Source organism: Oryctolagus cuniculus, chromosome X (genome assembly GCF_051225735.1).
Source record: "Oryctolagus cuniculus isolate XC-2025 breed Fujian yellow rabbit chromosome X, ASM5122573v1, whole genome shotgun sequence".
NCBI lineage: Eukaryota > Metazoa > Chordata > Mammalia > Lagomorpha > Leporidae > Oryctolagus > Oryctolagus cuniculus.
The window spans coordinates 22,915,403-23,059,581 of NC_142888.1; the positions used below are offsets into that span (position 1 = coordinate 22,915,403).

Below are 144,179 nucleotides of genomic sequence, written 5' to 3' on the forward strand. Positions count from 1 at the left end.
GCACCTGGGAAGGCAACAGAAGATAGCCAAAGTACTTGGACCCCTACCACCCATGGACAAGATCCAGATGGATTTCCTGTCTCCTGGCTTCAGCCTGGCCCCGCACCGACCTTCATAGTCCTTTGGGGTATGAACAAACAAAAAGATGTTCTCTCTGTCTTTCCCTCTCTGTCATTTTGTCTTTCAAGTAGTTAAAGTAAATCTTTAAGAATAAATAAATTCATCAATCCTGGTTTTAAAGCTCATCATATGAACTTTCATGCTACACGTATGTTTACCAAGATTTTATGAGATTATACAAATAAAATATAAAAAGTAAACCTTGCTTTCTTGCAGTTTATTAATCACATAGGAGTAAAAAATACAAACATGTGGAACAATATGACAAAGATAACAAATGCTAAAATTACATATTCAGTATGGACTAAACACATTGATAAAAATCTGCAAAGGAAAGAATTTATCAGGGTAGAAACTCAATGAATTGAACAATCCTTTGCTGCTTCTGGATATGAGTGATTGAGTCAATTATGGAGGTATTAGATTGGAAGTTGATGAAATGATCAGTAACACAAGAATTGGCAAGTCATGAGTTAAAGATGACGTGAAATTTCCTTAATTTCCTTTGTTCTTTTTCTGTTTTACAAGATTTTTTTTCTAACCTAGTATGAGTGTACTTGATACTTTCAAAAGGTCAGGGAAAGTGGAATTTTGAAGTCTATGCATAGTTTTTCCATAATACAGGTTTCCCATTAACTTTTTGAAGACCCTTCATATATGTGGATTTCAAAAATTTTTGCAACAAAATAAAATTATCTTTTAATTCTATTTTCACAACATCTGGAAGTACTTGCATATGTTTCATGCTTTGTGTTTGATGCTACAGTTACACTCTTGTATCTCCATTTAAAGATCTCTCAGTGAGGAGGAAAATGAAGACACAAATCCATTGAGTCATAAGACTTAAGAAGAGAGATGCAAATACTGGTAGAGCAAGGGGGAATGACAATAGCCTTGCCTAAAGTGGCACAGGGAAGCCCTCATATAGTTCATGTCTTTTGATTTAGATCTCTAAGAGTGCAATTGCTAAAGAGAGAATGGAAAATTCTTTACAGCAGGAAAATACAAGGCAAATACAGATAGCAGCTTAAGGTAGATATGAGGGGTGGGCAGACGGATTTGAAAAGGTGTGATTGAGCCAGTAATTAGATTTACTTAAGGAGTTTGTAGTTTATGTTAAAATGAGAGTCATGAAATGTTTTTAAGCAGTACAGTAGCTTCATCATGTTTGTGTTCATAAAGATACCTGACAGAATTGGGAAGGGTGGGTCAGATCTGGGATCTGACAAAGATAGGGAAAATAGTTTGTAGACTATGTTATGTATCAGGTGATTAATGATAAGTCTGAAAGGAGGGAGGAAGTGGAATTAACATGTGAAACATGTAGGAGGTAAAATGAATGGACAACTGAGGCTAGACAAAAAAGTGATCATGAGTGCTTTACTACTACTAATGTGTCTTTTGAGCACATTGTGGTTTCATTAATAAGGAAAGAAAATGCATGATGAAAGGCAGATTTTGGAAGAAAAACTGAGTTTAATTTCTTATGCCTCAAAGAGAAATAATTCATTATCTTGTTGTAACAATTTCAGAGAGAGATTAGGGCTAGACATTTTATTTTCAAGTCACTAATATTGACTTGACATCAGTCAGAGAACTGACCCTACACTTGATTGGTGTGAATAAGAGAGACTGGACTATTAGATGAGAATTAGGCTGAGATAATTATTTTTGAGACCCTTTCCAGACTGTTGAGTAACTTCTAAGGGAAAGAGCAGTGGACAAATACGGAATAACTCAGATAGGGTGCTGGTGGAGATTTGGAATATCAACAGTTTCATTCTTAAACCTGCTTTATTTTTTTAAAGATTTTATTTATTTATTTGAAAGTCAGAGTCACACACAGAAATGAGAGGCAGAGAGAGAGAGAGAGAGAGAGAGAAAGTCTTCCATGCACTGGTTCACTCCCCAATTGGCCACAATAGCCAGAGCTGAGCCGATCTGAAGCCAGAGAGCCAGGTGGGTGCAGGGGCCCATCCTCCACTGCTTTCGTAGACCATACAGAGAGCTGGATCAGAAGTGGAGCAGCCGGGTCTCGAATCAGCACCCATATGGGATGCCAGCACTGCAGGCGGCGGCTTTACCTGCTACACCACAGCGCCAGCCCCAAATCTGCTTTATTTTTTAAAAAGGCATATCAGAGCAAAGTAACTGGAAAGAAATTCAGCTCAAATTTATCAATTAGAACATTCTTGGGGGTTGGCATTGTAGCATAGCAGGTTAAACCACTGAGATGCCTGCATGCCATTTGAGCTCTGGTTCAAGCTTGGGCCCCTGTCACCCATGTGGGAGACTGGGATGGAATTCTGGGATCCTGGCTTTCACTTGGTCCAGACTTGGCTGTTATGGCCGTTTGGGGAATGAATAAGTGATGGAGGATTGATCTCTCTCTCTCTCTCTCTCTCTCTCTCCCACACACACACACACTCTCCTCCTCTCTCTATAATTCTGCCTTTCAAAGCATAAATAAATACTTTTTATAAGAAAAGGAACATTTTGGAGCTTATGTAAGGAAACTAATTTGGGTTAACTGCAATAAAATAGGTGGCTTTTTAGCCAGCACTGTGGCTCACTAGGCTAATCCTTTGCCTTGCGGCGCCGACACACCGGGTTCTAGTCCCGGGCGGGGTGCCGGATTCTGTCCCGGTTGCCCCTCTCCCAGGCCAGCTCTTTGCTGTGGCCAGGGAGTGCAATGGAGGATGGCCCAAGTGCTTGGGCCCTGCACCCGCATGGGAGACCAGGAGACCAGGAGACCGCAGTGCGCCGGCCGTGGCGGCCATTGGAGGGTGAACCAACGGCAAAAAAAGGAAGACCTTTCTCTCTGTCTCTCTCTCTCACTGTCCACTCTGCCTGTCAAAAAACAAAACAAAAACAAACAAACAAACAAAAAACCACAAACATAAAAAAAAAAAACTGCAAGGGAGGGAAGAGAGACAGCTGTCTGGTAGCAAGTTGGTAGGTGTGAGCACACAGTTTGTCCGAGGTCGCGGTTCTAAGCTGGCAGAACATGACTTTGAGAGGTTCTGAAAAATGACCCTGTTTGAAAGAGGCAGGATTGAGAGCCTGAGCTGGAATTCGAAGCATTCCAGTTTCTGGTTCCATTTATTCCTAAGGCAATCACAGACTTACCCTTTCATAACTTGGGTTACACAATAACTTTCTCTTTTTGCTTGTTATGTTAGTTTTTGGCATTCCAAAATATCCTGAACACAATCAAGTAAAAAATAATGAACATAATAATCAAATGAAACATTTTTAAAATACATATATGCATCTGTTAATGATGCACGAATTACTTTTATTGACCAGGGTGCTTTTTTTATTTTTAAAGATTTATTTATTTATTTGAAAGGCAGAGTTACAGAGAGGCAGAGGGGGAGAGAGAGAGAGGTCTTCCATCCGCTAGTTCACTCCCCAGATGGCTGCAATGGCCAGAGCTGTGCTGATCCGAAGCCAAGAGCCAAGAGCTTCCTCTGGGTCTCCCACGTGGGTGTAGGGGCCCAAGGACTTGGGCGATCCTCCAGTGCCCTCCCAAGCCACAGCAGAGAGCTGGATTGGAAGTGGAGCAGCTGAGACTCGAACTGGTGCCCACACGGGATGCTGACCCTGAAGAAGGCAGCTCCACCTGCTATGCCACAGCGCCTGCCCCGACCAGGGTGCTTTTTAACTGCCTTTTGTATATGAAACATTTTACTAGTGGAATGAGTAGGATAAGGTTCTACTTCCAGGCACTTAACAGATTTTTTTTCAGTCTACAAAATCTGTCTGCGTTTACTCATATACCTTTATGTAATAAGTCCTTCCTGCAATTCCCTAGACTTGTTTGACAAAATGAATTCAAGAAAGTCTGCTTTGTAAAATACACACATGGAAGAACTAGAAATGTTAATGCGAACAATTTCAGAATATTCAGATTTCTAAGGGCAAGTATCGGACTCTCCCATAAATTGCTCCTGTCACAATCAAAATACTTGCTGAAAAAGACTATTAGTGTGGCCTTGTGGTGATTCTTTTATTGTTAAAAAGATCAAATGTTTCTTAATTTCATCGTAACCAGAGTAAAAACAAGAGGAAATTAGTTTGGAGTGAATTTCAGGCTCACAGCCCAATCCCTTTTGGATTCACACAGGTGTGTGTTTATTTTAATAGCTGATCTGAAAGCATGTGAGATGCCACAGCTGACCAGATTCTAAACAAAAAAGCATAGAACTTAAAACTAAGCATGCATGCAGCATGGAATAATAATTAGGTTAGGCTCCTCAAAATGCTACAATGCCAAAACAAAACAAAACAAAACAAAAAAACAAAACCTCCAACCATTAGGTCACAGTCTATATACAACAGCATGGGCATTATATTCTCAGTCTAAGAGAGGGTTTTGGAATTACAAGGTTCAAATTCTGTCAGCCACCAAAAAATCAGGGTCCAAGATGGGTCTTATTTGACAATCTGCATCCTTCTCAAGATAAGCGATCAGGCTTGTTCAAAATTCTTTTAAGAAAGCGCAGATTGTTGTCACCAAAAGCTGTTCAGAAATAGTGGCAAGAGACTTTGTCCTAGTGGAAAGGGCAATTCCCTGAGCTGTAACCGTGGGCAATGTTTGGATAGTCACCAACCAACCACGATCGGGGCTTGCACACAGAACGAGGAATGTTAACTAGGATGCCCTGCATAGGCGGTTTCTTTATGAGAAATCTCCATGGCCCTCACTTCCCGAGGGCCGAGGACTGCGCGTGATCAGGAAAAATGACGAGGGAACAGAATAACATGTGGCGAGACAGGCATGCAAAAGGGGGAAAGGCTGTCAGGGATCTGGGGTTGCTCAAGGCAGAGACGTGGCAGCCCCGAGGGCTGGCTGCTAGGCTCCGCGCCAACCCAGGCTTCCTCGAGGGTGAGTGTGGGGGTGCACGGAGGGACCGTGACGACTTTTCCGTGGGTGTTATAAACAGATCCCAAGAGGGAAGAGCTCTAGTAGGATGTCCTGCGAGCTTGGTCTTCTTGGGGGACGCTCCGCCCTTCGTTTCCCACCCACTCATAGCCCCTCCCCTTCTCTCCAAGCCCCGCCCCGGCCTGGCCCTTGCCGCTTCCCACCGCCCTTTCCGTAGTCTCCTGGCTCCTGGCTCCTCTTAGGCTCGGCAGTATTGGAAGCGCGCAGGCGCGGCTTGGGGCTCCCAGAACGCGGAGTAGCGGAGCGGGACGCGCGGTAAGTGTGGCGCTCGTGCATGGATCCCAGCTGAGGAACGTGGTCCACCGCGTGTCCCAGGAGGGACCAGGGCATATGGGAGTGACTTTAATCTGGTGAGGAGAACCTGGTCAGAGGCGCGGCAGCGCCGGTGGAGGCGCTGCCTGAGGTTGTCCGGCCCAGCCCGCGTGGGGTACGGAGTGCGTGGTGGCAGGAGTGGGTGAGGGTGTGTATGAGTAGTAATATTGAAGGAAGGGGGTCCAGAGTCTGAAAGTCCGTACTCTGGCTTGTCAGGTTCAGCAGGCTCGCCAAGGGCGCTGGAGGGTGTCCCAACTTCGGTTCCCCCGCTTGCTTGGTGCCCCTGAGCTGCTTCCCGTGTTCATCCCTTCCCCCAGCGCTGCCTTCCCTGGGCGCGGAGTTGCCAAGAACGTTCCCCGTTGCGGGGGCGAGGACTTGGGGGAGGTGGGCTCTTGCCTAGGCTAGTTCCAAGGAGGGCGTGGCATTCGTGTGACTTTCCTTTACCCCGCCCCCGGTAATGTGTCCCTCTTCTGGTCCATTGTGCTCCTGGACATTTTAACAAAGGCTATGACTGTTTTGTAGGCAGTGGCGGGTGACATCGGGGGCGGGTAGAGGGAGGGTGCTTGCGAGGTCGTGGTGCGGCCCTGGGGGAAGGGGGAGCTAGGGGGCCCATAGTGGGGAGTGGAAGGAAGGGAACAGCCTTCCTGCTTCAGCCTTTTCCTTCTTCCTGGTCCGCTGATTTTGATAAGTGGTAGGAATAGCCCTAAGGAGCATATGACTGGAAATTAGTGTGTATTCAGACTCTGACTGCAACCATCGATTTGGTAATTGTGCTTTGTGTATTTGCTACAAACCCCTTCAGGACAAAAGCGAAACTAATGGAATTCGAGAGGAAATGATTGAATGAAAGGGTGAAGAGGAGCAGTGAAAGACTTAGAGCTAAATTACTTTCCTTTGGTAGTCATAGTGTAAAACCAGAATTTTGAAGGATGTGAAGGTGCACTAGAGAGGGTAAGTGAAATGTTGGTTAGGATACTGTTGATTGTTTCCATCAAGAGTGGATTATTAGGGGTGTATGTGTACCATCAAGTTTTGGGGCAGACTCAATTTAGAATCTTTGAAACTGGTATTAGCGAATACAAAACATAGGACAAATATTGTAATATTGGGTAAGGTCCCATAACTTTCATTTTCAAACTTAGTATTTTTTTATGAAAGATAGCATATGTGTTCCCAAGCATAGATGTTGATATTTTTACTTGTTTAACTTGATACCACAAAACAAACTGAACTTCCTCCTCCTCCTTTCCCTTGATTGTGAACCCTGTTTTATAAACATTTACTTTCAGATCTGAACTGATTCAAGACACAATTCCTCCCCTCTCAGGGCATGAAGTGAGCAAGATTTCTACTTGTTCATTTGTAATTTTCTCTTTTACATTTTCATGTTATTTGAAGTATTATGCTGCTAGCATTACCAAACGTGGGACAAGGTATATTAGGGATGCCTTTTCATTTTTTCCACTGCTGGGTGAAAGCCTATTCATCCTTCCAGACTCAGCCCAATTTATTTCTTGGACAAATTAGCCACCTCCCTCAGAATAAATTAATTGTCCCCTTTTCTGTTAAATTGTTATCACTGGATTTGTCTCTTGCTACTAAAACCTCAGTCCTCTGTGTTATTCTGTACACAGGACTGCCTGAGATGTGGTAAATGACTGATAAACTAACTTGTAATTCAATGTTAATTAATGTTGTAGAAACATTCTTTTTACATAAAGTTCATGGACTAACAGAACTTCAGAGTGCTGAAATTGTATTTAATATTTGAGCAGAATTATTGGGAATATAAGTAAAGGGTGAGTATAGAAATATATTCCCATGTATTAGACATAATTTATCCTTCTAAAAGAAGTGCAAAAACTCAGCAGATAAAGAGGACATAGTGATCGAGAAAAGGCCGATTTCCTAAAAAGGCCAACATTTGAGAAGAAACCAGTAAAATATCAACGTGTAACAGAAAATTAATCATTTGTGGAAGGATGCAAAGAGAGCACTGCTGGCATTTAGGAAGTTTTACAAATGAATCAAAATTGCCAGATGCCATCCTTTAAAGGCTAATATAACTAAAGAAAGCTCCAATCTAATAAGTGGTATTATGCACTTCCTAAATCTTTAGGTGGTTTGAGCTTTTAGCTAATGGATGTCTTCACATTATAGTGTTCCCTGATAGGCTTAATATAATCATTTCTGCCAACTTGTCTTTAACATTTCTTTTAACTCCACCAGCATCACCAGCCTTCCAGTCGCTGCCCCTCTCCCCCATCCTTGATGATATATCCATTCAATCTCATTATCCCTACTCCCAGTCTTCATTACTTGAATGGATTTATCAGTTGGAGAGAAGATCATAGGCAATTATCGCTCACTATGTAAGAGAATGGAATTGATCCTTTAGTTTAAAAATGAGCCAAATTTGGCTACTTGTCTAGTCCAGGTTTCTGTGCCTGCAAAGAAGAGAACCTATGCTAGCCACTAGTAACCTCTTTTTCTTCCCTGCTTTCATTTCCTCCATATCCACCCATAAAAGCACCTTTTGCTCATGTCATTTAAAAAATAATATTAACCGTGTTCCCCTCAAAACACTTCAAGTTGGTGCTTAAATTTTATGTGTAAAATTGGAATTCCAGAGGATGAGTGGAATCCATGATACTTTTTCTGAGATCTATAGACCCATTTAATAAAAAAAATACTCTAAACCAAACCACTGTGATTATACCTTCCTTCTTAAAACTCCTCATCTAGATTTGCCCCTTGTATTTTTCCCTCTGATTCTTTGACCAGTCAACCTCAGTCAGCTCCGTTTAGTCCTCATGTTAGAATTCTGTTCAAAATTTTTTCTAACTATATGCAGAATACAATAATAGGATGATCAAGGTAATGGAAATGGGAGGCAAGACAAGATGTTAAACTTTTCTCTCTGAGCATTAGTTTTCTCATCTGGGGAAATGATAATTATAATACTTTTATGTAACTTAAGTGAAATCAAGTATTTTAGCACGTTATCACAATGTCAAGTACATACGAATGTATTTGTATTTTTATTTGTTTCTGGTGATATAATTTCATTAGTGATTGACTTTGGAATGTGGATACATTGGTATCTTCCATCCTGATCCAGCTCTGGTTCTGGATTTGTAGATTCCTCCCAAGTATCTCAAACAGGTTGTTTAGCATAATGGTTCTCCATCTTCAGTATGCACAATAATCACAGGATTGGACAGATTTCTGGGTTCCATCCCTAGAATTTCTGATGTGAAGGACAGGGTTTAAAAATTTCCATTTAGCAAGGTTCCAAATGATGGTGCTACTTCTGTGAAAACACTGAGTGGCACTTATCTTGATAGCATTCAGACAAATTGGTACGGAGAAAAGGAAAGAAACCAAAAGACCAAAAATTTATACAAGAGCAGAGTGCACTTACAGCTGTTTGCTATGATTTGAATATTTGTCCTCTTGAACTCAAGCAGGAGTTTAGACCCTAACTCTTAAGTTAATGGCACTAAGAGTGGAAACAATCTGACTGCAGTGTTTAAAGATAGGGCCTTTACAAGTAATTAGAATGGTTTAGGTTGTTAGGATGTCTCTTTATAGAGTTAGAGAGATCACATAGACATAGATGTAGACATAGACAGACGCATGCTCTCCCTACTATGATTGATGCAGTTCAGGGGAGTCCTCATAAGAGCCTGCCTTATACTGTTTGGTGAATGTACGTGCAGAACCTTGAGCCATAATATACATGTTTTCTTTTTTAAAGATTTTTTTTTATTTATTTGAAAGGAAGAGTTATAGAGGCAGAGGAAGAGAGTGAGAGTGAGAAAGAGAGAGAGAGAGAGAGAGAGAGAGATCTTTCATCCATTGGTTCACTCTCCAGATGGCCGCAATGGCTGGACCTGGGCTGATCCTGAGCCAGGAGCCAGGAGCTTCTTCCAGGTCTCCTACTTGGGTGCAGGGGCCCAAGGACTTGGGCCATCTTCCACTGCTTTCCCAGGCCATAGCAGAGAGCTGGATCAGAAGCGGAGCAGCCGGGTTTTGAACCTGTGCCTATAAGGGCTGCTGACACTGCAGGCGGCAGCTTTATTCTCTATGACACAGCACTGGCCCCAAACCTGTTTTCTTTATAAAGTGGCCTGCCTTAGGTATTTTGTTATAGTAATGAAAAGCTGACCAATATACTATTATTGTCAGAGGGTAGAGAGCATAATGCTAAGATTCTTGGATTTGATGACCTGGAGGTTTCCTCTTTTCTTTGGTGTAGAGGGTTGATTTCTCAGTTGGTGGGATATTAACGTTATTATGACCAGAAAAACATCACAGGTATTTGAAGTAGTAATTCTTAATCTGATGTGTACATCAGACTGTCCTGTGGAGTTGTTTCAACCACCATATATTTAGTGTCCCTACCCCCAGCCTAAGTCCATCAAATCTATATTTCAGGTTGTGGAACCTGGTCATGAAATACTTTCAAGAGATTTTTATTTGCATCCTGGTTAAAAAACACTTGAGTGGTGATGGTCAGGATGTGGAGGCTGTAAAATTGAAACTACTTTTCTTGGCAAATTGTTGGTGAAAGAGAAGGAAAGAAAGAGACTGGAATTTGAAGATTTTAATGGATCATAAAGAAATGTGAAAACCTTGTCAGAGCAAGAGAGTGATTGAAGGAGGATATAATTGATGATCTAGAATACTGAAACAAGAGAATCACAGAGAATGGAATTAGTGGCACCAAGAGAGGAGAAAAGAATGAATGGGAAAAAATTAAAAGTATAGGTAGAAGTAAAAGCTGAAGGAACTCTCTTTAAAGGAGGTTTGCACAGTACTGTTCTTCAGTGAAACTTAGTATGCTCTAATTAGAATTGATTTTTTTTCAAGTTTAATGATGCTAGCAAGTTAGTAATTTCAGCTATTCCATCTACCTCTAATGGTTATACAATTGTGTTTTTCCATAACCTTTTTCATTTAGAAGATTTTTTGAAAGTCTAAATATACTGTGTTGTAATGCTATTGCCTCAGTCCTTGCCATACTACTGCCATGCCATAAGTTTTTATATGGTTTTCATTCAGTCATTTAACAAATTTGTGTTCCTACCAATTACCACACATTATTCTGAAGATACAAAGTGAATTAAAAAAGTTGTATTTTACTGAAAATTTATGTACCACAAGAAGCTCACAGCTTGAGTGAGACATATGATAAAATAACTAAGATATGTGTGTGTATGTGTGAACAAATACATACATTTACATATATATTAAGTCATGTAGTATCGTATTCATTGGAGAAATACAAAACAGGAAAGACACTGTAGGTGAATGGGGTGTGTTGGAGATTGATCAGGGCAGACTTTGCTGTCAGTAAAGATACATGAGAGAACCATTTGTTTGGAGGAAGACATAAAGAATAACAAGTTGAAAGATCTTGAATTGGGGCCTTTTTGAGACTGTTTTATTAGGGATAGCCAAAGGATCCTTGTGGCTAGAGTAGCAGGAGTGGGAAGTGATAAATAATAAGGCACAGGGTCAGTTAGACAAGGAGTGTGAGAAGGTAGTAAGATCATGTAGAACTATTCAGATTATGGGTGCACTCTATAGAGTGAGAAGGAAAACTGTTAGTTTTCAAAAAGAGGCAAGGTCCAATCTCATTTCTGCCTTACAAGGATTTATTTTGGTACTGTGTGGCGAATAGCTTGCCAGGAGGCAAGAACAGAAGAGAAACCCATTAGAAGAGACGGTATGGTGGCTTGGACTGAGGTAGTATAAGGCTGGAGGTGATGATAGTGATCAGATTTCCTGATGATTTGGAAGTGCAATGTAACAGAAGATGAGAGTCTTGAATGATGCCAAGGATTTTTTTTTTTTTTTTTTACAGGCAGAGTGGACAGTGAGAGAGAGAGACAGAGAGAAAGGTCTTCCTTTTTTTGCCGTTGGTTCACCCTCCAATGGCCGCCGCGGCCGGCGCGCCGCGGCTGGCGCATCGCACTGATCCGAAGCCAGGAGCCAGGTGCTTCTCCTGGTCTCCCATGGGGTGCAGGGCCCAAGCACTTGGGCCATCCTCCACTGCACTCCCGGGCCATAGCAGAGAGCCGGCCTGGAAGAGGGGCAACCGGGACAGAATCCGGCACCGCGACCGGGACTAGAACCCGGTGTGCTGGTGCCGCAAGGCAGAGGATTAGCCTATTGAGCCGCGGTGCCGGCCATAATATATATAGTTCTATTCATATTATCTATGAAGGTATTTCAAAAGCTTGTGGAAAATGGAATTAAATATAAGTTTATTTTGGTGAAAATATTTCTGAAATTATGTATGGGAATCTTCAAAAATTCATTGAATATGTGTCTCATCAAGAAAATATACATGGAATCCAAAATATTGTTGCATCAAAATAAACTTATCCTTTAACTCCATCTTCCCATGGACTTCTTTTAAGTTATTTATCCATTTGAAAGGCAGAGTTATAGAGAGAGGGAGAGACAAAGAGAGATCTTCCATCTGCTGGCTCACTCCCCAAATGGCCGCAATGACTGGGATTGGATCAGGCTGAAGCCAAGAGCCAGGAGTTTCACCTGGGTCTCCTATATAGGTGGCAGAGGTCCAAGCACTTGGGCAATCTTCCACTGCTTTCCCAGGTGCATTAGCAGGTAGCTGGATTGGAAGCAGAGCAGCCAGACTGGAACTGGAGCTCATATGGGATACCAGCCTCACAGGCAGCAGTTTAACCTGCTGGGCCACAACACGGGCCCCTCTGATGAAATTTTTCAATGAAATACCCTTGTATCTCTTCTTGTGGATTTTGGGAGATTGTATCGCTCACTTTACCATCAGTCCATTTGTTCTAGGTTATCAAATTTGCACACATAAAATTGTTTTTAATACTGGTGTGTTACCTTTAATATCCAATGATAATAATTTTTGTCTTCTTTAAATTAACCAGGATAGTGGCTGATACAATTTATTGATTTTAAAAATATTAATTAATTAATTTTGAAGGCATAGAAATAGAGGGAGTGAGAGACACAGAGAAAGATCTGCTGATTCATTCCCCAAATGCCTGCAATGGCTCAGGCGAGGCCAACCCAAAGAAAGGAGCCAAATCTTGGTCTCCTACATGGGTGGCAGTAGCCCAAGCAGTTGGGCTATACTCTACTGCCTTTCCAGTCGTATTAGCTGCCAGCTGGATCAGAAGTGGAGCATCCAGTACTTGAACCAACACTCCAAATATAGTATGCCAGCATTTCAAACAGCAGCTTAACTTGTTGCAACCACAACACTGCCCCATTTATCTTTTAGAGAACCAGTTTTTAGTTTCATTGATTTTCTCTATTAATTTCCTATTTTGAATTTCACTAATTCCTGATATGATTTTCTTTTACTTAGGATTGAATTTTCTCTTCTTTTTCTAGTTTCCTCAAATAGAAACTTACTTATTTGAAAGGCAGAGCTACAGGGCAAGGAGAGGGGCCCACATGCAGAGAGAAAGAGAGAGAGAGAGAGGTTTTCCATTCACTGGTTTACTCCCCAGATGGCCACAACTGCCAGGGCTTGGCCAGGTTGAAGCCAAGACCTTCATCTGGGTCTCCCACATGGGTGGCAGGTGCCCAAGTATTGGGCCATCTTACACTGCTTTCCCAGGTGGAAGTCCATCTGGTTCTCCCACATGGATAGTAGGAGCCCAAGGACTTGGCCATTGTCTGCTTCTTTTCCCAGGTGCATTATCACAGAGCTTTATTGGAACCAGCACTCCTATGGAATGCTAGTGTCGCAGGCAGTGCCTTAACCTGCTGTGCCACAATACTGGCCCCCAAGTCCATTTTTAAATAATACTGTACCTCTGCTGTGGTTTGGATATTGTTTGAAAGTGTCCCCAAGTGTTCATGGGCTGGAAGCGTGGTCTTTAAAATTTGGTTTAGTAATTTCAGAGGTGGTGGAATCTTTAAGAGGTGGAGCTTAATGCAAGGTAATTAGGTCATTGTGGGCACTGCTCTGTAAATGGATAAATGCTGGACTCTAAGAGTTAGTTCTTGAAAGAGTAGCCATTATTAAGAAGTGATCCGAGCCAGTGCCGCGGCTCACTAGGCTAATCCTCCACCTTGAGGCACCGGCACACCGGGTTCTAGTCCCTGTCGGGGCGCCGGATTCTGTCCCGGTTGCCCCTCTTCCAAGCCAGCTCTCTGCTGTGGCCCGGGAGTGCAGTGGAGGATGGCCAAAGTCCTTGGGCCCTGTACCCCATGGGAGACCAGGAGAAGCACCTGGCTTCTGCCATCGGATCAGCGCAGTGCGCCGGCCGCAGCGGCCATTGGAGGGTGAACCAACGGTAAAGGAAGACCTTTCTCTCTCTGTCTCTCTCTCTCTCACTGTCCACTCTGCCTGTCAAAAAACAAAATTTAAAAAAAATAAAAATAAAAAAAGAAGTGATTCAGACCCTCGATCTGACTTCTTGTCTTGCCTTGAGATCTGTCCCTTTTACATGTGTTTCCAAAATGATGCTATCCACTGTGTTGTAACACAGCCAATGATGTCCTCACTAGATTCTAAATAGATAAGATCACCTGATCTTGGTCCTTTAGCCTCAAAAATATGAGATGAATCATCCTCCTTTTTTTTTTAATAAAGTATCCAGCTTCAGATATTTTGTTGTAGCAACTGAAAACAGACTAATCCATTTTATGGGCAGTGCAAAACCTTGAAATTAAATATTCCTCATTCTACGTCCTATCCTGTGTATCACTGCTATTGTACATTTCATACACACACAAACATACACACTCATGTGCACACTTCAAAAGGTATGTTGAAGAAAATTAGCATATATATACATATAAAAATACATATATATGTATGTATGTATGTATATATATGGCCACACTGGAAACTCAGTCTCCTTTTGTTTCTCAAGATTTTTATCATAATTAATTCTAAATATTAATCTTGCCTGTTTTGAGCTTTATATAAATGGAACATGAATATATACCTTCTTGTTTTGCTCACTATTACTAAATTTGTGGTATATATGCATTAGTTGGATGCTTTTCAAACATTGGTGAGTATATGACTCTCTTGGGAATCTTGTTAAAATGCAGATTCTGATTCAAGATATCTGAGGTGAAACCTGAGATTCTGCCTTTCTAGCAATCTCACATGTGATGCTAATGTTATTGTCTCACAGATGATGCTTAAAGTAAGAATAAGCCCTTAGTTCATTCCATTTTTAAACTGCTTAATATGCTCTGAATACCTTTAGTAATGTACTGTATAGATGTTCTCCTAGAGGAGGAAAGTACTGGGAAGCTGTTCTTTAGTTGTTTATCAAGTATTTTTTTTCCAGAATTAGGAACTAAGAATAAGTGGATTATTACCCATATTAAAATGGTCATCATCAGTAAGATAGAAACAATTTAATAAAAGATTAGGGATATAGCTCTTGAACATTTCACACATTGCCTCTTGAAACTGAGTCCCTGTATCTAAGGCCTTTGATGTAAATTGTATCAGGCCCTAGTCTCCCATAGTCTTTAAGTCTCCCTCCCTTAGCTTAAAGTTTCTTTGCAAGTCAACCTCTTACTAAATGAACTCACTAAATTGAGGAAGTGGTACAGCTGGACCCCCAGAGTCCCCGATCACAAGACTTATGAGGTCATGTATTTCCTGTAGATATAATCTTGATGTTCAATCTTATCTCTAGGATTTTCTCAGGAACCCCAGGTACTGAGCAAGAAATAACTACCACTTGTCAGAAGCCCACTTTGCCATAATCAGAATTTCCAAAAGAACACAATACCCCTGACCAATCAAAGGGCCACAAGCAGTCTGGCCCGACCAGTGATGTACTTGCACACGAGTTGAACATGCACATCTTAACCCAATTTGAATCTATAACAACCTCCATCTCCTTTGGTAGCTCAGAAATTAAGCAACAGCTGCCCCAGCTCCTTGCTCTGTGCTTTGCAAATAATTATTGACTTTCTTCCACCATCCTGATGTTTGTGATTGGCTTGCTACACATTGGGTGAACAGAGCCAGGTTTTGGAGGTTCTATAACACCTTTTTAGTTGTAGACAAAGTTTTAGCAACTTTATTCTGTACTGGTTATTTTGAAATAAGGCAAAATTAAAAAGGACAAATCAGTACACTCGTGCACAATTGTGTGCTCATATATATGGGACTAACACACAAGATATAAATCTTCTTTTAGGTCCTTTACAGGAAATACTACTTCCTGGTCTTTTTTTTTCCTGTTCAGGAATTTGAAGACAACCTCTTTGTATCATAATATCTCTCTTACAATGGCAAAGAGATTTGATTACCTCTAAAAGCTGGGACACCATAGAAATAATATTGTCATTGCAAATTGACTTTTTTTTTTTTTGACAGGCAGAGTGGACAGTGAGAGAGACAGAGAGAAAGGTCTTCCTTTGCCGTTGGTTCACCCTCCAATGGCCGCCGCGGCCGGCACGCTGCAGCTGGCGCATCTTGCTGATCCGAAGCCAGGAGCCAGGTGCTTCTCCTGGTCTCCCATGGGGTGCAGGGCCCAAGCACCTGGGCCATCCTCCACTGCACCCCCCGGGCCACAGCAGAGAGCTGGACTGGAAGAGGGGCAACCGGGACAGAATCCGGTGCCCTGACCAGGACTAGAACCTGGTGTGCTGGCGCTGCAAGGCAGAGGATTAGCCCATTGAGCAATGGCGCCAGCCGCAAATTGACTTTTAAAGCCTTATAAGGAAATGGCTTTATATATCTCATGTTTCAATTCAGCATTTATTGAATACCTTTGATGTATGAGGTATGTATATTAGTTTACCCTTTGTAAACTAGGAACATAAGTACTTTTAAGGATGAAGTAAGAATCAAGAGTTCCATAGCACTAGAGTAATCAAAGCTCTTAAAAATGCCCAAGAGTGGGGCAGGCATTTGGTGCACTGGGTAAGTGAACACTTGGGATGCTTGCATTCCATATCAGAGTGTCTAATTGGCTCTGACTCCAATTCCAGTTTCCTGCTAATGTACACCCTGGGAGGTAGCAAATGATGGCTTAAGTACTTAGATCCCTGCCACCCATGTGGGAGACCATATCAAGTTCTAGCTTCTTGTGTCTGCCTGGTCCAGCCCCAGCTGTTGTGGACATTTGGGGAGTGAATCAGCAGGTGGAAGATCTCTCTCCATCTGTCCCTCTGTCTCTCTCCATTTCAAATAAAATGAAAATAAATACAATTTAAAAAAACAATTATACTGTGACAATCTTAAAATAAATCTGTATTTGCTTTCCTTTCTCCATTATTGTGTGGTAGTAATTAGTATGTTATTTTCAAGCTCATTCAGGTACTGAAGATGCATTTTTTGATAGCACTCATTATCTACTTGAAAGGGTTGGCATTTAAATGGACCAGAATTTAATTACATTTTAAAATCCTAGGTACATTTTTTACTGCCTCAGAATTTAGAACCTAGGTTTTCTTTACAAAAATGTGTGATATTTTAAATCCTTGACTTGAAGTAAGTTTCCTGCATTCTATTTCTTCCTTTGTTCAAAACTGTGTCTTAACTATTATTTTCTACAGTCCTCCTTAATCAGATGCCTACTTTTTCAGTGACTGACAAAGCCTTGTTATGCAAAACACTTAGGCTGTGAATGTCCTCCAATCTATCTCCAGTGTGCCAATTTTTGTGGTTTGGTTTCTGGTATTTTGCATTTCAATTTTATTAAAAATTCTATGTGAGTAACTTGCCACAGTAATCCATGCTGACATGTATGCTTTAGGGAAAGCAAGAAAAGTCAGGAACGTAAGTTTAGTTTTAAAATTTGCTGTCACTGCAAAAAAAGATAGAAAGTTAATGAAATGTAGTCCAAGTTTCTTTTCCTGTGTTAGTATTACTTATGGCACCAGAATAATTGTTTTGGCAAGGATACGTTTACTTTCCTATGTAATTTTATTCTGCTTTGGTATCTCACTCATTTTTCCTTGAATTTATCAAGAAGAAGTTAAAAAAGTTTATTTCTTTTGGTTTATAAAGTCTGAAAATGCAAATATTTTTCTTGCATTCAATATGGAACTACATTGTATAGATAACTGTTTTTTGAATTTTAAACTTCCCTTAATTTAAAAATCAAATGCTAGATTTTAATATTTATTAGTACTTTATATATTTCATTCTTTAAACTACAAACATTAACTAGTTTATACAATTCACCTTAGCCAAGTTTTCAGTAGTCCATTTCTATTGCTGTTGTCTTAGTTCAGGGTTCACTACTTCTTTCCCAATACTATTGTCTTTTTTTTTTAAAGATTATTTTATTTGAAAGTCGGAGTTACACAGAGAGAGAAAGAGGCAGAGAGGGAGAGAGAGAGGTCTTCCATCTGCTGGTTCACTCCGCAATTGGGAGCAATGGCTGGAGCTGCGCCGATCCGGAGCCAGGAGCCAGGAGCTTCTTCTGGGTCTCCCACGTGGGTGCAGGGGCCCTAGGACTTGGGCCATCTTCCTCTGCTTTTCCAGGCCATAGCAGAGAACTGGATTGGAAGTGGAGCAGCCAGGCCGGCGCTGTGGCTCAATAGGCTAATCCTCCACCTTGCGGCGCTGGCACACCGGGTTCTAGTCCCGGATGGGGCGCCGGATTCTGTCCCGGTTGCCCCTCTTCCAGGCCAGCTCTCTGCTATGGCCAGGGAGTGCAGTGGAGGATGGCCCAGGTGCTTGGGCCCTGCACCGCATGGGAGACCAGGAAAAGCACCTGGATCCTGGCTCCTGCCATTGGATCAGCGCGGTGCGCCGGCTGCAGCGGCGGCCATTGGAGGGTGAACCAACGGCAAAGGAAGACCTTTCTCTCTGTCTCTCTCTCACTGTCCACTCTGCCTGTCAAAAAAAAAAAAAAGGAAGTGGAGCAGCCGAGACTCAAACCAGCACCCATAAGGGATGCTTGCACTGCAGGCAGCGGCGTTACCCGCTATGCCACAGCGCCTGCCCCAAACAACACTATTGTCTCATACTTTAAACCAGTTTCCTAAGTAGTTTTTTGCCTGTCCTTAACCCAAATCTGCCTATCCACAGATACTCACAGCCCCCAGCTTGCAGGTACCACCCTTCACGGTATTCCTAGAAATTCCAGTGCAACAGATGAAATTGATCGCTTTTCAAAGATTGCATGTGCCTAATCTTTCTGAGTTTTATATATATGAAACATTCTTGCTGTTAGGGTTCTTTATTTGCATTTCAGTTCTTATCTACTTGTCTACTTACCTCTGTCTGGCTTCCATCACTAGGGATTAGGCTTCTAAATATCCCTAGAATTCTTCCCATTGAAATGAGTGGAACCTAATCTACTTTACCAGGCTGACGAGGAAAAGGATACCAGAGTCCTCAGTATATTAGAAAGGGGTCTGGAGCAAATAGTGTGTAGAATGGGATTTTGTTCTTTTCCTTTGGGACCCAAACCCACTCCTAACAGCTTTGTCATCACAGTAGTATAGCAATCATTCATTATTCAGAAAATTGCTCAAGTTATTTTTTCTTCTCATCTCTTGAGCAACTCTTGGCCATGTATATTAGCATCTTTAGTAATAACAGCAAGAATAATCTATGTTGCATCAGATATTTTATTTTTAATATTGTTTTATTACCCTGTAGAATATATGACATTTATTTCCACTTTATAGAGAAGACACTGCAATTCAAAGGTATTTCCACATTCAAGACTAGGGCAGGCCTTTGGCATAGTGCTTGATGCTGCTTAGGGATCCTGCATCCCATTTTGGAGTATCTTTATTGTAGGGATTCGGTAGGGGTCCCCAGCTAGACTTATTCCCTGGTTGTTGTCTTGGTGTAAGAGATGAATTGAAAGCAGAGACACTGGTAAAGTGCAGGAATGGGAGCAGGACTTATATAAAGAGATTAAAGGGTACACACTGAGAAGTGAATGTAGGCAACCTCATGGGGAGAATTGCACCCCACCCAAGTTCAGTCCCCCCCTTTGTTGAGTAGACTGTGGTGCATTAATTAAATATACAGTTGGATAGAGTTCGGATGGGATTCAGTGCATGTGGTAATCTCTGGGAAGATTACCATGCATCTCCACATGGAGCTCAGCATGTATGTGTCTTCTGCATGATGGAGGAGGCTTAGATGCATCATGGGGAAGTGGGTGGGCTGAGTTGTCCTGGAAGGGGGCAGTTTTTAGTGGTAGAGGGCTGTAGCACAGAGACTGCTACAAGTCTCCCAGCTCCTTTTCACTCACTAACTGCCTGCCTAGCCCCCATCAGTTTTAACCCTGGCTCTGCTTCTGATTCTAGCTTCCTGCGAATATGCATCCTGGGAGGCAGCAGGTGTTGGCTCAAGTACTTGGGTCCCTGCCACCCATGTAAAGCATCCAGATTGAGTTCAGTGCTCCTGACTTCAGCCTGGCCCAGCCCTGGCTATTGCAGGCATTTGAGAAGTCTCTGTCTCGCTTGCTCTTTGTGTGTGTGTGTGTGTGTGTGTGTGTTTGTGTGTGTGTCTGCCTTTCAAATTCACAATGAAATTAAATAATGGAATTTTTAAAAAAATAATAAAATTCAAGGTTATTGTGGTTGTATGTGGTGGAACTGGAATTTTCCAATCTAGGTTCCTCTGATACCAAAAGCTTGGAGGCATCAGGAGGCCTCATTTTATGAAAAATAACTTTGGGCTGTAAAACTGTGTTTATAAAGACAAAATTTATATTGCATACTTACTATGAATGCATTTCAAGCATCTAGCATGTGTTTAGTGCTTAAAGGATGTTGAATGAATGAGAAGATATTATGTAAATTAGTTGCAAAGTAAACTCTCTGTGCTTAACACAGTGGTAGGCATATGGTAAGATGATCAAAACTACTTGTTGAATTGATGAAATATGTACTCAGATATTATTGAATTAATGATATTATCCACTGTACTTTTTTATTGAAACAGATGATGAAAATAAGTATTTTAATCATGGATCCAGTCTTCTAGTGAAGAAAAAGATCAATTTTAATGAATATTTTTTTCCTTGGGATTTCTGAAAGTGTACTTGATATTGTATAATGGGCTCTATTTCCAAAAGAGGGCTGCCATTTTTACCTGCTTCATCTTATTTGACCTCTAATGCATGCAATCCCTAAAACTCCTTCCTTGACTTCTTCCCCTTCCCTGGATAATGCCATCAATTCCTGTGATGTAAGCTATGTCCTACACACTGACAATTCTTACATCTATATCCAGTATTTCCTTGAAGCAGGGCCATATACATGACTGCCTAACCTAAACTAAAATGTGTAAAACAAAACTGCCCTTTTCTACTACCCCATCTAAATGTTGACTTTTTCTTCTTAGTTTCCTATATTGTTAAATGGAAAGGAGGCTGTGTATTCTGGATGAAGACTTCTGTATTATGGATTAAGCAACCTAGGGGACTGGCATTGTGGTATAGCAAGTTAAGCCACCACTTGCAATGTTGGCATTCCATATTAGATTGCTAGTTCAAGTCTCAGCTGCTCTGCTTCTGATCCAGCTTCCTACTAATGCACTTGAGAAAGAATCACATGATGGCATTGTACTTGGGACCCTGCCACCGACATGGAAGACCAACATGAAGTTTCTGGCTCCTGATTCCTGGCTTTGGCCTGGCCCAGACCTAGTAATTGTGACCATTTGGGGAGTGAACTTGAACCAGCAGATAGAAGAGCTCCCTCTCTTCTGTTTCTCCCTCTCTGTCATTCTGCCCTTCAAATATATACATACACATATACATAAATCTCAAAGAAGCAGCAGCCTCGGTATAAGCATGAATGTGACCACGTGGGGTTCCCTTAGCCACTCTTTTGGAGGGGTAAGACCCCTAAATTAAGGATCTGGCAATAATCTGCATCACCCCCTCCAAAGAAGTCTCTGCCTTCCAGTGCTTTTCTGTGTCAGTTAACCTTCTCCTCCTCCTTGTTGGTACAAGCAGGGATGGTAATAGAGTGAGCCCTCTTTCTCATAACTTCCTTTTCCTGAACATAATGTATGAGAGAACATACTCTGATTATCATTTATATAGGTATTGTTCCAACATCTTTAAAATGCAATTCTTGAGATTAAAATGATTTTATTTTTCACCTAACACTTAATTGACTGCAGTAATCAAATGATTTAGTAAATTACTTGGAGAGGTTATATTGCATTGTAGATTTGACATATCCCACCATCTATCTGCAGCCCTCAGTTTACTGAAGATAGTTCTGTTCACTTGAATTTTCACTCTAGTTTTACATCCATAGAATTCTTTGAAGGTTTATGTGGATTTTTCTCCCATTGCCCATTTCTTTTCTAGCTGGATAATAGGCTGTGAGTTGTGAACTCTTTTTCTTATTGCATACAGTTCTTATAGAGGGTTTGCCCAGCCATACCATGCAGTTAACTCTTTTTTTTAATTAATTAATTTATTTATTCGAAAGGCAGAGTTACAAAGAGGCAGAGGCAGAGGCAGAGAGTGAGTGGTCTTCCATCCGCTGGTTGACTCCCCAGATGGCCACAATAGCTGGAGCTGTGCTGACCTGAAGCCAGGAGCCAGGAGCCTCTTCCATGTCTGCAGTGTGGGTGCAGGGGCCCAAGGACTTGGGCCATCTTCTGTTTTCCCAAGCCGTAGCAGAGAGCTGGATTGGAAGTGGATCAGCTGGGACTCGAACCAGTGCCCATATGGGGTGATGGCACTGCAGGTGGCAGCTTTACCCACTATGCCACAGCGCCATTCCCTGCAGTTAACTCTTACCTTCTTTATGGGCTTATCCATGATTTTTCTTCCATGTAGCATAATTACTGAACTTCAGCTCATAACGTCAGGTTTCTCCTGTTACACTGCTACTATGTTATGTGGCTTCGTTTTTGTTTTTCCCTTCATCAAACTTGGGTGGGACAGGTTTGTCTAAAACAGTATATAAATTGCCTCCAAAGAGCCTTAATGAAGGAAGATGTTGTCTCTGTACAATGATGGAAAAGAAATCTTAAGCATTTGCTTTCTACATTTAATCATATAAAATATAACTTCATAAGTGGCATTGTATTCTTTTTATTCAAAAAACTGTTTAACATAGCTCCTTATGTAGTATTGATGGAAGCTATGAAATCTAAGAATGCTAAAAGTTAATGTACTTCTAGACTCTTTTCTGGCATAGGTAAATCTTAATTGTCTGTCTCTCCGTATCTGTACTTAAAGAAATGTGATTCAAACTCATTTTGTTGGAAGTTCTCCAGTCACTCAGGGCTAAAGCACACTGTATCAGAGAGCTCTGACTTGGGGCTTGTTTTGAAGCCTTGGGTTCTAGCCATGTGTTGGGTAGATGTTTCAGATTGTTTTGCACTGGTGGTTTTAGCCTTTGATTTGGCTTTACTCCATTTGACCAGTAAGAACAGCATTAATTCCAAGGAGTATTACCACACATTAAGAGTATCCTTCCATGAGACCAAGAGTGAATGATTAGGAAAGTCAGATAGCTGGTACAAGGGCTTCCTTCACTGTATACAGTCCAAAGCTCTCACAATTTACTTCACCTCCTCCCCCCATTTAAAGCTTGACTCCTTTTGGAGTAGCTTATTGCATTACCCATTTCTGGATAGGTGACAGAAGATTTTGTATTAAAAATTTCGTACTTACCCTGTTGTCATTTTTACAAAAACTAATTCAGGGCCCATATGAAACACTGTGTCTCCTCTTAGTAAATGCCTCAAAAGTCTTGGAACTGAATATCATTCTATTCATTGTGGTTCACAGAGAAGCAGATAAATTCTGCATATTATAGCACAATAAAGAACATCCAGCTGATGTATTTATTCCTTGAGTCTTACGCTTGTCTCTTGGCAGAATGCAGCTCCCAGTTTGGTAGATGGACAGAGACCAGGGCTTTTTATTGAAATTACTATATAGATTGCTTTTCCTACATTGTCAGACCCAGGAAAATATCCAGACCTGCTTTGTACAAAATCTTATTTAAAAAATTGGAAGGATCATACCAATTTTGAAGCTACACACACACACACACACACGTACACACATCTGAGAAGGATGACAGTATTTGGGACTACTCAGAATGGTGCACTTTAAACATTTTTTTTAAATTTATTTATTTGACAGAGTTACAGACAGTGAGAAAGAGAGGTAAAGAGAAAGGTCTTCCTTCCATTGGTTCACTCTCCAAATGGCCGCAACAGCTGGAGCTGCGCCAATCTGAAGCCAGGAGCCAGGAGTTTCTTTCTGGTCTTCCATGTCGGTTCAGGGGCCCAAGCACTTGGGCCATCCTCCATTGCCATCCCAGGCCACAGCAGAGAGCTGGACTGGAAGAGGAGCAACTGGGACTAGAACCCGGCACCCACATGGGATGCCGGTGTGCAGGCAGAGGATTAACCTAGTACGCCATAGCGCCAGCCCCAGAATGGTGCACTTTAAATGGTGCTGTCTCCCTACTAACCAATTGTGTGATCTCTTTAGTCTATGGTATTTGGGGTTTCAAAGAAACAAATGTTTCACTATACAAGCATCTGCAAAATATTTCTAATCTAGCATTATGTCTAGGGAAAATAGAGGACAACATGGAGGATAATTTCTAAATTATACATTTTTGAAAACTTTCCTTCAATAGTTGATTTTGCGTTATGCTTTTTAAAAATATTTATTTATTTACTTGAAAGTCAGAGTTACACAGAGACAAGTAGAGGCAGAGAGAGAGAGAGAGGTCTTTCATCCACTTGTTCACTCCCCGATGGCTGCAATGGCCAGAGCTACGCCTCTTCAAAGCCAGGAGCCAAGAGCTTCCTCCGGGTCTCCCACACAGGTGCCCTTGGGCCATCTGCTGCTGCTTTCCCAGGCCATAGCAGAGAGCTGCATTGGAAGAGGAGCAGCCAGGACTCGAACCGGGGCCCATATGGGATGCCGGCACTGCAGGCAGTGGCTTTACCTGCTATGCCACAGTGGCAGCCCCATGTTACTTTTTTTCTATTATAGGCATTTAAGAGTTTACATTTTCTTCTAAGGACTACTTTAACTACATTTTAACGAAGTTTTTATTTAATGAATGCATTTTTTCATAGATACAACTTTAGGAATATAGTGGTTCTTCCCCCCATACCTACTCTCCCACCCCGACTCCCATCCCACCTCCCTCTCCCTCTCCCTCTCCCATCTCCTTCTTCATTATGGTTCATTTTTATTAACTGCATTTTAGAAATTGATGTTGTATTTTCCTTTACTCTTATTCAAATTTTAATTTCTTTCATAATACTTCAGATAAATGATTATTTAAAATTGTGTTTCTTACTACATTTTGTGGTTTTCATATTGATATTTGTAAAAAAAATATCAACACAGCAGACCTGGTTGCTAACTCATTGATGTTTGCAAGGGAACTTGGAACCATGATTGACTGACTCTTGGCTAACTCCTGGGAATGTGGCTCTCTGCATGTTTTTTATGTTAATGGTTGATATTTTTACCTGGAGCAATGAACCATACCACATGTACCTGTGTGTCAGAATTTCTTTGTACAAATGTCAAGATTGATGATGTGTACCTGGTTTCTGAGTTTTGGTTACCATGTATGGTCACATAGCAGAATATGCCTACATGACCAGTCCTCAAAAAAAGCCATAGCTATATTTAAAAATATAATTTTCTTGTTTATATTTATTTCTGTGCTGAAACTTCCTATTTCTCTGAGATTTTCATGAATTAATAATACCAACATCTCTGCCATAATTGAATCTGATTCTGATGCTGTGTCTCATCAAACTATATTTTACTTTTTAGTATGTCTTGTAATTTTTGATTGAAAGGTAGACATGATATACTTGATAAAAGGAACTGAGGTAAATAGACTGAGGTTTTGTTTGGTTGGCTAGGAATTGGATTGTGTGTAGTGTTTCCTGTAAATATATATATGAAAAGATTTCCTCTGGTGTATTTGGTTTTTACTTCCTTGTTATCTTGAATTCCCCTAGAGACTTGTTCTTCAATAATGTCTAAACATGGCAGTTCTTTCAGTTTTGTCTCCTTGTTATTATACAGGAGCAATATTTGTATGATAGTAATATGTGTGGAGAAAGGAGTATTTTGTAGTCCTATGACTGGGTCTCGGTCCTTTAATGAGTCTGTGCTCCTAGGCTGTGACCTTCACAAGTGGTTCTGTTTTGTTTTTCTCATTTTCCCCACCTTAGGTGAAACAGGAAATTTAGATGGGGATTGGAATTGGCTGTTTCTGTTCCCTAGTGTGGGAGGTGAGTGGGGTTTAAGTTTGAGTCTTTCCTTTTCTTCCAGGTCAATGAGGCGCTTCTAAAACCTAGATTTTTTTTTTTAAGGTTCTGGTAATGGTTTTCTTGAGGGTGGGTCTTCTTAAGAAGAAAATGCTCTTGAGCATGTCATAAAAATGCCTATTTTCCCCTCCTCTTGCTGGAAGTCCAAGGAAATTTTTCTCTGTTCTTTGCTGTGAGAACTTGGTAGGAATTCTGGAGATAAAACTCAAAGAAGTAATTGTCTGGGAAACTAATATTGGGCCTCCATAGAGACTGTAATTCTCGAACTACAGTTTAAGTTTTACTATTCTGGTACTAGTTCTGGAGTTTTCTCCTGGTCTTCTGCTTCAAAAAGTTGGATTTTTTTCTATCTGCCCCTCTTTATAAAGTTTTTGAGCAGTGGTTTGCCTTGTGACCTAAACTATCTGCTGGATTAAGAGTTGTTGATTTTCAGTTCATTCAGCATTTTTCTTGTGGGGATGAGTGTGATGATTTCTAAACTCCTTACCTGCTAAACCAGAAAACAAGTCAGGCTTTCATGAGCTGAAAACATGTCTCCTTTGTATTCCTTGATGATAGCCATGTTAAAATTCTCATTTGTTAATTTCATCTGGTACATCATGGAGTTGAACTAGATTGATTTTCTTTTCTCTTTACAATGTGTTCTATTTTCTTGATTGTTTGTATGCTGGGTACTTTGGGATTATATCTTAGTTGTTATGAAAGTTAAATTAAGGAGTTTGCGCATTATATTATTTTCATCCAAAATGTATTGTTTCCTTTGTGTTCACAACTAGTATTTTTTTTAAAACTAGGTTCCAACTGCTAGCTCTGCTTCTTGTACATTGGGTCTTAACTTTGTTCAGATCTCTTCTTTTTGAATGGACTAAAAGTCAGTGTAAGTATGGTTCCAGAGCTTAGTCAGAGATATGAATAGATAGGGTATTGTAAGGCTGTACTTGTTGGCTCTTTCTGTTCAATGTCCATGGTTTCCTAGATTCTTTTTATAACGATTTCCAGTGCTGAGTGACTGGGTTTTTCATGTGTCCACTTTTGTTGTGCATGTGTTGCATCTAGTTCCATATCAAAAGGCATAACTGTCTCCTCTCCACCAAATAAATGCACATACATCCACACCACTCTGTTTCTCTTCATTCACCAGTATCTTCTGCATGGCAGGTCTAGTCTTTATTCAAAATTATTCTTTTTGTTTTGTATCTGTTTCACACATAGTTCAAAGTTCAGTTAAGGATGTGGATTGATAGAGTTTTGGAATTACCTGTCTCTTTTCCTTCTGGGATTTCCTTATTCTTTTCAAGCATTTCCCAACTTGGCTTTTCTGGTTCTCTAGCAAGAAAAATGAGTTTTTTCATGTGGCCTTCTCTTCTACTGGCTACTGTTTACCATAAGCGCTCTAAAAGCCAACGTGATAAAAATTTACTTGTATACTTCTGTCTCCATTCCTCTTAGCAATTTTGTGTTCCTTGTCTAGTACTTTGTCTAATATCTTCAGTTTCTTTTTCTGTTATATGCAAGTCTTGTAGTATTCAAGTCTTGTAGTTGGTTTCTGTATATGCATGCTGAAGAGTGAGGGAATCCTATAGGTTCTGAGTTCATCATACCCAGAAGTGTAAAGTTTTGAAGAATATGTCCTTGAGGTTAAAAAAAATCTGCTTTATAAAATAATCTCTTAGAAACCTGGACCATATAATCTTTCAGTGTCAGATGGAAAGGTGAAATCTTATTTTGCATACAACAGAGAGTAATGGAGGGAGGATATGAGCAACCAAATGAGGGTGCCTCAGAAAGTTAATGGAAAAAATGGAATTAAAAGATAAGCTTACTTTGTAAAACATTTTTGAAATCCATGCAAAATTTTTTAAGTAATACACATTTCCGTAAACTTTTTGAAGTACCCTTGATTAATTCCAGCTCCCTAAATTGTGCTGAAATTGGAATAACTTCACAGAATCGAGATATTACTTTTTAAAATATATTTTGGCTATTTTGAGACAAATGCTGACTTCTGAACTTAATAAAATGTCTGTAATAAAGTATTCAGTAGATGTTCATTGAAAAGGATGGATTCACCATGATTGCTCACCATTAATAAATTAGCTAAATGTAAACATATTTATTAGAAACATGAAAATATTAGTATATTTTTCTTCTTGTATTCATGTAGATAACACAGACAATACATTCTGAGCCATTTTAAATAAAATATTAATCTGTCAATAATATACTTTGTTACTTGGTGTTATATAAATGAATTATTTTGAGGGAAAGTATCTATAATGATATTTTCTACTCCTATCTAATGCATTTATTGAAGGACTATAAGAAGAGTGAGCTAGATAATTAAATTCTGTAGTTTCTGTCTCATGCAACAGCCAAAATGATATTATTAACAAATAAATTATATTATTAACAAATACCTTAAAGATGCATGTAGAAATTAGGAGACTTATAGAAATTATCAAGGATTGAGTATAGAATAGTGAAGAATGAAAAATTTCTTTAAGATTGAAATTAAAAGGTTCTGGAGAACTTGTCTACACACATGTAAAGTTATAAAATCCATCAAAATATAATTTATAATTTGCAACACTAGACTTTTGGCTTGTTATCCTCTTAATAGTACATGTGTAAGAAATTATGTGTGGACTTGATATCATTGTGGTAGATTACAGACTATAGTGTAGGTGCTATTCAGTATCAAGTGGGAATGAGATCAAAGTATCTTCATTGATCTTTCACTAAATCTGGGGGTTTGGCATTGGCTTGTCAGTGTGCTTATTGTAGCTGAGATGTAGTATGGAATTGTTTCCTGAGATTAATCCAAGTATTTAGCGTCATAACTGAGAAAACTCTCTTTACTTTTCTGCATTAGATACCCATTTTATAAGTGACATAAGCAGAATGGGAAGCTGTGAGAGGCTTAGGTTTTCTTAGTTCATTAAGGGACTGTGGTAGCTCATCTTGCTGCTGGCCCTTGTGACCCACAGCTATAGATCAACTTGCATACAGCCTTTTTCTCCCTCAGTACCCTGGGTTTAAATCCAGTGCTGCAAGTTGCTTTGAGTCTAATTGCATGAATGAGCACTGAAAATGTGAAAAACAATTTTAAACCAGAATAACAAGGTAAGTAAGGCCAAAGAATGTTTTTTATGGATATTCATGTGTGCTTGCCAGCAGGACTCAATATTTTTTCCAGATGATTCTGAAAGGTTCATTTATAATGTAATGGATTTTTGTTTCACTCTTCTGAGTACTCAGTTGCATTCCTCTTGATTGTGTACCAGACAACATTAATTGCTACCCTATGTCTTATTCTCACATATCTGAGGTAGATGCATGCTTCAATTCAATGGGAGGGAAGGAGCTGTATTTTCAAGGGACTTTCTTCACATTTCACATTGTGTTATAAGAAGAACAGGGAGAAGATATGCTTTAGAATTAGCAGCAGGAGGTATTAGTTTATATAAAGTTTGGTTAAATGCTTGACCAAACAGATTATTTACCTCCAATTAGTAACTAAATTGGTATGTGGGAGGAGCCTTCCGTAAGTTTGACTTTCTTTGGTAGTTAAAGCTGCACTTAGATATTTCAGAAGTGGTTTCCAAGGAGGTGAATAGATGGTGAGGTAATATTCTTAAGTACTTGGATCCTGATTGTCTCAAGAGGTTCGAAGCTCCAAGTTAGACAATAGGCTGATTTGATCTTCTGGGATATTTGCCAGGTTTATAATTGCACTGAGATCTTTAATGATCACCAATGACAACGTGATGTCCTTCTCTTTATTTCACTAGTGACGTAATTCCTATATGATAAGGAACAAGAGTTGTCTTCAGCTTGGGAACTTGGAAAATGAGACTTCTTTTAGGTCAGGCATGGCAGAATATCTGAAGCATAATTGTACGGCCACTGAATTGTGGCTACTTGGTTGTTGAGATAACTTTGAAAATGTCCGTTAGACCATAAGCAGCATGAGGGCAGATTTTATACCCTTGTGGTAATCAGTGAGTCCTGGCACAATAGTTGTCTGTGGTAAATCCTTATTAATTTATGCGGAGAGAATGGGAATAATATTATATCACATTGTCCTAGGTTTCCTTTCTTTAGCACAGGAATAGAAGCAGAAATATTGGCTGGGAGGCAGGGTAAGGTTTCTTTCCCTTCCGTTCGTTCCTAGCAACCAACTCTATTTTCCAAGACTCTCAAGTGTTGCATTATCTGTGAAGTCTCCATATCTTTTCTGAGGCAGTTGACCCAACTGCTATTCCCTTAATGTATCCTTCACTTCTCTCATAGCACTTAGGATGTCTTTATTGCATTTTTGATATGTATCTGCTTCTTTCTACAACAGTAGATAGCTCAATTATTATTCATCTGTCCCTGGTATAGTTGTAGGAAAATGCCTGGCTGAAAATAACAAGGAATGCAATAACAGGGAATTAGGTAATGGTGTCATTATCTCACAGAACAAGTTTAGAGGAAGACACTTCAGGGTGAGTGTCTTCAACAATGTGTATCTTTCTGTTTTCTCATTCCATCAAGTTTAGCATGTGGTTCTCATACTTGTGATTACACAATGGCTATGCTGCAAGCCTCACATCTGTATCCCAGAAAGGGAACATAGAGGTGTGTTCTCTTGAAAAAAAAAAAAAAAAAGACCTTTTTTCTTACAACACATTGGATAGAACTGGGCCATATAACCTTCCTTAGTTCCAAGGTACTCTGAGAGCTTTTCCAGCCTCTATACTGGAGAAAGGCAGGGGATGAAGACAATGTAGATAATGTTTCTTTAGGTAATCTGTGGTATCATGTTCATGATGAGGCTTCCCTCAAAAAAGTCCTGACCCATGTTCAATCAATTATGTCATACATTTAACATATTAGCAATAGACTCATCATCTTTGTTTTAAAGAAATATATTTATTTATTTGCAACACAGACTGAGGGAAGAGAGAGATCTTCCATCCTCTGGTTTATTCCCCTAATGCATGCAACAGCTGAGTCCCCAGATTGGATCTTTCAGGTGGGTGGTATGGACCTAAATACTTGAGCCATCAGCTGCTGCCTCCCAGGACGCACATTAGTAGGGCTGTGGTGCTGGGATTCAAATCCAGGCCCTCCAATGTGGGATACTGGCATCCCAAGTGGTGTCTTAACCACTGTGCCAAATGCCTGCCTCGCAACCATACTTTTTTTTTTTAAAGATTTATTAATTTACTTTAAAGAGTTACACACAGAGAAGAAGGAGAGGCAGAGAGAGAGAAAGGTCTTCCATCCACTGGTTCACTCCCAAATTGGTCGCAACGGCTGGAGCTGGAGCTGGAGCTGTGCCGATCAGAAGCTAGGAGCCAGGAGCTTCTTCTGGGTCTCCCACGTGGGTGCAGGAGCCCAAGGACTTGGGCCACCTTCTACTGCTTTCCCAGGCCATAGCAGAGAGCTGGATGGGAAGTGGGATGCTGGCACTGCAGGTGGCAGCTTTACCCAGTAAGCCACAGCTCTGCCCCCGACAGCCATACTTTTTAAAGGATAATTTTTGTAGTTAATAGTGACATATCAGGTAATGGCTCATATTTTGTGTTACAAATCTGCCCATTTTGCTTACGGGTACATGGATGTTAGCAGGATCATCACTGGCATTGAAGAGAAGAAAGAACGTGGATGTGTATGTATTTGTCACTCTCACTTGCAGTGTTTGCCAAGGGGGCCTCCTGATGATTGGCTTTTCATCTTTCAACAGAGACTGAATGAAAATGTAGAGTAGTACCTCAAGAAGGCTATCAGTTATGTTCTTCACATTAACTAGGGCTTCTGTCGATTACTGTAGTGCTTACTCTACAAAGCTGTTGCCAGTCAAGTACTAAAAATGAGATAAATTTTGGTTGATGATGAGTTATTGTAGGACAGTCCCTCTCTTTTCCTAAAATTTCAGGAATTTTATATTTCCCTAATTAACCCCAGTGGTTCTTACTGTTGTTTTTCTTACCTTAGTATTCCTGCTAGACTCACCATCTTAAGTCTAAAGGACAGAAAATTTGTTATTTCTTCACATTTGTTAAAAGTGAGGCTTTCATGGCTCATGGTTTCAAATTAAGCTTACTTTAGCTATTTCCAAGAAGACAGGATATGATCAGAGTTGGAAATAAGTAATAGTACCAGAGACTATGGTTTTAAGAATGTGGCCCCAGCAGTATGGAAACCATTTAACAAAGTAAGTGATGAACTCTGTAGTGGCCCTAGCAGTATGGAAAACATTTGAATCTGTAAACGATTAGCCCTATAAATAATCTGCCTGCTTTCTAGGATTCTGTGGTTTCTAGGTGCCCATAATAATTATTCCTTCCATTCCTTCTTCCTTATGTGAGTTGAATTTAATAGAGGAGAGGCAATAGCATTCAATGGATCCCCCTGTTTTTAGTGTGAATTTAATTTTTGTGTCGGTTGAGCCCCTTGTTATCTGTGAGATTTTCTTTTGAAGCTTCTTGGAGTAAAGCCGAGGATGGCTGGGAACTCCTAGGCCCCTCTCATGTGTAATGCTGCTCCAAGCTGTTCTCCTCCATTGCTTTCTTAGGGTCCTCCTGCCTGTGATTCATGAGATTACATGTGTCTAGGTGACTGTACATTTTAATGTCTTTTTCTTTATCTGAGTACAGAGCATTTGTTTTCGGTCACAGGTTCCCTTGTCCTTACTACAGCAACAGGAAGTACTGCAATGATATTTGTAGTTCACTTTCCTCAGGGACCAAGCTTGCCTCCACAGCTCTTCTATCCGATTGTTCTTAGAAAGGAAGGAGCTGTTGTGAGGGCCTCTCTGTTTTTGAATTGCTTTTTTTTTTTCCAGAAATTTGTGTCCCGTTTGGTACTATTTCCCCTTAGAGGGCCACATTTGTGAGGAAGAAGAGCTCAAATAAGGGACACACATGTAAAGATCTTACTAAGAGGATAGTTTATTTTTGAGGAAAAATACTTTTGCATGCTTTTAAAATTAAGAGGCCGGCGCCGCGGCTCACTAGGCTAATCCTCCGCCTAGCGGCGCCGGCACACTGGGTTCTAGTCCCGGTCGGGGCGCCGGATTCTGTCCCGGTCGCCCCTCTTCCAGGCCAGCTCTCTGCTGTGGCCCGGGAGTGCAGTGGAGGATGGCCCAAGTGCTTGGGCCCTGCACCCCATGGGAGACCAGGAGAAGCACCTGGCTCCTGCCATCGGATCAGCGCGGTGCGCCGGCCGCAGCGCGCTGGCCGCGGCGGCCATTGGAGGGTGAACCAACGGCAAAGGAAGACCTTTCTCTCTGTCTCTCTCTCTCACTGTCCACTCTGCCTGTCAAAAAAAAAAAAAAGAAGAACAGTTTGTGTACTCCCATAAAGAACAGAGAGTGCACAGTTTAAAACAAAGGCTATAAAAGAAGAAAGGGCTAGCCCATAGTATACATTATGTATTACATATCCACCCTTATTAAGATAACAAGATACCATCTTTAACTTACTGAGTTCACTAAGTTGAAAAACAAAATGCAAAGATTTATTGTTGACAAATATGGGGAATATGAAACCTTTAAAAAGTTTGTTTTTAAGTATAAAAGATCAGCATGCCAAAAAATAGAAGCCAGTGTAATGAAAACTTCTGTGTCTACCATTTTACTTCATATGTGTTTTTAAGACCTCAATCCATAATCTGGTTTTTTCCCCATTCTTTTACAGTCAGCCCTCCTACTCACCCCCCCTCCACACACACAACTGCCAACTAGAGGCAACTACTCTCTGTTAGCAAGCATTTTTTTTTAAAGATCTGTTTATTTATTTGAAAGGCAGAGTTACAGAGAGGCAGAGGCAGAGGCAGAGAGAGAGAGAGAGGTCTTCCATCCACTGGTTCACTCCCCAAATGGCCGTCCGCTACAGCCGGAGCTGGGCCGAGCCAGGAGTTTCTTCTGAGTCTTCCACCCAGGTGCAGGGGCCCAAGAACTTGGGACATCTTCTGCTTTCCCAGGCCATAGCAGAGAACTGAATCAGAAGTGGAACAGCCAGGACTTGAACCAGCGCCTATATGGGATGCTGGCACTGCAGGCGGCGGCTTTATGCCCTATGCCACACCGCCGACCCCCAGCAAGCACTTCTATACATGCGTGGCAAAAATGAAACTGGTACAGACTTCCTGGATGGGAAGTTAACAATAATCAATTACCCTAGGTATTTAATTTCAGAAAATAAGAGATAGACATCATGGTCTATCTTGGGACACCCACATCCTATATGGGAGTCCTGATTCAAGTCTAAATGACAAAAAAGCTGCTTTGATCCAGCTTCCTTGTAATGTATCCCAGGAGGCAGCATATGATGGCTGTCACCCACATGGGAGTTTTAAATGGAATTCCGGACCATGGCTTCAACTTGGCCCAGCCCTGACTGTTTCAGGCACTTGGGGGATGAACCAGCAGATGGAAGATATTCTCTTTCTCTCTCTCTTCCTATTGCTTTGCATTTTAAGTAGGTGAAAATAAACATTTTATAAAAAATAAAGAGATTTGCATGTGTTGAAAATTGCACTGTATCACTTAAAAATGTACAAGTATCACATTAATCTAAAATTTTAAAATAAATTTAAAAAACACAAAATACCCTACTGCCAGCAAATGTATTTGTAAGTGCATTTATCAGCATTATTTCTAATGAGGAAATGGAACTATCTTAATTGAACACCAATAGAGACTGGTTAAATAAATGATAAGTGTTTGTATGTTGGATTATTAAGCAACAGTTAAAGCTTATGCATTTTTCAAGTTAACTGCCTTAAATGCATGAGTTTGTTGAATAGAAAATAAATATTCCTCATACATAGCATACTATAATTTCCATTTAATTCAGTGTTAAAACATGTAATTTTGTTTTGCGTTATGAATAAAGTAGAAAAAGAAGGGTAAGAGGGAAAATGGGAAAATAAAAGATTTTTCAAATTTACAGTGAAAGAAGGGTAGCTTATTTAGGCTGTTTAGGGGATTTGGTGTCTTAATCATCAGTCACTGAACATTTTCCTTGTGCCAGCTGGGTGCTGGATGCTGGATCAGTGCAGAGAGGCCAAGTCATGGCCTGATCCTCAAGCATCTTATAATCTGAGGAAAATAATACAGAGAAAATTGGTGAGCAAATAAGAATGAAGACTACAGGCTTGAATGCTGTATAAAATTCAGGGAACAGAGATTCTGTCCCCCTTGGCTAGTGGAGATATTTTTCTAAGGAGGAGGATAATTATGCTGTTATTAGTAATGACATTAGGATCTATGTAAGCCAAAAAGTAAGATATATCATATTTAAATTCATGAGAATGGTGTGAACAAAGGCTTAAAAGTGGGAAATATATAGTTTTTGAGAGAGCTAGGGTGACTCAGTTGGCGGAATTCCTGTTGCAGTCGAAGAGGAAATATAATCGGAAAGAACTCTCTTTTTTTCTTTTTTAAAATTTTTATTTGAGTTATACAAGTTTCATGTATTTCTTATATACACATTTAGGAACATAGTGACACTTCCCCCCGCCCTCCCGCTCGCCCACGCTCCAACTCTTCCTCCTCCTTCCTCTCACATTCCCACTGTTAATTTTTACAAAGTTCTATTTTCAGTTTACTTAAGAGCCTTGTCTTAGGACATCTGTTTCACGTTTGCATGCCATTTTATTTGTTGCTTTTAATTGCTGGTCACAAAAATGACCATTTTGCTATTAGAAAATCCATTCTAAGATGGATGAAATTAAGCTGAGAGCTGAGAATTTTCCATTCTTGGTTCAACACTGTAGTAAGAATCGGACTTAGGAGGTGGCTCAGAGCAAGCCAAGTCTCAGTTTCTTTATTTGCAATGATAATGCTGTTATTTACCTTTCTGGATTCACAAGATTCTAAATGTGCAGATCAGGTAAAATGTTATAAATGTTCTTAGTGATGCAGAGTTGGGGGAACTAAAAAAACTGATGGAACCCCTTCTTGTACCCACTGTTCCCTCACTTCATCTCTGATGAAAAGGTATGTAACTGGGGGAAAGAGTTTACAAAGGACTTTGAACCCACTTGAAAATGAAGTACTAAAGTGACCAGTAATTCAGACCAAAACCTTAATTACATTATGCCCAGACAGTTGAACTCTAGTATTGGAATTTGGAGTTACTTTTTAATTATAACGATATAATCACAAACATCCGGCTTTGTTTGGGCCATACTAATTCAGTAAATCAGTTTGACAAAACTTTGTCAATCTTGGCAAGCTTGGCAGTCTGCTTCTGGTGAATAGTAAATCTTTTTTTTTTATTTTTTAAAGATTATTTATTTATTTATTTGAGAGGTAGAGTTACAGACAGGGAGAGACAAAGATCTTTCATCCGCTGGTTTCACTCCCCAGATGGGTGCAGTCTGAAGCCAGGAGCCAGGAGCCTCTTCCCATCTCCCACAGTGGGTGCTGGGGCCCAAGAACTTGGGCCATCCTCCACTGCTTTCCCAGGCCATAGCAGAGAGCTGGATCGAAAGATCGGAAGAGGAGCAGCCAGTACTAGAACTGGCACTGTCCCTCAAATAGTAATTACTAAAGACCCAAGGATACCCCCAAGTGAACTATATATAATCCTTTGCCTGTAATTATTTAGAGTAGAATGCTATTCTGAATACTCTTGGCCTTGGCCTATAAGGTTACTTATCAGCGTTTCTTTCTTTTTTCTTTTTTTTTTTAAGATTTATTTATTTATTTGAAAGTCAGAGTTACACAGAGAGAGGAGAGGCAGAGAGAGAGAGAAGTCCTCCATCCGATGGTTCGCTCTTCAATTAGCCACAACGGCCAGAGCCGCGCCGATCCGGAGCCAGCAGCTTCTTCCAGGTCTCCCACATGGGTGCAGGGACCCCAGGACTTGGGGCAATCTTCTACTGCTTTTCCAGGCCATAGCAGAGAGCTGGATGTGAAGTGGAGCAGCCGGGTCTCAAACCGGCGCCCGTATGGGATGCCAGTGCTGCAGGCCAGGGTGTTAACCCACTGCCCATAGCACTGGCCCCCTTATCAGTATTTCTTTCAGAACGTTTTTTTCCTCTTTCTTTCTTCCTCCCTCCCTCCCTTCTCCCTCCCACCCTCCCTCTCTCTTTCTCTATCTTCTTTCAGAAAGGACAGTAGAGTGAGTCAGATCTTTTAGGTTTTGTTTATAGAATGGCTTTCAGACACTGGTCTGGATCAGCCAGGTGCATTTTGGCATAACATTATACTGGGTGTGTTTTTGATTGTGTCTGGGATGTTTTAGGAAGTCATTTCTAAATATACAAATATAGAATATACTGCTCTGTGCTATTTTGCCAGTGGTCTACTTATAAGAAAAAAGCTGTAAGAAATGATACTATAAAATATAGTATTATGCATGCTGAAGATGTTGTTCATTAACATTTATTCTTTTGAGGACACAATGGATAATTTTTCTCTCTAATCTCAAAATCATGAGTAGTGAAGCTTCTGGACAGCTGGTTTGTTTTCATCTTAGGGACACCATGGCTCATGTAACTAATTTGGATTTCTTGGCATTGGCTAATAGGCGGTTTGTTTCTTTTTTGATCAAAGTTGCAGAACACTTCAGAAAACTTGGTGTATACAATCCTGAGTCCTATCTTTGTCTTTTCTGTTCTCTCTTTTTCCCTTTGTCGTGTTTTCCTTAAATGCTTTTTACTTTTATACTTTATCTTCTATTATATAATTTCAAAGAAATCATCCTTAATACTTTCCAGAACAAGTTAGAATATGAGAAAATAATGCGAATTTGGTCTGAAATATTATGTTTCTAATATGTTGATTTGGCATACTTTTCCATCTTTTATCATGATTTAGTGATACTCTACTAATCAAGTGATATCCAGAAATATGTAACAACTTAGCTTTTAGATAAGATAATTTTGAGAGGTAAAGCAGCAACTGATCATATGCATTCAGTAACCCTTGAAATGAATCCCCCATGGTGTGTACAGATTATATTTGGCCCTTCCTTCTCAGGCCTTCCCAAGTCTGTGTGTTTTTCTCCTAGGAAGCCTTTTCTAGGAGAATAGGCAGATTCCCAGAAATATCTCATAACTAATAAAGGAGCAGAACAGATTGACCCTGTATAATATTGCCTGAGCAGGATCAATTGTCTCCCACCCACCCTCTGTGATCCAACTCTTCATGGCCAGACCCTCTCTAATTCCCCAAGGGAAAACTCCAGTTTTTATAATCTGTTTCTGCTAGTTGTTAAGAAGCGAAATGATGGAATTAATTTACATATGTGTGAACTTTTACTAATAACCTTGCTCTATCTCCAGATGTCAAAATCCAGGTTCTCACATTCATCTGTCCCAAAGAAATAATCAGAAATGAGAATAACAATTTATATTTTAAATATATACTTTGCTGTATTATGACAGCAAAAAAGTAATTATTAATGGCTACATTTTATAGCACTCTGGCCTCAGAATCAGTTCTTAAGGCATTCGGATCTGGCTGAAGAGCCCATGAGAGTATTTTAGGCATGGAAAGCCAAGACACTCTGAGAAAAAAAAAAAAAAGAAGACCTAAATGAAAGATCTCTGTGAGTGAGATCCCAGTGGAAAGAATGGGGCCATCAAAGAAGGAGGTACCTTTCTCTGAAGGGAGGAGGGAACTTCCACTTTGACTAAGACCCTGTGTGAATAAGATCAAAGTCAGCAAACTCAAATGGCTTCCATAGCCTCCTTGGCAACTCATGACTAGAGCCTAGGGAGATTACTGATGCCATAAACCAGAGTGTCAAATTGTTAAGTCAACAACAGGAGTCACTGTGTACTTACTCCTCATGTGGGATCTGTCCTTAATGTGTTGTCCAATGTGAAGTAATGCTATAACTAGTACTGAAACAGTATTTTACACTCTGTGTTTCTATGTGGGTGCAAACTGATGGAATCTTTACTTGATATATACTAAATCAATCTTCTGTATATAAAGATAATTGAAAATGAATCTTGATGTGAATGGAATGGGAGAGGGAGCGGGAGATGCGAGGAGTGCGAGTGGGAGGGAAGTTATAGGGGGGAGAAAGCCATTGTAATCCATAAACTGTACTTTGGAAATTTATATTTACTAAATAAAAGTTAAAAAAAAAGAAAAAAATACTAAAAAAATGGCTACATTTTAAATATGTGGATGTAGCAAGGTTTATTTCCTAATTGCAAAATATTTAGGGAATGGTTAAATTATGATACATGAATATAATTCAGCCATTAAGATTCATGTTTTTGAAGTGTTTAATTTCATAGAGAGAGTCTTATATGTATAGGTGAAAAAAGTAGATCACAAAATATAATACCATATTAGCAAAATTTGTTAAAATATCTTTTTATTTAATAAATTTAGCATTTTTACTATGTCAAGTATAGTGTTGAGCATGAGGATATAGCATATATATATAAGCAAGATATACATAATTCATGCCAACTATAAACAAAATAAGATGTCATTATGAAATTAAATCTCCCTTTGGAAATTGGTGATTTCTAGTCAAATGTAATTTATCTCATTTTCTAGTTTGTGGATTCTCCAGGACCTATGTTTCATTTCTCTTCTGCTTTTGTCTGGGAAGTCATAGCAGCTCTTTGGTTCAATTAGACTGATCAGAGGAATATAAAAATAAAAATGAAAGCAACAGACAATTCAAGCCTGGCATTTCTCCATCATATTTAGATATTTTCCCCTATGTGGTTAGTGTAATCCAAAAACCTCAGCTTGTCTCACGAATCCATCCTTGTTGTTTTGTCTGGGCTGCTTCTGCAGGAGAAGTTATTAGTTTTCAAAGGATAAAAAGTCTAGTTCTCTGTTTAGGCCAGCTCACACTCATGGGTAAATGTATATTTGTTCCCTCACTGTTGAATAACACTCTTCGTGTTTGCACATACACACAAGTGTGGGATGGATGGTGGACATGGTGATTAAAATGGCCCTTGGGACACCCACGTTCCATATTGGAATGACTAGGTTCCAGTCTTGGCCCTGCTTCTTATTCTAACTTTCTACTAATGTATACCCTGGGAGGCAGCAGGTGATGGCTCCAATATTTGGCTCCCTGCGAGTCATGTGGGAGACCCAGATTGAGTTCTAGGCTCTGTTACAGCCTGGTCCAGCCCTGTCTGTTGCAGGCATTTGGGGCATGAGTTGATAGATGGAAAGTCTCCCTCAGTCTGTCTCTTTTTCAAGTAAAATTTAAAAAACTAATTCTGCAAGAGCCTTTTAATTTTACTTTACAAGCAAACGCACACTTACATATTTATAGGATGTAATTCTTATTCTTATGCAGCATTTTCAGTTCCTTTTTTTTCTTGAAACGAATTTCCTTTAAGAATTTTTTGAAGATTCTTACAAGAAACGGACCTGAGAAACAGGTGTTTGGCCTAGTGATTAAAACACCTATGTCCCACATTGGAGTCCTAAGTTCAATTCCTGCCTCCAACTCCTAACTCTAGCTTCCTGCTAATGAAGACCTCGAGGAGCAGTGGTCTGGCTGATGTAATTGGGTCCTTTACACCCATGTGGAAGACCTGGATTGCATTCTTGGCTTCAAATTTGGGCCCTGGCCCAGCCCTGGCTTTTGTAGGCATTTGGGAAATGAAGCAGCAGATCAGAGATCTTTCTTGTTGATGTGTGTGTGTATGTGTGTGTGTGTGTGTGTGTGTGTCTGCCTTTTAGATAAATACATTTTTTTTACAAAAAATAAATGAACCTTTACTCAAAAATAATCTTTATTGAAGGTGTAATTGTTTTAGAGCTTAATCCTGGGGCCACCCTGTAATGCCAGCATCCCACATGAACACTGATTCAAGTCCCAGCTGCTCCACTTCCAATCCAACTGCCTGCTAATGTGCCTGGGAAAACGGTGGAAGATAGCCCAAGTACTAGGGCCTCTGCCACCCGTGTGGGAGATCCAGATGGAGTTCTGAGCTCCTCGCTTTGGCCTGGCCCAGCCCCTGCTATTATGACCATTTGTGGAGTGAACCAGCAGATGGAAGAACTCTCTCTGTCTCTCTTTCTCATATCTCTCTAATCCTGCCTTTCAAATAAATAGTAAAATAAATCTCTGAAAAAAAACTTCACTCTGCAAAAATATGCAGTCTTAATTGTGTCAAACCATTAAATTTTGGTTCTCCCAGTAGCTGTAATGTTATATCCTTAAACATATTCACTGCAGTGACATGATTTATTAGTGATGCAACAGTATTATATGCCACAGAAAGAACTCTTTCCTTTGGAAGCCTCAGAGGCATATCAAATTTGTCTCATGTGCTATTTGCAATGATTTTTCAATGTCATTTTTTGTGACATACATACCAAGTAGGACAGTGTGGGAATTTAAAATGTGAGAAGATATTTCTTTCTGGTTGAGTTGTATATGTTGAGCTCTTAAAGTTATTTTGTATATTTGACCTTACTTATTTAAAAATATTGGAATATCTGAACTTATGTGTTTACATTTAAAATGCCAATTTTTTATATTTAATGCTAAAATTCTGTGCTGTGGTATGCCTAAGATAATACAACCAAAACCATATTGTTTATTCTTCTACTTTTTCATTTATACATGATATCCATTAAGCATTGATCTTGTCTAGCAGTATCAACTTTCTTTAACTGATTGTTCTGCTGTCTGAAGAATCATTAAAATTTAATCAGTAAACTAAAAATAAGCAGCCAATGCCACAGGACATTCTGGTAACTCATAAAAAAAAAGACCTAATGTAGGCTTGTGAGGTTAAAGGAAGGTTAGGATATGTATATTGGCTATTCAAGGATATATACAAATGACCATTTTTCCTCTCTTAAGAACTGTGATGTAATGGACCACACTTATAGGTGACAGATTTTTTCATTTTCAGAATATTCACTGTTTTGACTACAAGCACAGAACTGCCCTGAATAATATAGCACTATATAATAGGGGCAGTGCCCATCCATGCTTCTTTTCCTCAGAATAAACTTTCTGAACAGTAACTAAGACTAATGTGATTCTCAAGCTATTTCCTGTGTGTGTTTTGCTTCCCACCTACCAAAAAGAAGCAAATATTGCCCACATGCATTGTTTTCATAATGCCCTCTCCCTTTTTCATCTATTGTCTACTTTAAGGTTCCTTCTACCTTAATGTTTTTCTTATTTTTTCTGTTCAGAACATTTCTGGAATTAGATATGGCACCAAACCACATTCCTATTAGTTCTAAATTAGTTCTTTCTTTTTTTTTTAATGGCTGTTCTCTTGCTCAAATATATTTGCTCAAAGATATTTTTACAATACCACAGAGAACTCATTTGTTTAGAAAATTATGACCTTTTGCTGATCTCAAAGGTAACACCTGCTTAAATGGACAAAAGACTTGAAGCAAGCACTTCACAAAGATGTTCAAAGGTCCAATTAACATACCAAATGGTGTTCAACTTTCTCATTCATCAGAAAAATGCACACTGCACACTACTTCCCCAGCAGAATAGCAAGCAGAAAAGGGACAATACCAAAATTCTGATAGACTACAAAGCAAACTCTTGTTTGTTACTGGAAATATAAATTGGTGCAACTACATTGGGAATCTGTTTAGTTGCAGAGTAGACCTGAGTATATGTATACTTGGGTTTCAGTAATTTCACTTCTAGCCATATACCCAACAGAAACAGATATACAGGTTCATCAAAAGACATGTATAAGAATGTGTACAACACTATTTGTAATAAATCTAAACTTAAAACAACCAAAATATCCATCACTAGTAGAATGAATGTGTAAATGAGGATATGCTCTGCCTCTCTGTAACTCTGCCTTTCAAATAAGTAAATAAATCTTAAAAAAAAAATAAGGAAATCAGGTTTGCTGGCTACCCTTGTTGAAAGGTAGTGATTGGAGAGGATGGGAGGAGGGCTTCTGAGGTGCTAGTAATGTTTTGTTCAGTGTCTTGATTTGGGTTAATTAGAGTGTGCTTATTTTGTGAAAATTCAGTAAGGTATATACTTAGGATTTGTGCAGAGAGAGAGAGAGAGACAGTCGGGCACCTCATTTACTGGTTCACTCCCCAAATGCCTGCAACATCCTGGGAGGCCAAAGCAGGGAGCTTGGAAGACGATCTAGGTCTCCCACAAGGGTGGCAGGAACACAACTACCTGGGTCATCACTACTGCCTCCCAGGATCTGCATTAGCAGGAAGCTGGAATTGGGAGCCAAAACTGGGGATCCAACTCAATGTGTACTCTGATGTGGGACATGGGCATCCTAACCTGTGTCTTGACTGCTAGACAAATGCCCACCTTCCTTCCCCTCCCCCTCCCCCTTCATTCACACTTCATTCACAAATGGCCCTTTAGTTTGAATCCATTTGTTTCCTGCTGGCCTAGCCCTTTATCCCAAGTCCCAGTGACTTTTTCCTTCATCCCAAAGGAGGAAAGTATGGGTAAGTCAGATTAGAGGGGAACCCTCTTCTCAACTATTTCTTTAAATCATTTTATGCTTGATAGAACATCTCTCATTTCCCCAAGTGCCTTAGAAGACAGAAAAACTTAATTTTTTTTCTTTTTCTGACCTAAGCTTGATTTAATTTGAAGCACTGAACACAGAATGGCTTAGCTACTTGTGGGGGAGATGCTAGGTGAGGGAAAAAAGTAGAGAGGAAAGGTAGAGAAGGAAAAAAGTGAATTCTTGGGAGAAGCAAAACTTTAGTGATATGTTGATATACTATTTAACATCTTAAAGTGTCATTGCACAACACTTAGATAATGCAGGTAGCATTAATGTAATTATGGAATGTAGAGAAGCAAAAGATAGATGTGGTAGAAAACATATTTGGCTTAGATCTTTGATATTTCAAGTGATAACAACATATCCATGTATGGATTTCTGTGAGGCATTTGGAATTGTGGAATTTGGTAGAAAAGTCAAGGCTGCATATATAAATTTGTGTCTTATTGGAATGGAAGTGATAATTGAAACATCACTGTGGATGAAATAAACTTAGAGAACACAGTTGAGTTCATCAAATGCTTTATAGGGCATCTAGGTTGTTTGATGTAGTTTGCAGTGACTTCTTTTTATCCACTGAGGTGTTGTAAGACTTAGCATGATTTATTTAGGTGGTTATACCATTATCTTTAATACTTTATTTTGTACCAGAAATATAAGTACCACTGTCATATAAAATTAATGTGTCACTTGAAAGTTATTAGAAAAATTTGTAACTGTTATTGGTGGTATTGGATCTTTGTATTTCAATAATACTTATGCTAGTCTTTCTTAATTATTTTGACTTTTTGATTTATAAAAATTTATAAAGAATTCAGTTAACCATTTGGTTATCTGCATCAGGGATTAGCAGTTAATGGCCTGCTGCCTGTTTTTCTATGGCTCTAAACCAAGAATAGTTTTTACATTTTTAAATGGTTTAAAACATTTGAAAGAATAATTCATGACACATAAAGATTATGTAAAATTCAAATTTTAGTGTGCATAAATAAAGGATAATTTAAAAAGCCACACATAAATTCTTTTCTGTGCTTATTTTAGTGGTATGACTGCAGAATCGGGAATTTGCAACAGAAAACATACGGTCCTCAAAGCCTTTCTGGCCTTTTGTAGAAAGCCTCTGAACCCAGGAAAAGTCTGCTGAAAAACTGCTATTATTAGTAAAGCTAGTAAAAGACAATTTTTAAGAGAAAAATCAAAACAAAACAGAGGCACTTGCCTTAAACCAATAATCATTATTTTAATAATTCCTATCCTTTCCTTTTCTACTTCATTTCATTTTCTTCTTGGTATGCACCACTATCTACCCACTAATCATGAAAACACTATACATTTTGCTTGTTTAAATAAACAGGTACAGGTTTGTTATGTCTTTCCCTGGAGATTGTAACTTTCATTAGGGCAGAGATTTTTGTCTGATTTGTTTCCTTCTATATCCTTTGGCACTTACACATATAGTAGACACACAGTGTATACTTGAGTAGTGTGCATCTGTTGAATTTAAAAGGTGACTGTGATAAATTTGTTTCATCTTACTATACACAGACTTGCAAATGACTGTGCACTGAAACAAAGTGTCCTTTCTTTATTTGCATGACTTGCCTAGCCTTGTTCTACAGATTCTAGGAGGTAAATATCCTCCAAATTTAGCAATGTTTGACAGCATTTTGTATTGCTGCCTGGTGGGGAATAGCATGTGTAAATATTTATGTGTTACATGTTAATTTTTAAAAGTATTTTCTAATGTATTTACATTTATAATCTATTAATTTTATAAATAATTATATTAATGAATAATATTTATATATATCACATGTATTCATATATCAAGCTTTTATATCAGTTATTGTTTTTATATATTTGAGATCATGGACCTGATGAACTGAATGGCCCATAGGAAGTATTTAAAAGTCAAAGTAACTGGGGAATTAAGCAAGCTTCTAGGCAGTAGGTTGTTTTATGAACATAGGGGTATTGCTCAGTGGTTTTCCTCTACATTCAGCCAGTAAAGCCTTATATGACTTAACTGTTCCAACCTTCTCTCTTCCTTGAACTTTTAAGAATTCCTCTAAAACCTTAAGTTCCTTTATTTGCGTTAAAAATAGACACTCAGCTCTATTAGGGCAGAATCATATCTGTCTTATTTGCTGTTAGCTCCACAGTATTTTTGCAAAATTACTAAAATGTAATAAGCCATCAGTAAATATTAGTTGAATGACTACACACACACACACACACACACACATATGAATGAATGATAGAGCACTGGACTTGGTGTAAGAAACCCCAGGTTACTTAGTACATACTAAATTGATCTTCTGTATATGAAGCTAATTGAAAATGAATCTTGATGTAAATGGAATGGGAGAAGGAGCGGGAGATGGGAGAGTTGCCAGTGGGAGGGAGGTTATGGCGGGGGGATAGCTTATGTAATCCAAAAGTTGTACTTTGGAAATTTATATTTATTAAATAAAAGTTAAAAAAATAAACTGACAAAAATAAAATGTTAAAAAAAAAGAAACCTGAGGTTAAAAAATCCTGGATGTGAATCTTCATCTGTATACCAATTATACTGGTGTGTTTGAAAAGTTGTAGAGTTTTAATGTTAGCATTTTTATGTCAATACATTGACAAGTTAAAAATCATAGAATGCTCCTTCATACTAACTGTGTGAACATGAGTAAGTTGATTTTCTGAAATTTAGTTTTATCATCTATCAGTCGCTATTATTATACCTACCTTACAGGGCTAGCGCAAGTACTGGTAAGATAACATGAGTGAAACAGCCTTATTACAATAGATATATGATGAATTCAGATTTAATTTTTGTTATTCGAAGGATGTAGAAGTGGGAAAGGTACAGAAGGTAAAGCTCTCAGATGCTTAGTGTAATAAACTTTTCACTTACAGAAGAGCCCTCAGGCAGCTGAAGACATCTGTAGCTTTAAGGGACACCACAGCGTGGGAATGGGCTCTAGGGAGCACCTCATCTCCTCTAGCGTAAGCCACAGGGCCATGAGACCCTTTCCTCCTTAAATCAGAAAGACCTTGGAGCCTGGGGAAGAGCAGGACACTAGGACTGGTATTGACTCAAGTAGGGTGGCCAGAGGTTAATGTAATGGTGCATTCAGGCACTATATAGGATGGTGAAGTGATTTACCTCTCTAACCAGGCTCAAGAGAGCCATGTGGCTGAAAAGTCAAGTCAGCATCGGAGTGCTTCTCTACGAACTAGAATGTAGCCTGCAATATTTCAAAACTAATAACGAGCTAGATGTAATTGACTCTCAGAGGATTACCAGAAGAAGTATAACTACCAGAAATAGGAGTTTCCAGGTTATCATTGTCAAAAGAAAGGCTGAGAAAAGAGAGACAAGCACACTTAACAGACCTCAGAAATGGTAAGGGAAGCTTTTAAAGAACTTGGTTTGGGTTATGCATGCCAAACTTTTTTTTTTTTTTTTTTGACAGGCAGAGTGGACAGTGAGAGGGAGAGACAGAGAGAAAGGTCTTCCTTTGCCGTTGGTTCACCCTCCAATGGCCGCCGCGGCCAGCGCGCTGCGGCCGGCGCACCACGCTGATCCGATGGCAGGAGCCAGGTGCTTTTCCTGGTCTCCCATGGGGTGCAGGGCCCAAGCACTTGGGCCATCCTCCACTGCACTCCCTGGCCACAGCAGAGAGCTAGCCTGGAAGAGGGGCAACCGGGACAGAATCTGGCGCTCTGACTGGGACTAGAACCCAGTGTGCCGGCGCCGCTAGGCAGAGGATTAGTCTAGTGAGCCACGGCACCGGCCCGATGCATGCCAAACTTAAACACTAAAGCTTAAACTAAAACATTGAAGAAGGGTTGGAGTATGGGCAGGAGGGAAGGTAGGGTGGGAACTATCTTTATGTTCCTAAACCTGTATATATGAAATACATGAAACTTGTATAACTTATAATTTTAAAAAATCAAATTTTAATTTAAAAATTCAGCTCACAAAGTATATATTATACTACCCTCTGTCTCAAGCATTCAATAGTTCTACTTACTGTATTGAACCTGATTTATCAATTAGAAAATAAACCACAAGAACTAAATTGAACCAAGACATTTGGGAATGGAATGAACAACTGAAGTCTTTCTTATCATTCTCACAGGTCCTGCTTACTATTATCAAGGACTATTTTAACTGATCTCTTTTAATCCTACCTCAAAGCCTATGAGATTAGGACTGTCATTAATGGTTGAAGAAGCCAAGGCTTAAAGAAGTTAAATAATTTGCCCAAGGTCACAGAGCTAGTAATTGGCAGGCCAGACCTCAAAACCAGGAATGTGTGGTGGCAAAGCCCATGCTCTGACCTATTGTTAGAACTCATCAGGATGTGTACAACCTGTTATTACTTAAGCAGTCATGCTTCACAGAAAGACAAATACTGCCTGTTCTCTCTCAGATGGAGAAGCTAAATTAAATTGATCTCACAGAAGTAGAGAGTAGAATAATGGTTACCAGAGTCTAAGAATGGGAGGGAAGAGAAGGAGATAGAGGTTAGTGATTAGGTACCAAATGTCTAGTTAGATAGGAGGAATGAGTTATACTGTTCTATGGTACAGTGGATTAACTATGGTTAACAATAACTTATTATATATTTCAAAATAGTTACAAGAAAGGATTTTGAATATTCATAACATAAATAAATGGTAAATATTTGAGATGATAAATATGCTAATTACCCTGATTTGATAATTACACATTGCAAGCATGTATTAAAATAGCACACTATACTTTAGAAATATGTATAATTATTGTGTCAATTAAAAATAATTTTAAACGCTATGCTTAACTCTAATCACCATCTGTGTATCTATTAAGTATATCAAAACACTCTATTGTATACCTTAAACAGGTACAATTAAAACAAACTATAGTAAAAATTCAGAGACTGAAAAATAAACAGAAAAAAAATGTAGTTCTCAAAAAAAGATATACTTGCCAAAAAGAAGACAAAGTATGATGCAGGCTGTATTGTTATTGTACCAAAATTCAGAAAGTTTTAGTTCACTAAATAAGTAATATGTGAAGAAGCCTACACTTTGCCCAGTATGTTATTCCATGGTAATTATTCAATCAGCGTTCAAACCACTGAGTGTTGCACAATGGTATTTTGTTTGGTATTTGCTGAACTGAAATGATAGTAGCTCCCAGGACATTGATATAAGGTTGTTCTGGATCTCTATCTAAACTATAGGGTCCACTTTTATAACACTTGACCTGTAGTTTGGGATACATGTGTCTGTTTATATTTTAGTTCTTGGGTAGTTTTAGTGACACTTGGCTCTTAATAATGTTAGCATGCTCTACTTAAGTACTGTACTGAACAATATATTTCTGCATTTTCAAGTTATTTATAAATTATATGAGCCCACCAGAAATTAAAAAAAAAAAGCCTAAGTCACAATAAAAATAGGTCATGGTACTAGAAATCTACTTAGTGCCAGCATAACTCTCTATATAAGAAATGTACACAGAGAAGATATCCTGAGAACTTTAGACTGCAGAATCTCACCTGTTATTCTGAAAGAGAGTATCATCTGTAACGTTCTGTCACTGGGTTGTAGGCTCCATCAAAGCAGAGAATCTGTCTCTCTTGTTTGCAGTTGTTGGTATATAGTAGGATTTCCGAACCTTGAGAGTATTGACATTTTGGACTAGATAATTCTCTGTTGTGGGAAACTGCTCTGTACATTGTAGGATATTTAGGACTATCTTGGGCTTCAACACACCAGATTCTAGTAGCACCCTCCCCAGTCAGGATAAACAAAAATATCTGTAGACAATGCCAAATGTCCCATGTGAGGGAAATTGTCCACAGTTGAGAACCGCTGCCCTGAAGAACAGAGCAGTCCCTGGCAAGTAAAAGACACTCACTAATTATTTTTGGATTGACTGAAGATAGGAATGAACAGTGTTCCACAAAGTGCCCTGCTTTCAACGTACTTTGCATATCTAGGTGCAACCTGGAAAAATTCCAGAATCTTAGTAGTTAGCATGTTATATGCATTAAAAAAATATGTAAAATATGTAACACATTGAACCCATGATTTTGCATTTTATAGAACAAAGGTAAAGTGTATACTGAAGTAACAAGTGATTTAATTGAAAGAACCATTAAGTAAATGTAAGCAATAAATGTATTTAGCAAAAAAAATTGATTAAAGAGATATGCAAACATGGAACATTGATTTATATTAAGGGAAACTGGTTGGCGCCGCAGCTCACTAGGCTAATCCTCCACCTGCGGCGCTGGCACTCAGGGTTCTAGTCCCAGTTGGGGCGCCGAATTCTGTCCTGGTTGCTCCTCTTCCAGTCCAGCTCTCTGCTTTGGCCCAGGAGGGTAGTGGAGGATGGGCCAGGTTCTTGGACCCTGCATCCTCATGGGAGACCAGGAGGAAGCACCTGGCTCCTGGCTTCGGATCGGCACAGCGTGCCGGCTGCAGCATGCCGGCCATAGGGGCCACTTGGGGGGTGAACCAATGAAAAAAGGAAGACCTTTCTCTCTGTCTCTCTCTCTCTCTCACTAACTCTGGCTGTCAAAAAAATTATATTAAGGGAAACTTAAGCCAGCACGGTGCTTAAACGTGTTTGGCATAAGAGCTTCTCCTAAGTCTGGTTCATGTAGACCACTAGAACCCTCACTGGGAATGACTCATGCCCTTCATGGACTGGACACAGATCAAGGCAAGTTACTTACCCTTTGAGAATTAGATAGGCTAATAGATATTATATGATAAATATCTCTATGAGGTAGCACCTTAAGCTACCTATTATGTGTATATTATATGAGACTTCAAAGGAAAAAATATATTATTTCCTGCTCAGGTAATGCTTCAGTGTTGATATTGTAAGGTAAACAGAGTTTTTGTAGGAGCCAAAATAGCAGAAGAAGTGAGTGGAGTCATAGAATTGGAACAATTCAAAGAATATTTGGGGGATGAGTATGGAGGTCAGTTTGGCTGGAGTGTAATCTCTTTCTGAAGCTTTAATTATTTATTTGAAAGATAGAGCTACAGAGAGATGGGGGTGGGGAATGGATGTTCACTCCCTAAATGGCTGCAATGGCCAGGGCCATGATGGGCCAAAGCCAGAAGCTTCTTCCAGGTCTCCCATGTGGGTGCAGGGGCCCAAGCACTTGGGGCCATCCTCTGCTGCTTTCCCAGGAAGACTAGCAGGGAGCTGGGTTGAAGTGGAGCAGCCAGGGCACGAACCAGTGCCAGTATGGGATGCTGGTGTTGAAGGTAATGACCCAACCTGCTATGCCACAATGCCAGTCTCTGAAGTACAGTCTTAAGGAAGGTGGAATCTGCTTGTAGAGGATGCTTAATGCTAGGCTGGATAAATCCATGGAACAGTGATTATTTTATTCAACTTTCCTAATGTCTAGCTAAAAGCTGCTTTGTTGTTCTTAAGTGTGTTGTGATTACTTTAGATGTAATGTTTAGTTTGGGATAGGGACCTGGCTGAGAATCAAGATTGAGGAACATTCCTGCTTAGAGATGTATAAAATCTCTCTCTCTCTCCCTCATACACGCACAATCACTCACTCACTCACTCGCCAGCTGTTGGAAAGAAGAGACTAGAGAAAGCAGCAGGCAATCAAAGTGAAAAGAGGAGCCTAAACCAAGACAACAGAAGACAAAACAGGGAGGTAACCTGGGAGTGGGGGAGTTTGAAGTTTGGAGTGATATGGGAAGCAGGCCTTGAACTTCACATCTCTGTAAGGAAAATTCTTCTTTAAAACAAGATTCTGATCTTGGAGGTTTAAGGCCAGGCGCGGTGGCTGACAGGTGGTATTGATTTTTGCCTCCTTGGTTTCATCTTCCTGTGGAAAATAGCTGCCTCCAAGAGTGGCTCTTTTCTCCACCATGCTGACCTCTGGGGACGCAATTCCTCTTTCCAAACGCTGGCTCCTGCTTCACAGACAGCCCTTTCCTTTGTGGTTCCCCCAACACAACTAAAATGGACTTGATTCTTTTCAGAAGGACTTTATTAAATATTAAAGAATAAACAGAAATAAAATACAAGACGTCCTGCCAGATTTAGCTAGCATCTCTGATATCACTGTCCCTGATCAAGTTACTCCCATCCCTCAAATATCCTCTGCCTTCTGCTGGCCAGAGGTACCGTCTTGACATCCAAATTTAGCCATATCATTTTCTGCTGAATTTTTTTGTCACTTCTCATTTGTACATTGATTATAATTTAATATCTAACTCTCTTAGGATTTTTTCTGGAGTGAGAAAAATTTTATGATTCTATTTACATAATGATCATTTTATTTATCTTATGTGGGGTTACAGTTAAACTTAAGGTGATGCTTGAGAAAAGTGAAGGAACTTCCTGTGAGTATATGTAAGAGTTCAGTCTTTCCTAAAGCCTTCTCAGAATTGCTTCCTCTGATAGGTCAGGGGTCATTGGATTTCAAGCCCTAATTCCTATGGTGCTAGGTTTCTCATAAGGTATATCCAGGCTGCCTCACAGAGAAAGTCCACTGCATGGAACAGGCAGACCTCTACCCCAATTCAAACCCAGAGTTCTGCCCTAACCCATTTTATATATTAATGTTCTGTGTAAGATGTTTTTGAGAGCTGTCTGCTACTTTCAGAAAAGGTAGGATGATGAGAAATTAAATGATTTTTCAAGTTCATTTCAGGGGCCAGCATTTTGGTGCAACAAGTTAAGCCAATGCTTGCAATGCCTGCACCCCATGTCAGTGTGACGGTTTGAGTCCTAGGATTCCACTTCTGATCCAGCTCCCTGCTAAGTCATCTGGGAAGGCAGCAGATGATTATAACCCATTGCTTGGGCCCTTGCCACCCATGTGAGAGACCAGGATGGAGTTCTTGGCTCCTGGTTTTGGCCTGACCCAGCCTTCTTTGTTGCAGCCATTTTGGGGGAGTGAACAAGGACATGGAAGTTTGCTCTCTTGTTGTCACTCTTGCTGTCTGTCTCTGCCTGTTGTCTGAGGCTGTGCCTTGCAAGTTAATAATATATATTTAAAAAAATAAAGTTCAGGGGCCAGCGCTGTGGTGTAGCAGGTGAAGCTGCTGCCTGAGGAGCCAGCATCCCATATGGGCGCCGGTTTGAGTCCCAGCTGCTCTACTTCTGATCTAGTTCTCTACTACTGTGCCTGGGAACACAATGGAAGATAGCTTAAGTTCTTGGGCCCCATATGCATGTAAGAGACCCAGAAGAAGCTCCTGGCTCCTGGCTTCAGAATGGTCTAGCTCCCACCATTTCAGCCATTTGGGAAGTGAACCAGTAGATGGAAGATCTCTCTCTCTCTGGCTGTCTCTCCCTCTCTTTCTCCCTGTAACTCTGCTTTTCAAATAAATAAATAAATAAATAAATCTTTAGAAATAAATAAGTAAAGTTATTTTCAGTTCCAAAATTCTCTGAGAATCTAGCCTCTTTGACTTCTTTCTTAATTCACTTTATGTTAATTTGGGTTCATATAGTTAGTAGCTTATTAGAAAACAATAGAATTCCAAAGCTGTAAGAGGTTTTAGAAGTTATTTCCTCTAGTTTCCCAAATGACCTTCAAAGAATAGGGTCCCGGAGAAACACTGATTACTTTCAAAACAAACTACGCAGACAAGCATGTTGAGACTGTGCTTTTGTCACATTGCTCATTGGCGTTTCAAAGGTTCCGAAAAGTCTTGTAATTAAAAAAAAATTGTTTAACCTTAAATCAACTTTTCCTACATTTCATTTGATAAGATATTTTTGAAAAACACACCTTTTGGCATTCTGTGGATAGTAATTTGGGAAATACTCATATAGTTTAACCCCTCCTTTAGTAAAAAATTTGAGGTAGAAAATGATTTGTCCAGTGTCACACAGATCTCAGTGTTCGATATTTATTCCTCAGCAGTCTCTGTTTAACTTCATGTAGGTTATTAATTGCTTTATGGATTGATAGATGATATCTTGTAGCTTTACCTCTCAGGTGCTTAACTCCAGACTGGGAACATGACAGTGAGTAATACATGTTTGGTATCTCTATAACTGAACTTTATAAGGAAATGAAGTGTTATAGTATGAATCAGTTTTTGTGTACAGTTGGCCCTCTGTATCTGCTGATTTCACATCCACAGATTCAACCAACCACAGGCTGGAAATACTAGAAAACGAAAGATTATGTCTGTAGTGGACAAAGACAGGCTTTCTCTTTTTGTCATTATTCCCTAAATAGTCGAACAATTATTTACATAGCATTTACACTGTATTAGGTATTGTAAGTAATCTAGAGATAATTTTTAAAAACTTATTTATTTGAAATTCAGAATTACACAGAGAGAGGCAGATTTACCAAGAGAGAGAAATAGAGAAGTAGAGAGAGAGAGAGAGAGAGGTCTTTCATCCCTTGGTTCACTCCTAAAGTGGCCGAAACGGCCAGGGAGCCAGGAGCCAGGAGCTTCTGCTGATTCTCCCACATGAGTGGCAGGGGCCCAAGCACTTGGGCCATCTCCTCTGCTTTTCCCAGGCCTTTAGCAGGGAACTTGCTCAGAAGAAGAGCTGTTAGACAGGAACCTGCACCACCAGCCACTAGAGATGATTTTAAGTATGCAGGAGGATGTGCATAGGTTACATGCAAATGCTATACCATTCATTCATTCATTCATTCATTTATTTGAAAGGCTGAGAGAGAGATCTTACATATGTTGGTTCACTTCCCAAATTGCTGAAATGGCCAGGGCTAGGCCAGGCCCAAGCCAGGAGCCAGGAGCTTCATCTGAGTCTCCCACATGGGTGACAGGCCCAAGCACTTGTGTCACTTTCCACTGCTGCCCAGGCACATTAGCAGGGAGCTGGATCAGAAGTAGAGCAGCCGGGACTCAAACTGGTGTGCACATGGGATGCTGGTGTTACGGGAGGAGGCTTTTAAAACCAGAATTGCTATTCTCCTGTGAATACTTTCTCTGTGCAATTGCAATACGTGGCTTTTTTTTTTGTTTTTGTTTTTGTTTTCCCTGAAGTTTCTGTTGTTGGTAGTTCATGGACATTGATTCATACTGTTTAAAGGAAAAACTGTGGGCTGTTTTGCCTCAGGGATAATTTGATTAGAGGTACTGCTGTTTGACACTATTCAGGAAAATGTTACACTGTTGAGGGTATTGGATTTGTCACAGAAAGATATTGCAGCGAATATATGGACAGGTAAACTAATAACATGCCAGCCTGGTTATTAACACTAGGCCCTTTGGTATTTTTGTCCACCATTTTTTTTGTTGATATCACTGCTTTCTTAACAGATAAGCGTGTGACCAATTTATGATTTTATTTGGCAAGGGCAGAAACTAATACCAGATAAAGAAGGTCAAAGATGACAGAAAGTCCATGCTTCCAGAATAGTGTTTCTGTCCTCTGAGATTAGATATCTGTCTGTGATGGAGACAACATTTCTGTAAGGGAGCAGGATTGGAATGCACTGAAGTGAAATGCTCACATTGACCGCATCAGCGTATTGCAGCTTATCTGATGTAGTGACTCAGCCACTGTGAATCTGATTGTGTGTATGTGCTCTTTTTTTTTGTACAGGGAATCATCAGCCAGGGACGTGCCAGAGACCACAAGAAAACATGGGGAGGGGTAAGTTTCTATTCTTTTTCAATTTTGACTCTCTACATATATTTAATCCGCTGTAGACAGGAAGTTAAATGTTTAACTAACTCAATGTATTTTTTGGACATATAAATTGTATGTCTCGTCAATGTTAGAAAATTTTTGTCTGGAGTGGGACTTTGCAGAGAAAGACCAACGTATCCCGTGTTGCTTACTGGTATTCTATTTTCTTTTGGTGTTTTAGGGAGAGATAGCTCAAACTTGATACTATATGGATCTGCCTGAATCCCAGTTTCTTTACAACTTTAGCACAGTTATACATATGCTTCTGATGGTTGCTAAATTTTGTTGATAGTAGCATACACAAACAAGACAATGATTCTACTATGCAACCAATGATAGTAGTAAGAAAAATTGCTGAATTGATTTGTAAATGGTTTTGTTTTCCCTTAAAATGTTAAAGCTCAACATTTAGAACCATTAGATGAATTGTGTTTATTTTTGATTTCTCATAAGGCTATTTGTAGTCAATAGACAGTAGACAAACTTAAGGTAATTTCATTGTCAATATTAATAAGGCACCACTGTGACTTCATAAATAGTTCTGATCAAAGTAGATCATAAAGTCAAAGTGCTATAAAGGACCTCAGAAGAAGACTTGGTGTTATTTAGTATAGTGCAAAGAGTACTGGACCCAGTCAGAAGGCCTGAATTCGAGTTCTGCTGCTACCTTGATCAAATCTTTGAGCCTCCCCCTAAACTTGTTTGTTCATCTGTGAGGTGGGATTAATACATTCTGCACTTCTAGTCCCAAGAAGTTGTGATTAAAAGTATGTGTGAAAGTGCATTGAGAACTGTGGAGTATAATGGAATAAAATGGTAACTTCTGCTCATTGCCATCTTTATTGGGTAAATGTATAGTTATTGGTTCTTTCAGGAGTTATAATGATGTTATTTGGTGATACTTCTGTCGGCATTAATGCTGGGACTAGGGTCATGCAAGTAACTAAGAGTTTCTCCTTATGTTGCACTGTGCTTACCTCACCATTTTGGGGACTCTGTAGGTAGGAAATTAATGATTCTTAGGGATTCTCTTTTTATCCAAACCTTTACAAATCGTGAAAATCTCAGAAACTTTAAAAGTAAACAAAAATTTAAAAAAACAACTAGTCCAAATTTTGGGACTAATCCATGCTATCGCACTGCTTCCAAGTCAGCTGTCAATGGAAGCTTCCAGAGTAGCACATTGTGGTTTGGTCTTCATTCAATTCCAAAGGCTTCTGGCACGTTTGGAGAATGTTCTGGTTCTCAGATATCATGATAGCCATATGGAAAAGATAATTGTACTGAGACAAGGCATTCCATTCTTGTTTCCTCTTTTTCTTTTCATTCTGATCTTCAGTCTCTAGCAAAGAATCATTAAGTACTTACTTTAAAAGATTTCTCAGCAAGTATTTGTTCAAATGATCAGGCAATTAATAGAGTTCTTGTTAAAGAACAGGGCATGGTAATGTAATTTGCAGAGAGGGCATGTTTCCAACCTGGAGATGAGATTAGGAGAGTGCTTCAAAGAGTGCTGCTTTGTTGCTTTGACCAATAGGGAAGCCTGTGACAGCAGCATTTGGATTGTGTTGGCCAGTTTAAAAGCATCAGTAGCGTCCTGAATCTCAGAGACTATCCTTTATTCTGGCAAGCTGTGCCTAGTTTGCCTGATTACATTTGTTAATTACCAACATGACTCCTGAAAAAATACTACTGTGTGCTCATCTTTCTTATTTCTGGTGATGTACAATGAAGGTTTGACCGGATTTGACAGTTTTCACAAATGTAGCTCAATTTATCATACAAAGGTACACAAATTAAAATATAAAACTATGTCGTTGACCTTGTTAAATGAATTAAGGATCCATGAAAACAGGGAACACAGCTATGTAGCTGTTCAGTGTAGGTGAAAATATAAAATTGAATTAAAATTGAAATGAATCTCACTAGGCTAATCCTCCGCCTTGCGGCGCCGGCACACCGGGTTCTAGTCCCGGTCGGGGCGCCGGATTCTGTCCCGGTTGCCCCTCTTCCAGGCCAGCCCTCTGCTGTGGCCAGGGAGTGCAGTGGAGGATGGCCCAGGTGCTTGGGCCCTGCACCCCATGGGAGACCAGGAAAAGCACCTGGCTCCTGGCTCCTGCCATCGGATCAGCGCGGTGCGCCGGCCGCAGCGCGCTGGCCGCGGCGGCCATTGGAGGGTGAACCAACGGCAAAAGGAAGACCTTTCTCTCTGTCTCTCTCTCTCACTGTCCACTCTGCCTGTCAAAAAAAAAAAAAAAAATTGAAATGAATCTCTTTTAGTATTCTTTGTTATTGAATGAAAAAATTATTTGTGAATATATGTTTAAAGTACGATCCTTTATTTTATATGACATGAAAGGCTATCCATAAAATCTAAGTCTTAACAGAAGGGGAGGATAAGAACAGACTTACATACTTAATTCCTTATTATGCCACCACCAGTGTCTATAGTGTATGACATTGAAATTTCATTTGCTATATATTAATTCATAGCTAGGGCTTAATATTTTGGACGCAAGATTTTGTAATTATTTTGATATTAACAAGTGCCTGCATAGCACTTTATAACTCACAGATATTTCCTCTGCATTATCTTATTTGAGTGGTAAGACACCCTACAACGTACATAGGGATTATTATCCTCATTTTATATACAAGTGTTATAAAGCTGAGGCTTATAAGAGGAAGTCTTATACATAGTTCAGAGCCTATAAATGGAGAGCCAGAATGCATAACTAGGTCTTCTTATGTCATATCCAGTTTTTATTTTCTTATAATAAAGCATGTTCTGAATATCACATCATTGTGAGTAGTATGTAGAGTTAATTAGAAATTAATATCTGCTGCTGAGACAGATATGGGTGAAATTAGTTTCTTAAGATCTATGATGATGTTTATATGTTTCCTAGGGGACTGGACAGATAGGTTAAAGGAAATGGCTCAGTCTCCATCACTGTTCAAGGGAACAACAGAAACACATGGGTATCAGATACTGTAGTGCTTCAAATAATAAAGATTCTAAAAGAGCATCGCATTTAGCCTGGAGGTTTGGATGCCTGCATCCCACATCAGAGTACCTGGGTCCAATTCTTGGCTCCGGCTCCTGACTCCAGCTTCCTCTTAATGCAGACTCTGGGAGACAGTGGTGGCAGCTCAAATAATTGGGTTTATGCCACCTACAGAAGATCTGGGTTGAGTTTTCAGCTCCCGGCTTCTACCCTAGCCTGTCCTAGTCCCTGCTGTTCCAGGCATTTTGAGTGAACCAGAGAATGGGAGATCTCTGTCTCTGTCTCTGTCTCTTACTGTCTGACTATTGCTCACTCAAATTCTATTAAAAATATTCTTGGAACAGCAGAGGTCCACGGCTGCAGTAATTGAAAAGGCAGCAACACTGAATGGCAGTAACCATAGCAGATAACAAGAAAATTTAATTCTGAGGCTCACTCTGTACAACCCACAAGGGGGAAGGTAGCCAAAGTAAAGGGCCTGATGCTGTTTACGTGGCCTGTGTGAAAGTCACCCCTTTCGACTGGCAGGTGCTTATCTTTGTGGCTTTTCTGATGCAAAGAATATAATACACGCACATGGAATACCAGAATAGTATGAGATGAGTAGGTGAGATGCTGGAACAAAAAAGAAAAACTTATATAACTAAAATTATGTCTAAAATTCTAGTAAAGAATTAACATTTTCACAAGAAAGGTAAAGTGAGGATTTTAGAAATGGGTAAATGCTCACAGTATATTCTTTGCATAATGTTAGAGTATCTTTAATCATCTTAAGTGGAAATTAAAGCTTTATTCCACCTTTTCATTCTTCTCCTGAGCTACTGATATATTCATGACAAAATGATACAAGGCTGAGCACTTCCAGTAAGTACCCAAAAGCGACTTCTTGGGAGTGTTCTTGCTAGAGAAATTCTGGGATTGTTGTTTTATTACAATGTTGAAGCAGAATTTGATTTCTTTAACTATATCTGCTTCCCACCTAATTTTCTCTATCTTGGAATACACTTATGGTATTGCATCTTCTAAGTGCAAAAGCAGCAATTTGTGGTAGCAGCTTAATATGCAGTCATTGATGGCTAATTTTTCCATCTTTACTGAGGAATAGCACTTCCATCTCATAACAGCAAACCGCAAGATGCTCTACCCATCCTTTACAAAATAGCAATAATAGCCTTGAGTCTCAAAATAATTAAATTTTCTTTGTTGTATAGAAAACAAAATATTTGGAATAACTTAATGATTGCAAGCATGCAGGTCTTATAAGTGGAGAAGAATTAGAATAAAATGTGATGATAACTTGCCATTTATTCTGTTTCTTATTTTCCAGTATTTAGTGCTTGGAATTCTCTCTTACTTGTCTTATGTCTATAAAGCCTTAATCTGAAAAGTTAGTTCCCATCTTCACATTCCGTACCTAATGCTAGCATGTTTTGATGTTTTGGTATAAATGAGTATATGTCGTGTTATTTGGAAACAATGTCACTGCTGCCAGTTACAGTCTTTTTTTTCTTATTTGAAAATAGCTGCATGATTGCTTCAGATTCTTGGATGTGATTGGCTCCTTTAGTCCAAAGAACCCAGCCATGTCCCTTTGCTGATCAAGGCTTAGTGGAAGGAAAGATGGTTTATAGCTACCACAGTAAATTCCCAAGTTCTTTGAGTCACCACTGAAGTACTTTTCAGTTAATGCCAGTTCTAAACTAACTCTGGGCATACAGCTCCATATTTTCATACACAGAATGAACTTTCAGGCTGACAAGCTTTGTAAACTGACAGTCTTATAATGTAGTGCCTAATATTATTTTGCAGCTCTTTGCTTTATAGTTCAAGTGAAGGCATATATTTAAAGTCAATTAATTATTTGATTTTCTGGCCTATAATAGATCTGAGAGTCTCTTTATTGTGGTGACATATTCATGCTTCTGTAGTGTAGATGATGTCACAAATGTATCAAAAACTCTCCTCTTGATAATTTTATAACAATAATACAGATCTGCCAGGGACTGATAACTGTTATCATTTTTCCCTGGAAAGGCTTTCCTGCCAGAAAAATGGGCTATTTAAGGGTCAGGCTACTTTTTTTAAAAAAGTCATAGTGCTTCATGCTTTCATTGATGCAATCCTCTCTCCCTTTTACTTACTTAAGAAAAAAAAGTAACCTTTCGCACAATAAGTTTAGAATGTTTTCATGTGGGCTTGTTCTGTGAGGCCCACACTGTCAGGATGGTGGGGCAATGGCGTTTTTCGACAAGAATCACCAGAGACAGTTTCAGCGAACATGTCCGTGCATTAGCAGTTACACACAAGCTTTTATGGTGCAGACAAAGGGGAGTAGCTAGCTCAGGGTAGCAACACTAATCCTATAGGATAAAGCCAGCGCTATGCTTCTCCAATCAGTTTGAAGGTCGCGTAGCCTAATATAGCCTTCCAGGTGGTCTTTTGGGCCTGGGCCACACCTGGGAGCTATTTACCTAGTTGACAATTACAAGGCCCATCAACAGTAAGTGGGGGTGGGGGAAATGTGCCTGGGGCCCATGCTGCCTGCCAACAGTCAGGTCATATGTGGGCCTCAGTGTGCTGAGTCCTCAGCCAGGGTTTTTCCTGGGGGGTATGGTGTGTCATGCCCTCTTAACCTCCTGCATGGGCTAGGCAGGCAGTCTCCCAGCCAGGCACAGGATTACCCACAGTTTCACAACTTCAGAACTAGTGACATTTTTTAATTGAAGCAAAATTCATACAATATAGGGGCTGGCGCTGTGGCGCTGTGGTGCAGCTGCTTAATGCCCTGGCCTGAAGCACCGGCATCCCATATGGGTGCTGGTTCAAGACCCGCCTGTTCCACTTCCTATCCAGCTCTCTGCTACCGCCTGGGAAAGCAGTGGAAGATGGCCCAAGTCCTTGGGCCCCTGCACCCATGTGGGAGACCCAGAGGAGGCTCCTGGCTCCTGGCTTTGGATTTGGATTGGCGCAGCTCCAGCCATTGCGACCAACTGGGGAGTGAACCAGCAGATGGAAGACTCTCTCTCTCTCTCTCTCTCTCTCTGCCTCTCCTCTCTCTGTGTAACTCTGACTTTAAAATGAATAAACAAATCTTTAAAAAATTCATACAATATAGACTTGATCATTTTAAAGTACAGTTCAGTAGACTTTAGGACATTGCAGTGTTGTTCAACCATGTAAAATATTTTCATCACTTCAAAAGGAGACCCCATACCCACTAGTCACTTTGTATTCCTTCCTTTTTCTAGGGCTTAGGAATTTATTTTCTTTTTTTAAAAAAAGATTTATTTATTTATTTGAATGTCAGAGTTACAGAGAGAATGAGATCTTTCATCCACTGGTTCACTCCTCACATGGCCACAATGGCGGGAGCTGAGCCTGGCTGAAGCCCCATTTGGGATGCCAGTGTCACAGGCAGCGGTTTTACCCACCACACCACACTCTGGTGGGATCTGAGAATTGCCTAGTCTGGATATTTCAGATAAATGAAATAATATAATATGTTACCATTTTGTCACATAATATTGTGCACTTATGTATCTTGGTCTTCCTACTTAGCATAATGTTTTTGAGGTTTACTCATGTTGTATTGGTATCAATATCTCATTCCATTTTACAACCAAATAATGTTTGTATCCAGTTGTATGAATATATCATATTTTGGTTTTCCATTCAGTTGATGGGCATTTGACTGTTTCCCAGCATTTGGCTATTAGCAGTGAGTGCTGCTATGAACATTAATGTACTAGTTTTTGTTTTGAATATCTGTTTTCAATTTTTTTAGTTGTATACTTGTGTATGGATATTATCATTTTTGGCTAGATAACTCTTTGTTGTGGAGAGCTGTCCTATGCATTGTGGGATGTTTATCAGCATCCTTGGCCTTTCCCCACAGAAGCCAGTAGCATTCCCCACCATTATAGCTGTGACAAAGGGAAATGTATTTAGACGTTTCCACATGTCCCCTGGGGAGCAATATCACCCAAGGTTGTGAACCACTGATTTAGAATAAAAGAAAAGAAATCTTTAGAGATATGGCCTACTTTACATCTCATGAATTTTATTATTACCACTTTAAAATAGTATTTATTTATTAGAGAAGTTTTAGGTTCACAGCAAAACTAACAGAAGGTACAGAAATGTTCAATATAATTCCTACTCTCCACATATGCATAGCCCCCCTCATTATCAACATCCCTTATCAGCTTGGAACATTTGTTATAATCAGTAAACCTACACTGACACATCATTATCACCCAGAGTCCATGGTTCACATTAGAGTTTACTCTTGGTAGTCTGCATTCTATGAATTTTGACAAGTGTAATTACATGGGTCCATCATTATAGTATCATCCAGAATAGTTTCACTGCCCTAAAAATTCCCTGTGCTCTGCCTGTTCATCCCTCCCTATCACTCAATCCCTGGAAACAACTGCTGTTTTTATAATCTCTATAGTTTTGCCTTTTCCAGACTGTCATGTAGCTGGAATTATACAATATATAACCTTTTCAGATAGGTTTCTTTCACTTAGTAGTATTCATTTAAGTCTCCTCCATGTCTTCATAGCTTGCTAGCAATTTTCTTAAGATGAATAATATTCCTTTGTCTATAGTTTGCTACAGCTTGTTTATCCATTAACCTTTTGAAAGATATCTTGATTGATTCCAAGTTTTGGCAATTATGAATAGAGCTTCTGTAAATATCCATGTTCAGGTTTTTTTATGTGGCAGGTTTTTATGTGGATATATATTTTCAATTACTTTGATTAAAAATTAAATCAAGTTCATCAGTTGATAAATCATAATATAAGAGTATGTTTAGTTTTATAATAAACCACCAAACTATCCTCCAAATTGAGTGTACCATTTTACATTCCCACTAGCAATGAATAAGAGTTCCTGTTGCTCCACATACTTGCCAGCATTTGGTGTTCTCAGAGCTCTATATTTTGACCATTTTAATAGGTGCGTAGTGCTATTGCATTATTGTTTTAACTTATACTTCCCTGATGACATTATGTGGAGCTTCTTTGCATGCTTATATTTGCCATCTGTATATCTTCTTTGGTGTGGTGTTTGTTAAGATCTTTTGCCCAGTTTTTTTAATCTGGTTGTTTGCTTTCTTACTCTTAAGAGTTCTGTGTACACTTTGGATAGAAGTCCTTTATCAGATATGTCTTTTACAAATATGTTATCTCACTCTGTGGTTTATTACTTCATTATATTGGTATTGTTCTTTTAATAGAAATAAATTGGATTTAAAGGAGAGTATGTATGATTTTGAAGACCAGAGTACTGTCCAGTCCTATAATCAAGCAACTGTGTCCTTGAGTCACTTAACCCATACATTTTAGTTTTCTAGTTAGTAAAATGAAGATACTGAGATAGATCATTGGTTACCAGTATTTTCAGTAGAACTCCAGGTTTTCTAAAGGGGCCCCTATGGGGCTACCATGAGGCTAGGGAAGAAAAGGAAGTACTCTTGGTATGTAACACTTTTCCTTCAGACAGAATAATTCTGTTTTGTGTTTTATCTGTTTTTAACTTCTCTGTAGGTTGGATTTTCAAAGGATTCTATGGAAAATAAAATTTAGAAAGTCATCAAATTAATTGAATCTCAAAGATGCTTTTCAGCTCTGAGGTCATCTGACAGATAAACATTAATTATCACCCACAATTTGAAGCTGTATTAATGTGTAAAGGAAAAGTGAAAGAAGAACTGGCAGAATAGCTAATACGTGCTTTTGTGTTTCATGAAAAGTCATTTACTTCCCCATTTTATGGTTTTGAAGCTTATTATTCTTAAAATGTTTCCACTGTGGCCTCATACTCAGAATATATTAGATTTACCCATCTGATGTGGCTGAAAGTCACGATCTTGGCTTTAAAAAACTAATTTCATATGATTTGAGCAATATAAACACAGTATGCTGATGCATCCTGGGAGGCAGTAGATGATGGCCCAAAGGCTTGGAACCCTGCTATTCCCATGAGAACCTCAGATGGTGTTCTGGGCGCCTGGGCCTTGCTCTGGCCCAGGTTTGTCTGTTCAGGGGATTTGGAGAGTGAACCAGTAGATGGAGGATCCATATCTCTCTGTCTCTGTCTCTCTGTCACTCTCTCTCTGCCTTTCAAGTAGATGTAAATAAATTAATAAACATTAAAAAGAAGACACACTTGTTATACAAAAAGGTACTCAGAAAGTTCATGGAAATAGAATTCAAAGATAAGTTCAGTGCAAAAAAATTTGAAATCCATGGATAGAAAAAAATAAACATTTATTCTTGAACTTTTGCAGACCAATCATATAAACTATTATATGAAATCTCACTTCTTTCCCCTTTTAGTTCTTCCTACAATACTTTAGATAGGAAGTTCCTCTGAAATATTTAAGCAGTGGTATTTAGTTAACCCATCTAGTTATATTAAAACAATCAAGAATCTTTCAAACCAGACGCTATCCTTAGGGCCTTTTAGGAGTCAAGTTTTGAATACCGTTCCTAAGGGTACACACTGCAGGACTTCAGATTTTTAAACTGTGTTCAGGCCAAACTTTGAATGATGCTATCATTTCTAGAGCAAATTCACATATAAAAGCAACATTGATTTCATTACTGAAAAGTAATTTCTGAAATCCATATGGTAATTAACAAAGCACTAGTTTGTCAGTGAAACTCCAGTTTCTTATATCCATTATGTTCTGTTGTGTGCTGAAGAGAAAGATAGCGAAGTGCTTTTGCGGCAGTCACATTTGGCATGTAGTTTTTGGTCAAATGTAGTATGTGTCCTAATAGGACAATTATCCAGTCCTAGAGTCAAGATTACAGCTATCACATAGAATTCATATATCATACTGACCATGCTAATGAGTTGTAAAGATATCATTGTAACATAAACATATGGATTAAAACTAAATGAGTATTTCTACTCAATGAGCTCCACCTGCCTTTTATACCATATAGTAATTGTTAGTCATATTTATATCTATATTCTTTTTTAAAAAGATTTATTTATTTATTTGAAAGTCAGAGTTACAGAGAGAGAGAAAGAGAAAGAGGCAGAGAGAGAAGGGGGGGGGGTCTTTCATCCACTGGTTCACTCCCCAATTGACTGCAACGGCTGGAGCTGTGCTGATCCAAAGCCAGGAGCCAGGAGATTCTTTGCATCTCCCATGTGGGTATAGAGGCCCAAGGACTTGAGCCATCCTCTGCTGCTTTCCCAGGCCATAGCAGAGAGCTGGATCAGAAGTGGGGCAGCCAGAACTTGAACTGGCACCTATAGGGCATGCTGGCACTGCAGGCAGTGGCTTTACCTGCTACGCCACAGCACCAGCCCCTATATCTATATTCTTACATATGGGACAGAATGTATTATCAGTACAGATAGGATCCACAAACTAAAAGGGAAATTTTAGGGTTGCAAAAACTATAAGCATTAAGACTACTAATATTTTTGCTGTAATTGATGTACTAGTAATTGGAGAAATAGCTATCTCTGGAAATTTCCTATTTTGATTATTTCAACTGATTGTGTGCTTAACTATGCCAAAGTAGATGGTTCATTAATTCCATATTTGTTTCTAGTAGGGAAGGCATTGTCCCTAGTTCAGAAGTACCACATTAGAATATCCTTTAAAGTCAGTCAGTGTAATTGCTGGTAATTTTTTATTGCCGTCATCTGCTATTTCTTGAATTATTTTTGATAAGAAGGTTTTAAGATTTAAAAACCCTTCAAAGAAAAGTTGGCTCTTTATCTTCCTTTGTGGGAGAAGCTATTAGGCCATTTCTCTATCTCATTTTTCCTTCTGAAGCATAAAATCATTAGAAAAGATACATCTGAATATATAACCTAAATTTAGCTTTTAAGAAAACCATATTGAAGTAGTTAGTATCACTTTGGGAGAACCATGTTTGTTTTGTTTTTAAACAATATTGACTTTATAGACATACTTTACCTTTTTTGTCATTTCTCTTACAGAAATCCATTTCTGGCATATTATCCACAATTACTCCAGGAAACCTCCTTGTTATCATCTGGCATTTCATTGTATGCCTCCGGTAGTACAAAGATATTTTTAAAATTTTTTAAATAATGATCATAACCTCCACATTGTCCTTAGGAAGCAGGCTTGGGGTAGTAGAGATATTAATAACAATTGTTTCTTTTCAAACTTTTAATATTCCCACTCTGACTAGATCAATCCTGCAACTTCAAATTATTTTTTAAATATCTGAGCTCTTCTTTTTTTTTTTTTTAAAAAAGACTTACTTATTTATTTGAAAGGCAGAGTTACAGAGAGAGAGACAGAGCTCTTCCGTCTACTGGTTCACTCGCCAAGTGGCTGCAATGGCCAGAGCTGCACTGATCTGAAGCCAGGAGCAAGGAGCTTCTTCCAGGCCTCCCACATGGGTGCAGGAGCCCAAGTACTTGAGCCATCTTGCACTGTTCTCCCAGGAGCATTAGGAGGCAGCTGGAGTGGAAGTGGAACAGCTGGGACTTGAATCAGACCCCTTATGGGATGCTGGCACTGTAGGCCGTGGCTTTATCCACTATGCCACAGCGCCAACCCCTGAGCTCTTCTTAAAATGATTTATTTGTTTATTTGAAAGGCACATTGACAGTGGAGGAAGGAGGGAAAGACAGAGGGAGGGAGAGCAAGAGATCATCCACTGTTTCACTCCCTAAAATGGCTGCAAAAGCCAGGTTTGAGCCAGGCTGAAGGCAGGAGCCAGGAATTCCATCCTGGTCTCCCACATGGGTGGCAGGGGTCCAGGTATTTGGGCTGTCATACGCTGCCTGCTCAGGCGCATTAGCAGGGAGCTGAATCTGAATCAGTGAATCTGGGACTCAAATATGGGGACTCTGATATGGGATTCTGGATGTAGCTTAACCTATTGCACCACAACACCTGCCCCAATAGCTGATCTCCTGAGTGGATTTATGCTTTCTAGTTCCTGCCTAAACAAATACTACATGCCAATATAACTAAGCTATAAATTTGTGACAACTTGTTGGGCACATGAGCCCCACTGTACAATAAATTCTAAATACTAGCTGTGAAAAAGTTAACCATTATTTCCCACAAGTTATTATGGTAAAATGAAATTGAAGAATATTCTATTTTTCCATATTCCTGAGTTAGGATAAGAGGATGATCCAAATAGCAGATAGGATCCATAAACTAAAAGGGAAGTTTGATAAATTTCCTTTCATGGAATCACTGCCACAATGATAATGATAAGGTGTGGTACTATTTACTCAATATTTATTCTTTGTTTGATAAGCCCTGAGAAAAACTTTGTATATTACTTTATTTATAACTATGAGATTGGTGCTGTTATTCCAACTTTACAGGTAAAGAAGTTATGCTTAGGTCTTTTTCTTTGCATAGCTGTTTTCTCTGAAACCTTTTTCCTTACTGATGTGCACCACTTTAACAAGCTTGGAATATCAGTGAGATCACATTTGTGTCCTAAGTTAAACAACCTGAAGCTCTTCATATTGCAGCAATACATTTCTTCCTTCTCTGACAAGTTTTGTTCCCATGGAAATTCAAAGATATTCAGGGTTACACATTAGGTCTTAGAAGAGTTGTTCCTGACTCTCTCACTGAAGAAAAGATAATAGGGCCGGCACCGCAGCTCAATAGGCTAATCCTCTGCCTGCGGCGCTGGCACACTGGGTTCTAGTCCCGGTCGGGGCACCGGATTCTTTCCCAGTTGCCCCTCTTCCAGTACAGCTTTCTGCTGTGGCCCGGGAGGGCAGTGGAGGATGACCCAAGTCCTTGGCCCTGCACCTGCATGAGAGACCAGGAGAGGCACCTGGCTCCTGCCTTCGGATCAGCGCAGTGCTCCGGCCGCAGTGGCCATTGGTGGGGGTGAACCAATGGCAAAGGAAGACCTTTCTCTCTGTCTCTCCCTCTTTCACTGTCCACTCTGCCTGTCAAAAAAAAAAAAGATAATAGACTGCTAGGATCATCTGTGGAAAGCCTACACTTTCTTTTGATGTTGTTGCTACTGTTGGTGATGAACAGTCTTACATCAAAAATAAGGCAACCGAACTAGGTACCACATGTCGCTAGAAGGACACTATAGTAACTGAGGCAAAGGTTGCCTTGGCTGGGCTGGTAGTAAGTTCCAACAGTGCTGAGAGGACGCCTTTCAAGCCAGCATTTCACTCACCTGTGCTCACTCCGCAATAGGCTTGCTGTCTCAACTATTTCAGCCATTTAGTGAACCTGCTATTTCAGTGTGCATACTCCTTATGTCCTCCCTAGGCAAGTTCATAGGCCCAAGGTGGCTGAGGAAGTACTAGTTTAAGATAATGTACAACTGGGTAATTTGGCTTGATCATGTAGAGTACTGCACAATATTTTCCTGTTAGCTGTAACTCTTATCAGGACCACAGTAGCCCATCAGGTTTCTATGACACACAGAAGGAACTTCCTAGCTTACTCAAGTTTGGTGTGCCAGAGGGACTTGGGAGAGGAGTAGTAAACTTGCTCAGTTTATTGTTCCCTTAGTTTTCATAGTGATTTGTTTTTTCATTGAAGCCATAGGTCAAAAAAATCTAGGAATTCCTTTAATTAAGTAATTAGGGTTAAGCAATTAGTCAGTATTTATATCCTGACAACATAGTAGCTACTAAAAATCATATACATAAGTTGAAATAACGTTTCATTTTTATTTCAGTCTTACATAACCATACAATTACATATGAATCGATGTATATGTCTGTTGGGCCCTGCATATGTTCTCAAATCTTGGGATCAAATTGGATACTGTCACTGCCATTTCGTATTCCACCTTGATGGTTCACATGACACTTTTTTATCACAGCCAAACCTCCAGCCTCACAAACAAAAAGTGTAGGACTATCTAATAATGAAATTGAAATACCTCAAACTATTTGTTTATATGGCATCTGAAAGATGCTGAGTATCACTGCATTTACTTCAAAAATGTAAAATATTCTACATGCATCTCAGAACGTTTTGCTGCACACTTGGGGACCAATGTGTTCCTTGGCAAGCCAAAAAGCATCTGGCTATGCTCTCTTCCCAGAGAAGAAGTAGATAGCCAACTGCTCTACATTTCTGTAACTGCTAGAGGAGGATTTTATACAACATAAATGTCTACTCCAAAGAAAGCACAAATAGTATTCTACAGATTGCAGAAGGCATTTTTTCTCCCACTATGAAAAGGATACACAAGTGCCCTCTCCTGGAAATGTTGTTGTCAATATATTTTATATAGTATAAAATATATTTCACAGTGGTACATTAATTTTGCAGTGATGCTTCATAATTATAGACATGGCACATGGCCTCCAAGATTCTAGTCATTCAGCCTCCAAGTCTCTCATTATACCTTTTTGTTTATTACACACTTGCTGAATCCTGTCCTGTACCAACTTCTTTACCAACTGCTGTGAAAAACAGACATTGGATCAATGTATTAACAATACCTGGGCATTGCCCTCAAGAAACCAGATAGTCTTATCAAAATTATAATAAAATTTAATTAATTGCTGTAATCAAAGTATGCATCAACACTGAAAGTCCATAGCAACCCTGTCTAATGATGTAAGGAGTCAAGTCTGAGAAGGTTTTCAGAGGATATTCTATCTGAATGGAAACAGTTCATGAGGCAGAGGAAGACTTAGGTGCAAAATTATGGAGGATAAAAGAAACAATTTATACAATGATGAGATTTGGTTTGCCTGAGAAGAAGGTGCCTGGTGGGTGAAGTGACCAAAGATATTACCCAATGCCCCTATGTTTTATGTTTGTTTCCATGCCTGTTGCCACCACTCTAAAACATAATCTGATTCTTGAATAACTTGATCTACTGTTAATTAACTGTTTGCCAGGCATTTTACCTTCCATTTTCCCTTCATTCTGCTCCCAAATTTGTTGTAAACACACACACACACACACACACACACACACAGTTTCCTAAGTTATTCTCCTCAAAGTAGTGGTTTGAAACATTATATGACTACCAAATATGAGGGCACTTCAAAAAGTTAATGGAAAATGGAATTAAAAGAGAAGCTTGAGGCAGATGTTTGGTGTAGTGGTTAGGACACAAATTAGGATGCTTTTGTTCCGTATCACAATTCCTGAGTTTGATTCCCACCTCTGGCTCCTGATTCTAGCTTCCGGCTAATTTACATCCTAGGAGGCAGCAGTGATGTCTCAAGTAATTGGGTTCCTGTCACCCACGTGGGTGATGCTGATTGAGTTTTAGAATCCCAGCTAAGAGCAGATCCAGCCCTAGCTTGAGTTTTCATAATACTCATTTCCATGAACTTTTTGAGAAACCTTTGCGTACATAGATTTAAAAAAATAAATTCGAACCAAAAACTTACTGTTAATTCAATTTTCCATGAACTTTCTGAAGTTCTTTTGTAGTTCAGATATCTTAGTGTAGCATTAGGTGCCTCCATGATATGGCAATGGGCCAGTTTTTGGCTTTATTTCCTTCCCTCTTGTCCTGTTTTGAATCTTCTACTCTAGCTCTACTGACTAGCTCACTGTACCTGATTTATGTCCCTTATTTTTACTCAATTCCAAGTCATCTTCTCTCTTTCATTTTCCTGGGGTCTTTTTTTTATCTTTCTGTGCTATCTTTGCTTGCCCCAATACTGTGAATCCTTAAAAAATCAGCTCAGGCCAGCGCCGTGGCTCAATAGGCTAATCCTCCACCTAGCAGCGCCGGCACACCGGGTTCTAGTCCCGGTCAAGGTGCCGGATTCTGTCCCGGTTGTCCCTCTTCCAGGCCAGCTCTCTGCTGTGGCCTGGGAGTGCAGTGGAGGATGGCCCAAATGCTTGGGCCCTGCACCCGCATGGAAGACCAGGAGAAGCTCCTGGCTCCTGGCTCCTGGATCAGCGCGATGCGCTGGCCACAGCGTGCCGGCCGCGGTGGCCATTGGAGGGTGAACCAATGGCAAAAGGAAGACCTTTCTCTGTCTCTCTCTCTCTCACTGTCCACTCTGCCTGTCAAAGATAAAAAAAAATTAAAAAAAAATCAGCTCAAATATACTTTCTGGATGTTATTCTCTAGGTCGCTCCCTCAACTCCAAATACACATATCTAATAGAAATGTGCCACCCTTCTGACCTCAAAGAGAACCCTTCATGATTAATCTAACAGTAGAGCCCTCTATGTACCTCTTTTGTTCTTTGTTACCTCTTGTACTGAAGAACCTTGAGAGCAGAGGTCATCAGCTATTCATCCATGTGGCTGGCATGTTATCATGATATACATAATATGTGTCTAGTAAGTATGTTCTAAGAAAAATAATTTTGTTCAATTAAAATAAAAGCAAACATTTGCAGCTTTAAACAGTAGCTGTTCTAATGAAATCAGGCTCTAGTTGAGATAATTGATTAGATAAATGCAATAGAAATTTCTCTAAGTGGGCTATTAAATTTCAGATCTTATCCTTTGTTGTTTTTCAGCAAATTTATGAACATAATTTCACTTGGCTAAAGATTTTTGTGCTAAAATGTCAATTTTGGTAACCTACAGTGCATTAAATATCATAAATTTATTATACTACTGAGTATTTTTATTTAACTCAATAATTTAGGAAGTTGCCTGAGAAGTTTTATAAATTATTTATGTTTTCTTTTGAACAGAAAACATAAGTAAAGCTTATTTATTTTTGAAATTATGAATAAGTAGTTATATTTTTAATAAATACAGTTATTTTGGGGCCATATATGTGTCTTTCAGTCTTAGATTTGATTTTTGTTTTTTGGTATGGGTGTTTCCTAACTGAATCTGAATTAAAAGGCTTAGGTTTTTCTTTATTTCCTTTAGTGGGAAAACTAACTGTTTAATATAACACCTCAGTGTTGTATTCTCAAAGCACATTTATATTCTGTATACTTAACAAATCATGTAATCACTGACTGAGGTGTGTACTTGGTTCCTGACAGCTGTGGGTTAATTCATACAATTAAAAATCTAATTCTGGTGTCATCATGTTGTGTCCACATGATTTTCGCATTACTTTTCTGAGGACTGACAAATACTCTGCCACTACTTCCTGTGCCCTTATATAAGGCAGACATAACTAATCTATAACAGTAACTTTCCTACTGTGGTTAGATTAACTCTAAGTGCTATCTTCTAATTCACCAGATTTGGCAAGTAAGATAAAATCTACTTGCCAGCTTAGTTCATCTAGAGTTCTCAGTTTTAAATTACCTTCGCCGGCGCCGTGGCTCAATAGGCTAATCCTCCACCTTGCGGCGCCGGCACACCGGGTTCTAGTCCCGGTTGGGGCGCCGGATTCTGTCCCGGTTGCCCCTCTTCCAGGCCAGCTCTCTGCTATGGCCAGGGAGTGCAGTGGAGGATGGCCCAGGTGCTTGGGCCCTGCACCCCATGGGAGACCAGGAAAAGCACCTGGCTCCTGGCTCCTGCCAGGATCAGCGCGGTGCGCCGGCTGCAGCGGCGGCCATTGGAGGGTGAACCAACGGCAAAAGGAAGACCTTTCTCTCTCTGTCTCTCTCTCTCACTGTCCACTCTGCCTGTAAAAAAAAAAAAAAAAAAAAAAAAAATTACCTTGCTTCCCAGTACAAGAAATACATAGATGTTTATGGAATGCTCTTGGTAATTTGATTAGGCTAGGATTAGAGGATATATGTCCTGTAACATTACCTTCTAGTTGCTTATCCTTCTAAATTAATCTGCTTTCTGGTGTTTGCTACTTTCATTGACTCCCCTTTTCCATTCAGATAGTACGTAAAAATTATTTTCTTTTTGGAGTACTTAGATTTTTTCTCTTAAAAGCTCAAAATATATTATTATGGATTGGTTTATCTTCAGGCAAAATGATCCATGATCCATGACCCAAAAGATATTTTAGACTGCATTAACATATGTATTGGGTGTAAAAACAAACAAGCTTACAGTCCTGATCAAATTTGCACACGTCAGATGACACACAGAATATTGTACTTGATGTAGGGCACTGCATTTTATCAGAGAAAGATGGTACAGAGACTCATATCTATTTTATATAACAAACAGATTAAGAAGCAAGACATGTTTATCCATAAATATGAAGAGAACCCCAAAGGGAACCAGTTACTTTCTTCATGAATTAGTTGGCCTATTATATAGAAGAGAATTGTACATCAGTTCAGAAGATATAAATAAGGACAATGGCTAGGAAGTTGTAATTCACTGAAATGTTACTTGAAAAAGACCACTTTGTCAAATAAATATGATAAATACACGTACCATGCACCTTATGAGAAGATTTACAAGCATTTTCTCAGAACTAGAAAAAATGATGCTAAAATTCCTATGAAAGCACAAGAGACCCTGAATAGCTAAAGCAATCCTAAACAGCAAAAATGAAGCCAGAGGCATGACAATACCAGATTTCAAGACATACTACAGGGCAGTTATAATCAAAACAGCCTGGTACTGGCACAGAAATAGACATGAAGACCAAAGGAACAGAATAGAAACTCCAGAAATTAATCCATGTATCTACAACCAACTAATCTTTGTCAAAGGAACTAAAACCAATCCCTGGAGAATGGACAGTCTCTTCAACAAATAGTGCTGGGAAAATTGGATCTCTGCATGCAGAACTATGAAACAAGACCCCTACCTTACACCTTATACAAAAATCAACTCAAAATGAATCAAGGATCTAAATCTATGACCCAATACCATTAAATTATTAGAGGAGAACATTAGGGAAACTCTGCAAGATATTGGCATAGGCAAAGACTTTCTGGAAGACTCCAGAAGCACAGGCAATAAAAGCAAATATAGACAAATGAGATTACATAAAGCTAAGAAACTTCTACACTGCAAAAGAAACAGTCAACAAAGTGAAGAGGCAACTGACAGAATGGGAGAAAATAATTTCAAACCATTTCAACTGATAAAGGATTAATATCCAGTATCTATAAAGAGCTTAAGAAACTCAACAACAATAAAACAAGCAATCCAGTTAAGAAATGGGCAAAGGACTCAAACAGACATTTTTTTTAAAGAGGAAATTCAGATGGCCAACAGACATATGAAACAATGCTCAGGATTACTAGCCATCAGGGAAATGCAAATCAGAACCACAATGAGGTTTCACCTCACCACAGTAAGAATGGCTCTCATACAGAAATCAACAAACAATAAATGCCGGTGAGGATGTGGGGAGAAAGGTACCCTACTACATTGTTGTTGGGAATGTAAACTAGTATAGTCATTGTGGAAGACAGTTTTGAGATTCCTAAGAAAGCTAAAAATAGATTTACCATATGACCCAGCCATCCCACTCCTGGGAATTTATTCATATAAAATAATAATCAGCATATGAAAGAGTCATCAGTACCCCCATCTTTATTGCAGCTCAATTCACAGTAGCTAAGAAATGGAATCAACCTAGATGTCCTTCAGCTGATAACTGGATAAAGAAAATATGGTATAAATACATTTTGGTATACTACTCAGCCATAAAAAAGAATGAAATCCTGCCTTTTACAGCAAAATGGATGCAACTGGAAATCATTATACTTGTGAAATAATCCATTCCCAAAAAAACAAATGCCATAAGTTTTCCATGGTATGTGGTAACTAATAGAGTACAAAAAAATGTAATGTATATGAGCTAAATTGACATTTTGAGATTTGATTATTTTTACAACCCTTGCCTCTACTGTTGAGGAACAGTGTTTTTATTCTTACTATTTGTTGAATTCTTAGTGTAGGGTTAATCTTAGGAGTATAAAGTAAATTGAAAGTAGATCATTGTAAAAATTGAGAGGGAATAAGAGAGGAAGGAGGAGGAAGGGTGGGAGCATGGGTAAGAGGCAGGGTAGGGTAGGGAGTATCATTATGTTCCTAAATATAGGAAATTTGTTTACTTTATTTAAAATGAAATAACAAAATAAAATAAATTATTATCCAAGAAAATAAACTGAAAGTATGTCTGTAAAAATTAAAATAAATAATAAGGAAGGAGGAGAGAGGGTAGAAGCATGGATGTGATGGAAGGTAGAGTGTGAAATGTCACTATACTCCTAAATCTGTATAAATATGAAATACATGAAATTTATTCTTCTTATATAAATAAAAATTATATAAAAACAAATGTATGTTAAGGGCTCTGAAAGAACCACACAGTAAAAGATCTCTTTAAATTTGTTAATCTCAGCATTGTATAAATACCTACCTCAGAACTGGTATTAGGAACTTGCATTAGGGTAGTGATTCTCAACATGTGATAATGAGACATGGAATATCAGAGTTATCTGAAACTGATTGCAAATGCACTTTCTTTTTTTTTAAGATTTATTTATTTATTTGAAAGTCAGAGTTACGCAGAGAGAGAAGGAGAAGCAGAGAGAGAGAGAGATATTCTGTCTGCTGGTTCACTCCCCAACTGGCCACAACAGCCAGAGCTGTGCCATCTTGTACTGCCTTCTCAGGCTATAGCAGAGAACTGGATTGGAAGTGGAGCATCCAGGACTCGAACTGGTGCCCATATGCTGGCACTACAGGTGGTGGCTTTACCTGCTACACTACAGCGCTGGCCCCATCAAATGCAGTTTCTTGTCCTGCCCCAGGCCTATAGATTTGAAACTCTGGGGTGGGCCCAACAATTTCTGTAGTCAGTCCTCTTGAGACTTCTGATGCTGCTGAAATTTGAAAAGCACTGCTAGAAAATTCCACTATTATTCTCCAACTCAACAGCACCCGTCTGGCTTCCTTTATAATATTTACTATAATATTTATGATTTTTAAGCATTTATTTGAAAATTACTTATAGTAAGAGACAGAGAAAGATAAAGACAGTGCTAGATAGATAGAGATCTTTCACCCACTGGTTCATTCCCAAAATGGCCACAGTGGTCAGGGCTAGGCCAGTCCAAAGCCAGGAGCCAGGAGCTTTATCAGGATCTCCCATGTGGGGACCAAGGGCCCAGATACTTTGTTCATCTTCTATTGCTTTTCCCAGGCACATTATCAGGGAGCTGGATTGGAAGTAGAGATGCCAGGACTGGAACTGGTGCCCAAACAGGGTGCTGGTGTTGCAGGTGGCAACTTAACCACTATGCCATAATGCTGGCACCGTGATTTTTATGTTTCAAGGTTTGTTCTAATGTCATTCTATAGCTATGATTCATTTTATATAAATGGGGTCCCTTGTGAGGTACAGAGGAAGGAAAATGTTATTGAAAGCCTGCCATGATTTTCACCCTAGTGTAGGTGCCATCTAGCTGGGATCAATTTGGTACTTTAAAGAATCTTAAATAATGAATCCATATCTTATATAAAGTGAAATACACATTTCTGCAATGAGGCAAAAGTTGAATTAATTGCTATGACCATTTTTAAAAGAATATTTATTTTTTATTATTTACTTCAAAATGTTCTTTGACAAATGTATACCTTTTCTAGTATCTTGAAACAATCAGCAATATGCCTTCTCCCATGTTAGAAATGTATAACATTAGAAAAGTCTCTATACCTTTTTCTTTGGTGAAGATTAAAATTCTGGTGGTATTAAATTTATGCCTCTAAAAATACTTTCCGAGGAACATAATTAAAGTAGAACTTAAATATGTTTGTATATAAAAAGAAAAAGCATTCCCAAAAGTGTACACATAACTATCACCTTATTTATCTTACTGGGTTGCAAGATGCATTTTGAATGTGTATATGAGATTCCTCTACAGATCATGCAAAATAATTTTCATTTTTGAAGGGCAATGAAGTGTCATACTATATTTAACTTAACTGCATTTAGGACAAAATTATTATTAGTATTTTCTTGGAATGTATTATGGCCAAATTCATAATCCTGTTTTGTTGCCTCTTTTTCATTCAAGCCAGTATTCTCTGGTTTTATATTATTAGGTCAATTGAGGTTTTATTTATTTTTAGCTAGATGAACAAATACTGATAGTCTAGAGATTGGATTTTGATTTGGTTGCTGCTTTCCAACAGTAGAATGCCTTGGGGGTATCCACTTACATTAATGAATTTAACTAGTGCTATCATTATTACTATATTTAAACATCCAGGGCTGGCAGGAATGTGCTAAAGTCTGAATATAGCATAGTTAATTATGTCACTGTCCCTGCTCAGGGCAACTGCTACTGAAAGGGCATACCCACATGATGAAGAATATACCAGATACAGTAGTTTGGAGCTGTTATCTTCACTGCTGAGTCACCGAAAGAGGTCTATGATGTTGGCTGTGTTTTCTAAAGAGCACCTAGCTGTTTCCATTTTATATATTAACTTCCCGGATGGGATTTTTATTATATTTTTGTACTTATTATTATATATCTCTTTAGTTTTCCTCACAGGAGAAAAAGCCAATTCAGTATTAAAGCGCTACCCAAGAGCTAATGGACTTTTTGAAGAAATAAGACAGGGCAACATTGAGCGTGAGTGCAAAGAAGAAGTCTGCACATTCGAGGAAGCTAGAGAAGCTTTTGAAAATAATGAAAAAACTGTAAGTATATTGGGATTTTTAAAATGCTCACATATTTGCCTACCTGTTTGATATATTGTATGTGTATATATATATGTGTGGGGTGTGGGGTGTGTGTGTGTGTGTGTGTGTATTTGAAATCTGCATTCCCAAAATGTATGGATTCCTATCAGTTAAAAGTTATCTCTGTGAAGAATTCTGAAAGTGGCGTGTAACTAATTATATTCTGTGTGTAGGAGTTAGGTTCATTTCCTATGTGCTGATCTGTCTTTGAGAGCCCTATTCCCATGGACTCTTCTGAGCTAGGATTTATCATCTCAGCAAAAATCAAACAATTAGATTGCACAGTGCTATGTTCTGGAAAGTTATTACTAAGTTTAATTACCTTGCCATGCCTAATCAGAGAGAAAGGTTGGAGGAAGCTAATGGATGCTGATGCTGTTTTTAAATGTTTTACTTCTCATACAGAAAAAAAGGCACAGCCGTACTTCCCTGTCCACTCCCTGTGAATCCTCCTGTTGAGCGCTCTTCCCTGTACATGCTATTCAAGGAGAGCAGGAGCAGGAAAGCACAAGGCAGGGCTATCAGTCCTATGGAACTGCTCCATTGCTGGAAATTGCGTTACCGAAGGTAGCATTGTATGAAGATCCAGTTCAGTGCAACACAAAAATAACAGTAGATACTAAACTTATGATGTCAGATGTGCTAGAGGGACATCAAGTATGTATCCAGAGCAGAAGAATTTTAAAGAAAGAGAATTTTATTTTTCATGAGGTAGAAAAGGGTCCAGGAGCCGGTGCTGTGGCGCAGTGGGTTAACTCCCTGGCCTGAAGCGCCAGCATCCCATATGGACACTGATTCGAGTCCTGGCTGCTCCACTTCCAACCCAGCTCTCTGCTATGGCCTGGGAAAGCAGTGGAAGATGGCCCAAGTCCTTGGGCCCCTGCACCCACGTGGGAGACCTGGAAGAAGCTCCTGGCTCCTGGCTTCGGATCGGTGTAGCTCCGGCCATTGTGGCCAATTGGGGAATGAACCAGCGAATGGAAGACCTCTCTCTCCCTGCCTCTCCTTCTCTCTCTGTGTAACTCTGACTTTCAAATAAATAAATAAATAAATCTTTAAAAAGAAAAGAAAAGTGTCCAGGGATAAGAGAAAGGAGTTCAAGGAAGGAGGCTCACAGAATCATCATGGCTAGATTCCAACTTGTACAGCAAGAGAAAAATCATTTTTTAAATTGATAAACTGTGAGCCTAATTGTTATAAAATATTTTTTAAATCATCTGGTTAAAAACAGAGAAAAGAATATATAGTCCATAAGGTTTTATTTATTTGTAAGGAAGAGTGACACGGAGAGATGGAAAGACAAAGAAAGATCTTCTATCCTCTGCTTCACTCCCCAAATGCCTGCAACATCTGGGGCTGGGCCAGGCTGAGGCTGGAAGCCATAAACTCCATCTAGATCTCCCAAGTGAGTGGCAGGAACCCAAGTATTTGGGCCATCCAGTCACATTAGCAGGAATCTAGGTTGGAAGCCATGTAGCTGGGTCTCACACTGGTATGGGATACAAGTGTCCTAAGCAGCAACTTAATCCCCTGTGCCGTAGTGCCGGCCTCTGAAATTTCTTGGTCTAAAATATATTAGACTACTGAATAGCATTTTTTATTCATTTAATGCCATATGGGGTTTATTTTTTAACATTTTTATTTATTAATATAAAGAGAACAGATTTCTTGTATTTCATAGATACAATTCTAAGAATATAATGATACTTTCCTCCTTCCTTCCTCCCTCCTCCTAAGTTGCTTTTTTAATTTTAATTTTTGTGATAACATACTTTCAATTTGATTTATAATCAGAGGCTGAATACTCCTCTAAATAAAGAGGTCTACAAGAAAAAGCAGAAAGACCTCTGGTCCACAAAAATATAGGCAAGGGTTATAAACAGTAATCAAATAACAAGATAATCAAGCCAGATGTCCATCAAATGATAACTAGATTTAAAAATGTGATATAAATACATGATGGAATGCTACTCAGCCATAAAAATAATGAAATGCTGTCTTTTGCAACAAAATGGATGCAACTGATGAAATAAGCCAGACCCTAAAAGACAAATGTGATTCTCTGATTTGTGGTAGCTAATATGTAGAGTACAAAAAAATCTTAATATATATGAGTGAATAACATTCTTTCTTAAAAATCACTTTATTGAGGTATGATTGACATATACAAAGCTGTAAATTTACTTAATATACATATTTTTATGAGTGTGGAGATAAATGTATAGCTGTGAAACTGTTGCCATCATTAAGGCCACAAATACATCACCTTCCAAACCTTTTCCTTCCCTCTTTATCATTATTGATAGTTTGCATGTGTGTGGTGTATGATGAGAGCATTTAACTTATGATCTATAATCTTAGCAAAATGTACATACTCAATACAGTATTGTTAGCTGTAGGCACTATGCTAAACAATCATTGTCTAGAGTGGGTTTGTCTTGCATAACTTTAACGACATACACTTTGACCATCTCTTCTCCATTTTCCCTTCTCCCCAGATTCTGGAAGCCACCATTCTCCAATCTGCCTCTATGAGTTCAAATATTTTAGATTCCATATATGAATGAAATCATGAAGTATTTGTCTTTCTGTGCCTCACTTACTTCATTTAAAATAATTTCCTCTAGGCCTATCCATGTTGTTGTAAATGACCAGATTTACTTCCTTCTTAAGGATGAATAATATTCAGTTGCATATTTATACAACATTTTCTTTATACATTCATCTACAATGGACATTTATTACTTTTAGTTGAAAATGATATTTAGAAACCAAAATCTGGTAACTATGGTGTGCTCATTGCTACCAAGATGTTATGAATTCTGGGCCTTTCTAGACTTTTTTGTGCAAAGACAGAGATTGAGCTGTTGAGGCCTTGATACCAACCTTGAGCACTTGACTTCTCCATATAGAACCTGGGTGTAGGAGATTCAAAATCGAATCTCTTCCCCCTTTACATCCTGCTTACAAATCACTTAAAATGTATAATAAAAAAAAAATGAATGGGGAAGTGTGAAGAGTTAGATGGGCTAATGAGCAGTTAGGCCAGTTGGAAGATAAGCCAGTTGGAAGGCAGAGCTAGGAAGGATTATAATTCCTGCCTTCTGATTAGCTCCTCCCAGTTGGTAAAATCTAGGTTTGATTTTCAGAAAGGACCCAATCAGAGAGAACCACTTTGTACTTTAAAAGGGCAACTCCTACAGGTTTAACTGGCAACTCCTCACTTGGAGCCCCTCTCCTAACTGCTGCAACCAGAAGTTTCTCACTTTCAATAAATCTTGCTTTGCTCACTGTCCCTGTCCACTTGGAAATTCTTCGATGTGAGACAAGAACCGAGATTGCCCTTGTCCTCATCCTCCTGCAACAATAAATTAATGTAACTTGACTGGAGTGAGAATTTTTTATCTTCAGCTATATTTTTCAACTTTATGAGGAACCTTATCATCAAACGCCATGGCTAGTAATGTTACCAACAAGACAGATCCTCCCTCTATGAACTCCCATATATTCTTTGGGAATCTCAACACTCTTCTGGTCAAGAAGTCTGAATCTTTTTGAAGTATGGTAAAATTCTGGGTTGCTCCATTCATAAGGGATTTGCCTTCATTCAATATGTTAATGAGAAAATGCCCAGACTGCTGTAGCAGGAGAGGATGAGAGAATGATTGCTGGCCAGGTTTCAGGTATTAATCCGGTTGCAGAGCCAAAAGTGAACCGAAGAAAACAGGTATGAAATGATCTGTAACAGAGATGTACAGCTCCTCTTTTGACTTGTACATGATTTTTATGATAAAATGTACAGTTACACAGCACATGTTCTTCCGCCCCTTCCAATTGCTTAGGCTGTAGTACCCTCTAAATGCCAGGGAACGACTCACAAAAGAGCAAACTGTCTTCAATTCCAAGACTAGACAGCAGGGATCTTCTTCTTCCAAGTCTGATGGCTTGAAAGTAACTAACCTTCAGGCCATTAAGAAGGAGTTAACCCAGGTAAAGAAAAAAGTGGATTCTGTACTAGAAATCCTGGGAAAAAACTGAAAAGGAATTAAGTGAACAAAGAGTAGAGATGAAGAAAGCCAAGTCCGAAGAAGAGCAGAACAGAAGTTCCCTGAAGAACGACTAATGTAAAGATGTAGTCTGAGGAAGCACACAGGACTCAGCTGAGAGGAGCCTACTGGGTGTTGGTAGTAATGATCAGAGGATGACCAGCTTATGTGGATCAAGGATGATGAAAAAGAGGCTCAGGAAGGAGAGGATGCCAGAGATAGCACCAATGGCAAGGATGACTCAAGAACATAGTGAGGTTTAGGAATCTTATCCCATTATGTCTCTAAGATCAGCATCTCCACCAGTTCCTCTCCCCTAGGATCCTCAGCACATGTTCACTGTTTTCTCCATTGTGTCCTTCCCATGTTCAGTAATTCATATTGTTCTGTGCCTAGTCCCATTTTCACTTCCTTTGATGTTCCCAGGAGTTAAGTTTTGCCCTGTAATTTTTGCTTTTAATTTTGATACTTCTTTATGACTTGACAATACAAAGGATGTATGGCTTTTATCAAATGTCTACAAAACAACTTCTTGTTAATGCATAGTTGAGTTCTTCCCATCCATCCATGAGTTCAGTAGTTGCATCCTTAACTGCTAAGGCCATCTCATTTAGTTGAGCAGCACCTAAAAGCAGGCTTGAGTTAGAGTTGTGTGTGTTCTCTTTGTTTTTAAGATTTTATTATTTATTTGAAAGGCAGAGTTACAGACAGAGAGAGGGAGAGACAGAGAGAAAGGTCTTCCATCCACTGGTTCACTCCCCAGATGGCCGGAATGGTCGGAGCTTGGCTAGGCCAAGACCGGGAGCCAGGAGCTTCTTGCAAGACTTCAGGTGGGTGCAGGGGTCCAAGCACTTGTGCCATCTTCCACTATCTGCCCAGTTCATAGCAGAGAGCTGAATCAGAAGAGGAGCAGCTGGGATGCAAACCAGCACCCTTATGCAATGCTGGCGCTTCAGGCAGAAGCCTAACCTATTACACCACAGTGCCAGCCCCAGCTGTGTGTGTCCTGACACACCTGAGAGTGCTGTGTGAGGCTATTCAATGCAACTGTAAAATAATGTATTTTGTGAAAGAGTTGGCATGTCAAATATATCTTCTAGAAAGAAAATAGTGTAACAGTCTTAATATTTGTTTTCTAAGATTGATACTATGGTTTACTTTTGTGAAAAGCTTGATGTTAGGATCTTTTTTCTCAAAATAAATAAATCACTTCTAAACCATGAATTTGGATAAAAATGATTCTGGGCCTTTCTAAAACAGACCTAGGAAAAAATCACACACACATATACATGTACGTGCATACAAGGGGTCTTCAGAAAGTGTTATTATAAAAACACTATGTATGGATTTCAGTTTTTTTAAAAGATGTATTTATTTGAAAGTCAGAGTTAGAGAGAGAGAGAGAGAGAGGTCTTCCATCCGCTGATTCACTCCCCAGTTGGCTGCAATGGCCAGAGCTGTGCCGATCCAAAGCCAGGAGCCAAGAGCTTCCTCCAGGTCCTTCCCATACTGGTGCAGTGGCCTAAGGACTTGTGCCATCTTCTACTGCTTTCCCAGGCCATAATAGAGAGCCAAATCAGAAGTGGAGCATGCGGGACTTGAACTGGTACCCATATGGGATGCCTGTACTGCAGGTGGCAGCTTTACCCACTATGCCACAGTGCCGGCCCCAGATTTCAATTTTTTATTTTTTAAAAACTTTTTAATAAATATAAATTTTGAAAGTACAACTTTTGAATTATAGCAGCTTTTCCCCCTATAACCTTCCTCCCACCCGCAACCATCCCATCTCCCACTCCCTTTACCATCCCATTCTTCATCAAGATTCATTTTCTTTTTTCTTTTTTTTTATTTTTTTGATAGGCAGAGTGGACAGTGAGAGAGAGACACAGAGAAAGGTCTTCCTTTGCCGTTGGTTCACCCTCCAATGGCTGCCGTGGCCGGCGCGCTGCGGCCGGCGCACCGCACTGATCCAAAGCCAGGAGCCAGGTGCTTCTCCTGGTCTTCCATGGGGTGCAGGGCCCAAGCTCTTGGGCCATCCTCCACTGCACTCCCTGGCCACAGCAGAGAGCTGGCCTGGAAGAGGGGCAACCGGGACAGAATCTGGCGCCCCGACCGGGACTAGAACCCGGTGTGCCGGCGCCGCAGGCGGAGGATTAGCCTATTGAGCCGCAGTGCCGATCAAGATTCATTTTCAATTACCTTTATATACAGAAGATCAACTTGGTATATACTAAGTAAAGATTTCAACAGTTTGCACCCACACAGACATACAAAGTATACAGTACTGTTTGAGTAGTAGTTTTACCATTAATTCGCACAGCACGACACATTAAGGACAGAGATCCTACATGGGGAGCAAGTGTACAGTGACTCCCATTGTTGATTTAACAATTGACACTCTTTATTATGATGTCAGTAATCACCCGAGGCTCTTGTCATGAGCTGCCAAGGCTATGGAAGCCTCTTGAGTTGACAACCTCCGACCTTATTTAGACAAGGCCATATGAAAGTGGAAGTTCTCTCCTCCCTTCAGAGAAAGGTACCTCCTTCATTTTTAATACAAAAATAAACTTATCTTTTAATTCTATTTTTCCATGAACTTTTTGACGTTTCCACATATCAATAACAATATATGTGCATATATATGCATATGTATATGAAATAAAACATGTATCCTGTTCTTACCCAATTTCCACCCAACCCCTAAGAGTTCTTCCAACAATTCTGTATATGTAGGTGAGTTGTAGGTGTTCTTGCACAATGAGAACTCCAGCTTCCAGTAACATCAATACGTTGACTCGTTTGTTCACTCCTATAATAAACGCACCATGGTTTCAGATTTGCAATAGTTATACCATAATAGCTTAGGGGAAACTTTTCTGTTTCTTCATTTACCCATCCATCTATCTATCCATCTATCCAACAATTCACTCCATATTTATTCACAATTATTATCCTATTTTTTAAGTAGTATAGTACTTCCTTTTATGATTTAGTCAACCAAATTTCTGCATTTGGGTTTTAAGTAGTTTGAGTGTTTTTGCAATGGCATAAATGCTTCAGGAAATAACTTTGTGCATATGAATTTTGTGTTATTGGAAGTGTATGTCTGAGGGTAAATTCTGACAAGTGGGATTGCTAATCAAAGGGTTAATGTATGTCGTTTTATTAGATATTGCCAGTGTACCCAACATAAGTATTGTAGTGTTTTGCATTTCTTAATATATAAAGGACCCTACTTAACAATCTCACCAGCAGAAGAGTTTGACATTTTTGTCAGTCTTTTGGATGAGACATGATATCTTGATGTTGTTTTAATTTGTTTTTCTTTTATGAGTGAAGTTATATATTTTGTGACATATTTATAGGCCATTTTATATCTATATTATAAATTACAAATTTATGAACATAGTGATACTTCCTACCTTACCCTCCCTCCCAGCCACACTCCAACCCTTCCTCCTTTGCCTATTCCCACTCTTAATTTTTACAAAGATCTGCTTTCAGTTTACTTAATGATAATGAGGTTAAACACTAAGTTAAGAGTTTGACAAATCGTATGAAGAAAAAAACACTGTTCCTCAATAGAAGAGGCAAAGGCTGTAAACAGTCATCAAATCTCAAAATGTCCATTTCGCTCCAAAACATTACCTTTTAGTTACTCTATTAGTTACCCCAGATGAGGGAAAAATTGATATCTGTCGTTTTTGGGACTGGCTTATTTCACTAAGCACAGTGGTTTCCAATTGCATCCATTTTGTTGCAAAAGACAGGATTTAATTTTTTACAGCTGACCAGTACTCCATAGTGTATATGTTTCACATTTTCTTTATACAGTTATAAGTTGCTGGACATCTGGGTTGATTCCATATCTTAGCTATTGTGAATTTAGCTGCAAGGAACATGGGGGTATAGATAACTCTTTCACATACAGATTTCATTTCCTTTGGGTAAATTCCCAGGAGTGGGATGGCTGGGTCGTATGGTAGGTCTATATTCAGATTTCTGAGGTACAGCTGTACTTTCTTCTACAGTGGCTACACCCATTTACATTCCCACCTACAGTGGGTTAGGGGTACCTTTTTCACACATCCTCACCAGCATTTGTTGATTTCTATATGAGAGCCATTTTAACTAGAATGAGTTGAAACTTCATTGTGGTTTTTGTTTGCATTTCCCTGATGGCTAGTGATCCTGAGCATTTCTTCAAGTGGCTATTGGCCATTTGATGTTCCCCTCTTAAAAAGTACCTGTTCAAGTCCTTTGCCCATTTCTATACTGCATTACTTGCTTTATTGTTGTTGAATTTCTTGAGCTCTTTATAGATTTTCTTTGTTTGGAGGTTCTTTATTTGTGATTCATTCTCCATCTGGAATTTTGGTCTGATTAGGTGTTTTATGCCTTTATGAGTCAATTTTCATGGATTGTATGTGTCAGGAATCTATCCATTTCTCCTAGGTTTCCCAATTTGTTGGCATATAACTCTTTGTAGTAATTCCTGATGATTACTTTTACTTCTGTGGTATCTGTTGTTACATTTCCTTTTTCAGCTCTGATTTTATTGATTTAGGTCTTCTCCCTCTTATTTGGGGGGGGAGAGGTTAATTGGGTCAAGAGTTTACCAATTTTGTTAATTTTTTCAAAAAACCAGCTCTTTATTTCACTGATCTTTTATTTTTCTTGGTTTCTGTTTTCTTTATTTCTTCTCTAATTTTAATTATTTCTTTCCTGCTCCTAATTTTGCATTTGGTTTATTTTTGTAGGTCCTTGAGGTGCATTGATAGCTCATTTATTTGGTACCTTTCCAATTTCTTTATATAGGCACCAATTGCTATAACATTCCCACTTTACACTGCTTTTGCTGAAGCCCAAAAGATTTGATATGACATATTGTCGCCTTCATTCATTTCCAGAAATTTTTTGATTTCTTTTTTGATTTTTTCTTTGACCCACTGTTCATTCAGAAGCATGTTGTTTGTTCAGTCTCCATGTGTTTGCAAATGATTTAGAGATTTTTAGTTGTTGATTTCCAACTTGATTGCATTGTGGTCAGAGAAGATGCATGGAATGAGTTTGATTTTTTTCAGATTTGCTGAGACTTACTTTATTGCATAGCATATGATCTATCCTAAAGAGTTCCATGCACTGCTGAGAAGAATGTGTATTCTGCAACTGTGGGGTTAAAAGTTCTGTAGATGTCTATTAGGTCCATTTGGTTCATAGTGTCAATTAGCTCTGTTGTTTCTTTGATGATTTTCTGTCTACTTGATATATCCATTGATGAAATTGGGGTGAAGTCCCCCGTTACCATTGTGTTGAAGTCTATGTCTTTCTTTATATCCATTAACATTTGTTTGAAATAGCCAGGTGCCCTGTACTTGGGTGCATATACATTTATTATAATCACATCTTCCTGTTGAATTGATCTATTAATCATTAGAAAGTTACCTTCTTCATCTCTTAACCGTTTCTCTGTTTAAGTCTATTTTGTCTGATATTATGGTGGCTACACCTGCCCTCTGCTGTTTTCTGTTAGCATGGAATATCTTTTTCCATCCTTTCATTTTTGTCTGTGTATATATTTGTTGATTAAATGATTTTTTGTTGGCAACAAATAGATGTGTCTTGTTTTTTAATACATTCAGCAAGTGTGTATCTTTTAACTCAAGAGTTTAGGCCATTTACATTCAAGGTACTATCGATACATAATGACGTGGCCCCTGCCATTTTCCCATAAATATTCCTATTGTTTACTTTGGATTTCCTTTACACTTTTATTGGGAGATTTTCTGCCTTTACCTTCTTTTGTAGTTTTAACCATGTTTCTGTGTATAGCACATCCTTAAGCATCTTTTGTAAGGCTAGACGAGTGGTGACAAATTCTTTCAATTTCTGTTTATTATTGAAAGTCTCTATTTCACCTTAATGCATAAATGAGAGCTTTGCAAGGTACGCTATTCTAGGTTGACAGTTTTTTTCTCTTAAGATTTGGACTATGTCTCTCCAGTCCCTCCTAGCCTATAGAATTTCTGGTGAGAAGTCAGCTGTGAGTCTAATTGGAGATCCTCTGAAAGTAATGTGGTGTTTCTATAATACACATTTTAGAATCTTTTCTTTATGTTTTACTGTGGAGAGTTTGACTTTAATGTGTCGTGGTGAAGATTTTTTTCTGGTCATATCTATTAGGAGTTCTATATGCTTCCTGTATTTGGACATCCCTTTATTTCAAAAAATTGGGGAAATTTTCTGTAATTATTTCACTAAATAGGCCTTCTAGTACATTCTCTCTTTCCACACCTCAGGAACTCCTAAGACCTTTATGTTGAAGTAGTCACTAGGACCTCTGTCCCTATTGTATTATGTGAGAATTGACTGCAAATTCTCTCCCCAAACTCTACTCTCCCCAAACTGTTGTGTGTGGGCATGGGGCAAATTGTTGAAATCTATGATTAGCATAGAGTTGGTCTTCTGTGTATAAAGTCATACTAAAAATAATCCATAATGAAGAAGGGGATGGGAGAGGGAATGAGAGGTGGGATGGGAGCGGAGTGGGGGTATGGAGGAAAGAGCCACTATATTCCTGAAGTTGTATCTATGTAAAAATGCATTCATTAAATAAAAAAGACATATGTTGAGTCATTTGATAGTATCCTAGAAGTATCCAACACTGTTTTTAATTTTTCTAATTTCTTCTTCTTCTTCTTCTTTTTTTTTTTTTTTTTTTTGGTCTGACTGAAAAATTTCTAATGATTTGTCTTCTAGCTCTGATATAATTTCTTCTGCCTCATCAAGTCTGTTGTTAAGGCTTTCTACCACATTTTTTATTTGATCTATTGATTTTTTCTTTCTAATATTTCATTTTGATATCTCTTTAAAATCTCAATTTCATGGGAAAAATTTTCACTGATATCATGTATGGATTGCTGTAATTTGTGAATTTGCTTCTGATTTCTTTTGAGTAATCCTATGATTAATCTTTTGTATTCTGCTTCTGGCATTTCCTCAATCTCCTCATCTGTACATTCTAATATTGAAATTTTGTTGTATTCCTTTGAAGGGGTCATGATGTCTTCCTTATTCTTGTTTCTTGAATTTCTGCATTTATTTTTAAGTATTTGTGGAGGTACTTGTTTTTTTCCTCTGATTGCTTTTATCTATGAACTATGCCTCTGTCACTGAGTGGAATGCTTGCACTTTCAGTTAATACCTAGAGGTGTGGGCAGGAAGCTCTGGTCAGTGCTCCAGGGTGGGGCAGATATACAGAGTAACACCCAAGTTAGGCGTGGTAGATCTCCTCTTGTTAACAGAATCAGGGAAATGGTCACCTCTGTTGGTGTGATCATACCCTCACCTCCTTCCCTCCAAGGTAATCAGTGCCCAGGTGTTAGCCCCCAATGGGTGCCATACTCATCTGGGCCACCATATGAACCACACAAATGATCTGCACAGTCCTTAAACCAAGAACGGATCCTGCTGCAATGATCTGACCCAGGCAACCAAAGAGCTTCAAGTGTGTGGAGCCATATACAATGATTGCATAGAGACCCAGGTACACCCTATACCTTCTTGTTCAGCCAGAGAGTCCCCACCGTCTCAGTACACAAGGCTCCCATAATCACTGGGTGCAGAGGGTCTAATCTGTGCCACCAGCCTGTCCTGTCCACAGAGAGGCAGACTTTCCCCAAGCCAGCTGTCTGTGGGTGCTCTACCTAGGCAACCTGAGCCCAAGTGCCTTGAGATGATGGGAGGCTGGGGGCGCCTCACAGTCTTACATGAGTGCCTAGCCCTTGTCCATCCTTCCAGCCAGGCTGAAAGTCAGTGGGGACCATGGATTTTTCCCTCTGCTAGAATCTCTGATCACACGACATAAGAGCCACTGGCCAAATGTTGCCCTTTCCCAACCACTGCCACCAGTACTGCTGAGAATATTGTGTTCTGTCTCAGCCCATTGTTGTGCACACACACAAGGGCTTCCACAGCTGTCACTTAAACCCAAAATGGCGCCTGCCTTCTCTCATCTGGACATTGGGCTCCATTGTGGGGAAGATGGGGTGCGAAAAACGTGCCACTTTTACTTTCACTGGGTTCACAAGTATGTGCTATCCCATAGAGCTCCAGGCTGGACTAATGCCATGCTCTCCTTCCAGCTGTATCTCCATGGGTTGCCGCAGTCTGATCCCACCTCCATCTCCAAGCTGCTGTCGCTCTGGCTCTCAGCTGCTGGAGTTGTGTTTGTGTCTGTTTCTGTGCTGTGCACCTTCCACACAGGTCCATAATGTTCCTCTTCCTTCCATAGAATTTCCACTGCAATTTTCTCTCTAATTCTCCCCTGAGAGTGCACTTCTTAAACTTTTCTTTTTTTTTTTTTTTTTAACTATTTAACCCTAGCCTAGCACAGTACATCATTCCCTATTCCACCATCTTGGAATCCCCTCTTTATTAGTTTTTAAAAATTATGCTAGAAGTACTAGCCTTTACTAGATACATATACTCATATTACAAATATTTGCTTGCAATTGGCATGTACATTTTTACTTTGCTTATGGTGTTTTCCAAGGCATTTTTTCATTTTATTGTCAGAGATTTAATAAATATTTTATTGAATCTTGATGTAGTATCACATAAAAGCTTCCTTTAAACCCATTACAATGGAATTCACAGTTTTTTTCTAATCTCAGTTTTAAATTTAGATTGCTGATTCTCTTGGAATTTATCATTGGTTATAAGGAGATTTATGGATCTGATCTTTCCACATAGCTACCAAGCTGTCTAAACAGCATTTTATAAAAGATCCTCTTTATGCCAGTGATTTTAGTTATCCTTTTCAGGTGCCTGATTGCCATATATATATTTAGTCTAATTCAGTATTTTCTGTACTAGTTCATTGGTCCATTGTGCTGCTCAAATGCTAGGATCCCACTATTTTCTTTATACTACAGAAGATTTGTAGAATGTTTTGGTATAAATTAGGGCTAGTTCCTCCTTTTATTTTATTTTATTTTATTTTATTTGAATTTATTTGACAGAATTAGACAGTGGGAGAGACAGAAAGGTCTTCCTTCCGTTGGTTCACCCCCCAAATGGCCACCACGACTGGAACTACGCCGATCCAAAGCCAGGAGCCAGGTGCTTCCTCCTGGTCTCCCATGTGGGTGCAGGGCCCAAGCACTTGGGCCATCCTCCACTGCACTCCCGGGCCATAGCAGAGAGCTGGAGTTGAAGAGAAGCAACTGGGACTAGAACTTGGCGCCGCTAGTTCCTCCTTATGTGATCTTCTTTTTCAGTGGTTTGTGAGCCATTCTTGTGTGCCTATATTTCCATATAAATTCTAGTATTAACTTGTCTAGCTCCAGAAAAAATAATCTATCAGTTATTTTTATTGGTATTTGAGTTTGCACCCTTTCCCCCTGAAAAACTGCTCTTACCACAACCTTTCTGATTTCAGTAAGCAGTAATTCCATCTGTTTACTAACCCCAAAACTTATTGCCATCCCTGATTCTTCCTTTCACATCTCACATCCCATCTGCCCATAGTTCTAATGTGAACATATACTCATTGCACCATGTTATATCCAAGCTACCACCCTCATCTCATCTGTCTGATTTCTTGGACTCCTCCTCATTAGTGATTCTCCAAAACAGCAAGCTAAAGCAATGCTTTAAAGTCTTTTCACTGCAATGGCTTCCCACCTCAGTAAAATGCAAAATGCTCAAAATCACTCCCACGACACTGCACAGTCAATCAATCCCTATGCATCTCCATGCTACACCATTCCATCATATCTACCTATTTCTTTCTTTACTACATCTCCTGTGCCACCCACCACTTTTCACATTGCTATGCCTTTCTTGTGTATCCTCCCTCCCTGTCTCTCTCTCTCTCTCTCTCTCTCTCTCTCTCTCTGACACACACACACACACACACACACACAGCACACGATCTGCCTCCTGGTTCTGGAAATTACTCTTCTTCCAGATTGATGTGTCTGAGCTCCCTCAGTGATCTCAGGTCTTTGCTCTAATTCACTTTCTCAGTGAGGAAATATCCTACCTTAAATTGCAACCTCGTCTTTTCTTGGAATTATTTTTCTTCCCAGCACTTATCATCATCTAATATCTATTTATTATATGCTAATTGTTGCCTTCCCATAAAGACTATTAATTACCTATGTGACAGCAGCATTCCTTGTCATTTTTGTTCATCACCACGATCTCTAGCATATAAAGCAGTGCTGGCAAACAAGAGGGGCAAAATAAATATTTGAAGAAGTGAATGAATGGTTTTCCATACTATAAAGTACATTCAGTGCACAGGAAGAAGCGATTTAAAATTGTTCACAAGTTGGCTCATGGATGTGGACTTTAAAATTGATGTTTACTATGTTGGTGCTATGTTTATCCCCTTTTTTTCTTTTCTTTTTTCTTCTTTTTCTTTTTTTTTGACAGGCAGAGTGGACAGTGAGAGAGAGAGAGAGACATTTATAGTTCAAGTGTGCCATTCAGGTTGCCTTGTGCCATTAAAAATCACAATATTTACAATAAGGTATGCTAAAAGGGAGGTTTTGGTCTAATAAATGTAGTAGAATTGGCAATCTCATCTTTGATCTATTTCAGAAAAACTATTTTAGAATAGTGCTTGTTATATATTAGGAATGGTATGGCATTACACAACACAGTTCACCTTAAGCTTGTAAGTGAAGCAAATGGTTGCCTTTTGAGATTTGCTGGCATATTTTCATGATCTTCAGTGGTGGACTTTGTGAACTTAGATGTCTGCTTTCAGTAGAATACTTACCTGTGATTCCTTACCTTATTTGGAATACAAGTCCAATTATACAATGGAAGGAAGTACATTGTACTTCAGCTTCCTCATTTGCACCATGTAGAAATTGAGTCAGATTTATTCAGATGTTATTTTCTGAATGCCTACTACATCACAAACATGGAGCATACAATGAATTAGCTGCCCATCCCTCATGGCATTTGAGATCTAGTAAAGACAGTAACCATATACAGAAAGGCTCATATAAGCATACTGTACACTTTAAATACATACAGTTCTTATTTGTCAATTATATCTCAATAAAGGTAAGAGTGCAAAAGAGTATTTATCAGAATGCCAAGCAAAAATTCTCCCTCTGCTTTGAGAATTTGTTGTCTCAGCTATGCCACCCACTGATGGCACTGCTTTGTGCAAACACTTTGCCTTTCATAAGCCTTAAGTTTTGTATCTTTTAAATTATACCTATAGCATTAGGTATGAGGCTTATAACTGGCATACTGGGTGGTAGAAAGAAAACCTTCGACAGATATATTTTATTCTAGTTTTTAAATGCTTAATTAAAGCTAAATTCTTTAGGAATAATTCCTTGATCTTCACCATTTTTTCCTTTCTTCTTCTATGGGACCATGAGTGTTCTCAGCATTTTGGAAATTACAGTCTAAAGTTAACATTAAGAAAATTGTCATAATTTTTAAATTATTTTATTTTTTGTAAAGGCAGAGAGAGAGAATATCTTCCCTCTGCTGGTGTACTTCCCAAATGGCCACAGAGGCTGGGGCTGGGCCTGGAACTCCATCCAGGTCTCCCATGTAGAAGACAGGAGTCCAAGTACTTTTATTGCTTTCCCAGGTACATTAGCAGGGAGCTGGTTAGGAACTGGAGCAGCCAGAATGCGAACAGGTACTCATTTGGGATGCCAATATCATAGGTGGCCACTTAACCTCTGTGCTGCAATGCCAGCCCTGAACCTATTCAATATTAATAAATTAATGCTTGCTTGAGTGGGAATGTCTCATACTCATGCGAATAGTTTGCTAACTTTGACCTCAAGTTACCTCAACAGGTATCCTTTTCTAGTGCCAATTAACCAATTTTAGACCATTTCACTAGGACTAGGTACTAGTGGGACTAACAGGTCCATTTGTTATCACTTGTAGAATAATCTACACTGTGACTTTAAATCTATACCATGACTTTCATGTAATTCTGTGTGTTACACACAGTATTGTCTAGTTAGTGACATTCTGTTTAGCCTCCCAATGTGCTGCTATTCAGCCCTGATTCACCTGAAGGTACATTCAGAATTTTAGAACTCATCAGTATTTCTCATTACAATTTGCCAGAAGGAATTTTTTCTCATCAATCTGGTGGAAACCTAAGGATCCCATGCCAATACTGTCCCTTACATCAGACCTAAGGTTGCATAATCATGATTCAGCTATCTGAAAAGAATCCTGCCTTGGGTAGCTACTTTAATTTGACAGTCTAAACTTTTGGTGATTAGAAACTAGTAGATCTCATACCTTTCCAGATACTTTTAGATATAAAAATGGCTATATATATCCATTTAAAACTTTAATGTTCAATCTATGCTAACATCTTTCTCCAGCATTCCTCCAGCTGCTGCTAAGCTTTGATGTTAAGATCATGGTGTGGGGAGAGGGGGCTGTTCTTTAACTCTTACCCCTCCAACTGCTGTCTCCTCTGGTATTTTGAGGACTGGGAAGAAGGAAAGGAAAAGGAAGTAAATGTCTCTAACTTAACTGTTATGGTTGTAGTGCTTTCTTGACTGTCACTAATTCTTTGGTGGGCCAAGCTGGGAGTTGGGTAGAAGATGCACAGTGTTCATTAGGGGGCCTGGAAGAGGCTTTCCTATAACACAGTTCCTAGAATGAGGAAGTATGGCTCTATGTTGTCTTCTTTTGCACCTTCCCCAACCGGATTCTGTCCTGCTATACATACTTCACTTCCTTTGTGTTGGTGTCGTTTGTCTGGCAAGTGGTCTTTGGAGCACAGTAGCAGCCACAGACACAGGCTTTCCACAATATATCAAAACATATATCTAGCCTATGGAAAATCTCTACACACAATTCTAAATGGAAAGACTCTACTCCATTACTGACCCTGTTTTCTACCTTGCTTTCTCCTGAAATCCACCCTGCCTTTCAAAAGGGCATATGAGACAGGAGTGGAGCAGATCATCCAGCCTACTATTTGAGATGTCTACATGGGAAATGATATGTCAGTGTTTTCTTTTTGCAGGTACCCAACAACTGGCTTTATTAGAGCTCCCCTCAGTAGTATAAAGAGTTAAAATAGTAATCTTTGAATCTATATAGGTGTGGCAAGCCAACCTGGCTCTACAGTCCTGACCTTGTGGCCCTCTCATCCACCATGCTGTTGCCTTGGAATGATTGACTGGTCGTGGTTAGGAAATGACTCATGTATTCAACAGTGAGCTGTATCCATTCAGGGAAGCTCACTGAACTGATGGAATTAAAACCCTCACACTCAAACTGGGACTTGAGTAGAGCCTAAAGGCATCAACTTTGCTGGATTTATGTTTATGGCGTCTGTTATTCCATCTGAAAAATGATGTCCTGTCTATAGCCGTACCACCCTGAATGTGTCTGATCGCATCTGAAAGATGATGTAACATGCCTCTCATAGCATGCTGGAAGAGGTTAGCTATGAATTCAGAGAATAAGGTTCTCCCTGTTACCCAAAGAATTACATCCTTTAGCCTGTACACTAACCTCTCCCTCCAATAACAGAAAAGAGAGGCAAGTCCAGTCATTCTGTGATGAGCCCAAGGTGTGAAATGACCTAACAGCGAGAAGAAAATACCATTATTTTTCTCTTCTGGTGGTTTCTATCTTTGTACACAATGATGTAGACTATTACTTGGGGCCACAAATTACCAAAATTTATAAATAATTATCAATAGTGAAAAATATATCTGTGCTGATAAATGTATTCAGACAAGTGATGATGAAACCTAATAAATATTTCATTGACTTTTTCTCAGTCATTAATTCACATTTTAACTTCTGAAATTGAGGAGCATTTTAGAAATAATGACAAATCATAGATTAATTGAAAGCAGTATTCTTTCTTTTTTTAATACATGAAAATTATATGTTTTCAATTCATAATGTATTTCATAAAGTAAAGCAGTCAGTCACCACCACTGCCCACTACTTAGAAATTCTGATCTGAATGGCACTACTATAAATCAATTCTGTTACAGTTGCTGCGATTTCTTTAATACTCGGGCTTGTCACTGGTTCTTCCCCTGGTGTTAAGGCACAGTTCTCTTAGAGCAGAACATCTGACCATGGCTCTCATAGTTGGAATATCAGTAATTATAGGAATGATATTTAGTGTAGCCACTTCCAAAGTACAGTAGAATTAGTTGAAAAGGAGTTTGGAACTTTGGTATAGCCCTATGTTGTTAGCCCAGGTCTGGGATACCACCAAGCTGAAACTTGGAATCTGTCCTCAACTACACACACAGCAAACAGTAGATCCAAAGAGGGCTCCAGCTTTTTTTGATTTGTATATTTTAGAGGGTTACACTAATGCCATAACTTAAAATGGGATTATTATTTTAGCATCAAGAATAGCATCCAATTCCTGAAACTAATATTTGATACTCATTATAAATAGTCTGAAGGCTGCTTTTTTCATTCCATTCCATTGTTAAAGAAAAACTCATGAAATAGGCTGCACTCATTTTCTGAGTCTACAAAATTCAGATTAGTTAAGCATTTCATTTCGCAAATTAGATCATAGACCCAGACAAAGTTGTTGATTTGCTCATTTTCCCATCACAAGATACTGTTGCAACCCAAAATAGGACCAAGATCCCAGGTATCCTAATTCTGTGTCGTCTTCATTTCTGTCCTTCCTCCTTTTCAGTGAACATATTGTCCTTTCTAATTTAATTTTATGGTTATGCCAGGAGCTTTACAATGCAACAAGTTAGATTCAGGTTTCCTATGCTAGCCCTTACTAGGCCATTAGTAAAGGCACATCACATAATACTTATTCAATCTCAGATATAATAGAAACAGGAAAAGGAGTGGCTGAAACCTACTCATAGCTTCATTTTTATTTTTACTGCTTTAACATGCTCTAGGACAACACTCGTTAGGATGGGTAGGAGGTGATACACTTTCTACTTTTATATCAGTACTGTTAACCCCCAAAAGACCAATGAAACTCCTGAGTTCTGACTGGAATTGGAACTCATAGCTTTTATTCTTAATCTAGTACTCATCAACAGTATACCATATAGCTGACAATTTTGAAGTACAACACAGAATGTCTTGAGATGGAACCTGATAGAACTTGCAATACAATTGGACCAATCTGGAAGAAATAAAGGGCAAAAATGAGGTTTCATATTATCTGAGAAGTAGCAAAATGTACTGTTAGACAAATTTGAACTTATTTGGTGTGATGGTCAAATCATTTTCATGAGAGCTATATTTACGTTAAATAAACTGATGAGGTTTCATCCTAGTTCTAGAGTAATGATCGAAGTAGTATAGGAGATGCTAAAGAAGTAGTTCTATCTAAAGTTGTTGAAATGTTTCAATTCTATGGAAACTTTTCTAGGATAAAAAAGTAGATGCTATCCTATTGGTTAATTCAGAAACATTAAAACATTTGCAGTAGAAAACTGGAGCACATTCAGAGAAACTTCAGTAACAGTCAACAAAATGCAAGTACAGCAGAGGGGCAAGCTGTGTTACTAATCTGAGAGCACTATCTGCCCCTGCCCTGCTTTGCCCCTCTCACTCCTGCTTACACTGGGATGAAACATTCGTGGTATTTTACCTCCTTTTATCTCCTAAAGCTACACTCAAAGGCAGTGAATTATATGACCAGGATGAGAACAGAGGTTGAAAAAAACTGCAAAACTGCACCATAGATGTGGAATTGCTTCCAAACAGAAATGCAAATGTAGCCAGAAGGGAAATGTCGTTATCTGGGGATGACTCCTAACCCTCCTGAAAACTCCATACTATGTATCCCCAAAGCAGAAGACCACTTCCTAATTGGCACACCTGCCCTCCATTCCGGTGACCAGCCTATATGTGAAAGGGACAATACCTCAGTGGATCAGACCCATACTGATCACCTAGAATATTCCACGAAGTGTTTTGTAAATAGGAATGAGCAAAGGTTCGACCCATGTCTGAGCAAAGTAAAGAGGGGATCATGATGAACAGATAAAACTAATTCTGGAGGGCAAAATATAACAGAAAATTACCACAGAATTCATGTTCTCAACATTTTCAAAAATGGTTTATAAAATGAGAATAAACATGTAACCAGGGAGAACAAATAGAGGATCTGAGAAAGCCTTTGGACACGAGAAATTTTGCCAAAAAATTAAAAACTCAGAAAAGAACAAACAATTAAGTATCACTGTGGAGGAAGGCAGCAGGAGTATCACTTCCGGCCCGACCAACCGTTGACTATTGACATTCTCCACCCCACCCCCCACCTCACCTCACCCCCCCCCCCCCGCGCGCCAGATCTCGCCCACCCAGTACCACTTCCGGTTCCCTCGCCAACAGCCAACGGACGCCCAACTCAGTCTGAAACTCAGCCTCTGCCAGCTGCCTGATCGCCCACAATGGGATTTCCCAGAGGACCACGGCACCACAAACGCTGCCGCCGTCCACTTCGGGAACCACGTGTCGGCTCTACCTTACCCATCATGGTCACCGCGCCCCCACCACCTCCACTCCCGCCGCCCTCACAAGTGCGCCAGAACTACCACCCTGAATGTGAGGCCGCTGTCAACGACCACATCCACCTGCAGCTCTACGCCTCCTACGTGGCCCAGTCCATGGCTTTCTACTTCGACCACGACGAGGTGGCGCTGAAGGGCTTCGCCCGCTACTTCCTGAAGCTCGCCCTGATTGAGAGGGATCAAGCTGAGAAAATGGTGAGGATGCAGAACCAGCGGGGAGGCCGCATGGTCTTTCGCGACATCCGTAAGCCTGAGCGCGACAGCTGGGAGGGCGGCCTCCAGGCCATGGAGAATGCCTTGTACCTGGCCAAGAGCATCAACGAGAGCCTCCTGGAGCTGTATGACCTGGGCGCTTTGAAGGGCGATGCCCACCTCTGCTACTTCTTGAAGATCAACTACCTGGACCAGCAAGTCCAAGTCATTGAGGAGCTGGCATGCCACCTGACCAACCTGCGCAGCTTGGGGGCCCCAGACGTCAACATGGCGGAGTACCTCTTCGATAAGCTCACCCTGGGCCAGGGCGACAAAGAGAACTGAGCAGACTGTCCCCACTGCCACGGGGTGACGCCCCCAGGACTGATAGGTCCTTTGTGCCTTTTGCACAGTTACTTCATTCCTTCATTCAGTTTAAGCATTGTTTACAATAAAGTTTTGTGGTTCTTAAAGAAATAAATTTGTCTGGTTGAATCATATACAAATCCCTTAGCTATAGAAATAGGGCAAATCCCCAGGCAGGTACAAAACTGGTGTCACTGAATCTCCTTCACCCTTCCTTCCTCCCCTCCTAACATGTCCCATTTGCATGTAACTTAGGATCCCCACTGGTGGAGGGAAAAAAGGTTCCATGGGCTCCTGGAGAACACACTGATTTTCCTTTATAAACTAGGTGGGTTTGTGGGGGCTGGGTGAGGTGGGTGAGGTGCTGTGTGTGGTCTGGGGCCACCATGTCTCTGAAGTTGCAAATGTAAACATGGTGTTCTGGGAGGGGAAGTGAGGGTGATGGGATAGGGGTTAAAATAAAGTGAGGCTTAACTTTATCTGAAAAGATTAGGTTCACTAAAATATACAAATGTTGAAGTTTGTTAATTCTAGGTAGCAAGAAGGGGTCCCAGAAGATGAAAGGGCAGCATGCCTCTTTGAAAAGCTCACCCTGGGCCACAGTGACAAGGGGACTGGGCCATAGCCTGTCTTCCACTCAGAAGGGCTGTGATTTTTAGCATTTTGCCCTTTCAAAATCTCCACTTGGAGTTTTCTCCTCAACTGTACCATCTCTTCCAATAAAGTCACATGTTTTAAAAAAAATTCAGTCATGCAATACAGAAGGAGAGTTTGGTCAGTGATGGGGCACCTATACAACAGTGTGGCCTAGTGACACTGTAGTTGTTTGGTTTGTGTGAGTATACCTTACTAATTCACACAATGACAGAATCAACTATGGACACAGTTCTCAGAACATATGCCCCTGCCATTCAGCTATACACAGCTGTGCCTCAATAGAAGGGCTGAAAAAAATAAGGCCAAGGCTAAAGGTCAAATTGGTAATGTTAAATATTAAATATAATAAGTCCTCTTGAATGTTAAATGAGTGACTCTGCTTTGCAGAGTGTGGGGAGATAGATTAGGAGAGAGTTGAATCTGGAGACCAGTTAGAGCCATTTTATGCTGTCCAGATGAGAAACTAGTGTGGCTTGAATGCGATGGCGGCTGAGGAACTGAAGACATGTAAACAAATTCCAGAAGGAGTTCAGACAGATGGACAAGATTTTGCTTGTGGGCAGGAGGTGAGGAATGTGATAAAAGAAAATAGTGTAGGTTTTGGGCTTTGGACTTGGGCACCTGAGTGGATGGTGTTGCTAATTTCTAACCTCATGTTCTTTGCAGCAGGGATACTTGGGATGGTGGGATGAGGAAGGCAAGTCCTGTAAAATCTGAGACAGCTGTTAGACTTTTAATTCAAAATGTCATGCAGGTATCTAGGGAAAAGAACAACTCCTCCTCCTCTTCCCTGTGATCACAGGGGCTGTTTAGTTTTTTATCTTTTTTTCAGATTTATTTATTTGAAAGGCGGAGAGAGAGAATCTTCCATCCACTCGTTCTCTCCCCAAATGGCCACAACCTTACAGACTACCATCTAGTAACTAGATGAAGCTCACCAGGAGAGTATATATAGAGTATGGCACAACTTGCCCCAAGCCTAAGACACCTAACATTGAGAGTATTGTACCATTACCTTGTTCCAGACTGGCTTCTGGTGTCCACCCACAGTGCAACCCCACGTCAGTCTGTCCTAATGTCATTGTGGCCCCTGGTTTCTCCTTTCAAGATGCGGAGAAGAGTTAGCATTTTATTTTGTCTCTTGGCTATAGGTAGAAACAAATTATTTCCCAGTAAAAGGAAAATTCCTTAGGAAAAATGGTAATTATGTATGTCTATGTTTTTCCCCCTTCTCCTTTCAAAACTCTGCCTTCTCTCTGTCCTCTGCAGATAAAATTTGTATGCAAACCCTGAAATTTTCCACTTCTGTGAAAAAATTCAAAACATTTTGTTTCTTTGCTAAATTGCTGATTTAAAATAAAAGATAAAACAGATAGATTTTTGTCTGAAGCAGTCAAAATTTCAAAAGTAGCTGGAGGCCGGCACCGCGGCTCACTAGGCTAATCCTCTGCCTTGCAGCGCCGGCACAACGGGTTCTAGTCCCGGTTGAGGCACTGGATTCTGTCCCGGTTGCCCCTCTTCCAGGCCAGCTCTCTGCTGTGGCCAGGGAGTTCAGTGGAGGATGGCCCAAGTCCTTGGGCCCTGAACCCCATGGGAGACCAGGATAAGTACCTGGCTCCTGCCATCGGATCAGAGTGGTGCGCCGGCCACAGCGCGCCGGCCGCGGTGGCCATTGGAGGGTGAACCAACGGCAAAGGAAGACCTTTCTCTCTCTCTCTCTCTCTCTCTCTCTCCCTGTCCACTCTGCCTGTCAAAAAAAAAAGTAGCTGGAGTCCTTTTATTTCTAACTGATTGGTTTGAACATTCAGTAAAATATAAACAGGTTTTGCTATGTGGTAATTAAATTTTATATTTCATGACTGTACTTTAACACTTTCTTAAAAGTGAAGATTATGGGGCTGGCTTTGTGGCATAGCAGGTTAATCTGTGATTTGTAATGCTGGCATCCCATATCACAGTGCTGGTTAAAGTTCCAGTTGCTCCACTTATGATCCAGTTCCTTGCTAATGTGCCTCAGAAAACAACAGAATGTAACTCAAGTGCTTAGGCCCCTCACATCCATGTGGGAGGCCCAAATGGAGTTCCTGGCTCCTGGCTTCAGCCTGGCTCAGCTGTGGCTGTTGCAGCTATTTGGGGGGGGCGGTGGTGAAGGGGGTGAGCTAGTGGATGGAAGTGGAAGATTGTTCTCTCTCTCTCTCTCTCTCTCTCTCTCTCTCTCTCTCACACACACACACACACACTGCCTTTCAAATAAAATACTTTTTTTTTAAAGTGAGGATTCACCACTAACCGTAATATTAGTTCAATAAGTAAAACGTAGAGAGACCATTGTTCCACAGAAATATAGACAAGGACTATAAACAATAATCAAATCATAAGGTGTCAGCTTCATTCTTATACATTTTTTTGTATTCTCTATTAACTACCACATGTCAGTGAAACATATGACATTTGTTTTTTGGGGACTGGTTACACTTAGCATAATAGTCTCCACTTACATCCATTTTGTTGCAAAGGAGATTATAAAGTATATATAAATTATGTTATTGAAAAAATTAAAGGAAAAAAGAAAGGAAATGGGGGCACTGAGGGAGGTAGGGAGGGAAGGAAGTATGGTTATCTTAGAATTGTATCTATGAAATGCATGAAATCCATTCTCTTTATATGAATAAAAATTTTAAAATAAGTATTAATCATGTTATAAAGAAATTTTGGCTAAAATAAAATATTATCCTATCTTTAAAAATGTGAGAATTATGGTCCTTTGAGTTAAGGTTCCAGAAAGTGTTTTTGTTCATTTACTACTCTTAGTCTAACTACTTTGCTTGTCTGTTTCACTGTATGTCTTTCCTGCTTGCTTTGGGGACCTCTCCTCTCTGTTTGACCCAGATCTTATATAGTCAAACATTGCTTAATGACAAGGATACACTCTGAGAAACTCATCCTTCAGTGACTTACTCACTTAAGGTACATCACTGTGTATACTTACAAAAGTAAATACATACTTACACAAGATGTACCTAGATGGCAACATAATAACTAGGCAGTATCATTTTGTGGATCCACAATCATATATGTGGTCCATCGTTGACTGAGATATCATTTCATGGTGGGTGACTATATGAGTTTATGTGTACACTGTTCTTTGTTAGATACAAAGAGCAAGATGAGCATGGGGTAGGTATTTAAAAGGTTTATAGAAAATGTATATTATAAGAAAACTGGATGTCAAAAAACTTCTGTAGCAAAATAAACTTTTAACTCCATTTTTTTCCTCAAAAATTTAAAATCACCCTCATATTTCTAAGTGTCTGAAACTATCAGTTCACTAGGGATCTTCCTTACTTTCCTGTTTTAGAAAGGCAGTTTGCTATAGTGGTTTGTTAACCTCAGATTGCCTGGATTTAATCTCAATTTAGCCAATCATCTTAGATGAAATTGGGCAAATTATCTAACAGTTTTTCTGTGTTAATGTCTTCATATGTGACACAGAGATAATAAAAACATCACCCCATTGCATTATTGATGTTAAATGAATTAATGTGTGTAAATCACCTTGAACAGTACCTAACACATGTAAGTATAGCTATATTTGTAATCATCATTGTCACCATTATCAATATCCAATTATCTCTTTTTCTTCGTGTTGTTTATGGTTTGAGGAAGAGTTCACGTCTATACTTTGCCACTGGAGGTCTCTCTTGCATTTCTACCAAGCATGTCACCTGCATGCTAGTAGAGAAGGTAAAAGCCTGCCCAGCTGCTTAGGTTGTCAGGTGCCGCCAGGACTCAGCAGAGTAGATTGCAGTTGTCACTGTCCCCAGCTCAGGGCCACACTGGAGGGGAGTCTTGCTGTGACAGCTTTTCCTGGTCATCTCCACCCATCCTGTCTCAACCAGCTTTTCTTTGAAATCACCCCCTCAAACACTTTGTGCTTGTTCTTCCCAAATGCAGTGGCCTGAGCTTTCTGTTTCCATTCCTGCACTTCCTCCCAGATTTCAGAGATGGACAGAAACCAGAGGAGGAAGTGCCAACACTATTCACACTGTCATCTGGCTGTTTGCACATAAATAAGAGAGGCATGGGTGCGTGGATGAGAAAAAGGGACCACCTGAGAGCTAATGCTAGCAGGGGAACGGAAATGGCCAAGTCCTAGGAGCTTCAGCATGGAGGCTCTCCAGGTTGGCTGCACGTTAGAATCACCTGCAGAGCCTTTCAGTCTCTCAAGGCCCAGGCCCATCCCCCAGCACATACTCAGTCTCCAGGACAGGACTGGGGCATCCCTGGATTGAGAACCGGGGCTAGCTTCTTGCTGCTCACAGTGTGGTCTGTGGACCAGCAGCATCCATGATCTTACTTGAGAACTTGTTAGAAATTCAAAATCTCAAGCCCCACCCCAGACCTGCTGAATCAGAATCTGCATTTTAACAAGTCCCCAGGTGATGTGTATGCTACATGGAAGTTTGAGAAGCAAACTGTACCTTGGGTTAACCTGGGATACTGAAAAACAATACTGATGCTTGAACTTATTCAGTCATCTCCTCATGCACATCTGGACCAAACACTAAAAACTTACTGTAAAATCTTTACTTTTTAAATATTTGTTTATTTGTTGTTATTTGAAAGGCAGAGCAACAGAGAAAGAGAAGGAGGAACACACACAGAGTGCTTCTGTCCACTGGTTTACTCCCCAAATGGCTGCATCGGTGGTAACTGAGCCAGGCCAAAGACAGGAGCCTGGAACTCCATCTGGGTCGCCCACATGGGTGGCAAAGGCCCAAATTGTTGGGCCATCTTCTGCTGCTTTCCCAGGCACTTTATCAGGAAGCTGGATCAGAAGCAGAGCACTCAGATATGGGATGCAAGCATCCCAAGCAGTGATTTAACCTGCTGTGCCATAATGCTGGCCCCTTTACTATAAATTTAACAATTATTTAATAGAAAGATACACAAAGAGTCTTGGAAACTTTTGCTTGTTTCCATTTTTGTTTCACACAGACAAATATAAAGATGTAGACATACATGAATACTTTTAAAAATATTTGTTTTGGGGCCAGCACTGTGGCATAGCAGGTTGGGCCACCACCTGCAGAGCCAGCAACCCATATGGGTGCTGGTTCAAGTTCCAACTACTCCATTTCTGACCCAGCTTCCTGCTAATGCGCCTGGGAAAATAGCAGAAAATGGCCCAGGTGCTTGGGCCCCTGCACCTACGTGGGAGACCCAGAGGAGGCTCCTGACTCCTAGCTTCAGCCTGGCCCAGCCCTGGCCATTGTGGCCAATTGGGGAGTGAACCAGCAGATGGAAGATCTCTCTTTATTTCTGTCTCTTCCCCCTCTCTCTGTGATTCTGACTTTCGAGTGAATTAATAAATCTTTAAAAAATATATTTGTTTTATTTTGTTTGAAAGGCAAAGACACAGAGATCTCCCATCCAATAGTTCACCCCTCAAATTCCTGCAGTAGCCAGGGCTGGGCCAGGTTGAAGCCAGGAGCTAGGAACTCAATCCAGGTCTTCTACATGGTATCAGGGACCTAAATACTTAAGCTATCACCTGCTTCCTCCCAGGGTATGCATTAGCAGGGAGCTGGAATCAGGAGCAGAGCTAGGACTCAATCCCAAGTATTCCAGTAATGGGAGTGGGCATTCCAAATAGTGTTTTTTTTTTTTTTACAGGCAGAGTGGACAGTGAGATAGAGAGACAGAGAGAAAGGTCTTCCTTTGCCGTTGGTTCACCCTCCAGTGGCTGCCGCGGCCAGCGTGCTGCAGCTGGCACACCGCGCTGATCCGATGGCAGGAGCCAGGTGCTTCTCCTGGTCTTCCATGGGGTGCAGGGCCCAAGGACTTGAGCCATCCTCCACTGCCTTCCCGGGCCACAGCAGAGAGCTGGCCTGGAAGAGGGGCAACCGGGACAGAATCCGGCTTCCCGACCGGGACTAGAACCTGGTGTGCCGGTGCCGCTAGGCGGAGGATTAGCCTATTGAGCCGCAGCGCTGGCTCCAAATAGTGTCTTAACCACTACACCAAATTGCCTGCCCAACACATGCACACTTTTAATCATTGTATTTCATAAGTAACTTGGCAACCTCGTTTTATCAGAAACATGAGCTGAAAAATATGGCTTAGACCCAAATCAAACCTACTATCTGTTCTTATAAATGAAGTTTAATTAGAACAGATGCACAGCCATTTATTTATATGTTGCTTGTTGTTGAGTTCATACAACATTACAAAATAAACATGTTAGGTAAGACGTATACCTTATTTCCTACAATGTTTAAAATACCTACTGTGTAGCTCTTTACAAAAAATGTTTGCTGACTACTTTTTTATAGTCCCAAGGCCCTAAGACTGCTAAATATTTTTTAAATTTTCAACTATCTTTATACTGCCAAAAGGCTCATAGAAATCTGGTCATCAGTTTCCCTACCACAGACACCTTCTGGCAGAAGGGAATGCAATATACTGTATTACTTTTATCTAGGTCTTTTTTTTAAGATTTTATCTATTTTATTTGAGAGTTAGAGTTACACACAATGAGAGGGAGAGACAGAAACAAAGGTCTTCCTTCTGTTGGTTCATTCTCCAAATGGCTGCAATGGCCAAAGCTGTGCCAATCCAAAGCCAGGAGCCAGGAGCTTCTTCTGGGTCTCCTACGTGGGTGCAGGGGCCCAAGGTCTTGGGCCATCTTCTACTGCTTTCCCAGGCCATAGCAGAGAGCCGGACTGGAAGTGGAACAGCCAGGACTAGAACCAGCACCCAGATGGGATGCCAGTGCCACAGGCGGAGGATTAACCTACTGCACCACAGCACCGGCTATCTAGGTCTTTGATTTAATATAGAATCTCCAGCTAAGAGAAGAATTACAGGTACTTGTAACCAATTAAAGTTAATTACTTGAACAGCCATTTTATTCCTTCTTCCTTGCCCAGGCAGCACTAATTCTTGAGGAACATGACAATGTGTCCAGTTCTTAATGATAAATTACAATTGATCTATTCCAGTAATGGCAATCACATTACCCTTTCAAAATACTTGCATTACTAGTCTTTCCTGCTGTTTGGATGGCTCTGTGATAAAGTTCTGGCATAAGATCAGGCATTGAACAGTCGGAATCTCAAACTGGCTGCTGTCTTAACCTTTAATTCATAGCTAGAATTTTAGAAAGGGTTACCCATAGTGTTAACTTCCCTGAAAGAATGAACCTCTTTGTCTTAAGTTTTAAACGAAGTAATAATGTATCAACAAGGTTCATGAGAGAAACATAAGATGATTTGTTACGATGTCTTCATCCTGTCTCTGTCCCTAGGCTCTCAAGTGCCCCACAAATACCATCAAAAGGTAACCAAACTTCCTTAATAGTTTCCTGCATATTCTTAGATCCATTCGTTCTTACATAGATATATAACCTCAACTTTACCCACAAAGTAATCTAATATACAGGCTCCTGAACTTTGATCTTTTTCTCCTCAATAATATGAAAGATGAGTTTTTAACAGTTTCACATACTGGACACTAGTGATGTGTGATGTTTTGGGACTCGGGATTCCTCCTTTTTCTTCTTATACTAGGCCAGCTGCCCAATCTCCTCCTTGATTGGTTTTAAATGTCCTGAAACCAAACCTTAAAAGATTTCACATAATTACAACTAAATTAAAGAGTTTTTCATTTATGAAATGGTGTTTCACATTGCAAAAAATTTAGTCTCCAAAATTCATCTAAAAAAGGTGCAGCGACCCTTTCCCTTCGTCTTCCTCCCCCAGCTGTTTCTTCTTTGTGATAAGTAAAGTCATTTGGTTCATTTTCAAAGAAAGGTGTTCAGTAAAAAATTACTAACATCCAGCTAACTTAACAGCTTGCAGATGTGTGGAAAGCCACACGTAGCTAGCTAGCGTATCAACTAGGTAAAGTCCCAAAGCTAACAGGGCATTCAGCAAATAGAATGTTAGGGGTGGTTAACTTAGCAAAACGAAAACAGATGGAGATAATAGGCCACACACAGTAAGACTGTAACCTCCTAGTACTCACCCAGTGATGAACTAGGGAAGGGACCTGCATGCTAGGGAGTAAAAGCTTGTGTGTGCGCGTGTGTGTGTGTGTGCGCGTGTGTGTGTGTGTGTGTGTGTGTGTGTGTGACAGGCAGAGTTAAACAGTGAGAGAGAGAGGGAGAGAGAAAGGTTTTCCTTTTCTGTTGGTTCACCCCCTCCAAATGGCCTTCACGGCCGGCGCGCTGCACCTATCCGAAGCCAGGAGCCAGGCGCTTCCTCCTGGTCTCCCATGGGGTGCAGGGCCCAAGCAGTTGGGCCATCCTCCACTGCACTCCTGGGCCACAGCAGAGAGCTGGACTGGAAGAGGAGCAACCGGGACAGAATCCGGCACCCAAACCAGAACTAGAACCCGGGGTGCTGGCACCACAGGCGGAGGATTAGCCTAGTGAGCCGCGGCGCCGGCCAAGGAGTAGTAGCTTGTTGTAAACCACCCCAGGTATGCCTGCCTCCCTTCCAGACACCCGATCTTGCAAGACTGTTAATAAAGTCTCTCTTGCATTGCACTTACCAAGTGCGAGTCCATCTTTTGAATAGACAAGTGGGGATATTTCACATTCTTCAGATGGCAGTAAAAGAAACTGATTTGCACAAGGCTGGCGCTGTGGGTTAAAGCCCCGGCCTGCAGCCCTGGCTGCTTCACTTCTGATCCAGCTCTCTGCTATGACCTGGGAAAGCAGTAGAGGATGGCCCAAGTCCTTGGGCCCCTGCACCCACGTGGGAGACCCAGAAGAAGCTCCTGACTCCTGGCTTTGGATCAGCTCAGTTCTGGCCATCTGGGGAGTGAATCAGGATGGAAGACTTCTCTCTGGCTCTACCTCTCTCTGTAACTCTTTCAAATAAATAAAATAACTCTTAAAAAAAAAAAAAAGAAAGAAACCAAGTTGCTCAAAATATTGTTTCCCAGCTTCACTACCCCCTAGAGATAGTTTTCAAGATAATGTCTCACATTTTGTATCAATTTACACCTGTTCTTTCATTTGCTCAGAAGTTAAATACATGGATTACTTCCTTATAGACAAAGAAATGAACACAAAGATGGTAAGTAAAAAGGTTTTTAAAAAGATGATAAGCGACTCATGTGTATGCCCAGCCATTTTCCCTAGAAATCTCTCTTGACAAGAAATCTTAAAAATGTTGGACAACCTCCTGGTCAACCTTGCCAGCTTGCAGGCCTTTCTATTTTCTACTCTCAACAATGCAGCTTTTGGAGTTAGGATCGGTTTTTAGTTCCTCTTCTGCCAGTCTTTCCTCTCGGGCAAGAGAAGAAGCCATGTGAGCACTGTATGTCAATGCCGCTGCACCCTCCTCAGCAGTACAATTCGCTGAAAAACCACCCACTTCCGCACTTTCTGAGGCAGGTTCTGAGCTGATCCATTGAAGATGGTAGAATATACTCAGCTTTGCTGTTCCCAATTATGAACAGAGTCCTTTAGGCCTTGAGTTACTCACATAGTATACATAAATGGCAATGAGAAAATTCAAGAGTAAAGTACACATTTTATAAAAGGGGAAATGTACTTTGCTAGAATTCTGAACCTACTGAATATTGTTCTGCAACTTATCCACCACAGTGAAGTATCTACTGTGTGGGGACCTTCCCTCTGAAATGGATATCAGGTCTTTCTGGCAGCTACAGATTGTGATTATTATTTGTTTAATTTTAGCCTGCTTTAAGACTGTAGGTTCCCTTTAATGACTCTTTCCCTCATTAAACAAACCTTTTACATTCTATTTAATATTTTTTTTTTAATTTTTATTTTTTTTGACAGGCAGAGTGGACAGTGAGAGAGAGAGACAGAGAGAAAGGTCTTCCTTTGCCGTTGGTTCACCCTCCAATGGCCGCCACGGCCGGCGCGCTGCGGCCGGCGCACCGCGCTGATCCGATGGCAGGAGCCAGGAGCCAGGTGCTTTTCCTGGTCTCCCATGGGGTGCAGGGCCCAAGCACCTGGGCCATCCTCCACTGCACTCCCTGGCCACAGCAGAGGGCTGGCCTGGAAGAGGGGCAACCAGGACAGAATCCGGCGCCCCGACCGGGACTAGAACCCGGTGTGCCGGCGCCGCTAGGCGGAGGATTAGCCTAGTGAGCCGCGGCGCCGGCCAACATTCTATTTAATATTGATGTAAAATACTATTTAGTTACTCTAGAAGTTCTTTTTTAGACACAAAGAAACATGTGACACTGTCAGTGTAATTGTCAGCTACTAATTTTCGTTCCTTTAAAGTACTGCTCAACCAAATCCTGAAATTATTTGCTCTTCTTAAATATCTTTTGGCTGCTTTTACCAAGATAAAGGAGTACATAGTACATAGCTTACAGGGACATTAACTGACCTTACGTATCTGGATGACAATTATTAGTCTTAATGTTGATTTCAAGTGACTTTCCATCTGATCTGGCCTCGAGGACAAATAAGTCTATTTCCTAAATAAATAAGTCCATCAGTATCTTTTCATTCAGGACATTATTGCCTTAATTGAAATTATTTTATCTGTGAAATGAGTTCACTTTTGACTACTTACTTAACACGTTGAGAAGACTGAATTATTTTAAGATTTTTTTTAAAAAAAGATTTAGTTATTTGTCGCTCCCCCTCTTCGTGGAAGAACGACACAGGACCCTGCGCTGTTCTTTTGTCTGCTCGGCCCTCCCCGGGTTTGCTGCTGGTTCTTCCCGGGTTGGCTACCAACCCTTCCACCCCTGTGGAAGGGCGGTGCCCCCTGCCACTTTCCCCACTTCCGCGGAGGAGCAGCACACCGCCGGCCGGCTCTCGGGGGCTGCTCAGGTGTTCCTTCAGATAGATGTTCCCCTTAGATGTTCCTGGTGCATGTTGTCTCTCTCCTCCTTTATAGTCCTCTTCCACCAATCCCAACTCTGCTACCCACACGCCGAGCACGCTGCTCTCCTCCAATCAGGAGCAGGATCAGCTCCTGCAGCTCATCACTCAAGTTGGCGAGAGGCAGCTGCGTAGAAGCTGTTTACTCCTCTCCCAGCGCCGTATTGTGGGAGAGCAGATGCATAGAATAAGTCTTAATTCGAGTAACTTAGTCTAGTCCGAGTTGCTCCCCACAGTTATTTATTTGAAAGGCAGAGTTACAGAGAGGCAGAGAGAGGGAGAAGAGGGAGAGATCTTCCATCTGCTGGTTTACTCCCCAACTGGCCACAACGGCCAGAGCTGTGCCGATCCAAAGCCAGGAGCCAGGAGCTTCTTCTAGGTCTCCCACGTGGGTGCAGGGACCCAAGGACTTGGGCCATCTTCTACTGCTTTCCCAGGCCATAGCAGAGAGCTAGATCACAGTGGAGCACCAGTACTCGAACCAGCGCCCATTTGGGGTGCCAGCACTGCAGGCGGCAACTTTACCTGCTATGCCACAGCACCGGCCACTGATTTATTTATTTGGAAGGCAGAGTAGCAGAGAAAGAGAGAGAGAGAGAGTGAGTGAGAGAGATCTTGTATTCGCTGGTTCATTCCCCAAACGGCTGCGAGGACCAGGGCTGGGCTAGGCTGACGCCAGGGACCAGGAGCTTCTACCGGGTCTCCCATGTGGGTATCAGAAGCTCAAGGACCCGCGCCATCTTTCACTGTTTTCCCAGCTACATTAGCAGGGAGTTGGATTGGAAATGGAGAAGCCAGGACTCCCAAGAGGCACCCATATAGGATGCTGGTGCTGCAGGCATATCTTAACCCATTGTGCCATAGCACTAGCCCTGGGAAGACTAAATTTTCTAGGAACATTGCCATATGGTTTTAAATATCTTATACATCAAGCTACATTGCTTTTTGGATTGCTCTGATAGCAGTCCTCTTAGGTTCAAACCCTAGCTGCAAAGTTTACGTGTTAAATGAGTTTGTTTTTATTATTATGTAACCACTTTGGGCCTCTATTTCCTCATCTGCAAGATGGGAATGATAATAGTACCTGCATTATTTGGTATAATGAGGATTATTTGAGTTACTGCATGTAAAATAAAACACTGATTTTTGCTTGGGCTTTGTGTTTATACCTTCTAAATGAAAACATGACTATGTTTTTAAAACTTTCCTGAAAAGAAACAAAAGAATATTCATCTATACATTTTTTATTTCCCACAATACCAAAGAACCCAGAGAAATTAAATTATTCAACTAAAGCATGCAAAAGCCTGATATTTATTTTATTTGAAAGGCAGAGTTACACAGGGAGAGGGAAAGAGAAACAGGGAGATCTTCCATCTTCTGGTTTGCTCCCCAAATGGACTCAACAGCCAGGGCTGAGCCAGATCGAAGCCAGGAGCCTGGAACTCCATCTTGGTCTCCCCTGTGGGTGGTAGGAGCCCCAGCACTTGGACCATCTTTCACTGCTTTCCCAGGTGCATTAAACAGGCATCTGGATCCAAAGTGAAGCAGCCAGGGCTGGAACTGGCACCTGTATGGGATGCTGGAGTTGCAGGTTTAATCCACTGTGCCACAATGCCAGCCCCTCGTGTGCATTATTAATATCTGATCATCCCAAAGTAAAATGGACAATATAAAAGAGCCTCTTTTACTGAATTTACCTAAGTTAGCATTACATAATTATTCAAAATCACAATTATTAATTGAAATTCATAGGTAAGATGATGTGGAGGAAAAGGTGGTGATCTGAGACAATAGAAATAGAGAAGGTAAATTCTCAGCTACAGATAAAATAAAATTGGCCATGGATAAGAAATTTGATAAATATCAAGTGGATGATTAGCAGTTTTATTACAATTAGTGCAGTTTGCTTCCAGATTTTTAAGGAGTGTGCATTTGTATAGGTGTGCAACTGTAGTTATTAAAAGCATGGTAGAAAGAATATAATATTTTCTATTTTTTAAGATTTATTTTTGAAGCAGTCTAGAACTCCATCTGGTTTTCCTACATTGGCAACAGGGGCCACCTTCCACTGCTTTCTTCTGTGCATTAGCAGGGAGCTCCATCCGATGTGGAATAGCCAGCATTTGAACCAGAGCTGATGTGGAATACAGGAAGTGCAGGCGGTAGCTTAACCTGCTATGCAGGCCCATAAAATATTTTCTAAATGATGTAAACCAAAAGGTTAATAGTTCTTATATCTTTATGTTGGAATTGCAAGTGCTTTGTTTTCTTTAGTTTCTACATTACTGGTTTTATATAATAAAAATGCAATTTTAGTTTTTTTTTCAAAGATTTATTTATTTATTTGAAAGGCAGAGTTAGAGAGGCAGAAGCAGAGAGAAAAAGAGAGGGGTTGGGGGGAGAGGTCACCTATCCGCTGGTTCACTCCCTAATTGGCCACAATGGCTGGAGCTCTGCCATCCAAAGCCAGGAGCCAGGAGCTTCTTCCAGGTCTCCCATGTGGGTGCAGAAGCCCAAGGACTTGGGCCATCTTCTGCTGTTTTCCCAGGCCATAGCAGAGAGCTGGATCAGAAGTGGAGCAGCTGGATCTTGAACTGGCGCCCATATGGGATGCCAACACTGCAGGCGGTGGTTTCACCCACTAGGCCATAGTGCTGACCTTGCATTTTTACTTTTAAAATTAGTTTACATAATTAAAATTTCAAATAATCACAAATAATTAAAATTGTAAATCCTAAAATTGACAAACACACCAAAAGTTAATAGTAAATAATTTTGAAAGCACATTTATCTAAAAAGCTTCAAGCTTCATACTTCATTATTTTTCACCTGTGATTTAATTTTTAATAATAGCAAAGCAAATGAGTCATTTATGATTTTAGGGTTTTGGTATTGTCCTGAAACAACATTTCTTATAACTTTCCCCAGTTCTTCTAAGAATCGCAAAATGTTGGAGTAATAATGGAATTTTAGAGGAGATCTAGTTCTGGAGTGGGTTTATTGGGATGTAACCCTATTGTAAGTTGAACATCATCCATATAAAATTTCTTGCCATAAAAAATATAAGCTGTTGGTCAGTTTTTTGAACTGACAAATCTGATTTTTTGTTTGTTTAGTGTGTCCATTGAACCCAGACATCTGTGCGTTTAATATTTCCTATGTTTGATCATACTGATTTTTTATTTGTCTTATATTTGCAGAAGGAGTTTTGGAGCACCTACACGAAAGCACAGCAAGGAGAGAGTAACAGAGGAAGTGACTGGTTTCAATTTTACCTTACCTTTCCATTAATTTTTGGTCTCTTCATTATCCTTCTTGTCATTTTCTTAATCTGGAGATGCTTCCTAAGAAACAAAACTCGTAGACAGACAGTGACTGAAGGCCACATTCCTTTCCCTCAGCACCTCAATATCATCACTCCACCTCCCCCACCTGATGAAGTGTTTGACAGCAGTGGATTGTCTCCAGGCTTTCTAGAATATGTGGTTGGTCGTTCAGATTCTGTCTCCACTCGCCTATCCAACTGTGATCCCCCACCTACCTATGAGGAAGCTACTGGCCAGATGAACCTGCGGAGAAGTGAAACAGAACCTCATTTAGACCCACCCCCGGAGTATGAGGACATAGTCAACTCCAACTCAGCCAGTGCCATTGCTATGGTGCCTGTGGTCAACACCATCAAATGAAGCTGTAAACTTCTTTTTACTCTAATTGTTTTTAAATTACTAATGAAAGGACTTTCTAGCACTTTACCACTACATAAATGTGCATTGACTTATTGCATTGGATTCCTACAGCATACCACTTCATAATTTCTAGTTCGATTTTCTTTAATTCTGTTTCCTGTTAAAAATCATTATCTGTGCTCATTGTTGCCAAAGGAAATATGTGAAGAGAGAAAAACATACCAATGGGGGGTCTTCATGTGCTATGATGAGATACATACATACATACATACATATATATACATGAGTATGTATGTGTATATATACGTGTGTGTATCAACACAGTATGTGTGCAATTGTCTTGAAAATCCATTAACATCTTAAATCACCAGTAAAGAGAATACTCATGAAAATTGGACAAAAGGGACACCCAGGTGGTGTAAGATAGCCATCAATTTGCTGTAGACTCTTGCAAAAAGGATTTAACTAGTATGTTTTATGATTCTTACTGGCTTCTGTTAGCATTTTTTTCCTTCATCTATCTTAAAATGGAAAATTCATGGAGTCATTCTTAATTTTAGAAACATCTCAGAAAGTGAGAGAGAGTGTGTACAAGATAAGCAATAATTTGTTTGCAATGTATAGCAAGAAAATACTTGGTTGTTAGTAGTATTTGACTCATTTTATACTAAGGATTGTTTTGTTGTTGACCACCATCCTCCAAATTAAACAATTTACTTAGCATCTTTGAAAGTTTCATGGTATTAATAACTTTGTGTGGAGGATTTCCTGGCAACAAAATTTGTAAAGTGGACATATGCTAACGACAGACACTAGATACCAGTTAATTACCCCTTTGCTGATGAGTGGCAATAATTATTTTCTTCTTGCTGTGCACTCTTTTATTCTGTGTACTCTCTCCTACCACTGCAGAATCTTCAAGCACCTAAGAGTTAAGTTTTTTGAAATGATTTTCATGATGTTTTTGTACAGGCTGAAGTCTTTGCCTCAGGCTTATTAGGAGGCAGTTTTCCACTAAATTATGAACTGTGATTTTTATATTTTTCTCCAATTGGTGGAAGATTGCAAGGTATGTGTTGTAACAAGTGCATACTGAATCTAATTATAGCCCTGCATAGATTTCATTATTCTTGCTACTTTGTTTTGTAGTTTCATTAGGTTTTTTTTTTTTTTCTACTGCAGGCTTTTTACTTCTCCCTTGGAGAAGAGGAATAGGCTGTGGATAAACTGCCAACCTAAACTGTCTGAGTAGTTGCTTTATAAAGTTCCATTATCTATGCAGTGATGGTAAATTCATTAGATTGGTTCACGGAAATATCTTTCTACTACCAAGTCTTGTCTGTGTTGGACAGAATGGCGGATACAGAGGTGGACATTGTTGGTGCAGCAGGTTAAGCCACTGCTTGGTACACCTGTATCCCATATGGGAGTGCTGGTTCCAGTCCCTGCTACGTGCTTCCAATCTAGCTTCATTCTAATGCACCTGGGAGGTAGCAGATGATGGCTCAAGTACTTGGGTCACTGCCACTCACATTTGGCCTGGTTCAGCCCTGGCTGTTTCAGGCATTTGGGGAGTGACCCAGCAGATAGAAGATCACTTACTCTCTCTCTCTCTCTCTCTCTCTCTCTCTTTCTCTCTCTGTTATTCTTCATTTCGACTAATATTTAAAAATAAAACAAAACCACTCCATCCCCACTGACTCCTCCCTCAATTCTGCCCCAGAATCAAAGGAAGGAGGGAAAACTGCAAGGAATCCTGAACTAGGAGTCAGATAGCCTAACTTTTAACCCCCTTCTGCCACATACTTGCCATGGTACCTTGGACGAGACCCCTATTTGACCCTCAGACTCCTCAACCTGAAAACAGGGATAGTATCATTTGTCCTGCTCTTCTCTGGGGGCTTTAAAAGGATCAAATGAGATGGTGTGTGTCGAAGTAGTTTCTAAAATGTGAAGACTTATCTAGATAGAAGATCCTAGCATCAGTACTGTGCTTCAAAGAGAAGGTTCTTCCTCTCTTTCTCTAAAGGTTATCAGAGCGTTCACATAGTGAGAAATAGAGCAGGGTGTTCTATAAATGACTAGCATAGTCCTAGTCTAAGTGTGTGGAATTTTAGTTAAACCCTGCCGTACTCTATTCTATACCAAAGCTGTGCCAACTTAAAGATAATGGCTAACTCAGTACAAACCAGGTTTAAGCAAATGTTGGAAAGGGAACCGAAGTATTTTTAATTAATAGGTTGTAGCTTCCTTGAACTAAAACTGATTATATCTTGACACTGATCTCAGAAATGACAATATTGTTTTGAGTGTTGCCATGAGTACATGGCAATCTTTGATTTCTAGTTAAAGCTGAAGGTAGGAGTGTTTGATACAATGACGTATTTGTGAGGTTTTTTGGGGTTTATTTTTAAATAAAAGTTAGGGCTCCCTTTTTTTAAGGTTCCTTTTGCACTGACTTTTCTTTTAGTCATTAATGTCAGTCCCTGGGGTACCTTGAGAACGTTTCAGAGGATTTGTAAGATCAAAATATTTTCATAGTAATATGAAGACATCATTTGTCTTTTCATTCTGGATCTCTCAAAAAGAGTTGAAAATGTAAAACCATGCCACATTCCCGCACATCTTTTTTCTGTTTTAGAAAATATAGATATTTTCATAAAAATATTATTTATTTATGTTAGCATGTAATGGATTTGTTGTTTTTAAATGAATTAATACAGTATTTTTTCATTTTATTTTCTAATATGATAAATATTGAGACATAAATCTCATAAACAAAAACTCTTTGACTTCCAGATCCCCATTTTAAGACTATAATGGGGTCTGGAGACCAAAAGTTTGAGAACTACAGGATTAGACAACAGAAAAGGATATTCAATTACTAAATATATATTCTTGAAAATTTATTTTTACATTTTAAATTCCTGATATTGGATTGAATGCTGTCTCTCAGAGATACCTGAATTAAACTCTAAGGATAAATGTTGATCCCTGATGAAAAAGGCAAAATGTTTAAACCAATCAGTGACCACAGCTTTTTAGACAGTTTGTCAAAAACACACACACACACACACACACACACACACACACACACACCAGTGTTACTCCATAGTAAAAGCTCCATCAGCTACAGATCTCATCATGGCTTTCATGTGATAACAGAATAAGCAAAATACCACTTTATTCAAGAAACATCATCTGAGGATTGCTCATTTTGTTTGAATGTGGTTTGGGTTTTATATTTTTAAAATACTTTTTGCTACCCCATCTGGTTTTATAAACTGAGTTTCCTAACATTTATTATAATTAAGGGGTTTGTCTGGAATAATATGTATTTTTATGCTTTTATCTTTCCTACCTGACTGATATTATATTCACCTTTGGTAATTTTTAATAAAGGTTTATTTTTGCAGAATATATTTAGTATCTTTATTAAGCAGTAACTAAATCGAATCAATGGGTTTGCATGTAAATAAAAGAATAGGCTCCAGTCTTCCAGTAGAATGATTTCTAAGCTTCCACATACAGTGGTTGTATCTTGAATCCTAGAACTGACAATTTTGCTTCCATGCTCTAAATGTCTCAATAAATTGTATGCGTTTAAAGTAAATAAAATGATTTATCCTTTCCCTATTGACCAATACAAATAGAGATGTTGTGTTTTTTTTCATTGCTAATAATGACCTTTTCAAGTTTGATGATCAGATCCAGTTAACTATGGAGGTAGCTTTAACTTGGTTCTATAAAAATAGCATGTATTTTATTATAATATTTCACAATTTAAATGCTTGGTTTACATTAAATTATAGTATTTAACTTTTATGTTTATACTAGGTATGGTTTTTCTTGTGTTCCTGTGTTTTTGGTATGCTAAATAAAGCTATTTTTAAATCCAAGAGGTGTGTTATGTGTTTAGTTATATTTTGGTTAGGTGATAAATATGCTACCTAAGCTCTTTGTTTTATGTTCTTTCGTTGAAAGGCAGAGACAGAGAGACAAAGAGCTCCAATCTGTTGGTTCACCCCACAAATGCCAGCAAAATCTATGACTGGGCCAGGCTGAAGCTGGGAGACAAGTGTTCAATCCAGGTCTTCCATGTGGGTGGCAGGGACCCAACTACTTGAGCTATCGCCACTGCTTCCCAGATGTGGATTAGCAGGAAGCTGGAATTGAGAGCAAAGCTGAGACTCCAAACCAAGCAATATGATATGTTATCTAAACACCACAAACGGCAGCGAAACTGCTGTACCAAATACCCTATAAGTTTTTTAAAATTTATGTTAGTTCCAATAAGGTAAAATGATTACATAATTTCTCTATTATTTATTTTTTACAAATTTAGGAACTATCAATTCACTCAACAAAAAGTCAGAAGTCATCTGGTGAAAACCTCAGGGTGTTCTTAATGTAAAAAAGGACTCTGTTTTGAATGACCCTTGAATGAAACAAAATGAAAACATTTTCTTCAAAGGAATAGATTAAGCTCCCTGTAGTAGTATAGTTTGTCAAGTCCTGGGAATGATGTTGTCTACTGGCACAAAGGAGCTGAGTTTAAGGAAGAACACAGCAGATCATTTCATACAAACATAGTTTCAATACATGGTATGTCAAAAAGTTCATGGAAAGTGGAATTGAAAGATAAGTTTAGTGCAAAAACTAAAACCCATGCACAGTTTTTTTTTTTTTAAATCTCTATAAGCTTTTTGAAGGTTCTTCGTGCTATAAATCATTCTCATCAGAACACAGCAACAAACTTGAAATCTCACAATATTCAACGTGGTTGCTTCTGCCAGCAGCTAGGGCCCAATGCCAATGGAGGCTTGTGTGTATGAAGCACACACCTCAGAAATGTGTCTTCAATGGCAAAGAAGCTGGACTGTTTAAATGACACCGTTCCCTACTTTTTGAAGGTTGCTCCTGGCCAGCACTTCTGACCTGCCAGGTATGGATTGCACTAACTCCTGAGAATAAAAATATCCTCAGGCAGAGAGTACAAGAGCGAACTTCTGCTGACGCCAGATGGATGGGAAACTGCTAGCAACAAATTTTTTAATAAGTTTGCATTTTTCAATCAAAACAGCATCTACAAACTTATAAGAAAAACAGTTCAGGGCCAGGCATTTGCCCTCGTGGTTAGGATGCCTGCATCTCATAGTGCCTGGGTTTGATATCTGACTCAAGCTCTGGACTTCAGCTTCTTGCTAATACAGATCCTAGGACACAGTAGTGAGTGTTCAAAGTACTTGGGCTCATGCCACCCATATGGGAAACCTAGACTGAGTTCCTGGTGCCTGGCTTTGGCTTTGGCCCACCCTAGCCTTGCAAGAATTTGGGGAGTAAGCCAGTAGATGGGGGCTTTCTCTCTCTCTCTTTCTCTCCCCCACTCTCAATCTCAAGTAAATAATTTTTAAAAAAACAAGCAGTTAATTGTGAGCCACTATTCAGCCTTCACACAAAGCTCAGTGAAACTGGATTTACAGGCTACTTAGAATAACTGAAACTGCCCTGCTGCCCATATCCATTCTCTACCAAGGACTACAGTGCAAAGATTGGGAAACATTCCCTGCACAATTTGGGAACCAAGTGTTGCAATGCTTTTCTCACTAAGATTTGTATTGCAGGGGATGGTGTTGTGATGTAGTGGGTAAAGCATCCCATGTGGGTGCCAGTTCACCTCCTGGCTACTCCACTTCCAATCCAGCTCCCTGCTATTGCACCTGGGAGGGCAGCAGAGAAGGGCCCAGGTGCTTGGGCCCCTGCTCTCAAGTGTGAGACATGGAGGAAGCTACTGGCTCCTAGCTTCAGCCTGGTACAACCCTGGCCTTTGTGGCCATTTGGTGAGCAAACCAACAAATAGAAGATTTCTGTCTCTCTCTCTCTCTCTCTGTAACTCTGACTTGAAAAACATTGTAATGCACACTTATGTCTTTGGAGAATACCTTTGTTGCCTCAAACATTTTTGTGAACAATCCCTGACATAGAGGATGTAAGCTATTGCACCTTTATGGATGGCAACACACACCACCAAGGCTTCTGCTACCCACCTCCTCCTGCAGTTGTTCTTCCACACTCTTCACAATTGAAACCCATGATGTGACAAGCAGTAAAGTGGCACTGGGGCCACTGCTTGACCAGCACTCTCCACAACGGAGTCATGACAAGTGACAGGAATCAATCTGAAATCCATCCAGGATAAAAAGTGCAAGCTAGGTATTAGTTTCTTGCACTACATTTTGTTCAATCATAAATAACTGTCGGGGGGCAGGCACCGTGGCTCACTTGGTTAATCCTCCACATGCAGTGCCAGCATCACATATGGGCACCAGGTTCTAGTCCAGGTTGCTCTTCTTCCAGTCCAGCTCTCTGCTGTGGCCCGGGAGGGCAGTGGAGGATGGCCCAAGTGCTTGTGCCCCTGCACCCACATGGGAGACCAGGAAGAAGCACCTGGCTCCTGGCTTCGGATCAGCGTGGTGCGCCGGCCGCAGCGCGCCAACCGCAGTGGCCATTGGAGGGTGAACCAACAGCAAAGGAAGACCTTTCTCTCTGTCTCTCTTTCTCACTGTCCACTCTGCCTGTCAAAAAAAAAAAAAAAGGAAAAAAAAGGGCTGGCGCCTCGGCTCACTAGGCTAATCCTCCACCTAGTGGCGCCGGCACACCGGGTTCTAGTCCAGTTGGGGCACCGGATTCTGTCCCGGTTGCCCCTCTTCCGGACCAGCTCTCTGCTGTGGCCAGGGAGTGCAGTGGAGGATGGTCCAAGTGCTTGGGCCCTGCACCCGCATGGGAGACCAGGAGAAGCCCCTGGCTCCTGCCTTTGGATCAGCGCGGTGCGCCGGCCGCAGCTTGCCAGCCGTGGCGGCCATTGGAGGGTGAACCAATGGCAAAAAGGAAGACCTTTCTCTCTGTCTCTCTCTCTCACTGTCCACTCTGCCTGTCAAAAAAAAAAAAAAAAAAAAAAAAGAAGCAGAAGGAAGGTAACCTTAATGAGAACTCACAAAATCACAGTCTAGTTCAAATTAATCAAATACACATAACAAGTTATTTAGAGAATCGATCTAGGAACACTAGTTTGGGATGGATTCTAAATAGTTTCTTATTAAACTTATTTTAATCCTATTATGAAAAGTCATCCAAGTATTAGCTCTAACTCAATGAAGAAATATTGATTATCCCCAGTGATGAAGTTTGGAAAACGACCACTGTATGGGGAAATGGTACCTGTATTGTAGGGCCCTAGTGTGTAAATGAAACAGTATCCAACAGAAAGAGAGGTTAGATAAAACATTCAGAGAAGTTATAAAGAACCTAACTCACTCATCTCCACTACAGCAGCCCACAGAAGAAGAGATTTATTCAATCTCATTGTATAACTGTCTATTTATTTTTACAATATACTTAAACTTATTTCCCTGTAGAAATTTAACCAGGAATATCTGTTGTGTGAAATAGGCTGAGATAAAGAAATTTGGCCTCACAAAATGATAGGGCTGTCCCACGAGGCCAGGGTGGGATTGACTATGGTGCTATAGAATCATAGCAGCTAAATGGTGCTGCTGTCTATAATTCTTCATTCTCAAATCACTACCAATAGGGGCCAGCATTGTGGCATAGCAGATGAAGCCTCCGCCTTTAATGCCAACATCGCATATGGATGCTGGTTCGAGACTCAGTTGCTCCACTTCCAGTCCAGCTCCCTGCTAATGTGCCTGGGAAAGCAGCAGAAGATAGTCCAAGTGCTTGGGCCCCTGCACCCACGTGGGAGACCTGGAAAAGCTCAGGGATACTGACTTTGGTATGGCCCAGCCCTGCTGATGCAGCCATTTGGGGGGTGAACCAGCAAGTGGAAAATATTCTCTCTCTCTCTCTCTCTCTCTCTCTCTCTCTCTCTTCTCCTCTCTCTGTAACTCTACCTTTCAAATAAATAAAAGAAATCTTTTTAAAAATTACTGTGTATATACAGTTTTACTGAAGAGGTGACTGTGGTCCCAAGATTGTAGCTGAACACCAGATCTGATTTTGAATCTAGTTTCCTTATCAACTTGTGCAAGTAATTTATATTAAAGACCCCAGTTTCTTCTCTGTATGATGATGAAAAGACAATTTCAATTTTACAAAATTTGTGAAGATTAGCAAGAATGTAGGAAGCCATCTGGTATGGTAAAGATATATTAAATCAAACATTTCTTATCTGGTAACAACACTGACACAGGCTCCCCTATTCAACTTTATTGGCTGATGCTCAGTGTGACCAGGCTCTGCATCCTGACATCATGGAAAACACTGCCAGGAAACACTGACAAAATGCATCTCATGACTGCCCTTGAGAGTTAAAGTCATTTACCATTCCCCATAAGTGTCTCAGCTTGTGATTTTGCTTTCTGAGCTCACTCCTGTTGCTCCTTCTCTCTAAATTCTTTTCTAAAGGTGATGAATGTACTAAGTATCTAGCATGGATATGAAGTACAGGAGATACAAAGAAATCGTGTAACTCACACTAACATTGAGGAGCTCCTGGTTCAGCAGAGAAAACTAAAATGGTATTATCTAGTGTACCATCTGTTTACCATCCCACCAGTTCTGCAAATATCACTCCTTCACTTCCAGGAAATAGCTCCACACAAACATATACTCCAATAATACAGTTTTAGGGGGTGCTTCTATGTCCTTACATGACTCACCTCCCTCACCACAGCTGACTGGCTCAGGGGTCAATCATGGCCCTGCCCGTTATGGTTTATTTTGTTGGTTTAAAGTTAGGCCACTAAGAATCAACCTGATTTTATTCCCCAGCACTGAGGAAGAATGAAGAGTTTGGCCCTTACACTTCATGTTCATGAGATATTTTTCATTCCACCCTCTAATAAAGGGTAAAAGGGAGCAGAGATTTTATATATAAATAGTGAATTTAGCAAAAGAAAGAGAGTATAATGATTCAGTTTTGGCTACACTTTTCTTTTTTTTTTTTTTTTTTTTTTTAGCTCTGCATTTCCACCAAGAGAAAATGCCATAACCTTATGATTATCTAGCATTTTCTTTGGGTAATTACTCAGGGGTGGCTATCTGTTGTAACAAATATTCCAAATATCTTTACATTGTTAATGAGGTTTTTTTTTTTTTTGGTCCTTATCAAGCTCCAGTGAAGGTTGGAGGTGGTGGTGATGGGAAAATATACTCAATAAATCATTCAAAGTCCCAGGATAGGTGTACACAGTGACTGTGAAATATTCCACTGTTTTTCCTCTTTGGCATTAATGCAAAAGACTGCATGGGGAATTTGTTATAAAGTAGGTGTAATTATTGAGTATGTCACTTCTTCCAATATTCCATTAGCCATACAAAGTAAATGACCACACCAAATTGCAAGTTACTTGCAAAAATATACTCAAATTGTGTGATCTAGAGGAAAAGAAAATGTGGCTTGATGGTGCTTACTCTGTCACAATATGTTCTTATAATTGGGAGATTTGAAAAATATTAGTAAGTCCATTTAGCTACAGACCTAAGCCTATTTTTTATTAGCTGACTGCTTGGCCTATTAGTTTTAAATTCAGAAGGGAAAACACATGATTTATATTTTCAGAACCCTGAAACATGAACACTGAGGACTGTTCAAATTGGCATTGTGACCCTCTGGATGTTGCGAATCACATTCCGAAACAAGTGGAGGAATCTTCTTTACACAGAGAATCAAGCGTCAAAGCACCGCAGAAATCCCAGGACACCAAAACTGAAGCACACTTCTAGCTAGACGGGAGATCCACTGAAGACTTCCAGCATCGGAGAATGCCATGATTTTCGTCATCTTGGATAGTTCCTAACCCATATACAGGTTCCAAACCATGTATCTCAAAAGCAGACCACGCCCTAATGAGCACACATGCCCTCTATTCACGGGAGAAGCCTGTAGCTGAAAGAGACATCACCTCTGCATACCATACTAAACAGTAGTCTAATCCAAGGAGGCTTTTACTCCAAGTAAGAATGGAAAAGAGGTTGACCCTCATTTGAGGAAAGTGAGGAGGAGATCATGATAAACAAGTAGAACTAATTCTGCAGGGCAAACAGATATGATAAAGGAAACAGAAGAGAATTTTCCCACAAAATTCATTTTCTCAGATTTTTAAGAAAAGTAATAGCTTTATAAAGTGTCAACAGGCTGGTCCTGGAGGACCGAATAGAAGAGCTGAGAAAATCCTTGGATATTGGAAACGTTTTACCAAATTAAAATCTCATGCGACCAACCAATTCAGTGTTACCCGCACGGAAGGCAGCGGGGGTGGGGGTGGGGGGACGCCACTTCCTGCCCATCCAACTACCTTCTGACGTCCCGCCTAATCCCGCCTTCTCAGAACAGCCCCCACAGCCACTTCGCCACAGCCCACTTCCGGCTCCCTTGCAAACCGGACGGCCGACAACTACGCCGAACTCCCGGTCACCCCAGGGACTCCCCCCAAGGGCAGCAAAGCCGCTGCTGCCTGCTCCTCAGCCTACCAGCCCTCAGCGCCTTCAGCTTCCGGCTCGCTGTGCCCGGCTCGCTATGGCTGCCCCTGAGCCCTCACAAGTGCGTCACAACTACGACTCCATCTGTGAGGCCGCTCTCAACAACCACATCCACCTGCAGCTCTACGCCTCCTACGTGGCCCTGTCCATGGCCTTCTACTTCAACCGCGACGACGTGGCGCTGAAGGGCTTCACCCGCTACTTCCTGCAGCGCTCACAGATCGAGAGGGAGCGCGCGGAGAAGTTGCTGAAGCTGCAGAACCAGCGCGGAGGCCGCATCGCCATCCGTGATGTCCAGGAGCCTGACCGCGACGACTGGGAGGGCGGCCTCCAGGCCATGGAGAGCGCCTTCTACCTGGCCAAGAGCATCAACCAGAGCCTGCTGGAGCTGCACCAGCTGGCCACCGCCAGGGGCGACGCCCACCTCTGCCACTTGCTGGAGACCAACTACCTGGACCAGCAGGTCCAGGCCATTGAGGAGCTGGCGTGCCACCTGACCAACCTGCGCGGCTTGGGGGCCCCAGACGTCAACATGGCGGAGTACCTCTTCGACAAGCTCACCCTGGGCCAGGGCGACAAAGAGAACTGAGCAGACTGTCCCCACTGCCACGGGGTGACGCCCCCAGGCCGGATCGGTGGATGGAGCTTCCCGCAGTTCCCCTCAGTTTCTTCCCTTCAGTTTCAGCATTGTTGACAATAAAGTTTTGCGTTTCTTGAAGAAATACAGGTGTCCGTTGATTCTTGTATGCAGAGCAACAGCACCAACCCCTAGTCAGATTTAAATCGGGGGTCCAAGAATCTCTTCCTTTCCCGCCATCCCCTCCCCCACCCACAGGGAGACTGGCTTCGTCTGGTTTCCCCTCAGCCTTTGGGTGTTTTCTTATATATTGCCTTTACAAAATCTGCCCTTGGGTTTTTTACCCTTAATTGTACCATTTATCCAAGAGAGTAACATAGTAAAAAAAAAAATTACAGAGAGTCTGAGGGGACCGCCGTTGTGGTGTAGAAGGCTAAGCTTCTGCCTGCGGCGCCAGTATCCCAAATGGTCGCCAATTCAAGTCCCCAGTGCTGGTCTGCCGATCCAGCTCCCTGCTATGGCCTGGAAAAGCAGTAGAAGATAACCCAAGTCCTTGGGCCCCTGCACCCACGTGGCAGACACAGAGGAAGCTCCGGGCTCCTGGCTTCTGATCTGCACAGCTCCCGCCAGCCGCCAGCCAGGCACTGCTGTGGCCATTTGGGGAGTGAACCAGCCGATGGAAGATCTTTGTCACTTCCTCTGCCTGTAACTCTGCCTCTCAAATAAATAACATCTTTTTAAAAAAACACTGAAAAATATAAAGCTATTGACAAGTGTTCCATTTTATAATATTGAATCTAAAGCATTATAATAAATCCCCCTGAATGTTAAGTCAGTGACTGGTTGCCTGAACAATATAGGTGGTGGCAGATAAATTGAAACTGGAGACCAGTTAGAAACACTATATCCCCGGCCGGCGCCGTGGCTCAGTAGGTAATCCTCCGCCTGCAGTGCTGGCATCCCATATGCGCACTGATTCTAGTCCCGGGAGCTCCGCTTCGAATCCAGCTCTCTGCTATGGCTCGGGAAAGCAGCAGAAGGTGGCACAAGTCCTTGGGTCCCTGCACCCACGTGGGAGACCCGGAGGAAGCTCCTGGCTCCTGGCTTTGGATGGGTGCAGCTCTGGCTGTTGCAGCCATTTGGGGAGCGGACCATCAGATGGAAGACCTTTCTCTCTGTCTCTCCCTCTCACTATCTGTAACTCTCTCAAATAAATAAATAAATTTTTTTAAAAAGAAACATTGTATCCCACCCAGGTGGGAGACTAGTAGGCTTGACTGCCATGCCTGAGGTACTGGAGAGACATAAATTCCAGATGATTTTTGGATAAATCTACAAAATTAGCTCATGGAAAGGATCTGAGTAATGTGACATGGGGAAAATTACACAGGTTCTGGAATTTGAACTTGAGTGCCTGGGTTGATGATGGTTCAAGTTTAAAATCTGGGAAACCTGGGGTAGATGGGTGAGAAAAGCATGTGATGTTAAATATAATTCTTATTAGACATCCAAGTTGAAATATCATGCTGGTAGCTGCAAACAATGTTTTTGAAAATATGAGAGGTCTTCATAAAGATCATAGAAAATACATACAGAAAAACTATGCATGGATTTCAAACTTTCCTCAAAAAAATGAAGCTACCTTTTAGTCCCATTTTCCACAAACTTTTGATGAAGCCTGGTATGTATATTGGTGACATCATTGAAATCATGTGACTAAATAAGCTCACCAGAAAGAGTGTAGGAGAGTATGGCAAACCCAGCATGAAGCTCAGAGCAGCAAATGTTAAGAAGTTGGTTGAGGTGTCTGAACACCCAGAAGGCTGCTGGTCCCACCTTGACCATTTCCTTATCCCTGACTGGCCTGATGTCTGTCCCTAGTTGGTGCCAAAATCAGCCCATTCCTTGCAGGCTCAATGTAGCCTCTGGTTTTCTCCTTTCAGGATATAATGTTAGCATGATACTTTGTTTTCATGGCCATTTTAGGAACAAATTATTTCCCAGTAAACAGAAGACTTCTTAAGGAAGTGGTGGGCCTGTACCTATGCCTATTTTTTTTTCCTTTTCAAACTCTTGATTTTTCTCAATCTACTTTCTACTTATTTATTTATTTATTTTTTAAGATTTTTTTTATTTATTTGAAAGTCAGAGTTACAGAGAGAGAGAGAAGGAGAGGCAGAGAGAGAGAGAGAGAGAGAGAGAGTCTTCCATCCACTGGTTCACTCCCTAATTGGCCGCAACGGCTGGAGCTACACCGATTTGAAGCCAGCAGCTAGGAGCCTCTTCCGGGTCTCCCACATGGGTGCAGGGGCCCAAGGACTTGGGCCATCTTCTACTGCTTTCCCAGCAAGTGAAACTACCAGGACTCGAACCAGCACCTACATGGGATGCAGGCACTGCATACAGGATGCTGGTGTCACAAGCTGCAGCTTTATAGCTATGCCACAATGCCAGCCCCCTGTAATTTCATTAACTAAGTTTTATTTTAAATCCTCCAAGTACAAATTTAATTTTTTTCTATTTTAACAAAGAAAACAATTGTATTGGTTTGTAGACTTTTGACTTCTGAGCATGCCAAAGAAATGAAATTTAGTTATACAAGCAATAAATTGGCAATGGATGACATACGCAGTCATCATGACCTACACAGAAATTCATGATTAAGAATACAGTTCCATGGACATGTGATTGGCACTGCAGATAGAACCCATTTGAGATGGCACATCCCATTTCAGAGTACCTGATTTGAGTTTCAGCTCTGGTTCCTGATTCCACTTTCCCATTAACGTTCACCCTGCAAGATATCAGGTGATGGCCCAAGTTGCTAAATTCCCGCACCCATGTGAAAGACCTAGATTGAGTTCCAGGCTCCTGGCTTTAGCCTGGCCCAGTCCTAGCTGTTGTAAGCATTTGGGGAGTGAATTAACAGATGGGAGATTCTCTTTCTCTCTCTCTCTCTCTCTCTCTCTCTCTCTCTCGCACACACACACATAAAATAAAAAATAAATTGAATTTCAAAAAATGTGCAAGTTATACCACAATGCTGGTCCCCTGTAATTTCATTTCTAACTAAGCTTTGTTTTCAAGCCTCTAAGTACAAGTCTAACTTTTTTCTATTTTAGCAAAGAAAATAATTGTGTTGGTTTGTAGACTTTTGACTTCTGTGCATGCCAAAGAAATGAAATTTAGTTACACAAGCAAGCATGCAAAATATTAATCAAATCAACTTCATATGGTTTGGTTGCAAATTTGCAAAGTATCTCTATGCGACAGTGCCCAGCTAGGAGTTGGTATAAGCACAGAAAAAAGGATAGGAGTCAAATGTTTCTAAAATTATGTAACTCAAAATGATAATGGTGATTATGTTTTTTGAAGGAGTTAAAAGTAACTTGTTGGGGTTGGCATTGTGGCACAGAAGGTTAAGCTACCACCTATGATGCCAGCATCTCATATGAGTGCCAATTTGAGCCCCAGCTGTTCTGATCCAGCTCCATGCTGATGTGCCTGGGAAAGCAGCAGAAGATGGCCCATATATTTGGTCCCCTTACACCTACACAGGAGACCCAGATTGAGTTCCTAGATCCTTGCTTTGGCCTGACCTAACCCTGGCTGTTGCTGCCATTTAGGGAGTGAACCAGCAAATGGAAGATCAATCTCTCTCTCTCTCTCTGTGTCTCTCTCTCCCCCTCTCTGTGGGTGACTCTACCTTTCAAATAAAAATATAAATAAATCCTTTTAAAAACTGACTTGTTTTCATATAGTTCCACATTGGAAATGTTTTATATAATTAATATGTATTACATAAAATCCGAAAAATGGAGTTGATAATTCTAAAAGTGACAATGATGCAAAATTCCAGTCATACACATTTAAAATTTCTTTTTTTAAGAAAAATAGCCTCATCAATCTGTACTTCAAGAGCTTTCATCTGTGATTAATTTTTAATAATAGTTAAACAAGTGAGTCATTTGAGGGGTTTCAGGTTTCTGTTATGGTTCTGAAATCAATGCTTTATTTGGGGTATACTTTTTTACTTTTGGTTTTATACTGACCTTTTCATATTTTCATCTCTTTTAGATACAATTCGTTGTGAACATGAACACAACTTTTAGCAAATCATGCAATATTTCTTATAACATGTCCCAGTTCACCTCAGGATGTTGAAGTAAGACTACATCTCCTGGAAGATCTGGTCTCTGATTTAGGGTCCAAGTTATGTCCAGAGTACTTTAAAAGGCAATATGACCCAATAAATAAAATACAACAGGACTTCACAAAATTCATAAAACAAGAAATTCAAAAATTAACTATTTGGTGCAGAATGTGTTGAAAGTTTTTTCTCATACATAATAAGCATTTTCCACTAGCTTTATGAAGATCTCTCATATAGGGTTATAAAACAAGCAGTTTTGGTGCCCAGAGTCTTACTTTGGACCCAATGTTGCTCAGGTTTTCTTTTTATCTTTCAAAGATTTGCTCCCCTCCCTGAGCCCCTATACACAAACATTAAAGACTTGAACTACTAGACCACGTGTCTTTGGGGATTAAAGTTTAAGTTTGAAAATAACCGAGAACAGTTTCTTCACTAGGTCAAGGTGTGTCCTGGGAACAATATGTACTTTCAACCTTCAGTCAGAATCTCAGTACTAAACTTTAGGGGTGGAGAGGGAGTTGAGGAAGAATGTCTGCTGCAAGGATTCCCAGACAGAATCATTAGAAATCGAAGTGCTGATCTTTGGAGTGTTTGTGTACTGAAAACCTACAGTACGCCAAACAAGAACATTCTGTTAGTGATAGTGGGACCCTGCTAATGAGACCCTCTTAGCTGGATTCAGAGAGTGATATTTGACTTACATTTTAAAGGGTAAATTTTTTGGTGTAATCCAGGGAAAGAAAAACTCTCATTCTATATTTCCCTCCTAAAAAACTATAGTTAGAAATGTAGGTAACTATAAATCTTGGGAAATATTAATGAGTTCTGACTGACTATATTGGAGAAGATCCAAATATATATACAAAAATATATGCAAAATATATTTGCAGTTTCTTGTCACTCAAAACTTTAAGCTACAAAGTATTTGTACTAACAAATCTGGTTTTGGGTTTTTGTTTATTGAACCCAGATATTTGTTCATCTGCTTTTTCTCATGTTTTGATCATATCGATTTTCAATTTACTTGTTTTGTATCTTCAGAAGGAATACTGGAGCATCTACACAAAAGTGCACGAGAGAGAGAGAGAGAGAGAGAGCGAGCAATTAATCAAGGAAGATTGCAACGTATGTCTTTTGCCAGGTGCACACTAAATCTAGTTATAGTTCCACATAAATCTGATGACTGTTGCTATTTTGTTTTGTATTTTCATCAGATTTTACCTGTGGAGTTTTACTGTTCTCTTGGAGTGAAGGGGAAAATGTGTGATTGAACTAGTTACATAACTTGGCTCAGCAAAAAAAAATTAGTTATTTTATATGAGGCTCCAGGCAGAAGGAGCAGAGCAAACCAGATGTGGACTGCCTGGTTTGTCCATCCCCCCTTGACTTGCTCCTCTGTGTGGCACTCTCCTTTGTCTCCACAAGGCTCAGCAGCGTGTGGTTTTCATAGCCAGTGGCCCCATCAGCCAGTAATCTCCATTTATGCGAGAACCAGGCCCAGCTGTACCTTGGAAAGCACATCTCAGCACCGGGAGTCAGAGAGGGATCCAGAGGGGCTGCCCTACACCACATGCTGTGTGAAGCAGCCATTTACAAGAGGACTCAATCCTTACAAAATCCAAAGATGGAAGGCCTTGTAGTACCCCATTGACACATCAGAAAATCTGCTTAGGGAAAAGAGATGAAGGCCAAAGACCACATGGCCAGAAAGTAGTGAACTGGGATCTTGAACCCAGGCCATCTGATCCAATTTCAGGTATGTCATTCCCTCCCTGTTGGCTCTATTTCCACTCCCACCCACCCCTCCCTCAATCCTGCCCTGGAACCAAAAGGAGGAAAACTGCAGGGAATCCTGAACTAGGAGTCAGATGAACTAAATTCTAATTCCTTTCTGCCACATGCTTGCCAATGCTTCCTTGCTCAATACTCACATCCGACCCTCAGACTCCTAAACTCTAAAATGGAGATTATATCATTTGCCCTGCCCTTCTGCGGCAGTTATAAAAAGTCAGATAAACTAGGGTGTATGTGTGTGCAAGTAATTAGTAAAATGTGAAGAAGTATCTAAGTGTAAGATCCAATAATTATAATTGTGCTTCAAGGAGAATTTTCTCCTTCTGTTTCCATAAAATACATCAGAACTTTCACATAGTGGGAAATACAGCAGGCTGCTCCATAAATGGCTAACATGTTCCCAAACGGATGTGGCAGTTAAGAGCCTACTTGAGATGCCTGCATTCCATATCAGATTGCTTGAGTTCAAATGCTAGCTCCATTCTCACTTCTCTTCTCTCTCTCTCTCTCTCTCTCTCTCTCTCTCTCTCTCTCTGTTGCTTGATTGTTGAAACTATGACCAAACTAAAATTTTTCTGATAACACATTAGTGCTGTTCCTCAAAATAGTCAGAGAAACACTGCCAGGACTCTGATAAGTAGAAACATATCATGAACAGTGAGAACACTGACAAATCTATGTGAACTTCCCATGCAGCATAGAATTTCTCAAATGTTTAGAGTAATGTTTTTCCCTTTTCAACTTTTAGCTAGCAAATGTTGAGCATGCACCTCTTTTGATTTGACAGTTTTCCCATGTAACTTCTTAATAGTGACATAGCAGGAACGGCGCTGTGGCGCAGCGGGTTGACGCCCTGGCCTGAAGCGCTGGCATCCCATGTGGGCACCAGTTGGAGACCCAGCTGCTCCACTCCGATCCAGCTCTCTGCTATGGCCTGGGAAAGCAGTAGAAAATGGCCCAAGTCCTTGGGCCCCTGCACCCACGTGGGAGACTTGGAAGAAGCTCCTGGCTGCTGGCTTCAGATCAGCGTAGCTCCAGCTGTTGCGGCCAATTGGGGGTGAACCATCAGATGGAACACCTCAATCTCTCTCTTTCACTCTCTCTCTTTCTGTTTCTCTCTGCCTCTCCTCTCTGTGTAACTCTGACTTGCAAATAAATAAATAAATCTTAAAAAAATAGTGACAGAAAATAACCTAAATATTTCTAGGTCATCCCTCTCATAAAGTGAAAAAACAACCTACCCATCCAAGAGGATCTCTGAGAAATCTCAGAGACAGAATTACATGCAAAATATATTGTGAAATTTATATTTTATTTCATTTTTAATTGGGGGTTCAATTTTGGGAAGGCAAAAAACAGTTATGAAATTTGAGCACGTAAGACCATCAGTGTCTGAGTATGAAATCAAACCCCCACCCTTGATGCCTTTGGTATAAGCTTTTTATCAGGCCACAGTATCTCTTCTTTACTTTGATGTTCCTCTGTAAATATTAGCTCATTAATTTAAGGTAGCGCCACGAGGGTAAAGCCAGAGCCAAGACCCTGAATCATAAATACTTGAATTGCCCCATAGTTAGCATCTCAATGCTCGCCTTTATTCTAGGAGTTTTGCAGGAACTAACAAACTCTAATAAAAGTAATAAGCAATCTACAATCAGAACCAGACACTCTGGAGGTCATTTTACCATTCCAAAGAAAACATGCTAGTCCATATCACTGAACAATCAAAGAAGGCTTTGTGCATTCTGGACCAAGCAGAGGCCCAATAGGAGCTGATCATGCATTGCTCACGCACAAGTTTGAACGATAGTAGTTATTGCCTGTAGTCCCTCAGAAAATCTGGGAAATGAGCATTTGCTGCCTGACTGTTTGCCCCGCACTTGGAAATAAACTACCTTTTCAGCCACCCTGGTGTCAATAATTGGTTTTGCACATTTTTTTTAACTTTTATTTAATGAATATAAATTTCCAAAGTACGACTTATGGATTACAATGGCTTCCCCCACATACCGTCCCTCCCACCCACAACCCTCCCATTTCCCACTCCCTCTCCCCTTCCATTCACATCAAGATTCATTTTCAATTATCTTAATATACAGAAGATCAGCTTAGTATACATTAAGTAAGGATTTCAACAGTTTGCTCCCACACAGAAACATAAAGTGAAAAATAATAGATGATTTTTTTAAATGATGATGAAATCAGATCAGACCTATTGTCATGTTTAATCCCAGTGAGAGTCAAGTTGGGAATTGATAATTTCTTTTTTTTTTTACAGAAGATCAGTTTAGTATGCAATAAGTAAAGATTTCAACAGTTTGCACCCCCATAGAAACACAAAGTGAAATATATTGTTTGAGTACTCGTTATAGCATTAAATCTCAATGCACAGCACATTAAGGACAGAGATCCTACATGAGGAGTAAGTGCACAGTGACTCCTGTTGTTGACTTTACCAATTGACACTCCTGTCTATGGCATCAGTAATCTCCCTATGCTCCAGTCATGAGTTTCCAAGGCTATGGAAGCCCTCTGAGTTCTCCAACTCTTATCTTGTTTAGACAAGGTCATAGTCAAAGTGGAGGTTCTCTCCTCCCTTCAGAGAAAGGTACCTCCTTCTTTGATGACCTGTTCTTTCCACTGGGATCTCACTCACAGAGATATTTTTGCCAGAGTGTCTTGGCTTTCCATGCCTGAAATACTCTCATGGGCTTTTCAGCCAGATCCGAATGCCTTTAGGGCTTATTCTGAGGCCAAAGTGCTATTTAGGACATCTGCCATTCTATGAGTCTGCTGAGTATCTCACTTCCCATGTTGGATCACTCTCCCCTTTATTTATTCTATCGGTTAGTGTTAGCAGGTACTAGACTTGTTTATGTGCTCCCTTTGACTCTTAGTCATTTCATTATGATCAATTGTGAACTGAAATTGATCACTTGGAATAGTGAGATGGCATTGGTACATGCCACCTTGATGGGATTGAATTGGAATCCCCTGGTATGTTTCTAACTCTACCATTTGGGGCAAGTCCCAAATTATACATCTCTTCCCTCTCTTATTCCCACTCTTATGTTTAACAGGGATCACATTTCAGTTAATTTTCAACACTTAAGAATAACTGTGTATTAATTACAGAATTAAACCAGTCATATTAAGTAGAACAGACAAAAAAAATACTAAGAGGGATAATGTATTAAGTTGTTCATTAACAGTCAGGGCTATGCTGATCAAGTCACCGTTTCTCATAGTGTCCATTTCACTTCAACAGGTTTCCTTTTTGGTGTTCAGTCAGTTGTCACCGATCAGGGAGAACATATGGTATTTGTCCCTTTGGGACTGGCTTACTTCACTCAGCATGATGTGTTCCAGATTCCTCCATTTTGTTGCAAATGACTGGATTTCGTTGTTTCTTACTGCGGTATAGTATTCTAAAGAGTACATATCCCATAATTTCTTTATCCAGTCTACCGTTGATGGGCATTTAGGTTGGTTCCAGGTCTTGGCTATTGTGAATTGTGCTGCGATAAACATTAGGGTGCAGACCGCTTTTTTGTTTGCCAATTTAAACTCCTTTGGGTAAATTCCAAGGAGTGGGATGGCTGGGTCAAACGGTAGGGTTATCTTCAGGTTTCTGAGGAATCTCCAGACTGACTTCCATAGTGGCTTGACCAGTTTGCATTCCCACCAACAGTGGGTTAGTGTCCCTTTTTCCCCACATCCTCTCCAGCATCTGTTGTTGGTAGATTTCTGTATGTGAGCCATTCTAACCGGGGTGAGGTGACACCTCATTGTGTTTTTGATTTGCATTTCCCTGATTGCTAATGACCTTGAACATTTTTTCATGTGCCTGTTGGCCATTTGGATGTCCTCTTTTGAAAAATGTCTATTGAGGTCCTTGGCCCATCTCTTAAGTGGGTTGTTGGTTTTGTTTTTGTGGAGTTTCTTGATTTCTTTGTAGATTCTGGTTATTAACCCTTTATCTGTTGCATAGTTTGCAAATATTTTTTCCCATTCTGTCGGTTGTCTCTTCACTCTCCTGACTGTTTCTTTTGCAGTACAGAAACTTCTCAATTTGATGCAATCCCAATAGTTGATTTTGGCTTTGACTGCCTGTGCCTCCCGGGTCTTTTCCAGAAATTCTTTGCCTGTGCCAATATCTTGAAGGGTTTCTCCAGTGTTCTCTAATAACTTGATGGTGTCAGGACGTAGATTTAGGTCTTTAATCCACGTTGAGTGGATTTTTGTGTAAGGTGTAAGGTAGGGGTCTTGCTTCATGCTTCTGCACGTGGAAATCCAGTTTTCCCAGCACCATTTATTGAATAGACTGTCCTTCCTCCAGGAATTGGTTTTAGATCCTTGGTCAAATATAAGTTGGCTGTAGATGTTTGGGTTGATTTCTGGTGTTTCAATTCTGTACCATTGGTCTATCCATCTGTTTCTGTACCAGTACCATGCTGTTTTGATTACAACTGCCCTGTAGTATGTCCTGAAATCTGGTATTGTGATGCCTCCAGCTTTGTTTTTGTTGTACAAGATTGCTTTAGCTATTCGAGGCCTCTTGTGCCTCCATATAAATTTCAGCACCATTTTTTCCAGATCTGAGAAGAATGTCTTTGGTATCTTGATTGGGATTGCATTGAATCTATAAATTGCTTTTGGGAGAATGGACATTTTGATGATGTTGATTCTTCCAATCCATGAGCATGGAAGATTTTTCCATTTTTTGGTATCCTCTTCTATTTCTTTCTTTAAGATTTTGTAATTCTCATCGTAGAGATCTTTAACGTCCTTGGTTAAGTTTATTCCAAGGTATTTGATTGTTTTTGTAGCTATTGTGAATGGGATTGATCTTAGCAGTTCTTTCTCAGTCATGGCATTGCTTGTGTATACAAAGGCTGTTGATTTTTGTGCATTGATTTTATATCCTGCCACTTTGCCAAACTCCTCTATGAGTTCCAATAGTCTCTTAGTAGAGTTCTTTGGATCCTCTAAGTAAAGAATCATATCGTCTGCAAAGAGGGATAGTTTGACTTCTTCCTTCTCGATTTGTATTCCTTTGATTTCTTTTTCTTGTCTGATGGCTCTGGCTAAAACTTCCAGAACTATGTTAAATAGCAGTGGTGAAAGTGGGCATCCCTGTCTGGTACCAGATTTCAGTGGAAATGCTTCCAACTTTTCCCCATTCAATAGGATGCTGGCTGTGGGTTTTTTATAAATTGCTTTGATTATATTGAGGAATGTTCCTTCTATACCCAATTTGCTTAGAGTTTTCATCATGAACGGGTGTTGAATTTTATCAAATGCTTTCTCTGCATCAATTGAGATAATCATATGGTTTTTCTTTTGCAGTCTCTTAATGTGGTGAATCACATTGATTGATTTGCGAATGTTGAACCATCCCTGCATACCAGGGATGAATCCCACTTGGTCTGGGTGGATGATTTTCCTGATGTGTTGTTGTACTCTATTGGCCAGAATTTTATTGAGGATTTTTGCGTCTATGTTCATCAGGGATATTGGTCTGTAATTTTCTTTCAGTGCTGCATCTTTCTCTGGCTTAGGGATTAAGGTGATGCTGGCTTCATAGAAAGAATTTGGGAGGATTCCCTCTTTTTCGATTGTTCTGAATAGTTTGAGAAGAAATGGGATTAGTTCTTCTTTAAATGTCTGGTAGAATTCAGCAGTGAATCCATCTGGTCCTGGGCTTTTCTTTGTTGGGAGGGCCTTTATTACTGTTTCAATTTCTGTTTCAGTTATGGGTCTATTTAGGTTTTCGATGTCTTCATGGTTCAATTTTGGTAGATTGCATGTGTCCAGGAATCTATCCATTTCTGATAGGTTTTCCTGTTTGCTGGCATACAGGTCCTTGTAGTAATTTCTGATGATTCTTTTTATTTCTGTGGTGTCTGTTGTTACGTTTCCTTTTTCATCTCTGATTTTATTGATTTGGGTCTTTTCTCTTCTTTTTTTAGTTAGTTGGGCCAATGGGGTGTCAATTTTGTTTATTTTTTCAAAAAACCAGCTTCTCGGCTGATTTTTTGTAATGTTTTTTTGGATTCAATCCTGTTAATTTCTTCTCTGGTTTTAATTATTTCTCTTCTCCTACTATATTTGGGTTTGGTTTGCTGCAGTTTTTCTAGGTCCTTGAGATGCGCTGAAAGCTCATTTATTTGGTACCTTTCCAATTTCTTGATATAGGCACCTATTGCTATAAATTTGCCTCTCAATACTGCTTTTGCTGTATCCCATAAGTTTTTATATGTTGTGTTGTTGTCTTCATTTACTTCCAGAAAGTTTTTGATTTCTCTTTTGATTTCTTGAATGACCCAGTGTTCATTCAGGAGCATGTTGTTCAGTCTCCATGTGTTTGCATACTTTCTGGGGTTTCCTGAGTTGCTAATTTCCAGCTTCATCCCGCTGTGGTCTGAGAAGCTGCATGGTATGATTCTAATTCTTTTAAATTTGCTGAGACTTGCTTTATGGCCTAGTATGTGATCAATCCTAGAGAAGGTTCCATGCACTGCTGAGAAGAATGTGAAGTCTGTAGATGTAGGGTTGAAAGTTCTGTAGATATCTGTTAGATCCATTTGGGCAATAGTGTCAATTAAATCTGCTGTTTCCTTGTTGATCTTCTGTCCAGATGATCTGTCTATTTCTGAGAGTGGAGTATTGAAGTCCCCCAGTACTATTGTATTGGAATCTAAATCTCCCTTTAAGTCCCTTAACATATCTTTTAAATAGACCGGTGCCCTATAATTAGGTGCATATACATTTATAGTAGTTACATCTTCCTGTTGAATTGAACCCTTAATCATTATATAGTGTCCCTCTTTGTCTCTCTTAACAGTTTTTGTATTAAAGTTTATTTTGTCTGATATTAATATGGCTACACCTGCTTTTTTTTGTTTCTGTTGGCATGGAATATCTTTTTCCAACCTTTCACTTTCAGTCTGCATGCCTCTTTGTTGGAGAGATGTGTTTCTTGTAGGCAACAAATAGTTGGGTTGTGTTCTTTGAGCCAGTCAGCCAAACGGTTTCTTTTAACTGAAGAATTCAGACCATTAATGTTCAATGTGACTATTGATACGTAGTGACTTTGCCCTGCCATTTTCCCGGAAATATTTTCTAATATATGCTTTGAGCTTCCCATGCTCTTTTACTGGTAGGTGTTCTTCCTTTCCCTTCTTTCATATTGCTGGCCGTGTTTCTGTGTTTCTGAGTGTAGCACATCTTTAAGTATCTTTTGCAGGTCCGGACGAGTGGCCACAAAGTCTTTCAATTTCTGTTTGCTATGAAAGGTCTTTATTTCACCTTCATTCACAAATGAGAGCTTGGCAGGATATAATATTCTGGGCTGGCAATTTTTCTCTCTTAGCACCTGTGCTATGTCTCGCCATTCCCTCCTAGCCTGTAGTGTTTCTGATGAGAAGTCAGCTGTGAGTCTGATTGGAGATCCTCTGAGAGTAATCTGACGTTTCTCTCTTGCACATTTTAAGATCTTTTCTTTATGTTTCACTGTGGTAAGTTTAATTACCACGTGTCGTGGTGAGGATCTCTTTTGGTCATGTTTATTGGGGGTTCTATGAGCTTCCTGTACTAGGATGTCTCTGTCCTTCTCCAAACCTGGAAAGTTCTCTGCTAGTATCTCACTAAAAAGGCCTTCTAATCCTTTCTCTCTCTCCATGCCTTCAGGAACTCCTAGAACTCGAATGTTGGTTTTTTTAATAGTATCCTGTAGATTCCCAACAATATTTTTTAGATTTCTAATTTCCTCTTCTTTTCTTTGGTTTGACTGTATGTTTTCCTGTGCTCTATCTTCTAAGTCCAATATTCTCTCTTCTGCTTCACCCATTCTGTTTTTAAGGCTTTCTAATGTGTTTGTCATTTGATCTATTGAGCTCTTCATTTCATTTTGATTTCTCTTCACTATCACACTTTCCTGTTCTACTAGTTTCTGAGTTTCATTTTGATTCTTCCTTAAAATTTCATTTTCATGAGAGAGATTTTCAATCCTGTCCAATAAGGATTTCTGTAGTTCAAGGATTTGCTTTTGAAAACTTCTAAATGTTCTTATCATAAATTTTTTGAAATCCGTATCTTGCATTTCTTCTATCTCATCATCTTCATAATCTTGGTTTGGGGTGTTTTGTTTATTTGGAGGCATCATAGTGTCATCGTTGATCTTGTTCCCTCAATTTCTGTGTTTGTTGCTTGGCATAGTTAATTCTTCTTTCGTCACTGTGCGTTTTTTTTTTTATTTTTTTTTTTTATTTTTTATTTTATACTATGTCCGTGTTAAGTGGACTGCCTGCTGTTGGAGGAGCCTTGGAGGCTTGAGATGGGTGCGGCCTGAGAGCTCTGCCTGGTTCTTCCTGGTTAAGGGTGTGCAAAGGTGACACCCTCAGGTTATGCGTGGTAAATCTCTCTCTTTTTATTTATTTATTTTATTTATTCAGGGGGTAAGTAACACCGCACGGCACGGCTGTGCAGAATTGATGGTATTTGGCTTCCAGTCTCTGGCTTCTACCCAAAGGGTCTGTTTAGGCTCCTCTGGACTCCCACTGGGTTGCCTAGGCTACTGAATTGTAGTGACTCAGTTCCTTAGCTCTCCCCTGTTGATATGTAAATCCAGAGAGGGGGCCTGCTCTTTGTCTCTTGCGAATTCTTCAAGCCTTGCAGCCTTGCAACCTTTGAAAGGTTAGGGGAGAGACCCCCAAGCTTTTTTTTTTTTTTCCTTCTTTCCGGTAGTGAGTTTGCTGCACTTTCCGGCCCCCCTCTAGATTCTGACCCCCGTTTCCCCGCCAATGTCTCGGGTTATTGAGCTCACCTCCCCTTCCAGCGCCGATGTGTGGACTTGGAGCCCTGGACATCGCAACTCTCCCCGCTGTTGTCTGTGTGACATGCACTCCCCTTCCTGCACTGGCGCTCAGACCCTGTGGCTTCCGCGGCACCCGCGGCTCCCGCGGCTCGGCTTCCGCACGGTGGGCGACCTTGTTCTCCCAGTAGGTCCTCCGATTCACAGCCACTCGATCCAGAAGTGTTTCCTCTGCAATATTTTCCTGGTTCTTTTTTCTGAGGTTACCATAACTCCCCTTTTATTAAACTAAATTTTCCCGGACTATTGGTGTGCACCCTCACTATTCCGCCATCTTGGTTTTGCGCATTTGACAGGGCTGCATAGGAACTCCTACAACCAGTTTTTTTTTTTGGGGGGGTGGTGTTATATAATAAACAGTGATCACAGAGAGACTGAGAGACTGGAGTCCCAAGTGGATGTTCTACCTGTAGTATACCAGCCCCTGCCCAGCAGGCATCCTGGCGATCTGGCCTGCAATACACTGAGTGTTTTTAGACTCAGGGCCAATCTCCTAGTGGCTGACTGCTAACCAGATGTCATTGGTCTAAGGCATCTTTTGGCTAGAAAAGGATTTGGCTTAGATTTAGCTTGGAATTTGGAGACAGCTTTGGCCTTTCATAGCAATCCATGCATGATGATGTGAGGTAATATCTGTTGTGCTGATTTAGACATTCCCTTTCATATCTAAAATGAGATAAATAGGGGCCGGCGCCATGGCTCACTTGGTTAATCCTCTGCCTGCGGTGCCAGCATCCCATATGGGCACCGGGTTCTAGTCCCGGCTGCTCCTCTTCCAGTCCAGCTCTCTGCTGTGGCCCAGGACGGCAGTGGAGGATGGCCCAAGTGCTTGGGCCCCTGCACCCGCTTGGGAGACCAGGAGGAAGCGCCTGGCTCCTGGCTTCAGATCAGTACAGCGTGCCAGCTGTAGCGGCCATTTGGGGGATGAACCAGTGGAAGGAAGAGCTTTCTATCTCTCTCACTGTCTGTAACTCTACCTGTCAAATAAATAAATAAATAAATAGAGATAGATAGATTCCTGCCTTAAGAAATTGTCGTGTAACTTCACCAACGTGTTTTGTTAACTTGGTTAAATTTTTGGGTGAATAATGTCATGAAAAGAATTTTGTCTCCCTCCTTGCCTGTCTAGTGATTGTGGGCATCTGTGTTTTAATTTCTATTCCACTTATCTCACAGCAAGATAAGAATTCTCAGTAGACATCTATAAAGGTATACAAAGTTAGAACAAGATTTATTTAAAAGTTAAGAAAGTGACTATACATTCATGTGTAAGTGCGGGCCACCCTACAAGAAGAAATACCAATCATAATATTCAACCTAATTTCCTATACAAACTTACATATAAGGTAACTGAAATCTCTGAAACGTTCTATTTATTGTTACATACATTAGGGAAACATGTTAAATGAAAAACAGAGCAGGAGAATATGTTAAGCAACACCACAAGGATTCAATAAGCAAAATCTAGACACTAGACAAATAGGTGGAACAATTAATCAAGTTTATTTATGATTTATTTATTTTACTTGAAAGTCACAGTTACACAGAGAGAGAAGGAGAGGCAGAGAGAGGGAAAGAGGTCTTCTATGCTGGTTCACTACCCAACCGGCCACAATGGCCAGAGCTGCACCAATCTGAAACCAGGAGTCAGAAGCCTCCCCAGGGTCTCAAGCGCAGGCGCCGAGGCCCAAGGTCCCAAACACTTGGGCCACCCTCCACTGCTTTCCCAGGCCACAGCAGAGAGCTGGATCGGAAGTGGAGCAACTGAATCTCGAACTGGCACCCATATGGGATACCGGCACTGCAGGCTGCGGCTTAACCCGCTAAATCAAGTTTATTTAACAGATAATTGATAGAGGAAAAAACTCAAAGAGGGAAGGAAAAACTAGAGATTTAAAAAAAACTTAAGAGAAATATTAACAAACTGGGAAACAATATGTATAAATGCTTTGGGTACGCTGTATGCTTCAAAGTAGCTCCAGTTCTTACTCCAACAATTGATGTGTTAACCATTTTCCATGCAGGTAGGTATAATCTAACAGGCAGATCCTTGTCTTGTGGATCACACAGGTGTCACATTTCCTGCCCAGAGGCATCTCTGATCCTAAAGTACGGACAGACAACTCATAGGCCATTAGACACTCAGGTGTTTGTGAACTGGGAATGTGCACAATTAAAGCATATGGGATTATCTTGACTAATAAAGGATTCAAGAAGTTGGATCTATCCTTCCTTTTTACATTCCTCAAGCAGATAGTTCTGAAATGTATTTCCTAAGGGAATTCAGAATGTCCCCAAGATCATATGCCTGTTAGCCTTAGCAATGGCCAAGTTATGTTGGAACCATTTTATTCCCTATATCTCCTCCTTTACACCCCTATGCACATCATTCCTGCTCCCTGGAATCATCTCCCAAATGAACTACCTCACAGAGATTTTGCCTTTTTTTGAATGGAAGCTAAGCTAAGACATGAACAATGAGAATTTATGCCATAACTGCACATTTGATGATATGACAGAATTGTTAGTACTTTTATGTTTCATGATGGTATTGTGGTGGTAGTAGATAGTTTCCAAAGATGATCCCAGCGATCCTCACCTGCCGCATCCAGGTCCCTGTGTAGTCCTTCCCATACAGAATCTGTACTGAATCTGTGAATTTAACCAACAGAATGTTGTAGAAGTAATGCTATGTTAACTCAGTGTCTAGGCTATATGAAGGCCTGGAGGTTTCCACTTTCACACTTTGGGAAGTTCTGACTTGTCTTGTAAAAAGTCTAGCTACCCCTCTCTCTCACTATCCACTCTGCCTGTCAAAAAAAAAAAAGTCTAGCTACCCTATTGGAGATATAACTTGCAGAGATTCCATGGAGAAGCCACTTAGAGTTTAACACATTCTTAGATTCCATAGAAAGATGGGGAGGCAGTCCTCCCAGCATCCAGTAAGAGCCCTGCCCTCCAGCCAGACCTGCCAAGGTGACAACAATGAATGAACCAGTTTCAACATTCTAGCCTTCTTAGATCTTCAATGATTTCAGTTCCAGATGATACCAGATGGAGCAGAGACAAACTGTTCCTGATATGTCTTGTCCAAATTCTTGACCATAGACTTGTTAGAAATAAGGTAACCATTGTTTTAAGGTTAGAAATTTGGGGCTTAGTTTTTTATGTAGAAATAGATCACCAAAATAGTGGTCATATTTGAATTTTAGTTTTATCTTTTAAAAATATGTGTTAAAATTTTTTGATAGAAAACTTTACAGGCCATATGATTCACACACATGAGGATAACTGATCGTCTATCTTAGTGATTAATCAGCCTGGACTTCACACAATGATACGGTGATCTAGGCTAGGGTTTTAATATGGGTGAGAAACCTGCCCTTCACTTCTCCCTTTGTTCAGCTCACAACACTCATCAGATTTGGAATTCAAAACCAGGCCTGCTGATTCTAAGAATGTGCTTTCATAAACTTCTAAGCTATTCTGCCACAGCACGACTTTATAAATGTCTTTATGCAACTGTGGATAGAAGGAAATACAATGATAATAAGGTGAACTCATGTTTTTGTCTCAGTTCAGAATATTTAAGATACTCCTCATGGAGCAGAGGGGCTGGGGATAACTTTTCTTCCAATCAGGCAAGTTTCTTATTAAGGGAAGATATTTACATCCCTCAGAGAATCGGGTCAGAAGGTAATTTCTCTTTATTCTTGGATTGCATTTAATTTCTGGACTTTATGTCAACCACTAACCATGGCATTTTCAAAGGATTTTATGAGACTAGGACCTTCTGAACTCCCTGCTCTCACAAAGGCTTTCTTCTCATTCCCTTAGTGATGAGTCAAACCCTTTTCAGGCCTTTAATTCTTTTTGCTTTCAGCAATTTCTCTTGGGAGAATGTCTCACAAGTGAAGATTTTGTTTAATTTTTTCCATTAATGTTATTTAACATGTGATGTTATTTCTAAGCAATGAAATTGTTACTTTTGTAATTATCTTTACTTTTCCATCTACCCTCAAAAAGAGTTTGGCTGCAACATTTCCGTAAGTAAGAATATTTTAAAAATTTCTTAAATACTATAAATCTCAGGGTCAGTGCAGAGCCAGCATCCCATATGGGCGCCGGTTTGAGCCCCACCTGCTCCACTTCTGATCCAGCTCTCTGCTAATGCTCCTGGGAAAACAGTTGAGGATGGCTCAAGTGCTTGGGCTCCTGCACCCACATGGGAGATGCAGAAGAAGCTTCTGGCTCCTGGCTTTGACCTAGCCCAGCCCTGGTCGTTGCGGCCATTTGGGGAATGAACCAGCAGAAGGAAGACCTCTTTCTGTCTCAACCTCTTTCTTTCTTTTTAAAGATTTTATTATGTATTTGAAAGTCAGAGTTACATAGAAAGAGAAGGAGAGGCAGAGAGAGAGAGAGAGAGAGAGAGAGATCGTCCATCCACTGTTTCACTCCCCAAATGGCTGCAATGGCTGGAGTTGGGTAGATCCAAAGCCAGGAGCCAGGAGCTTCTTCCAGGTCTCCCACATGGAGGCAGGGACCCAAGGACTT

The 144,179-nt window shown here is 40.1% G+C and overlaps 1 protein-coding gene and 2 pseudogenes across 11 annotated transcripts; all 3 read left to right on the plus strand.

Annotated features, from left to right (window-relative positions):
- Positions 1–5,053: 5,053 nt before the first annotated feature.
- On the plus strand, positions 5,054–117,625 carry PRRG1 (proline rich and Gla domain 1). 10 transcript variants are annotated; one of them, XR_011385350.2, is made up of 5 exons: positions 5,183–5,323; positions 54,709–54,759; positions 77,136–77,296; positions 113,241–114,795; positions 114,909–117,625. XR_011385350.2 is itself a non-coding variant. In XM_089324956.1 (5 exons), exons 3-5 carry the CDS (start codon positions 54,750–54,752, stop codon positions 113,724–113,726), a joined length of 657 nt encoding a protein of 218 aa, XP_089181082.1. In that variant the 5' UTR covers positions 5,193–5,323; positions 6,183–6,331; positions 54,709–54,749; the 3' UTR covers positions 113,727–117,625. The 10 variants fall into 10 exon arrangements, 9 of the variants coding, with proteins under 9 accessions (XP_017205406.1, XP_069922628.1, XP_089181082.1 ...); XM_089324956.1 differs by adding an exon at positions 6,183–6,331 and having other exon boundaries at positions 5,193–5,323; positions 113,241–117,625; XM_089324957.1 differs by adding an exon at positions 50,727–50,815 and having other exon boundaries at positions 5,200–5,323; positions 113,241–117,625.
- Positions 80,648–81,787, plus strand: LOC138847509 (heterogeneous nuclear ribonucleoproteins C1/C2 pseudogene; annotated as a pseudogene).
- Positions 117,626–123,312: 5,687 nt separating the features above from the next.
- Positions 123,313–124,948, plus strand: LOC100338346 (ferritin heavy chain pseudogene; annotated as a pseudogene). Its single transcript, XR_016228550.1, has one exon. The product of XR_016228550.1 is annotated as a ferritin heavy chain pseudogene (transcript).
- The last annotated feature ends 19,231 nt before the right edge of the window (positions 124,949–144,179 follow it).

Bases quoted from the DNA above. Each gene is read 5' to 3' on its own strand.
- PRRG1 (XM_070066526.2), top strand. From the start codon at position 77,027: ATGTTGGCTGTGTTTTCTAAAGAGCACCTAGCTGTTTCCATTTTATAT. The intron at 77,297-113,240 runs GTAAGTATATTG...TTATATTTGCAG, and splicing joins TTGAAAATAATGAAAAAACT to AAGGAGTTTTGGAGCACCTA.